Source organism: Coregonus lavaretus (genome assembly GCF_964263955.1).
Source record: "Coregonus lavaretus genome assembly, chromosome: 10".
NCBI classification, from domain to species: domain Eukaryota; kingdom Metazoa; phylum Chordata; class Actinopteri; order Salmoniformes; family Salmonidae; genus Coregonus; species Coregonus lavaretus.
The window spans coordinates 33,632,552-33,755,581 of NC_139997.1; the positions used below are offsets into that span (position 1 = coordinate 33,632,552).

The 123,030-nt window shown below is 44.2% G+C and overlaps 1 long non-coding RNA gene across 1 annotated transcript; it reads right to left on the bottom strand.

The window, feature by feature from the left end:
- Positions 1–41,215: 41,215 nt before the first annotated feature.
- Positions 41,216–118,522, bottom strand: LOC311135971. The gene is made up of 3 exons (XR_014613835.1): positions 118,455–118,522; positions 63,273–63,324; positions 41,216–41,267 (listed from the first exon to the last, which is right to left on the bottom strand). It is a non-coding gene; the product is annotated as an uncharacterized lncRNA (long non-coding RNA).
- Positions 118,523–123,030: the final 4,508 nt, after the last annotated feature.

Sequence of the window (123,030 nt, forward strand, 5' to 3'; positions counted from 1 at the left end):
CCCCTTTCGTAAATTCTGTAAGTGGCTCAGCAATTTCAGAATACGACAATAAAATTTCTCAAAAAATGTAAAACCCCTAGGGTTTTCCTGAGTATGCAAGGAGTGTTTGGTCGTGCCAGAGAACGCATTGTTCCTATTCGATCACGTGTAATATGCTTTGTGCCTTTTGAAATCGAAACCCCCAAATACGTTACCTCTTGTTTTGCCAGTTGTGCTTTCTCATATGATGCTTTGTAACCCTGCTCTGCCAAATAGTTTACTAATGTGGTGTCTCGCATATTAGTTTCTTCGTCTGTTGACGCCAATAACCAAACGTCTACGTATTGTACCAACACAGAACCTTCAAATGTACACCCTTTTAGCGATTATTTTAATGCGGCGAGATACAAAGTTGGACTATTTGTAAACCCCACGGGTGCCCTCACCCACGTATACTCTTCCCCCTGGCAACAAAACTCTTCAGCCACCGGCACTGACCAAAAGTAACACACTACGCTGTCATGGATTAAAATCCTGCAGCGCATGCAAGGTCCCCCTGCTCAAGCCAGCGCATGTCCAGGCCCATCCGAAGTTTGCCAATGACCATCTGGATGATCCAGAGGAGGAATGGGAGAAGGTCATGTGGTCTGATGAGACAAAAATATAGCTTTTTGGTCTAAACTCCACTCGCCGTGTTTGGAGGAAGAAGAAGGATGAGTACAACCCCAAGAACACCATCCCAACCGTGAAGCATGGAGGTGGAAACATCATTCTTTGGGGATGCTTTTCTGCAAAGGGGACAGGACGACTGCACCGTATTGAGGGGAGGATGGATGGGGCCATGTATCGCGAGATCTTGGCCAACAACCTCTTTCCCTCAGTAAGAGCATTGAAGATGAGTCGTACCTGGGTCTTTCAGCATGACAACGACCCGAAACACACAGCCAGGGCAACTAAGGAGTGGCTCCGTAAGAAGCATCTCAAGGTCCTGGAGTGGCCTAGCCAGTCTCCAGACCTGAACCCAATAGAAAATCTTTGGAGAGAGCTGAAATTCCGTATTGCCCAGCGACAGCCCCGAAACCTGAAGGATCTGGAGAAGGTCTGTATGGAGGAGTGGGCCAAAATCCCTGCTGCAGTGTGTGCAAACCTGGTCAAGACCTACAAGAAACGTATGATCTCTGTAATTGTAAACAAAGGTTTCTGTACCAAATATTAAGTTCTGCTTTTCTGATGTATCAAATACTTATGTCATGCAATAAAATGGAAATTCATTACTTAAAAATCATACAATGTGATTTTCTGGATTTTTGTTTTAGATTCAGTCTCTCACAGTTGAAGTGTACCTATGATAAAAATTACAGACCTCTACATGCTTTGTAAGTAGGAAAACCTGCAAAATCGGCAGTGTATCAAATACTTGTTCTCCCCACTGTATATAATATTTTTTTATAAATATCCAATAGCTTTTGTAGCTTTTCCTGGGATTTCACGTGAAGAGGAATAGCGGAGACGCTTGCGTAGCCTATAGCCTATTGTGCACGGGAACAGCTGGAAGAGATGCTGGAGATGTGTAGCTGAAGTAATAAGCTAGATATTAGGCCATTCATTAGCTAAATAGTAGGGCTCTAAATATTTTGTGCAAGAAAGTGCAAGAAAAAATTATGAAATGGTAGATGTGCATTCCTGCAGTCCCGGATACGCAAAACTCCACTATTGATTAGGCCTACGTTTTTAGACAATACAATTATTCTACTTAGGCTACAACAACACAATGCAATGAGGAATATATTATTGTTATCAAGTGAGTACACAATTTTGTCTAGGGCTGTAAACTGCAGCGATGTAGGCTAATTTGAATAACCTAAATCATACCGAAATAATTGCATACAGCCTAGGCCTGATTATGCAACCATTTGGATCAGTTATGGGTCTATTTTCGACAGTTTACAAGGTCCAGAACGGCATATTAGCATGCCAGTCATAGTGTGTATTTTGTCAGGATGTATTGGGGTTAACAGATAGGCCTACCATCGGAAAAGAAGGCCTTCTCATAGGCTGTTTGTCGTGGATCATCATTCTCCCAAGTCGTCCTATAATTAATGTGGCCACCAATATGCTCACACATGCCCAGTTATTCAGGCAAGCTTACCTTGCGCTCAGCCTTCTCTCCTCTCCGAACAGCCTCGTGCACCTAGAAACCAAGAATGCTTCAATTAAACATGTTTTTGATTGGTTGTCATTGTTTTATGTCGGCGGGACAGGGAAAAAATAGCTCTGAAAGTGATCCAAACGATAGCTCTCGTTATTGTTCTCCACTCTTTTTGTTGTAGCGTGAACGCTCCTGTTCAAGATTTTTGTTTTATCGTTATAGTTATCTTTATAGTTATCTTCCATGATGTGGACAGCCATTAAGACCAGAGGTCAACGTAAACGGTCTTAATGCAAAAGTTTATAAAAATAATTTCGCAATTTGAATTACATTTATCCAAAACTCATATACCAACAATACATTGCGACTTTGGCGTCAAGAAAGGAACAGCCTGCTGGTGGCTTCGGTGATGGAGGTGAATCGGGTAAGTAGGTACTAAAGTGCCCAAAGAGTTTTGTCATGTTATGTTGCTAGTAGATGAAAAAAACGAAGATAAGTACATCGGGCCATGCAAAACGAACTGGCCCTCTCGGATCTAGCATGGTGTTTGTGGATGGAATAATCTAGCAAGCAAGCTACAACAACTCCATCAATACTGCACATTTTGCAGAAATGAATGGTCAAATACCAATCGGATTAATGTCTTTGTTTATTTTAAGGTATGTCTTTATTTTTGTTGAACTGCCTGATCTTTATTGGCCAATATAACTTGCAGGATATGATGGTAGCCAATGTTTGTGTTAGCAATTATACCTGGATTTACTATTTGTTACTGCTGCTAGTAACGTTAATAATGCTAGCACTCGATTTAGCATGTGGCTAGCTATAGCTACCATCGGCCAACAACAGAGTTTTAGCCAGTTTGGTTATAGATGTTCAATGTCTACTATGATGGTTAAGGTTGATCTTGATTTTGTGTAACAGTACAATAAATGCTGATGTGCTGAACCGCTAATAAGTGATGTGTTTCAATGCTTCTAGTGGTTAGCAGGGGTCTAAAAGGGGCTATGCTAAAAGCTTGCACGCTGTATAAGTGAGAAAAACATTTTTAGCTGATACAGCATAAAGAAATCACAGGATATGGTCAAATTATAAGTTGTCTTTATTCAGAGTGGCAAAATATTATTTTTTTAAACAATGAGGACTCGGTATGATGTGGGTCTTTACCGTCTTATGTGGACAGTGGCTTCACTCCTGCTGTGTATTCACGCGTTTGTTCTTCTCTTGACGTCACTTTTCCGAATGCTTTTCCAACATGACTTCAGTCAAATTCAGATATAATATACATTTCTCCCAAAATACAAATGTAAAGTGATGTTGTATTGGGACTTTCAGTTTGAAGAATGAAACCAATCAGAATGTTTAACAGTAATTCTGCAATCTCCCCTTTAAGCAATAAAGATGTTTAAAATGTATAGTCTGTTCAACCCCAAGGTCTCAGCCTTGATTTAATGCTTTGGCACTGGGCACAGAAGGATGAAAGAGCGAACAGATAAGGAAAAAGTATTTAGGTCTGCCCTCACCTCTGGAGGGTGGTAGATTGCTGCGACCTTCATAGAGGAATGTGTCTATCTCCCCATATGCATGTCTGTCTTTGTCTATTAAACCTTTAAATATAGAAGTTGTTTGCCTTATCTTTTGCATCCAGCATTTCTCTACACCCTGACCAGTTTCCAATTCCTAACACATCACCGCCACAGAATCAAAACAGATTTTCAATCTACTCCCCCATCTCCAGCCATTAGTGACAGCCAGTTGAGTGCTTCCTCTGAGATATTCAGACTTCGTGCTCTCTCAAATCTGTTTATTAGTCCTAAACCCAATCTTTCTGAATAGCCTATCTTTATTCAAGCCCTTTTGAGTAGAAAGGAAAATATAAATGATGTAGGCCCTATGTCAAAATGGGCTGTGCCGAAACACATTGGCATTTTGATTGTTTGTCTATATTTAACAATTTCTTTAGAAACGCCAACATAATAAAGGCTTTTTAAACTCAAACTTGCTGCCTTCTAGTGTGACTTGAACATCCAGAAGAAAGCCCTGAATCTACTGAATATATTGTTGTTTTTTACAAAGTGGTTGGTTTCCTTCGAAAAGGCGACTTTTTTGTAATGTCTTAAACAGTGGACATACACTTAATTAACAGAGTGCAGTGTATGAAAGTGAGTGTAAAGACCTTGAATCCTAACTAATAGTGACCTTGATCTTTCCAGAACACCTTGGCAACCATTCTGTTTCATCACCACATTCTGTCACTATGAAAAGGTGTTTCCTTCTATATGACCAGCCTATCATTCCATTGCATGATAACCTTGAAAAGATGCTAGCCAGAGTGAAAAACAAGTGGCGCCGCGGACAACAGTGGAAAGCAAGAGGATATCAGACCCTAATTGAAATAGAATGCACTGACTGTTAATTGCTTCACTGAAATTCCCACGTGAATAGATAAATGGATAATAACAAAATGTATCACTTCTATAACAAAATAAAATGAGCATGGCATTTGTAAAATGTAGTGATGGAAAATACAATTCCCATTCAAATCCCTTTTCCATAATGCTCTATTGGCCATGAAAACGTATTTGCGTCCAGAAACCATGCGAATGGCCAATCGTGCATGACGAGCACTAGTAGGCAGTGGAATGGATGGCATCCATAGGAGACAGAGTAATTGTGTGCGCTGAACCCAGCGGACCTCATTTTCCCTCTGTGTGCACTGAGAGGCATCAGAGCAGTTGCATCTAAATGAACTGAGATTGCCTCTGTACCAGGGAAAGTCACAGGACATTATGGCTCAAACACAATGGGCGTCCTCTCTCCCTATTATGGATCCTCTCTTTATTAAATGATGTAGGCGTACTTGGCTAATAGAACAGCCCATCTGAGCCAAGTGTTGCTCCATTGGAAGATATTCATATGCACTTTTAATGATTTAATGTTTTCGCACTTCTATGGTATATTGAACAATAGTGTGCATCTTGCTTATTAGGACATTTTCAAATTACATCTTTGAATAGTTGCTTTTCATTTATGGACCAAAAGCTTTCATTTCTGAACAACTGATGATCGCTGTGGTCTCTGGATTGAAGAGGGTGCTGCATTGCTACCACCTGCTGGTATAATGAAGTTTCTACAACCATTTGTACAGGTACAAGTCAAATCTGGGTACAAGGCATCTTACCTTCTCCAGCTGCTGACCTCTGACCAACAGCGCTGACTATCTGGGCCGGCCAGCTCCAGAGTTGTTTGGTCGTTCAGTTGTTGTGTTACCAACATGTGCAATACATCAAAATGTCTATCAAAGGGACTTGGGTACCACATCATTCCATGTAGGCCAAACCAAACTACCATCTCTTTCTCCACCACATGGCATCTGGAAGTTCTGAAGCAGAGGGTGGGCTAGCCAAAATAGAAATTTTGGCGTAGCCTTACATTTACATTTTTATTTATTTAACAGACACTCTTATCCAGTGCATTCATCTTTAGATAGCTAGGTGGGACAACCACATATCACAGTCATAGAAAGTACATATTTCCTCAATAAAATAGCTTTCAGAAAAGTCAGTGCTAGTAGGGGGGAAAAAGGTAAAGTGCGAGTGTAAATTCACGAAAAGGCATTTTCGAGGGGGTGTGCAGTGGGATTATTTAAGATCATTTTTGAAGAGGTAGGGTTTCAGATGTTTTCGGAAGTTGGGCAGGGACTCTGCTGGTTCCACCATTGGAGTGCCAGGACAGAGAAGAGCTTTGACTGGGCTGAGCAGGAGCTGCCCTCCCGTAGGGGTGGGCCAGAGGTTGCAGAACGGAGTACTCGGGGTGGGGTGTAGGGTTTGAGCATAGCCTGAAGGTAGGGAGAGGCAGTTCCTATTGCTGCTCCGTAGGCAAGTACCATGGTCTTGTAGTGGATGCGAGCTTCGACTGGAACCCAGTGGAGTGTGCAGAGGAGCGGGGTGACATGGGAGAACTTGGGAAGGTTGAACATCAGGCGGGATGTGACGTTCTGGATAAGTCGCAGGAGTTTTATGGCACAAGCGGGAAGCCCAGCCAACAGCGAGTTGCAGTAGTCCAGGCGGGAGATGACAAGTGCCTGGATTAGGACCTGCGCCGCTTCCTGTGTGAGGTAGGGTTGTATTCTACGGATGTTGTAGAGCATGAACCTGCAGGATCGAGTCACTGCTTTGATGTTTGCAGAGAATGACAGGGTGTTGTCCATGGTCATGCCAAGGTTCTTTGCACTCTGGGAGGGGGACACCGTGGAGTTGTCAACCGTGATGGAGTGTTGGATTCTTGAGGACTCTGGCCATTTTTAAGTCAGAGGGGATACAGACAGTGGTCAGGGATGAGGGAAGTGAGGAATGGAAAAACATCTCCAGAGATGGTCTGGAGAAGGGAGGAGGGAATGGGGTCGAAAGTGTAGCTACCATCTGTGAAGTTCTAGATTGATGGTCTGAGTACAGGTGGATGGATTACTTTCTATGAGGAGCAAAAACTGGAAAAAGGAGGGAGTGAGATGTCTCGCTTCTTCTTCCGTCTCTTCATTAGCCACACTCACTTCACCACACTCAGGGGTAAATTACAGCTATTTTACAAGACCACAAGTGTCTTCAGCTTTTTTAAAGATGTCCGAATATAAACTTGCATCATGTACAGTATAATCCCCCAACATCTTTATTGCTGTAAAAGAACATGAATGTGTGTGAAACGGATAGGCAAAAACGTGGGATTTTGTCATATATTTAAAAACTAGTTTGCCTAACGTAACGTTAGTAAGTAGCCTAGTCAAGGATGCGATGATCATGCGATACTGGCACTCTACACTTGAGACAGACTAAGTGAAGGGGAACAAAAGTAAACCTTGAATTTGGAGGTTTAAATATAGCCCTCTGGTGTCCAGGTTGACGTATTTTAAGAAATGCCATTGGTTTGTGGAGAAAAGGTTTAAGATCTTTGATAGGCTGACACTGAATTTTTTACAGGAAATAATCACTTCCACCTGGTGAGGTTGCATAGGGCTAATGTGTGCCAGGTTATCTGATGGGACCAGCTACACAATGTAGTGTTCTATCACGTGCAAGTAAATTGACAATTTTAATTGGCTGATACGCATTTTGAGACGGAGGTCCAGGTTAAATGTAAACTTGGTATGGCCCCAAAATGTCTAAATAAAATACACTCTAAACTGCCATCTCCTTAGATTAAGATCTCTTTATTCATCAATTGTACACAAGGACTAACCGAAATGTGACTTCTGCTTTATCCCAACCCCTCAGAAAGACACAGATACATGGTTGGAGAGGTTGGTACAACAGGGGGCTGCCACACTGGGCGCCCGTGGAGCAGTTGTTGTGGGGGGTTAAGTGCCTTGCTCAAGGGCACAACGGCAGGCAATGGCATCTAGGATTTGATACCAGCAACCCTCCAGTTGCCAGCTCACTTCCAGACAAATATTTCCCGTCAGACCCTGGATTCAAACTGGCAACCCTCTCTAGCCGCTAGGCTACCTGCTGCCTTGTAGGCCTATACTTTATCTCAATGAGACTAACCTATATTAGGTTAAATGAAAGAAAAGTACTTATCTTATATATCTGGGGTTCTATACAATCTCTGAAAAACATTTCTGTCAGGTAATTGTGTGCATTGTGTGGAATTCAAATGCCAAGAGTTTGTTAAACATGTACAGTGCAATATAATTACACAAGATGGCGCCAGACCTCTTTCTTAGAGTGAAAGTTATGCATTGCGCACTGCACCAAAAACCAGAACAACTGTATTGATCACAACAAATTGGGAAGATCCCAACTTTCTTCTGAAGATATTACCCTGACATATTTTCAACAGTGCCATTATACCCCCTTATCCACTCATGCCACTGTCACCATAGGTTGTCTCTAGGGAATTAGGCTTGGGCCTTTTGTTCAAAACATTATGAATCATGATGTGTGTCAAAGGCATCACTTAAACACATTTGAATGCTTCATCCTATGTGTCAATTTACATCCCGCCAGCACAAGCACTTGGTGTAACAAAACACTGCTATCGACTACAGTAAGTATCTGCTCTGAACCCTACAGTACGTTGTGTGAACAGTACTGCTGCTTTGTCTTGTCTCCAGTAGCACTGAATGGGTGTACAGTAGGCCTCAGTGAGCCTGTGAAGGACGGAGACATCTGTATATCCAACTATTCTGTTCCTACAAGCTGCTGCTCACAGCGCATGGCAAGAGCATAGAAAATGCACACACACACACACAAGCCACAAGTACGCGGCAAGCCGTGTCCATCAAATAAAATAAAATGTTATTCGTCACATGCTTCGTAAACAACAGGTGTAGACTAACAGTTAAATGCTTACTTATGGGCCCTTCTCAACAATGCAGAGAGAAAGAAAATAGAGAAATAATAGAAAATAAAAACACATAATATAAAAGTAATAATACATACACAATGAGTATAAATTGAACATATATTGTACATATAACTAGGAATAAGGGATAGATAATAAACAGTAGCAGCAGCGTACGTGATGAGTCAAAAAAGTTAGTGCAAAAAGGGTCAATGCAGATAGTTTGGGTAGCTATTTGGTAAACTTTTAACTAACTATTTACCAGTCTTATGGCTTGGTGGGTAAAAGCTGTTCAAGGTCCTGTTGGTTCCAGACTTGGTGCATCGGTACCATTTGCCGTGCAGTCTATGATTTGGGGCCTTCCTAGGTCCTGGATGGCAGGGAGCTCGGCTCCATTGATGTACTGGACCATACAAACGACCCTCTGTAGTGTCTTGCAGTCGGATGCCTAGCAGTTGCCATATCAAGTGGTGATGCAGCCAGTCAAGATGCTTCTGTAAAACTAAGGGCCCATGCTAAATATTTTCAGACTCCTGAGGGGGAAGAGGTGTTGTCATGTCCTCTTCACGACTGTGTTGGTGTGTGTGGATCATGGGGGCGGCAGGTAGCTTAGTGGTTAAGAGCGTTGTGCCAGTAACCGAAAGGTTGCTGGTTCTAATCCCCGAGCCAACTAGGTGAAAAATCTGTCGATGTGCCCTTGAGCAAGGCACTTAACCCGAATTGCTCCTGTAAGTCGCTCTGGATAAGAGCGTCTGCTAAATGACAAAAAAAAAAAAGAAAGATCCTTAGTGATGTGGACACCGAGGAACTTGAAGCTCTCGACCCGCTCCACTACAGCCCTATAGATGTGAATGGGGCCGTGCTCAGCCCTCCGTTTCATGTAGTCCACGATCAGCTCCTTTGTCCTGCTGACATTGAGGGAGAGGTTGTTGTTCTGGCAACACACTGCCAGGTCTCTGACCTCCCTATCGGCTGTCTCATCGTGATCAGGCCTACCACCATCGTGTCGTCGGCAAACTTAATGATGGTGTTTGAGTCGTGCGCAGGCAGTCGTGGGTGAACAGGGAATACAGGAGGGGACTAAGCACGCACCCCTGAGGGGGCCCCCATGTTGAGGGTCAGTGTGGCAGATGTGTTGTTGCCTACCTTCACCACCTGGGGGGCGGCCCATCAGGAAGTCCAGGATCCAGTTGCAGGGGAGGTGTTCAGTCCCAGCGTCCTTAGCTTAGTGATGAGCTTAAAGGGCACTATGGTGTTGAACACTGAGCAGTAGTCAATGAACAGCATTCTCACATAGCTGTTCCTCTTGTCCAGGTGGGAAAGGGCAGTGTGGAGTGCAATAGAGATTGCATTATCTGTTGATCTGTTGGGGCGGTACGCGAATTGTAGTGGGTCCAGGGTGTCTGGAATGATGGTGTTGATGTGAGCCATCACCAACCTTTCAAAGCATTTCATGGCTATACAGATGTGAGTGCTACGGGGCGATAGTCATTTAGACAGGTTATCTTTGTGTTTGTCACGACTTCCTCCGAAGCTGCCACCTCTCCTTGTTCGGGCAGGCTTCGGAGTTCGTCGTCACCGGCCTTCTAGCCACTGCCGCTCCTCATCTCATCATTCCATTTGTTTTGTCTTGTTTATTACACAAACCTGGTTCATAGCACCTCATCAGTACCTGTATAAGTGTTCCCTCTGCCCCATTGTCTTTGTGTGAGATTGTTTATTGTGGAGGATACAGAAGCTCGGTGGAGCTCCATGTATTTTGTATTGCCGGGACATTTCCCCGTGTGCCTTCTATTTTTCCTGTGTTTTGACGCATTACTGATTAACTCTGTGTTTCAGAATAAATCCTGTTATTCTGTGATTTACCCTCCTGCCCCTGACTCCTTCGAAATCACCTCATCACAGAATCACACACCCGAACATGGAGTCAGCAGGAGAGGAGCACCTGCCTGGAGTCGTGGCGCGGGTCCGGGAGCATTCGACGATGCTAGCCAGCTTAGGAGAAGCGGGACCAGCTGAGCGACTGGATCCAGCCACCCACACCCCAGCACCAAGAGGGATTCATATATCCCAACCAGGGGATTTTGACGGGACAGCTGCCAGGGATTCCTCCTACAACTGGAGATATACTTCTCGAACATCAGCCCGGCTCCATCGGAGCGGGAGAAGGTGCCCGTCCTCGTCTGCTGCCTCTCGGGGAAAGTCCGGGAGTGGGCCAACGCGGTCTGGAGTGAAGGAGGAGCCGCGTTGGACAACTACGGGGAGTTCGATGGTCCACCTGAGGCAGGGGACGAGGACCGCGCAGGACTTCGCCCTGGAGTTTCGTACTCTGGCGGCTGGGTCCGGATGGAACGAACGGGCCTTCATCGACCACTTCCGGTGCCATCTACGGGAGGATGTCCAAAGAGAGCTAGCCTGCCGGGACAACACGTTGTCCTTCGATCAACTGGTGGACATGGCCATCCGGTTGGACAACCTGCTGGCTTCTAGAGGACGTCCTGGAAGGGGCCTTCCCGTTCCAACCCCCCCCCCCCCCAACCCGGATCACGAAATGATTGAGCTGGGTGGAACGGCGATCCGGGAGAGTGGAGGACGACAGTGCCAGTGTCACTCTCGTGGCAAGAGAGGACATTCTCCTGCACGCTGTTGTCGGCGTTCTTTAGGTCTGGAGGCGGCAGGCAGGGCACTGTCGCATCACCCCAGGTATCGAACAACCACACTCGTTCAGAGCCCTCTGCTGCGCACTGTACCCTACACATCCACTTTCCTGATTACACGGTAGTTCCCCAGTGTAAGGCGCTGGTTGATTCAGGCGCAGCTGGGAACTTTATGGTCATTTGCACATAGTCTAGGCATTACATTTGTTCCCCTATCCATTCCACTCCCCATCAGTGCACTTGATAGTCGACCATTAGGGTCCGGGTTCGTTAGGGAAGTTACGGCACCAGTCACTATGGTTACACACGAGACCCATAGAGAGCAAGTCACCTTTTTATTATTGAGTCTCCTGATTTCCCTGTTGTGTTAGGTCTTCCCTGGTTAGCACTACACAATCCCACCTTTTCATGGCCACAGAGGGTTCTCACGGGGTGTTCACGAGAGTGTCAGGGTAGGTGTCTAGGTGTTTCCGTTGGTGCAAACACAGTGGAAAGTCCAGACACTACCTCTACTGTGCGCATTCCCCCCGAATACCTCGATTTGGTGCACACGTTTTCCAAAACGCAGGTGACCAAATTACCAACTCATCGGGCAGGGGATTGCGCGATAAACCTCCGGGTAGACGCTGTGCCTCCTAGGAGTCATGTGTATCCCCTGTCGCAGGCTGAAACGGAGGCGATGGAGACGTATGTCTCCGAGTCCCTGCGCCAGGGGTTCATATGTCCCTCCACTTTGCCCGCCTCCTCGAGGTCTGCGCCCTTGCATTGATTACTGAGCACTGAACAAGGGGACAATACGTTATAGTTATCCTCTACCCCTCATTCCATCTGTGATCGAGTCAATGCATGGGGCGCGCTTCTTCACAAAATTAGATCTCTGGAGTGTGTACAACCTGGTGCGTACAACCTGGTGCGTGTCCGAGAAGGGGACGAGTGGAAGACAGCATTCAGCGCAACCACAGGGCATTACGAATACCTGATGATGCCGTACGGTTTGATGAATGCTCCATCCATCTTCCAGTTCTTTGTGAACGAGGTGTTTCAGGGCATGCTTGGTCGCGGTGTAGTGGTCTACATCAATGACATTCTGGTGTATTCCCCTACACGCGCCGAACATGTGTCCCTGGTTCGCAAAGTGCTGGCATGACTGTTGGAACATGACCTTTATGCCAAGGCAGAAAAGTGTCTGTTTTTCCAACAGTCCGTCTCCTTCCTCGGATACCGCATTACCACCTCAGGTGTGGAGATGGAGGGAGATCGCATTTCAGCCGTGCGTAATTGGTCGACTCCAACCACGGTCAAGGAGGTGCAGCGCTTTATTGGCTTTGCCAACTACTATCGGAGGTTTATCCGGAGCTTTGGCAAGGTCGCAGCTCCAATCACATCTCTGTTGAAGGGTGGGTCGTCCCGGCTCCGCTGGTCTGCTGAGGCTGACAGGGCCTTCAGTAACCTGAGGGTTCTGTTCACCTCAGCCCCGGTACTGGGCCATCCCGATCCATCACTACCGTTCGTAGTGGAGTTGGATGTGTCCGAGGTAGGGGTAGGCGCTGTCCTATCTCAACGCTCGGGCACGCCACCCAAGCTCCTCCCTTTGCCTTCTTCTCCAAGAAGCTCAGCCCGGCGGAGCAGAACTACGACGTTGGTGATCGGGAGCTGTTGGCTTTTGTCCGAGCCCTGACCGCATGGAGGCACTGGCTCGAGGGGGCGGAACACCCTTTCCTCGTCTGGACGGACTACCGTAACCTGGAGTAAATCCGGGCAGTGTGGAGGATGAACCCTTGCCAGGCCAGGTGGGCCCTATTCTTCACCCGGTTTGATTTTACTCTATCTTACATCCCGGGTATGAAGAACGTGAAGGCAGACGCACTGGCACGGCTGTACGACACAGAGGAGAGGCCCATAGACAACACCCCCATACTCCCGGCCTCCTGCATTGTGGCGCCGGTAGTGTGGGCTGTGACACTCTGGCTCTAGGACTTGTATATGTGAGCCAGGGTGTATCTCATTTGGTGGTGTTGGGGATGGGTGAGTTTCATTTTGTTTGTATTTAGTGGTGATTGGTTAATGACTCCCAATCGGAGGTAACGAGTGTCAGCTGTCGGCTCGTTATCTCTGATTGGGAGCCATATATATTCTGTGTGTTTTCACCTTTGTTTTGTGGGTTATTGTTTCTTTGTTGCTGTTAGTCGTATTCAGTATAGAACTTCACGTATCGTCTTTTGTTGTTTTTTCGTGGTTGCTTTAATAATAAAGTCATCATGTTCACTCACAACGCTGCGCATTGGTCTCCTCCTTCAGACGATCGTGACAGAATAACCCACCAAAAAAGGACCAAGCAGCGCGTCCAGGAGCAAAGGGTCTGGACACAGGAGTTATGGACGCCTCCTAAGGATTTTTGGACATGGGAGGAGATTCGGGCTGGAAAGGGTCCTTGGGCACAACCGGAGGAATATCACCGCCCTCGTGAAGAGCTGGAGGCAGCCAAAGCCGAGAGGAGGTGGTACGAGGAGGCAGCGCGAAGGCGAGGCTGGAAGCCCGTGGAAGAGAGGCAACCCCAAGAAATTTTTGGGGGGGGGCACATGGCTTGGGCGACGGAGCAGCAGGAGGCTGCCACAGGGAGAAAAGGAGAGAAGGCTAACGGAGTACGGGAGTCATTGGCGAGTAGAAGGAGGGAAGTTGTTGTGGCACGGCATGAGAGACTGAAGTGTGTTACCAGTCCGGTCCGGCCCGTTCCTGATCCCCAGTTAAGGCCAGTGGTGTGTGTTCCCGGTACGGACCGGCCTGTTCCTACTCCACGCACCGGGTCCACGGTGTGCGTCGCCAGCCCGGCCCGGCCTGTTCCTGCTCCACGCACGGAGCCTACGGGGTGCGTCGCCAGCCGGCCAGAGTCTGCCGTCTGCCCAACGGCGCTGGAACTGCCCGTCTGCCCTATGGCGTCTGAACTGCCCGTCTGCCAAGCGCTGCATAAGCCGCCCGTCTGTACTGAGCCTGCAAAGCCTTCCGCCAGACAGAATCATACACTTGCTATGGAATCAGCAGGAGCCGACGCAGCCCATACTAGACTGGAAGCTCAGGTTCGGGACCAGAAAGAGCAGCTCCTGCAGATGGGAGCCGCCCTGCTGGAGGTGATGACTGCAATCCGAGGCTGGGGTCCGCCTCCACCGCCAGCCGCCCAGCCAGCACCATCAGCCAGCCATGAGCAGCCAGATCCGTCAGCCAGCCATGAGCAGCCAGATCCGTCAGCCAGCCATGAGCAGCCAGATCCGTCAGCCAGCCATGAGCAGCCAGATCCGTCAGCCAGCCATGAGCAGCCAGATCCGTCAGCCAGCCATGAGCAGCCAGACCCGTCAGCCAGCCATGAGCAGCCAGACCCGTCAGCCAGCCATGAGCAGCCAGACCCGTCAGCCAGCCATGAGCAGCCAGATCCGTCAGCCAGCCATGAGCAGCCAGATCCGTCAGCCAGCCATGAGCAGCCAGATCCGTCAGCCAGCCATGAGCAGCCAGATCCGTCAGCCAGCCAGGATCCGCCAGAGCCGTTCAGCCAGGATCCGCCAGAGTCGTCCAGCCAGGATCCGCCAGAGCCGTCTAGCCAGGATCCGCCAGAGCCGTCCAGCCAGGATCCGCCAGAGCCGTCCAGCCAGGATCCGCCAGAGCCGTCCAGCCAGGATCCGCCAGAGCCGTCCAGCCAGGATCCGCCAGAGCCGTCCAGCCTGGATCCGCCAGAGCCGTCCAGCCTGGATCCGCCAGAGCCGTCCAGCCTGGATCCGCCAGAGCCGTCCCGCCAGGATCCGCCAGAGCCGTCCCGCCAGGATCCGCCAGAGCCGTCCCGCCAGGATCCGCGAGAGCCAGCCAGCCAGGATCCGCCATCTAGTCAGGTGCTGTCCCTTAGCCCGGTGCTGCCCCTTAGTCCGGTGCTGCCCCTTAGCCCGGTGCGGCCCCTTAGTCCGGTGCTGCCCCTTAGCCCGGTGCTGCCCCTTGTTCCGGTGCTGCCCCTTATCCCGGTGCTGCCCCTTATCCCGGTGCTGCCCCTTAGGCCGATGCTGCCCCTTAGTCCGGTGTTGCCCCTTAGTCCAGGTGGGGTTAGTTGGAGGGTGGTCATTGGGAGGAGGCTACCGAAGCAGGTTGTGACTGTGGTGGGGTGGGGATCACGACCGGGGCCAGAACCGCCACCATGGACAGACGCCCACCCAGACCCTCCCCTAGTCCTGATGTTGGTGCGCCCGGAGTTCGCACCTTTAGGGGGGGGTACTGTGACACTCTGGCTCTAGGACTTGTATATGTGAGCCAGGGTGTATCTCATTTGGTGGTGTTGGGGATGGGTGAGTTTCATTTTGTTTGTATTTAGTGGTGATTGGTTAATGACTCCCAATCGGAGGTAACGAGTGTCAGCTGTCGGCTCGTTATCTCTGATTGGGAGCCATATATATTCTGTGTGTTTTCACCTTTGTTTTGTGGGTTATTGTTTCTTTGTTGCTGTTAGTCGTATTCAGTATAGAACTTCACGTATCGTCTTTTGTTGTTTTTTCGTGGTTGCTTTAATAATAAAGTCATCATGTTCACTCACAACGCTGCGCATTGGTCTCCTCCTTCAGACGATCGTGACATGGGCGATGGACACGGACATAGAGCAGGCGTTATGCACAGAGCCATCTCCACCTCAGTGTTCAGCTGCGCTGCAGTACGTGCCGTCTGTTGTCCGTGACCGTCTGATCTATTGGGCATACACGTCCCCTCTTCTGGTCACCCAGGTATCGGTCGTACAGTGCGCTGCCTGACCGGAAAGTACTGGTCGCCTACCTTGGCTAAGGACGTGAGGGTGTATGTCTCCTCCTGCTCGGTGTGCGCCCAGAATAAGGCACCTAGGCACCTCCCAGCGGGTAAGTTACAGCCCTTACCAGTTCCACAACGGGGCCATGGTCCCACCTGTGTATTGACTTTCTCACCGATCTTCCCCTCTCTCAGGGTAACACCACCATCCTGGTCGTTGTGGATCGCTTTTCAAAAGCCTGCCGCCTCCTTCCTCTGCCCGGTCTCCTCACGGCCAGGGTAGACTGCGGAGACCCTGTTTACTCACGTCTTCCGGCACTACAGGGTGCCAGAGGATATGGTGTCTGACCGGGTTCCCCAGTTTACATCCAGGGTCTGGAAGGCGTTCATGGAACATCTGGGGGTCTCGGTAAGCCTGACCTCTGGGTTTCACCCCGAGATTAATGGGCAGGTGGAACAGGTGAATCAGGATGTGGGTAGGTTCCTGTGGTCCTACTGCCAGGACCGGCCGTGGGAATGGGCGGTGTTCTTTTTTTTTTCTTAGGGGGTAGATCATCTTAATATTGCAGATGGATTGTAACTTCCATCAATGTAATTGTCTGCATCACTTCCATGGGCAGAATATGCCCAGAACTCTCTCCGCTACTCCTCCACTAACCTATCGCCCTTTCAATGTGTTTTAGGTTATCTGCTGGTTCTGGCACCGTGGCATCAGAGCCAGACCGAAGCTCCTGCGGTGGACGACTGGTTTCAGTGTGTGGAGGAGACGTGGAACGCTGCTCACGTCCACCTCCAGCGCGCCGTGTGTCGCCAGAAGGCCAACGCTGACCGCCACTGCAGTGAGGCCCCGGTCTTGGTACCGGGTGATCGGGTCTGGCTCTCGACCCAGAATCTGCCCCTCCGCCTGCCCTGCCGGAAGCTGAGCCCGCGATTTGTGGGGCCATTCAAAGTCCTGAGGAGGATAAACAAGGTTACAGTGAGGGGAAAAAGTATTTGATAAGTATTACTAAAACTATACTAAATACTTGGTGGCAAAACCCTTGTTGGCAATCACAAAGGTCAGATGTTTCTTGTAGTTGGCCACCAGGTTTGCACACATCTCAGGAGGGATTTTGTTCCACTCCTCTTTGCAGATCTTCTCCAAGTCATTAAGGTTTCGAGGCTGACGTTTGGCAACTCGAACCTTCAGCTCCCTCCACAGATTTCCTATGGGATTAAGGTCTGGAGACTGGCTAGGCCACTCCAGGACCTTAATGTGCTTCTTCTTGAGCCACTCCTTTATTGCCTTGGCCGTGTGTTTTGGGTCATTGTCATGCTGGAATACCCATCCACGACCCATTTTCAATACCTTGGCTGAGGGAAGGAGGTTCTCACCCAAGATTTGACGGTACATGGCCCCGTCCATCGTCCCTTTGATGCGGTGAAGTTGTCCTGTCCCCTTAGCAGAAAAATACCCCCAAAGCATAATGTTTCCACCTCCATGTTTGACGGTGGGGATGGTGTTCTTGGGGTCATTGGCAGCATTCCTTCTCCAAACATGGCGAGTTGAGTTGATGCCAAAGAGCTCGATTTTGGTCTCATCTGACTACAACACTTTCACCCAGTTCTCCTCTGAATCATTCAGATGTTCATTGGCAAACTTCAGACGGCCCTGTATATGTGCTTTCTTGAGCAGGGGGACCTTGCGGGCACTGCAGGATTTCAGTCCTTCATGGCGTAGTGTGTTACCAATTGTTTTATTGGTGACTATGGTCCCAGCTGCCTTGAGATCATTGACAAGATCCTCCCGTGTAGTTCTGGGCTGATTCCTCACCGTTCTCATGATCATTGCAACTCCATGAGGTGAGATCTTGCATGGAGCCCCAGGCCAAGGGAGATTGACAGTTATTTTGTGTTTCTTCCATTTGCGAATAATCGCACCAACTGTTGTCACCTTCTCACCAAGCTGCTTGGCGATGGTCTTGTAGCCCATTCCAGCCTTGTGTGGGTCTACAATCTTGTCCCTGACATCCTTGGAGAGCTCTTTGGTCTTGGCCATGGTGGAGAGTTTGGAATCTGATTGATTGCTTCTGTGGACAGGTGTCTTTTATACAGGTAACACGCTGAGATTAGGAGCGCTCCCTTTAAGAGTGTGCTCCTAATCTCAGCTCGTTACCTGTATAAAAGACACCTGGGAGCCAGAAATCTTTCTGATTGAGAGGGGGTCAAATACTTATTTCCCTCATTAAAATGCAAATCAATTTATAACATTTTTGACATGCGTTTTTCTGGATTGTTCTGTTGTTATTCTGTGTCTCACTGTTCAAATAAACCTACCATTAAAATTATAGACTGATCATTTCTTTGTCAGTGGGCAAACGTACAAAATCAGCAGGGGATAAAATAATTTTTTCCCTCACTGTACATATATGTTATCACCTTCTCCAGATTACCGTATTAACCCCTCGTTCAATGTCTCTCCTCAGGCCGGTGGTGGCTGGTCCGCTCCAGGAGTCTGTGGTGCGGGAGGATCCTCCGCCCCCTCTGGACATCGAGGGGGCCCCGGTGTACTCCGTCCCTTCCATCCTGGATTCGAGGCGTCGGGTGGGGGGCCTTCAGTACCTCGTGGAGTGGGAGGGGTACGGTCCGGAGGAGTGGTGCTGGGTTCCGTTGAGGGATGTCCTCGATCCCTCCCTATTGCGGGATTTCCACCGTCGCCATCCGACTCGCCCTGCTCTGCGTCCTCCTGGCTGTCCACGAGGCCGGTGTCAGCGCGCTTCTGGAGCTGCGCGTCAAGGGGGGTTACTGTCACGACTTCCTCCGAAGCTGCCTCCTCTCCTTGTTCGGGCAGGCTACGGCGTTCGTCGTCACCGGCCTTCTGGCCACTGCCGCTCCTCATCTCATCATTCATTTGTTTTGTCTTGTTTATTACACACACATGGTTCATATCCCCTCATCAGTACCTATATAAGTGTTCCCTCTGCCCCCTTGTCTTTGTGTGTGATTGTTTATTGTGGAGGATAGAGAAGCTCGGTGGAGCTCAGTGTATTTTGTATCGCCAGGACATTTCCCCGTGTGCCTTGTATTTTTCCAGTGTGCGTGTTTTGACGTATTACTGTGTAACTCTGTGTTTCAGAATAAATCCTGTAATTCTGTGATTTTCCCTCCTGCGCCTGACTCCTTCGAAATCACCTCATCACAGTGTTCTTGGGCAAAGGGACTATGGTGGTCTGATTAAAACAGTGGAGGCTCCTCAGTGGAGGAAGGGAAGGACCATCCTCCTCTGTGAATTTCATAAAAATAAAAATAGTGAAACATTAAAAAAGTGATCATTTTTAGATAAAACTATACTAAATATATTCACGTCACCAAATAATTGATTAAAACATATTGTTTTGCAATGAAGGTCTACAGTAGCCTCAACAGCACTCTGTAGGGTAGCGCCATGGTGTAGCCGGAGGACAGCTAGCTTCCGTCCTCCTCTGGGTACATTGACTTCAATACAAAACCTAGGAGGCTCATGGTTCTCACCCCCTTCCATAGACTTACACAGTATTTATGACAACTTCCAGAGGACGTCCTCCAATCTATGATAGCTCTTGCAGCATGAACTGACATGTTGTCCACCCAATCAAAGGATCAGAGAATGAATCTAGTACTGAAAGCATAAGCTACAGCTAGCTAGCACTCCAGTGCATAACGTGGTGAGTAGTTGACTCAAAGAGAGGGAAAGACAATAGATTAACCATTTTGAACAAATTAATTTCTTTAGAAAGAGAGAGAGAGAGAGAGAGAGAGTATTTTTTTCAATTTCACTTAGCTAGTGAATGCAGCTAGCTAGTTTAGCCTACTCAACCAGCTCAAACAGAGAGGGATGCTATGTTAGCTAGCTGGCTATGGCTATCCAACACTGGAACTCTTCCAAGTCATAGAAAGCTTTTGGTTTTATTAATTTATTGCCACCGGGGCCCGTCACTGTAACTGCTAAACTGCTTGCTGACTGTTCTGCATGATTGTAGCGGGTTTACTAACACGTTAGTTATTTTAGCTATGTTGACTTTGACGTTAGCTAATATGGTGACAACAATATAGGCTGTGTGTAGCGGTTAGCGGTTATCATATGAATCTTTGGCTTGGAAACGTTTTTTTTTGCCTGGTTACAGACAGCTGATTTGTTGTGCACTGAAAGCCACAAGCGAAGGGAAAAGGTGAGAGGAGCAGAGTGCGTAGATGCGAGGATAAATTATACAAAGAGGAAAATGATCATGCTGTTTGTATGTGGCTGCTATGAAAGTGAACTGTGTTTGCGTGTGATCAGGGGTGTATTCATTCCGCCGATTCTGATGAAAAATGTTTCTTAAACGGAAGCAAACGGAACAAAACGGGGATAAACATACTTGAATTTGTCCAATAGAAATTCTTGTTTACAACTGTTGGACTAATGATTACACCCTAGATCATCTAGATGCATGTTAACCATCATTGTTATGTGAGCTGAGTTGCAGTTTTTTTCTTCTTCTGTGAAATAAAGATGAATCGAAAGGCTCTGTGTCTATGGCTTTGGTGCAGATGAGGTACACGATAGAGCACACTATGTGTCACGTCTCCTCCCGTTGCTCCCCTCCGTCGCTCTGATTCGCTGGTCTACTGAGCCACCGGTCTGAGCGCACCACCTCCGCAACACCGGAATGGAAATCCAACGCACCCCAATCACCTCCAGCGCACCTGCACCTCATCATCTCATCACCACCCCTATATAGCCCTGGACTGTTCAGTGTTGTGTTGTGTGTGATTGTTAGTGTTATGTCGTGTACTCGCTCTTTGTTGTACTCTTGCGCAGTGTTAAGTAAACCTTTACATTGTTGATTCCTGCGTCTGCGTCCTACCTCTTTGTATCCTCAGTACTCGTCACACTATGTTTGATAAAGCCTCCTTTATTTCTTCAGTTGTGTGTTTTTAGATTGTTAAAAGGGTACTTGGTTGATGATCTCAGCGACCAAAGGTGTGGGATGCAGGAGGCCTGTGGGTTTAAAATGTTTCAACTTAAATTGTCCTCAACTTGAGCTCCATTGAATTATGCTTGCTTGTGAGCATGCACACACACTGATCTTATCCCTCTGACCGTTGTTTGCTTTGGCAGAGTTTTTTTTTTTTTTACGCTTCATTTGTAACAGTGAGAAGCTGGTGTTTGGCCATGTGCAGATGATGTCTTGTTGTCTTTTTATTTGAGATCCCTTGGGGCTAAAACTTCAAGAGAACAGTCAGCAGATTCTGATAAAATGTACAAGCACAGTGTTTTTTTTACTCATCAGAAATCAGTCTCCTTTGTGTGGAGCAGGATTTGATTCCCCAGCCTACTAGTCCAGGAGGGTCTTTTGAGTTCAGAACAAGATTTCGGAAAACAGATGGCAGAAGCCCTCTGTGAGCTCTCTCTCTCTCCCACCACGATTCAAAGGAATGAAAGAGCACACCATACTCAGTGGAGCGCCTCAACAGCCTGAAGAAAGATAGCCTTATTTGATATTTACTGGCTGGTATACTGTACAACTTCATTATTGTTACATACATACTTTGTGAGGTAGATTCATTTTAAAGGGCAACTCCACCACATTTCAACCTCATTTTCATTATCTCCAGCACAATACCAGTGTCAACATATGTGAAAACGGCACATTTCAATGTTTTAAAAACCGTTTTTTTCAGATATTATACTGTAATGACCCAGCTGGGTCATAAAGTAAAAGAGAGATGGGCACCAGGTGTACAGGCAGAACACAGGTTTATTCCTGAATGGGCTATTGTTCAGGCCACAGCCCACGCCGCTAAACCTCGAACATACACAAATATAACATGTCAAATCAAGGGTCCCGAACAGAAGAGAGAGAGATGAGACCGTAACCCCTATTTAAGCATTCCAAAACCCCGCGGGATTACCCATCATACCCCCCCAACCTTTCCATCTGTCCTGGCATATTTAACCCCTGCTAGCACCCATGAGAACGATAACACACCCATGAACACAGAACACAATACAGGGTCGTTACATAGCCCCCCCCTTTCTAAACCCTAGCCCCTAGGGTTACAAAACAAAATCCTTAAAACGACCCGGAGGTCGCATCAGTCTCTTGTGCCTCCCCTTGACTCTCACTGGTGGACCCCCAGAACACTCATCTGCCCCAATGTCATTTCCAGTGCCCTCCGAAGAGGCAGCCCCCGTCCCAGGCTCAGCTTGCACTAGAGTCTCCTCGCTAGACTGTCCCCGTGTGCTCACATCAGAGTCCTCACTTCCATTCCCTACCGTTTTCCTCCCTCTGTAGGGCGCCAATCGGTCCCGGTGGACCACCACCTTCCTGCTCCGTGGGGGAACCTCCACCCGGTACGTCACCTCCCCCACTCTCTCTATCACCAGGCACGGCCCCACCCAGGCACTGTCCAGCTTTGGGCACCGCCCCTTTTTGCGCGTGGGGTTGTGAAGCCACACGCGTTCTCCCGCTCCAAAGTGCCTCCCCCTAGCGCGTGAGTCATAGTGGCGCTTTTGGCGCATCCCTGCGTTCTCGAGTTGCTCTCTTGCGAAGGTGTGAGCCGCTTCTAACCGGTTCTGCAGACGACGAACATAGTTCGGGCCAGGCAAAACCCCGTCGTCGTTATCAGGAGGGTGGCCAAACGTCAGTTCGGCTGGGGTGCGCAACTCACGACCTAACATTAGTAGCGCTGGGGAGCACGCAGTCGATTCTTGAACAGCCGACCTACATGCCATAAGAATAAACGGTAAGTGGGTGTCCCAATCTCTCTGGTGTTTTGAGGTAACGATAGCCAGCTGTTGTGCTAATGTTCTGTTAAATCTTTCCACCAGCCCATCACTCTGGGGGTGAAGCGGAGTAGTGCGCGTCTTCTCCGCGCCTAACCGTCTACACAACTCTGAGAACACCCGTGACTCAAAGTTTCTCCCCTGGTCGCTGTGTATAGACTGTGGCACCCCAAACCGACTGATTATTCCCCCTACCAATGCATCAGCTACTGTTTCTGCCTCCTGGTCTGGGAGAGCGTAAGCCTCTGGCCACTTGGTGAAGTAGTCCATAGCAGTTAGAATCCACCTGTTACCGCTGTCTGTGGTTGGAAACGGTCCAACTATGTCTACCCCCAGTCTCTCCATGGGCTCCCCTACTGGGAATTGTTGTAGGAGGGCGTGTGACTGACCTGGAGGTCCTTTCTTAGCAGCACACTCATCGCACTTCCTGCAAAAGTCCTCCACATCCCTCCTGTGCCTGGCCCAATAGAAGCCTTTACGTACGCGCTTTAACGTTTTGGAGACCCCAAAATGCCCTGCGCCTACTCCCCCGTGAAGCTGCTGTAACACGCTCCCTTGCAGCCTTTTGGGAACCACTACCTGCCACGTCATTTCTCCAGTAGCTGGCTTTTTCCACCCCCTCTGGAGCACTCCCTCAGCCACTCTAAGGACTGAGAATTTAGCCCAGAGTCCTTTGGTGACTGGTGATAGAGGGGCTACTTCCCCCCATGGCGGTCGTCTTCTCTCTTCCACCCACCCCAGCACAGGACGCAGCTCTGCGTCCTCCTCCTGGCGACGCCTCCACAGCCTCAAGCTCCCGGCACTCTGTCACCCTCAGCTGACTCACCGTGGCGGTGACTCCCTCCTCCATGCACAGTTCCCTCTCTCGCTCCTCCCGTTTGGCGCAGTACCCACAGCCGTCCTCAGCACACGGGCGGCGGGACAAGGCGTCTGCATTGCTGTGGCGAAGGCCGGCCCTGTGCTCCACCTGGAAGTCGTAGGGTTGCAGCTCCTCCAACCAGCGGGCGATCTGACCCTCTGGCTCCTTGAAGGAGAGAAGCCACTGCAGGGCGGAGTGATCCGTCCGCACCACAAACGGCAGGCCCCCCAGGTAGTACTTGAAATGGCGTACTGCTGCCACGACAGCCAAAAGCTCCCTCCTTGTCACGCAGTAGCGTTTTTCAGCCTTATCAAAAGTTCTGCTGTAATAAGCTACTACGTGCTCCCCGTCAGAACCACGCTGAGCCAGCACGGCCCCCAAGCCCTCATTGCTTGCGTCGGTGTCCAGGATAAACGGACGGTTCGGGTCTGGTGAGGACAGGACAGGGGCCTCCACCAGGGCACGTTTGAGGGCCTCAAACGCCCGCTGGTGCTCTTCGGTCCACTGAAAAACAGTGTCCTTCTTGAGAAGGTGGTTCAAAGGAGCTGCTATCCCCGCAAACCCTTTCACAAACCTACGATAGTAGGATGCCAGACCCAGGAAGCTCTTAACCTCTTTTTTTCCCCTTGGAATTGGCCACCCCCTCACAGCCTCCACTTTGTCTGGCATCGTGCTGATACCCTCACCACCCAGCTGATGACCCAGGAACGCCAACTCCCTTTGCATGAAATGGCACTTTTCCGGGTGTAATTTTAGCCCCGCCCCCGAGATCCTCTCCAGCACTCGCCTAAGTGCCCCCAGTGCCCCCTCAAACGACGTGCCGTGTACCAATATGTCGTCTAGGTACACGACACACTCGTCTCTCGGAACCCCCGCCAGCACTCTGTCCATGAGCCTCTCAAAGGTGGCAGGAGCATTACAAAGCCCGAAGCACAGCACCTTGAACTGCCAATGGCCCCTATCCGTGGAGAAGGCCGTTTTTTCACGTGCCCCAGGCGAGAGGGGCACCTGCCAGTAGCCACTGCGCAGATCAAGGGAAGAGAACCACGAGGACCCTCTGACGTGGTCTAGCGACTCATCGATCCTCGGTATGGGGTAAGAGTCTTTAGTGGTGACAGAATTTAGGCCCCTGTAGTGTCACGGTTCAGACAGACGACCAGAGGACCACAATTGCGTCACACCAGAAAGTTTATTAAACTTAAGGGAAAAGGGAAGTAGGGAGTGAATGAAGGCTCCAGGGGTAACAGGGATCCCGTCCAATGCGCTGGGTCTGTGCCCCCCCCAGTGGCAGCGATGCGTCCTATGAAGCCGGTGGTGGGTGGTCCAGAAGTCCTGGGGGGGGGAGACACAGACACAACAGGGCGGAATGAAACCAGGCAGCAGTACAGTTCAAGGGAAATCCAAAATACGTAGTAGCAAGGCAGAAGGCTGGTCAGAGTTACCGGGATTGAAGAGTAGTCAGGAGTCGTAATGGCAGAAGCAGGTCTGGATCTCCTGAGGCAGAAGAGCATCCAAAAAACAGGCAGGTCCGGGGTCACAAAACCAGGGTGAGCCAGAAGCGCGAGCAAACAGGTTCCGGGTGTGAGCTTTGCAGACGATCTGACACCGGAGAGCTGAAAGACAGGGCCTTAAATACTGGGAGAGGTAGTGGGTAATGCAGCGCAGCTGGCAGAGTAATTAGAGCAGAGCAGAGCAGGGACAGGTGGAGCTAGTTAGGCTGAGTAGAGAGAGTGGTGAGCAGAGTGGAAGAAAATTAAGGTGGTAACCCGGTGGAGTGAGAGGCCCATGACAGAACCCCCCCCCCAAGGGACGGCCCCAGAAGTCCCAAGAGCAACACCACGCCGGGCGGGAGGAGGGGAGCCGGAGGAGGGCTAGAACTCCTCCGAACGGTCCGAGTGAACGTCCTCATCCTCGGAGGAAGCCGGAGGGCCGTGGTCGGGAGATGGGACAGGTCCCGAGACAGGATCAGGCACAGGACAGGAAGCCGAGCGGGCCGGACGGTTAGGGACCCCTCTGGGGCGGCCCCTACGGATTGCAGGTTGATCAGGATGCCGTTGGTGGAAAGCGGTGATGAGAGTCCTATCCACAATCCGACTAGCTGGCACCCAGGTCCTCTCCTCAGGTCCATAGCCCTCCCAGTCAATGAGGTACTGGAGACCCCTACCCCTCCGTCTGGACCGAAGCAGGCGGCGGACGGTGTAAACCAGACCACCATCGACGAGCCGTGGAGGAGGAGGACCAGGCGCAGCAGGGACCAGCGGACTCTCATGGATGGGCTTAATCTTAGACACATGGAAAGTGGGGTGCACCCTCAGGGAATTAGGCAGTTGGAGCCGGACAGCAGTTGGGCTAATCACTCTTATGATAGGGAATGGGCCAATGAACCGAGGTGCCAGCTTCTGCGACTCCACCCTGAGTGGCAGGTTCTTCGATGACAACCACACCCTTTGACCAACATGGTAGGTGGGAGCAGGAATTCTCCGACGGTTGGCCCCGGTAGTGTAGCTGGCAACGGATCTGAGGAGTGTGGCTCGGGCTTGTGACCAGGTGCGGCGACATCGACGGGCAAAAGCAAGTGCAGATGGGCAAGTAACCTCCTCTTCCTGGCTGGCAAATAGAGGAGGCTGGTATCCATAAACACATTGGAAAGGGGACATACCGATGGCAGAGCAGGTCAGAGAATTGTGTGCGTACTCCACCCATGTCAATTGCTGCGACCAGGAGTGGGGGTTGCGTGAAGTCATGCATCGCAGTGCCTTCTCGAGCTCCTGATTAGCCCGCTCTGACTGCCCATTGGATTGGGGATGGAATCCGGAAGTCAGACTGACTGTGGCTCCCAGCAGGTGACAGAACTCCTTCCAAAAAGCGGAGGAGAATTGTGGACCACGGTCAGAAACTACATCCTTTGGCAGTCCGTGGATCCGGAAGACGTGTTCCAGGACCACCTGGGCGGTCTCCTTGGCGGTTGGGAGCTTGGGGAGGGGAATGAAGTGTGCCATCTTGCTGAAACGGTCAACGATGGTGAGAATGACGGTCATGCCACTTGAAGGGGGCAGCCCCGTGACAAAGTCAAGGGCGATGTGAGACCAGGGACGTCTGGGCACAGGCAGGGGCTGCAGCCATCCGGCTGGGGGCTGGCAGGACGACTTGTGTTGGTTGCAGATGGGGCAGGCTTGGACGAATTCCCGTACATCCTTCCTCAGAGAGGGCCACCAGAACCTCTGGGCGAGCAGGTTGTAAGTGCGGGTGGAGCCAGGGTGACAAGCTAGGCGGGAGTCATGTCCCCACTGAACGACCTGGGACCTCAGGTCTTCGGGGACAAAAAGGCGGTCAGCTGGGCAAGTGCTGGGACCTGGCTGGTTACGGAGAGCCTCCAGCACCTGTTCCTCAACAGCCCAGGTCAGAGCTGCAACGATGCAGGGACTTGGCAGAATCGACACAGGGTCCTTGGAGGGGGTGTCATCCTTCTGGAATTGACGGGAGAGGGCGTCTGGCTTGGTGTTGCGTGATCCAGGCCGGTATGACAGAGTGAAATTAAACCTGGTGAAGAACAGGGCCCAGCGGGACTGCCTGGAGTTCAACCGTTTGGCCGTGCGGATGTACTCCAAGTTCTTATGATCGGTCCAAACGAGAAATGGAATGGTGGACCCCTCCAGCCAGTGACGCCACTCCTCCAAGGCAAGCTTCACAGCCAGCAGCTCACGGTTCCCTATGTCGTAATTGCACTCAGAGGGGGACAACCGACGTGAGAAAAAGGCACAGGGATGGAGCTTCCTATCCTCCGCAGCCCACTGAGAAATCACAGCACCAACTCCCACATCCGAGGCGTCCACCTCCACAATGAATTGCCGGTCCACATCAGGCATCTGGAGGATGGGAGCGGAGGTGAACCTCACCTTGAGGGTACTGAAGGCTTTGTCGGCTGCTGGGGTCCAGGTGAAGGGTTGCTTGGTGCTGGTTAGAGCAGTGAGAGGGGCAGCAACGGTACTGTAGTTCCGGATAAACTTCCTATAGAAGTTAGCAAACCCCAGAAACTGTTGCAGCTTCTTTCTGTTCTCCGGAACAGGCCATGAAGTGACTGCTGATACCTTGGCAGGATCCATTTGGATACTTCCCTCTGCCACTATGTACCCCAGGAAGGCCACTGTCTTGACGTGAAACTCACATTTCTCTGCCTTGGCGTAGAGGGAATTCTCCAGAAGACGATGAAGGACTTGCTGGACATGGCGGGTGTGTTCAGACAGGTTTCTGGAGTAGATTAAGATGTCATCCAGGTAAACGAAGACAAACTTGTTTAACATGTCCCGCAGTACATCATTCACTAGAGCCTGGAACACAGCAGGAGCATTGGTGAGGCCAAAAGGCATAACCAGATACTCGTAGTGGCCTGTTGGTGTATTGAATGCGGTTTTCCATTCATCTCCCTCCCGGATCCGCACTAGGTGGTAAGCGTTTCTGAGATCCAACTTGGTAAAAACAGTGGCTCCCTGGAGCAACTCAAAAGCAGAGGTGAGCAGAGGCAGAGGGTAACGGTTTTTCACTGTGATGTCGTTGAGTCCCCTGTAGTCGATGCAGGGGCGAAGAGATCCGTCCTTCTTCCCCACAAAGAAGAAGCCAGCACCAGCAGGAGATGAAGATGAACGGATTAATCCTGCGGACAGAGAGCCATTGATGTAGTCCTCCATGGACTTTCTTTCAGGAGCAGACAACGAATAAAGACGACCCTTTGGAGGAGCTGTTCCAGGGAGGAGGTCGATGGCACAGTCGTACGGTCGGTGAGGGGGCAGAGATGTGGCTCTTGCTTTGTTAAACACCTCTCTGAGACCATGGTAGCATTCTGGGACATTGGAGAGGTCAGGAGCGGAGTTAGTAGGTACTGGCCGAGGGGGTAGTGCGGCAGCAAGCAGGCAGGTTCGGTGGCAGTCCTCTCCCCACTCCCTGATCACCCCGGTCACCCAGTCGAGCTGAGGGTTGTGCCGGCGGAGCCATGGGTAACCCAGGATGAGGGGTTGGCCTGGAGAGGGGAGCAGGTGAAACTGGATAGTTTCTTGATGGTTTCCGGACAGACCCATCGAGACCGGGGCCGTGACATGAGTGACCGATCCGAGTAAGTGTCCGTCCAGTGCCCGGGCAGGAATAGGAGGTGTCAAACGGAGGTTCTCCAGTCCCAGTTGGCGTGCCAGCTTGATGTCCATTATGTTGGCTTCGGCGCCAGAATCCACCAGAGCAGCCAGGGTGTGAGTTGAGTCAGAGAGGCGGAGGTGAACTTGCAGCAGGGGTTTGCGGTCGGAGGACTGGATGGTCATTGAACTCAACCGGACTCCCCCTATGCCCGGTGAGCTTCGGCCCTTTAAAGGGCAGGTTACCACACGATGTCCCTCACCTCCACAATAGAGGCAGAGGTTTGAGGCGAAGCGGCGCTGGCGCTCTGCAGGAGTGAGGGAGGCTCGCCCAATCTCCATAGGCTCAGACTGATCAAGCTGACCTGGGTGAGTGGCAGTAGATGACAGGAGCCCAGTCGGATCTCTCCGAATGCCGGTAGTAGGTGGACCTTGGCGCCCCCTCTCACGACGACGGGTCTGTATCCTTCTGTCGATCCTGACAGTCAGTGCGATGGCTTCATCAAGAGTGGAAGGCAGTTCATGGGAGACCAACTCGTCCTTGATATAGTCAGCCAAACTATGGAAGAACGCGTCCACCAACGATGGTGTGTTCCAAGAACTTCGTCTAGCCAGGGTTCGGAAGTCGATGGAATGGTCTGCGACTGTACGTCTGCCTTGTCGAATACTGAACAGTTCACGAGACGCCTCTGCGGTGGGTGAATCCAGGTCAAACACCTTCAGCATCTCCTCAGCAAACAGGTCGAAGGTTGCACATGCGGGGGTTTGACGTTCGAACTCTGCTGTTCCCCAGAGTCGAGCTCGGCCCGTCAGGTGAGTGATGGCATACCCAACTTTAGCCCCCTCCGTGGCGAAGGTCCTTGGCTGCAAGGAGAACTGAAGTCGGCAGCTAGTCAGGAATGGCCGGACCTGGGTTGAATCGCCGTTGAACCGCTCGGGGTTTCCAATCTTGGGTTCCGGAGCAGCGGCTGCAATGACCGGGGCAGGTAACTCGGGGGCTGGGCTGGTGGGCAGACTGGCTGGGGTAAGGTTGGTGAGGAGTTGAATGATCATGGCGAGTTGTTGTTGCTGCTGCTGGAACTGCTGCTCATGCTCATCGGTTTCCATGTCGGGGAAAGTGTGCGCTGAGTCCATAATGGTCAGATCGTACTGTCACGGTTCAGACAGACGACCAGAGGACCACAATTGCGTCACACCAGAAAGTTTATTAAACTTAAGGGAAAAGGGAAGTAGGGAGTGAATGAAGGCTCCAGGGGTAACAGGGATCCCGTCCAATGCGCTGGGTCTGTGCCCCCCCCAGTGGCAGCGATGCGTCATATGAAGCCGGTGGTGGGTGGTCCAGAAGTCCTGGGGGGGGGAGACACAGACACAACAGGGCGGAATGAAACCAGGCAGCAGTACAGTTCAAGGGAAATCCAAAATACGTAGTAGCAAGGCAGAAGGCTGGTCAGAGTTACCGGGATTGAAGAGTAGTCAGGAGTCGTAATGGCAGAAGCAGGTCTGGATCTCCTGAGGCAGAAGAGCATCCAAAAAACAGGCAGGTCCGGGGTCACAAAACCAGGGTGAGCCAGAAGCGCGAGCAAACAGGTTCCGGGTGTGAGCTTTGCAGACGATCTGACACCGGAGAGCTGAAAGACAGGGCCTTAAATACTGGGAGAGGTAGTGGGTAATGCAGCGCAGCTGGCAGAGTAATTAGAGCAGAGCAGAGCAGGGACAGGTGGAGCTAGTTAGGCTGAGTAGAGAGAGTGGTGAGCAGAGTGGAAGAAAATTAAGGTGGTAACCCGGTGGAGTGAGAGGCCCATGACATGTAGTCCGCACAAAACCTAAGTTTACCCCCTTTCTTAGGCACCATGACGACCGGCGCGGACCATGGGCTATCTGATGGCTCAATGAAATCAGCCCGCAACATGTCAGCAATAGCTGTGGCTGCTGCTTCCCTCTTGGCAAGGGGAATGCGACGGGGCCGAATTTTAATGGGTTGGTTGTCCCCAGTGTCGATGTCGTGCTGAACCAGGTGCGTTTGCCCTACCTCATCTTCCCCCCAAGCGAAGCTATCTTTAAAGTCAAACAGCAGCTGCTTTAATTGTCTCTGTTGTCTCTCGTCCAGACCTTGACAGTTTTTCAGCCACACAGCCTCAACGGCGTCGATAACTTCCTCCTTCCCCCCGTCGGGCTGATGGGGTGAAGGAGCCAGTGTGTTTTGGGCTACTGGGATGCCTGTGCTTGCACCATTATGGGGAGTGAAGGTCGTTGCCGCCGGAGACAGCTGCTGGGATGGCACAACGACCAAGGGAGCAGCCGGGACGACCAGTGGAGTTTCGGCAAGCTTGGAGGAAGACGGAGGGACAGCCCTGCCCCCTGCTGGCCCTCCCGAAGGCGACATTCCCACTGTGGGCCCCCCCGACAGCCTCAAAGTGCCCGAAGCTAAGTCCAACTGAGCCCCACAGTTTTTCAAAAAGTCCATTCCCAGTATACAGGGGTCCTGTACCGCTGCTACCCACACCGGACACCCCACAGTTCTCCCCCCCACAGTCACAGACAACCGACACTTCCCTAACATGGGGGCTAGCTCCCCCGTGACAGTCCGTAGCTGGACAAGGGTCGGCTCCACCCGCACCCCAACAGGTAGTATGTCTGGTCTCACCAGGGTTACTGTAGAGCCCGTGTCGACCAGGGCCAAACATTCCACCCCCTCTACCTTGACGATGACATTGCAGAAGTCCCCAATGGTGGTACGTCACACCACAACTACTGGACTAGGAAACACGGTGGCAGCTACACCCTGGGGAAGCAGGTCCCCACCCTCTTGCCTGCGCTGCTGGGTACCTCTTCTGCTTACTGTGGGTTCGGGGGCGGAGGGGTGGGCCCGCGCTGCCCCCTGCGCGAGAACCCGCTGTCGTTTCCCTGTTGACTGGAGAATCTGCCACACTCCCGCTGAATGTGGCCAGGCTGGCCACAACCCCAGCAGACAATGGAAGTTGAGCTGACACTGCGATGTTGTCTGAAGCCCCTCTCAATGACAAGCGAAGCGGTCTTGACTAACCCGCCCAACTCGTCGACCCACTCTGGTTTGGTGAACCCCGGCACCCCGGCCGCCGCTGCTCTCACCTCTGGTTGACTGGCAACCTCCACTCTCACTCCCTCACCCCAAATCAGCTCCCTCTTCCTGGCTATCTCCACTGCAGCCCGCAGAGATGCTGGGTCCGACATCTGAACATGCTTACCCAGTTCGGTGGGGGAGAGCGCTCTAATAAAACTGTCCCGTGCCAGCTCGTCTTGCACCCCAATCGGCATAGTTGCATAAGCCCGCCTGGTCAGGCTCAGAATATCACTTGCCAACGCCTTTAATGATTCCCCCTGAAGTCTCTTTTTGTTATTCAGTTCAATCCGCAGCATGTTGGGCTGTGCATCGCTGCCGAAACGGCCCCCCAATGCCTCCACTAGCGCACCGTAGTCGCCCCTCTCGTCCGGGGCTAGCGTTAGCAGGCATTCCGACGCCTCCTCTGCCAGGCTCAGGGCAAGCTGTAACCCTTTCGTCTCGTCAGACCACCTCCCGGCTCTAGCCAACAACTCGAATTGAGTGAAAAAAACTTCCCATTTACCTTGTCCATTGAACTTTGGAAGTTTAGCCGCTACCGTGGCTAATGGCAATAGGGCGCTGCCATCTCTGTTTACATAAGGAGGCCCAGCTATTTCCGCACGCGGTGACGTCGATATCTCCGTCGCCGTGACGTCTGTTCTGGTCGAGCGGTTTGAAGGAAAACCCGCCCGTTCTGCCATCTTGCTGACTGACAATTTAACTTCCGCCATGTGGCTCTCCAGCTCTTCTACAGCTGTCATCGCCTGACCCTCCCGACCGGGTACACCCGAGCCCACAACGGACACTTTGTCCGACTCTTCCTTAACTTTCCGCCTCGCCCCGATCATCATGACCGTAGATGCGAGTCACGCTAAAGCTAACCACGGCCTATACTGAAACAGCTAACTCGCCTAATCTCGATCTATCCCGTCGTTCGAAAGCACTTCTGACACCAATGTAATGACCCAGCTGGGTCATAAAGTAAAAGAGAGACGGGCACCAGGTGTACAGGCAGAACACAGGTTTATTCCTGAATGGGCTATTGTTCAGGCCACAGCCCACGCCGCTAAACCTCGAACATACACAAATATAACATGTCAAATCAAGGGTCCCGAACAGAAGAGAGAGAGATGAGACCGTAACCCCTATTTAAGCATTCCAAAACCCCGCGGGATTACCCATCATACCCCCCCAACCTTTCCATCTGTCCTGGCATATTTAACCCCTGCTAGCACCCATGAGAACGATAACACACCCATGAACACAGAACACAATACAGGGTCGTTACAATACGTTTCTAATTTTGTCAAAGTTGTTTTCATTGCAAGTTAAAGCGTACTGTTAGCTAGCTAGCGAATGTTAGCTTGCTGGCTCGCTAGCTAACGTTACGTGTATGATCTGTGTAGTAATATTATTTGAATCAGAAAACCATTTGCATTGCTAGTTATAGCCTAATGCTAGCTAGCTAGCTAACATTGAACCTAGTTGGTTAGCTTTAGCCACATGCAGATTCATACTACAGCTATGACAATCAGTTTGTATTGGTGGTAGTAGTATGAGTTGGGATTATGCCAGTTCATTGTTTAGCTAGCTACATGTTTAAACAAAAGACTCCACTTTCGCCAGATGATTACATGACCCATGAAGTTAGCCAGGTGTGTCTGGGGGTGATTATGGCCATTAATTGTATTTCATGAACATGTGTACATGTCTAGACAATAGTGACTCATCCACTTAGCTAGATGTGGCTGGGGGGTGGTTATAGCATTTATTTCACATGACCCATTCATTTAGACAAGTGTGTCTGGGTAAGCGTCATCTAATAATTATAAAAAATGTATCAAATATTTTTATCAGGACAATTTCTGCTTTTGATATTGCTGCTATGCAAATATGCAAGTAAGCATTTCACTGTACTGTTTACACCTTCTGTATCCTGTGCATGTGACAAATAAACTTAGATTTTATTTGATATAATGTATGTTTACCCCATATGGTAATGTGAAGAACAACATGACCTGCACCAAAATCAGATCAGGATATAGGCCAAGGACTAGATAAAGTGTATTTTTACCTGGAGTTTTTCCTTATTGTAGGCTACTACTTTTACCACTTTTAGTTTTGAAATCTTGTTTACTACATTACTCACTCTGTTGAGCACATGGCCTCACATGGCTTAAGAGGGTTTGAACGATGCTGAATGGGTGTAGACAAAGAAGAGCTCTCCAGTAGGTGTACCAAAACATTCAAGGGCCATTTTCTCAAAAGTGGGGTTACAAGTTTATCAACATTCAAAGCAGAATTACTTTCCCATTGTTCCTCAACTGCAGTGTATGATATACCATTTTCTTGCTCTGAGTCTCTACTTTTATCCAATGTAAAAAACACAATTTCATATTTTGCAACATAGGACCGAATCCAGGTGGTGGGTCACAAATGTGCACCCCTTTGGGACCAGGATTGGGGAACACTGCTGTACTGAAACTCCTCTATCGTGAGAACTTCATTGCTGACATGCACATTTTCAGGATTGTATACAGGGTGAGGAAAACAATATGTACATTTGTAATTTGATTTAACTATCCCTTTAATCAGAGTTCCTGCATTGCATTGGATCTGAGCATGTGCTATAAATAAAATATTATTTATTTTATAAAGAAAACTGCTTTTGTCATCTCTTAAGAAAGCTTGCTTGGGCAACAGCATCTGGGGCCTGCATGAAGACAGAACAAACACAGGTTGGTCCCAGGTGGGCAGCCCAATTAAAAATCACATGCACAGTCTACTTATTGCCCATATGTTTCTCACTACACACCCATCCTTTACCCAGATGTAACCCAACTGGGTAAACCACTAGGGCAACTTATGAAGCCCAACATTAACCCACATAAATTCCAACATGGCAACCACATGTGGGGCCAACATGGATACTGAGGACACAACTTTGTGGGTCCTAAGTGGTTATCCTATTTGGGGTCCCCATGTAGTCTTAAAACTTTGGGGCCCTGTAGGTAAGAGCTGGGGTCCCTCAAGAAGCCCAAAATTAACCCACATAATACCCAACATGGCAACCATGTTGGGCCAACATGGATGTTGAGGACAAAACTTTGTGGGTCCCTGTTGGGTTTCCCTCATGGGGCCCGTGGGATAGCCCTCCATTAACCATATGGGCCCCACATGAAAATGTTGGCTGGGATGTAGACACTGGTATGGTGCTAGAGATAATGAATATGAGGTTGAAAAGTGACGGAATTGCCCTTTAACAGTTAATTCTGTAGGTTCAACTTTAGAGATAAGCATTTCCTGTTATTCATGAATGATTTGATCACTCATGAAAATTAATTTGTTACCTCACTAGGAGACGTGTTCATGACATTGAAGCATGTAGCCTATAAATGTAAACATATGGTTGCCTTTGTGTCTTGTAATACTTAAAAGGCCTTTATTGTTTTGTATGTATATGAATACTTTACCAAGTCAAATTTACTGTAGAACTGTGTATAAAGAGGGTCCTACATTCTTGAATAGCATCTTCTGTATGCATGATATCAACAAGTGGAAGTTTATGATGCTTGAGATACTGTATATAATAATCCATCTAAAGGATGTTTATGAACATGACTTTATATTCTTACTGAGATTCTTCTACAATCTAGGGTTTTCAAATTCTTATCTTTCACCTCAGTAACAAAACAATGCCCAGTGAGGGTGTGATCTGTGAGACATGGTTAAATATTAGGAGTAATGGAGATGATGCTAGCAGCAGGCTCTGGTGGACTGGCTAAGCTCTGTGCTTTGTTCCCAGATTTATCGCCCTGGGTGGCAGGGGAAGAGCGAGTGTTCCAAGCCATCAGAGTTGGAGAATTAGGATGCAGCTCCTGTCGTCAGAGGCGAGGAGCTGTCTGCTGCCTTTCCAGCAGCCCCTGGGCCAGTGACAGGGAGATGGATGATATCTGCAGCCTGGCCGCACTGCTCCCCGAGCACAGTCTGGCCATGCGCACGCACGCACTCACACGCACACACACACACACACAAAAAACACACACACACACACACACACACAAAAAGTGAACCTTGGATATTTGTGGCTAATTCACCTCCACCAGGTGTTGCCTACGCAACCAATACACGTTCAGGGAATAAAACGTGGAAATCACATTTTTATAAAACTATGCAGGGTTACATATACACTGAACAAGAAATATAACATGTAAAGTGCTGGTCCCATGTTTCGCACAAAAAGCGTATTTCTCAGCAATGTTGTGCACAAATTTGTTTACATCCCTGTTAGTGAGCATTTTATCCTTTGTCAAGACAATCCATCCACCTGAATGGTGTGGCATATCAAGAAGCTGATTAAACAGCATGATCATTACACAGGTGCACTTTGTGCTGGGGACAATGAAAGGTCACTTTTAAATGTGCATTTTTGTCACACAACACAATGCCACAGATGTCTCAAGTTTTGAGGGAGCATGCAATAGGCATGCTGACTGCAGGAATGTCTACCGGAGCTGTTGCCAGAAAATTGAATGTTAATTTCTCTAACATAAGCCGCCACCAACGTCGTTTTTGAGAATTTGGCAGTACCTCCATCCAGCCTAACAACCGCAGACCACGTGTAACCATGCCAGGATAGGACCTCCACATCCGGCTTCTTCACCTCAGGGATTGTCAGGTAAAAAACTCCCAAGTGGGTGGGCCTATGCCCTCCCAGGCCCACTCATGGCTGCGCACCTTCCCAGTCATGTGAAATCCACAGATTAGGGCCTAATTTATTTATTTCAATTGACGGATAATTTACAGTTGGCTGGGTTTTCTGTGCTTCGGCAGGACAGAACAGCTATGTCTGGTAAGACGAGGGGTGGGGGTATGTATCTATTTGCTGATGCGCGATGTCTAATATTAAGGAAGTCTCGAGGTATTGCTCGCCTGAGGTAGAGTACCTCATGATAAGCTGTAGACCACACTATCTACCAAGAGAGTTTACATCTATATTTTTCGTAGCCGTCTATTTACAAACCGATGCTGGCACTAAGACCGCACACAACGAGCTGTAAAGTTAAACAATTTAATGGCAATGCTACCAAATACTAATTGAGTGTATGTAAACTTCTGACCCACTGGGAATGTGATGAAAGAAATAAAAGCTGAAATAAATAATTCTCTCTACTATTATTCTGACATTTCACATTCTTAAAATAAAGTGGTGATCCTAACTGACCTAAGACAGGGATTTTTACTAGGATTAAATGTCAGGAATTGTGAAAAACTGAGTTTAAATGTATTTGGCTAAGGTGTATGTAAACTTCAGACTTCAACTGTACATATCCCAACCAGAAGCCATGGATTACAGGCAACATCCGCAACGAGCTAAAGGCTAGAGCTGCCGCTTTCAAGGAGGGGGATACTAATCCGGACGCTTATTAGAAATCCCGCTATGCCCTCAAACAAACTATCAAACAGGCAAAGCGTCAATACAGGACTAAGATTGAATCCTACTACACCGGCTCTGACGCTCGTCGGATGTGGCAGGGCTTGCAAACTATTACAGACTACAAAGGGAAACCCAACCGTGAGCTGCCCAGTGACGCGAGCCTACCAGACGATGATCTAAATGCCTTTTATGCTCGCTTCGAGACAAGCAACACTGAAGCATGCTTGAGAGCGCTAGCTGTTCCAGACGACTGTGTGATCACGCTCTCTGTAGCCGATGTGAGCAAGACCTTTAAACAGGTCAACATTCACAAGGCCGCAGGGCCAGACGGATTACCAGGATGTGTACTCAGAGCATGCGCAGACCAACTGGCAAGTGTCTTCACTGACATTTTCAACCTCTCCCTGACCGAGTCTGTAATACCTACATATTTCAAGCAGACCACCATAGTCCCTGTGCCCAAGAAAGCGAAGGTAACCTGCCTAAATGACTATCGCCCCGTAGCACCCACGTCGGTAGCCATGAAGTGCTTTGAAAGGCTGCTCATGGCTCACATCAACACCATCATCCCGGAAACCTTAGACCCACTCCAATTCGCATACCGCCCCAACAGATCCACAGATTACGCAATCTCAATCGCACTCCACACTACCCTTTCCCACTTGGACAAAAGGAACACCTATGTGAGAATGCTGTTCATTGACTACAGCTCAGCGTTCAATCAATCGTTCATCACTAAGCAAAGGACCCTGGGACTAAACAGCTCCCTCTGCAACTGGATCCTGGACTTCCTGACGGGCCGCCCCCAGGTGGTAAGGGTAGGCAACAACACATCTGCCATGCTGATCCTCAACATGGGGGCCCCTCAGGGGTCCGTGCTTAGTCCCCTCCTGTACTCCCTGTTCACCCATGACTGCGTGGCCAAGCACGACTCCAACACCATCATTAAGTTTGCTGGCGACACAACAGTGGTAGGCCTGATCACCGACAATGATGAGACAGCCTATAGGGAGGAGGTCCAGAGACCTGGCAGTGTGGTGCCAGGACAACAACCTCTCCCTCAACATGAGCAAGACAAAGGAGCTGATCGTGTACTACAGGAAAAGGAAGGCCCCCATTCACATCAACAGGGCTTTAGTGGAGCGGGTTGAGAGTTTCAAGTTCCTTGGTGTCCACATCAGTAACACACTATTATGGTCCAAACACACCAAGACAGTCGTGAAGAGGGCACGTCAACACCTTTTCCCCCTCAGGAGACTGAAAAGATTTGGCATGGGACCCCAGATCCTCAAAACGTTCTACAGCTGCACCATCGAGAGCATCCTGACCGGTTGCATCACCGTATGGCAACTGCTCGGCATCCGACCGTAAGGTGCTACAGAGGGTAGTGCGTACGGCCCAGTACTTCACTGGGGCCAAGCTTCCTGCCATCCAGGACCTACCTATATAGTAGGCGGTGTCAGAGGAAGGCCCAAAAAATTGTAAAAGACTCAAGTCACCCAAGTCATAGACTGTTCTCTCTGCTACCGCATGGCAAGCGGTACCGGAGCGCCAAGGCTAGGTCCAAAAGGCTCCTTAACAGCTTCTACCCCCAAGCCATAAGACTGCTGAACAATTAATCAAATGACCAACCAGACTATTTACATTGACACCCCTACTCCCCCCCCCCCCCCCCCCTTTGTTTTTACACTGCTGCTACTTGCTGTTTATTATCTATGCATAGTCACTTTACCCCTACCTACATGTACAAATTACCTCGACTAACCTGTACCCCCGCACATTGACTTGGTACCGGTACCCCCTGTATAGCCTCGTTATTGTTATTTTATTGTGTTACTTTTTATTGTATTTTTTACTTTAGTTTATTTAGTAAATATTTTCTGAACTCTATTTCTTGAACTGCATTGTTGGTTAAGGGCTTGTAAGTTAGCATTTCATGGTAAGGTCTACCTGTTGTATTCGGCGAATGTGACAAATAACATTTTATTTTATTTCCTTATATGAACTGTAATTCAGCAAAATCGCTGAAATTTTTGCATGTTGTGTTTATATTTTTGTTCAGTACATATCACCAGGGTTGCAATTATACAGTAGGCTATAGGGATCCCTCGAATTAACAAAAGACACAGACAAATGTGTAAAATTAATATGTTTATTTTCACGCAATTTGCAATGACATTTTACACTATTTGCATTCCATCATTTGCTTTCTTTACAACAATATTCTAAAAAATTTAAAACATTTATATGAAACAAATATGTTTTATGTAATAACATAATCAAATACAAAATATTGGAGGAAATCATATGCTGTAAAGCTCATGATTTAACATGCATATCTGAAGAAACATTACATTATCACTATATAGTCATAAAGGCTCTTACAAAGCAAAAGGCAAAAGTACCAAACATTACCCAAACTCCGCTTGTGTGTTTGTGAGAAAAAATACACTTGTTTTTGCTTTTTGGATACATGAAGTGCGCTTGACATAATGTATCTGGTCGGGTGTTTAGGCCCAGTGCTCTTTGCTAAGATGCTATTTTTGTTTCTTTTTGACCATTTTAATTAAAGAAACAATCATAGTAAGGTACTTAATTGTTACCCAGAAATGATTTGATGTTGAGAATAAAACAACTGCATTGGACCTTTAATACATATACAGTGCATTCGGAAAGTATTCAGACCCCTTGACTTTTTCAACATTTTGTTACGTTACAGCCTTATTCTAAAATTGATCAAATGAAAAATGTAACTCATCAATCTAAACACAATACCCCATAATGACAAAGCAAAAACAGGTTTTTAGAAATGTTTGCAAATTTATTAAAAATAAAAAACACATACCTTATTTACATAAGTATTCAGACCCTTTGCCATGAGACTCGAAATTGAGATCAGGTGCATCCTATTTCCATTGATTATCCTTGAGATGTTTCTACAACTTGATTGGAGTCCACCTGTGGTAAATTCTATTGATTGGACATGATTTGAAAAGGCACACACCTGTCTATATAATGTCCCACAGTTGACAGTGCATGTAGAACCCTTTCCACAGAGGGTTCTACATTGAACTAAAAAGGGTTCTACCTGGAACCAAAAAGGGTTTTCCTACGGGGACAGTCAAAGAACCCTTTTGGAACTCTTTTTTCTAAGATTGTAGGTGTGTGTGTGTGTGTTAGTGTCTGGACAGTGTACGGCGTGCGAAGGGTCAGGCGGTGCCTCACCCCTTGGGACATCTAGCTTGCCCTCCTTTCTCTTGTCCTCCTCTTCCCTCCTCCTCTCTATCCTCCCTTTCTCTGCCTGTTCTCATTACCCTTACCTGCTGTCCTCCTCTCCTCTGTGTTGCTGCTGATGCTCCTCCGGCAGTCAGCTCAGCCCGAACCCAGTGGCCCTGTCGCCTGGGGAACGGCCACTGCATACCAATGACAAGGGGAGAGGAGAAGAGAGCGCTCTGCTCTGCTCCGTCTGAGGAACGCCTCCCTTCAGCCACCCCCTCCCCTACACCTTGGCTACCTCCTTCTCTTCGCTCTGGGGAAACAGAGACAGAGGGAGAGCGAGAGAAAGAGAGGGAGAGAAATAAAGAGTGAGAGGGAAAGAGGGGTAGATAGAAAAAGAGAAAAGAGAAAAAAGAGAGAGGGAGATAGAGGCAGAGAGGGGGGACATAAATCAGTGTTTTAAGTGACTGCAGTGGGACGGTGCAGACTAAAAGGTTGTCTGGTGTCTCCCTGTGCACAGTGGGCATCTAGATCTGCAGAGCAGCTAGCCCCAAACGACTCTGGCTAATTACCCAGCTCCAGGCTGTCTGTCTGTCTGGCAGAGCAGCAGCCAAAACGCCTGACATTTCTACTGACTCGTGGCGAGACAATGCGCCATGTGGACCAAAATAGGAGGAAAGTATAATTAAAACACAGAGACTAATGTCTCCAAATGTAAAAGAATAATACAGAGACACTGAGGGTAAGGTTTGAGATGTTAATGGAGTAAATAGTGTCCTTATTCTTGTCAGACCTCAGTGTTACAGTGATTGTGATTTGGTCTTACCTGTGAGTGAGCAGACACACAGAGAGAAAGAGAGGGGGGGTCTCCACGGTACCTAAACAAGAAAGGATAATGACAGTAATTAGTGAGAGAAGGAAAACCAGGAATAAAGTATGTTAACCATGTTAACAATGACTGGAGGACAAACAGTTTTTGGAGTCATATATCTGATTCATATATCTGATTCATATATCTGAGTCACACAAACATTCAGGCAGAGTAATTCACATCATAACCATTCAGTGTGTGAAATATGAATAAACAGATTGTGTGTCCATGTGACCACCTGTGCATGGGTTGGGCAGTGCAGTGCACTCGAGGAAACACAAGGAATTCCCTCTGTCATGATTTCTTTGCAGTGACACAAAGGAAGCCAGTATGCAGGATTTGAGTGTGTGTGTGTGTGTGTGTGCGTGTGTATGAATGTGTGTTTGTGCAGGTCTCTGTGCAGTATCTCTGGGACTAAGTCTACAATCTCTTTATTGGCCATGTCCTTGCCGGGTAAAAGGTACATTCATTAATTGGTCCAAGTGTCTGGTGGCCAACCAACCAATGGGTTAAAAGCATTTGTCTGTGGCGACACCGCCAAGCCAGCTGTAGGTCACATTCAAGTCCCAGAGTCTAATTATCCCAGCCAGTTGCAGTTCAATAACTCCAGCAAGCCTGCAGCCAGATACCGTGTTTCCGTGGCAACACCCCTGACGAAGTGAGAGGCGGGGAGGTAACCGTGGATGTGGGGAGGAGGGAGGAAATGGAGGGGGGAGGGTAGTATCCAGCTAGAACACCATCATGGGCCGCACTTACATAGATAGAATGCACACGTGATACATGCACATAGACATGCACTCACACATGCACACACGGACACACGCACGCTCACACACACTCAGGCAAACTTAAAGTGCCAGTGGAGATGCTAAGGTCACTGGGCCACTTGGCCCTCACAGGGTATTTTAGTGAACAATAGCCATATATTCAATACCACCGTCCAGACATCAGTGTCTCTATATTCCATCACTATGCCTGTGGTTAAAACGATGTCTCAGTGCAGCCGGAGGTAGATACTGTCCTTTCAATAGTGTGTTCACCCTCCACTGTTCAACTTAACTGTAATTAACTTTATGCCTGGCCACTGCTGGCCTGAGCATAAAAGGGAAAACTTGTCCCTTTGTGTTTTTGTGCCGTTGATTATGGTTGTATTGTCTAAAGTGCTAAACGGTATATTGTCTTGAGCACTACATTCTCCCCAAATGGATTAAAACAGAAAATTACATTTGCTTTGAGGGGGACGAACACCGGGGTGTGTGCGAGGAGGTGTCATTTGTGTGATTTCGTGTGTGTTCAGGTGACTGGCTGGCCTCCTGCCGCAGTGTCTGGAAACTCAGACATAGTCAGCCCACTACCCACCACCCACCCCCCCGCCTCGCCCGTGCCTCAGCGGTCTGTCCCCCCCACCCCCCATCTCCCACTCCGCCCCTACTCACCATGCTATCACACACACCTGCTGCCCCCCCCCCCCCCCCCCCCATCTACCTGAGATAAGAGATCCGCTGAGCTGCAGCTCGACAAGGCACGACAATGCCTGACAATCAATGGTAGAAAACAAGACGATAATTCCTTTAAAATCCATCTGATTTCTGTGTCAACTCTGTCCAATCGAAATGTGCCCTCTTTAGAATAGAATGCAATCTTTTTCTTCACACATCCCGGGTCCGTCGGCGAACACACTTTAATCTAGAATAATATGGAACCAGGATTTATCCACGGCTGGTCAGGGATGGAATCAATCTTTTCTCCTGCAAGAAACTGATGACTAACAGAGAACATGGAACTACATATTGAAAGATATTTATGTAAGAAATGCCTTGATAAATGTGGTTTGCAGTATATCACACATTTTTGCTGAGCCACAGAATCTGAATGCTGTACTAAATGTCACACTTGTTGTTAAATGGAAATAGAAATGGATAGATGGTTGGCATTTCACTGAATACATTTATTGTGTCAGAGGCATATTTGATCTCCTTTCTGTTAAACTACACTATCCAGGCCTCTTCCTAAATGTCTGATTGCACTAATATTTATCCTAATAATATGTCCAATTCCAATCCTTATTACCAAAGCTTGAAATGGTTTAATTACTCTATATCAGTGGTTCCAACCTTTTTCGGTTACTATTCCACCAACTGAATTTTGCTCTGCCTGGAGTACCCCGGAAGTACACCCTCATGTGCAATTTACCAGTTAGCCTATGGCCTCATGACTCTTCGGTTGTCACTAGTTACCACAGCCACATAGTCAAAATTGGCTATATCGTAACAAATGCATGATTTTTATTTTATTTGAGCTTTTTGGTCTTAATTTAAGGTTAGGGTTAGGCATACGGTTAGCAGTGTGGTTAAGGTTAGGGTTAGGCATACGGTTAGCAGTGTGGTTAAGGTTAGGGTTAGGCATACGGTTAGCAGTCTGGTTAAGGTTAGGGTTAGGCATACGGTTAGCAGTGTGGTTAAGGTTAGGGTTAGGCATATGTTAGCAGTGTGGTTAAGGTTAGGGTTAGGCATACGGTTAGCAGTGTGGTTAAGGTTAGGGTTAGGCATACGGTTAGCAGTGTGGTTAAGGTTAGGGTTAGGCATACGGTTAGCAGTGTGGTTAAGGTTAGGTTTAGGTTTAAAATCAGATTTGAAGAAGATAAATTGTAGAAATAGGCAGGATTTAGACATAACTATGATTGTGGCTGTGACTGTGGTAACTAGTGATGACCTAAGTCTTCTCAAGTACCCCCTGTGGATAGGCCAAGTACCCCCAGGGGTCCTAGTACCCCTGGTTGGGAACCATTGATCTATTTGGCAAAATGGTAAGAGGGGATTTTGATACATGACATAATAATGAAATGTAGAACTGCTGTTGGCAGAAATGACAAGACAGTATGTTTGTCTCTTTAACTTGAGGACCCACCTCCACACTGGTTCAAGATATAATCTCATTATATAAAGTCAAAACCAGCTTCAGACAAGAGGTCTGAAGTAATGTCATCTGTCCTACTGTACCTTCTGTCTATATTTGCTTCAAATTAATAAATTAGGATACCTCTGAATTTTTTGCCAGAAATAATTGAAAGAATTATGAGAAAACAATTGCAGATGTCTAATGATACAAATAAAGTGCCACAAGATAGGAGGTGGTTTCTTATTGGTCGGCACTGATAGTTTTTCCCTGCTCATTTTCAATGTTTTGTTTTCTTTATTCATTTTCTTTTTGCGGAGTAAAGAAACACTTCTCCATCAGAGGTCATCAACCTTCAACATATCAAAACGAGAACAGAAGAGGGAGGGAGAGTTCATTGTTTGAATTGTGAATTGTCTAAATTTACAGGGATTTTACACTACATCTCAGAAACCTGCAGTGTTTGAGCTATTCATTTATTTCAATGTGTCTGTCTTAAATGCTATCACTATCCCTCGTTCTCATTTGATGTTGTAGAATCCACTAAACAGAGGAAGACGATGGAGGAAGACCAAATATATAATTCTCAACCTTTAGCCAAGAGATAAACAAAAGTCGTATCCAGAATTCTCTTTTACACTATTTTGGATTCTCTCCATGCTGTAGTACAGTATTTTCAGCCTTTGAGGCTACTGTACTGCATTTCAGTGCTAAATAAATCCATCTAATTTGCACCAGTTTGCACCATTGTAAAATAGTTTGGAATTTCACAAAGTTTGTCTAGGGCTAGGCTATTCCCTATTGGACAGTGTTAGAGGCTAAAGCCCTGAGGGTTGCTGAGATGATTGGACTGTGTAATATTTATTGGCTCCTTCAGATGAGGATATGGGCTGAGAAGAGCAGGGCAGCCAGTCTGTTTTGTTAGTGTTGGGGGAGCTAGCAGCCTAGCACTGAGTCAGTGGGTTTCCTGCGACTGCTAGCTGCCTCCCTGCATGCCTCCCTGCCTGCCAGGCTTCGCTGCGTGTCAGACACATCCTAATAAAACTGTCTGGCTGTTTTGTGGGCACCAGCACTGCATTCGCTACGCCGTGTCTGACTGCTCGGCCTGGCTGCTTGGTATTCATGGCGGCATGGCACTCACTCCTTTAGCTGTTGCTGGGGGCTCTGTGGCACAGACACAGACTGATTAGTTGGCATCAGCATTGTTCCCTATAAAAACCAAACGGGGAGTAGATAGGGAAAGAAACATAATTAGTGAGAGAGCGAGAGACTGAGAGAAAGAGAGAGAGAGAGAGGGGGTTATAGAGAGAAAATAAATTGTTTTGAAACTGCATTTCTAATGTGGGTAATTTAGCAGAAATTAGTTTTTTTATAAAAGCAAGCTGCCTCGGGAAAAGCAGAAAGTTACAAAATTAGGTCAGCTGTGATGGTGAATGAATTCACACCGCTCTAACAGTGAGATCAGTGTTAAGGACCAGGGGGAATTTATATGAGTTTGTAATTGTATTGTCTTGGTCAAAAGTTAACTTTGATTTTGTATAGCGACAAATCATATGTGTTTTCATTTTACATCCTATCTGAAATCTTCTCCATCTCCCTGAATTAAGATGAATTCCTGAGAAACTTGGAGCCTTTCCTTTATTTCAAGGAAGTCGATAATTTGACATGGAATAAGGTTGTTTAAAAGCCTTTACACATGTATGAAACATGACTGAAATATGTGAGGGCTAGAAATTCATCAACTATGCAATGTAAAATGGTTCATTTATTTTATCTTTATTATAATATATAGATAAACTGCTTGAACATCACCTAGTTGCCATAATAATCTTGTAGATCTTTACGTATAATGTATGTAAATAAATAAAACCAATTTAGAAAACCATATGGTAAACTGTTTATATGGGTAAACAATGTTTCTGTGCTGAACAAATGTGTATTATAATTCCATATAGTGTATAATTTATAGTGCAAACACAGTAATTCATAAAAACAGTTTATTTTTATACTAATACAATTGCTCGGAGAAAGAGATTTTGTTTAACAAATAATAAAATACATTTCAAAAAGATACCTTCTGCTAAAACGCTATGAGATTGGAGAACACATTGGGAGGGATCTTAGATCATCATCTTTCCAGATCCTTGATATCCTTCATCTGCGCTTATGGACGGCCCTCCACAGGTTTTCAATGGGGTTCAAGTCCGGAGACTGAGATGGCCATTGCAAAATGTTGATTTTGTGGTCAATTAACCATTTCTTTATGGATTTTGATGTGTGCTTGTTTTCTTTTGTCTTGCTGGAATATCTGTCAGAGGCAACCAGGTTTTTGGCAAAAATTTCCTGGTACTTGGTAAGGTTCATGATGCCATTGACCTTAACAAGGGCCAACAGGACCAGTGGAAGCAAAATAGCCCCATAACAAAGATGCACCACCATATTTTACTGTAGGTATAAGGTACTTTTCTTCATATGCTTCTGTTTTCAACGCCAAACCCACCACTGGTGTGCTTGGCCAAAGGGATCTATTTTAATGTCATCTGACCATCAGATGACATGAAAATAGAGCTCTTTGGCCAAGCTCTTTGGCGTTGAAAAACAGAAGCATATGCAGAAAAGTACTTCATACACCGACGGTAAAATATGGTGGTCCTGGGGCCCTTGTTAAGGTTAATGGCGTCATTAACTTGACCAGGTACCAGGACATTTATAGCCTAAATAAACTAGTAATTTCATAAATATAACAAATAAATTAAATAGCTCAGGTTTTGAAAATATGGGTGCCCTTTTTCTGCTCCGTATCCACAATGTGCATAAATGAGGCCCATACAGATGACTTGCCTGTTGTTTTTTTCCTCCCTGGACTCTCTTTCATTTAGTTTCTTCTTCGCATCAGCAAAGAACGACTATGTGTTTCAGAAACTCACTTTATATAGACTAGGGGCTATCACTCTTTCCCGTTGCGTCCTTCTCCTCTCCAATAACAAGTAGCCTATTTTACCCCACGTCATGTGCAGTGGCTAGTTTTCATAAAGCGAATACCGTTATGCAGTTTTGTCACTAAATTATATTTTGTCACATTAGGTTCGATGAAAGGGGAGCGACTGACAATCACTTAAGATAATAAAATGTAGGCTACATTACAGTAGACAAACAAAAAACAGAAAGAAAAAAAATCTTCAATATAATCATTCATTCAGAAGGTTAAACTCATAAAACTGTCTACAACATGGCTATATTTTGTAGTCTTACTGTAGGCCCACCAGGCTGGAGTAGGTGTGCTCAAAGATGCCCTCTGGTGGTTCGCACAAGCATTAATGGCAACAGTGGCTGACAGTAAAATACTATGACGTCACGCACTGTAATGTGCCGTACCGTGGCATACCGCGGCATACCGCACAGTGTACCGCGATATGACGCAACTGCTAAATGAGGACCCACTGTAAGGACGATCATACATTGAACACATATGGATGTGAGTGAGGGCTTAATCGATAGTAAAGCTCATCAAGAAAGAAACCTGCGTTTTAATTTCACTACCAACAATGCTCTCTTTCGGTCCCCCTTCCTCATCCCCCTTTTCTCTCTCTGTCTTCCCCTTCCTTCCTTTCCCCATACGTCCTGATGTGTGTAACATTGATGTCAGCAGCTGTTCCATCTCGACTCCACCCTTGGCAGGCACATTGGGTTGCTACTGTAGTCGCTCGTGCCCTCCGCCAGCGTCCCAAGAGCCTAACCCGTGATTTTTCATGAAGAGAGCTCACAAGTTAGGGTCTCAGGGAGCAGGAGAAGTACAACAGGGTCCTGGCACTGAGGAGCAGCACACAGTCAGTCAGTCGGACAGGGGTGTGAGCAGCATGGCACCCTTCTCTCACTACCACCACCCCTAGGTGCCTCCCTCTCCCTCCTGCCCCAAAACCACCTCCGCATGTCTGTCTGGCCAGTGTCCGGTCCGTTCTGACCGCTTGGGTAATGTGCCGAAAGGCTTCGTCAAACAACAGTCGCCTGCTGTGGAAGAACAGCAGAAAAAAAAACTTTTCCCCTCCTTCACTGCAGATAACTTATCCCTTCATTTCAGAGAGCTCAAGTTAAAGAGAAGCTGAACTCTCCACACACAAAGACAGGCATAGACAGACCTACCAGGACACACAAACGCCACAAACACAGTAAACTGTAACACCACAGCAACAAGACAATAATTGCAGAGACAAAATGAAGAAGAAGGAGATATGAGAGAGGTCGAAGAGAGGAATAAGGTTAGCTGGAGACGATCAGAGTTACATTTTCCACGTCGCAGCGCAGAGCCAGCCTCAGACAGGCGAGCCAGCACTCCCTGCTCTGCGCTAACTAGCCTTTGTGCTGGCAGAGGAAAGCCCCCCAGCCAGGCAGCCAGCCTCGCCTCTTTGTCCTCTGAGCGTCGACATGCAGGCGGATCATCAGTCTACATCTCCCTCTCCCCCTTGGGATCGATGGCCACAGTGCTGGCCACTGCACCGGACCTTCCGACCCTTCGCCTGCACTGACCGCTGCTGACCACCACAGCCACCGCCAGGGAGGAGAGCTGACCACCTGATGGCCCCAGTCTGAATGCTTCCATTACGGGGGTGACCGGAGACTCTACCCCCCCCCCCCCCCCCGGATAGCCTCAGTCATAAATGAAATAATAAGAAAATGTATCATTACGTGATGCCGCCACTCTCTTGACTGACCAGCTTTGCAGAAGTGGCAGGTAAAAAAGCGATACTAACCAGGGTAAGATAATAACAAAAGAAACAGGAGTTGTCTCCTGTGCAGAGCTAGCTCACACAGAGCAGAGCATCCTCCAGAACTAGTGCTCCCCCCACTTCACGCCTCCAACTGCAACCCCCCTCCACACTGCTTTCTCTACTGCTAACAGTCTCCCCCCCGCTTACACCCAATCCCCCTCGCCCCACTGCCATGGTCGCGAGCTCTGCACGGTACAGAAATAAGTTGTCACCACCACAGAGCCGAGCAGGAAGCCACATTCAGTCACAAAGCTTTCCTCTCATCACAAATACAGAGTTCAGACACACACAGAGTACAGACACAGGCGGTGGTAACCAGAGCCACACAATCATATTGCCATGAAAGAAACCAAACTGCCCTGTCATGAATCTTAGCAAAGCACCGTAGACAAAACATTTTCATGTCATTTTCACCCCTTCTGCACCCTACACCCTACACCCTACACCCTAAACACTCAACCCTTCCCCCTCTCCCAACTCCTCCCACTAATAGTTAGATAGATGCCTTTCTCAGGGGAACGCCGAGCAAAGCAGAGGCTTCTGGAAACGCGTGTTCTTTCTATCGCCTCACGCTTCACACACTCCTCTGTGTCTGTGCCGACTACGCCTCTGTCATCTATCTTTAAGCGGGAGATGAGGAAGAAAAAGGAGAGAAAAAGGAGCAGGGAAAAAATTAAATAAAAGCAGAAAGGGAGATGCTGAGGAGTCCAGGGTGGCTGAGCCAGACGCAGGTCAGTGAGGTGGGACACCTCTCCTCCCCCTTCTCCCCCTCCTCCGCCCCCTCCCTCACCACTTGCATCATCAGCTCCATCTCATCACCCCCTCTTAGGCTCCAGGACTTCAGCCGCGTCGTGACACTGTTACCTACCCTGTTTTTTCCCACGTAGGTCCAACACCAACACCACGGTGACAACAGGGCCATCACGAGAAAATGGTGATGCCAAAACATTTTGTCTCCCAAAACACTGCCCACATGCTTTCCCATCAACCCCTCCCCTCCTCCCCATGTCTCTACCTGTCTGCTTGTCTGGCTGTCTGTGACTCCTGTCTGTGGCTGCTCACTCGCCCAGAGTGTGGTACTACGCTACGGCAGCGGGAGTCTGCAGCTATAGCCCTCCCTCTCTCTCTCACTCCCATACAACCTCTGCTGGTGCACACGTTCCACCTGTGCTGATGATCAATTCCAACGCCTGGCTGGTTGGCTAAGGAGCAGGAAGCTCTACAGTGGCTCATGCGGTCACACAACAGACACTGACACACAACACAAGGCATACTGACATATAACACAGAGTACGGACGGCATCACAGCCATGTAAACACAAAACTCAGACACAGTCATCGACAAAACATGAAGAACAACCAGACACAACAAAGAGAAGTCTGTCAATCAAAAAATTACAGTAGTACACAGACAAATTGACACAGACAACAGACCAAAGACACCGACAGACATTGTGACAGTCCCCCAACACACAAGATACAGACACCGACAGACAATGACAGGATCACCCAACACTGAAAACTGACACTGTCACAATATTATGACCTAAGCGCTGAAGCGTGCACACAGACAGATGACAGTCTGACAGGACTGTATTTCATCAGTCAGACCAGACAAAGAATAGCATAATAGCTTTATAAAAATATTCAATCGATATTCAATTAACATCATACACGTATAGAGATGCTGAATGACACACAAGCAGAGAAAAATCACAGAAATCACAGGACAAGATAGTTTGTGAGATTCTCTGCTTGGACAGGTTTCAGACACAAGTGGCTAAACCTAAACTGAAGCATTCTATCTGTTTCTCTCTTTCTAGAAGCCTGTCTAGCTATGCCCTTAAGACTCTGCACCACATCCATACTACAGTGCTGCAGTTAATAAAGAAGGACCTTTAGCAAAACCATTCCATCATACTGTAGACTCCCTGCTGAATACTGATCAGTTAGAGACGTATAGTCTCACATAGGCTATCTGTACGTCTTTGTCCGGCACACTCCAACAGCGTTCAAGCTTCACTGTCCTCCCCATCCAAAACACTAAAATGATACGAGACACAGCAAATGGAACGAAGTCATAAGACAGAGCAAAACAAAGGAACAGACAACGTGTTTTTTTTCTCTATCTGAATAAGATCTGCCCTTGGCGGCTCGTCCTAATCTCAGAGCCCTCGACCTATCAACTTCAACCCCCTAGAGGATTAGGGTTGCGACCCTGTACGACAAAGAGGGTAAAGGGGGCCTGCAAATATTATCATTGATTGATTATTTGCTTTCATTCAAAACTGCGAAAACCCCACGTCATGGCTTTGCTGCAATGCAGAGATCCTTCCGAAAAATCACTCTGGCGCTCCACACACAGGCATCCGTATTTTAGCTCAGAACAAGGTCAAGACCAAGAACGTCAACAGTTTAAAAAAAAAGTGTTATATTACATTATCTTCCTCCTGTAGCCAACTTCACTACCGTGGCCAGGTTGAAGTCTATATGGGAGTGGGTAAAGGTTATAGCAGGCCTGGTGATGGTGATGCTGGGGGTAGGGGTGTATGAGAGAGGGGAGAGAAAATAAGGGGAGGGAGGGAGAGGGGGAGAGAGGAGGGAGTCTACAGCAGGACTGGTGATCAATCAGCTTCATTACAGCCGTGTCACTGCAACGTCTGGAGCTACCGCTGCCCCGCCTCGCAACACACACACACACACACCACCTTGCTCCCTGAGACGCTCCAATCAGCGAAGAGCTAACCCCCCTCCAACACACACACGGCTAGACATCACGCATTGACCCTCCTCTCCTTCCCCCTCCTCCCCATCTCCTATCCATTTTTAAAGACTGAGTAGCGAATCTTGGAATATCACGGTTGGTCGTTTTTTGACTGGCTGAGGAATAATGTGTATAATGTTATAAACATGAATGGGTTGTCTTTAATAAGTTACAGTAAAAATCTAAAGGATGGAGGAATGTGAGTAGCAGGCTGGTACAGTAAATGCATCTCCTCAAGCCTCTATGATGCAGCACTGATATAAAAGACAACGTCGTCATGACAGGAGTACAATTATTTACACCACAGAAATAACCAGACTGTTCTATGTCTCAAAGAACCCAAAAAATAACTTGCAGTGGAAGGCAGTGACCATTATGCACTATCCAAAAGCTAATACACCACCCATTTTACGATAAACCTGAAATCAGATAACGGTATCTTACGACGCGCGTCAATCACACAGGTATCCAAACAAAGGACGCCTAGCATATATACAGACAGACAGAGACAGACAGACAGACAGACAGACAGACAGACAGACAGACAGACAGGCAGGCAGGCAGGCAGGCAGGCAGGCAGGCAGGTAGGCAGGCAGACGGCACCAGTGGTGGCGAACAGGGAATGTGAGTAGCACAGTGGGGGGCGAGGGAACCAGAGATTGAGAATAATATGATGCACAGCGCCTCCCTAGCCTTTCCCTCCTCTCATCAGCCAGCCAGCCAGCCAACGGGACATTAATGACGATCATGTCTTGTCACACTAGCTGACTGGCAGTCGAGGCGGGCGGGCTGGTGGGACCAGTCAGCGGACCCTGCCGTTGCCCCTACCCTTCTCGATCAATACCATTGATCTGTCCCAAGGGTCAAGGGGCAAGAGCATATCGATGGGGGAGAGTGGCTGACGCTGCAGCAGGCCGAGGAGAGAAGAGGGGGATGAGAGGACAGGAGGAGGAGGGGGGGGGGGGCTGACTGACTCCAGACAGATCAATGGCACACACGTCTGCCATGGATGTGTTATGGTTATTCATTTGCCATTAAACGATCACATTAAGGGGATATCTCGCCTTAAGGAAAAATACTAGTAGCCATGGAGAGACCTCACCAAATCACAATCTGCTACAGCCATATAAACTGGGGAATTTGTAGAGCGTTTGTAGCTACCTGTCTGGCCAGTGACAGCAGTGGCAGGCTCTAGTATCTCATGTTTTTTTTTTTCTATCAAAGTCTCTGGTGTTTACTGAGGGCAGGACCAGCAGACCAATGGCCTTGTTGAAAGGGCCCTCACTCAGACAAAAACATTAATCAATTGAATTTGCTTATGTGTGTGTGTGCATGGGTATTATGTCCAACAATACACTTACTGAAAAGACTCACAATACACTTCTCTTAATAGGGTTGATTTTCTTACACATCCGTAGAGGCTAAAAACACTACAAAATATATTTAAACTGTCAAATATTCTACAACAAAGCCATCAAGAGGTTAACATTGCTTTTGCTAATGCAGCTGGACCTGGCTTAAGCTAAGAGAGATTTAGATATTCACCCATTTCCTTCCTTGTACAGATGACATAAAATTGAGGGTCCTCGATACCTCGGTTCCTTGGGATGTCCCTACCACATTGAAGTTTAAATTTAAAATCGTTAAGGTAAGGGTTAGGGCTAAGGTTAGGGTTAAGGTTAGGGCAGGGACATCCCAAGGATCCCAGATAGCATAGCAACAACCTTAAATTGATAAGTGGCAAGAGATAAAGATAACTTTGTTTGATGGTAGGTTGCATTTCATAATAAGACAATTACATGCCTCCTCCCTAATATAACTTGCTTGGAAAACATTTCATCTTCACAATTTTGCCTGGCATTACACAAATTAAGTAAATAAATGCTGCTAGCATGACCAAGAATGCAGGATATATCCTGAAGAGAATCTCTATTTTCTTAATACAATAAAATCAGTTAAAGGACCTTGGAGTAACTGACCCATTACAGAGCTCTCTCAGTCAGTGTGCTCTTCTGTTCAGGAGGCCTTGGTTGGTGCAGTGAAAACAGAATCTCTCCTTCACCAAGTCTCTCCTCTCCTCTCCTATCTAATCCCATGATTTATTTGTCCAACCATCCCATAAATGGAAGCGCAGCTGGAACCAATGACTCCTACCCTGCATGGCCTGGCCGCTGAGCCAGCTGGACCAGGGAGCGCTGAGGCAGCAGAATTCTCCAGGACCACGGTCCCCTTCGCCTCGGCCCCACTAGCTAGCTACATCTGGACGACCCATTCAGTTCAGAGGTGAGGAAAGACGTGGAAAAACTGAACTCTTAAAATAAACTCTGTGCTCCGGCACAATGCAGCTTGGCTCCTCTAGTCTGTTGAATAACTGTGTGTGTGGCGGGTTGAGGAGGAACAGTATGAAGCCAACCAAGATTTTTTCTGTACCTGGCTGTAATTTGGAAAACATATTTGTATAGTACATACTACAACAGTATTGTATTTGTTTCTTAACAACTCAAGTGAAAAGTGAGGAGATACATCAATGAAAAATGTATCTATAGATTTGGACTGGAATTAAGACACAGTATTTCACGTTAGTTTTCTTCCAAAAATTCAGACATGGTTAATTGAACGTTCTCCACATCATTCAGAACATTAACCTCTACGGGATCGGTGTCCCGTATACAGGACGGTTGAGCTAACGTGCGCTAACGTGATTAGCATGACTGTTGTAAGTAACAGCAAACTTTCCAGGACATAGACATGTCTTATATGGGAAGAAAGCTTACATTCTTGTTAATCTAACTGCAATGTCCAATTTACAGTAGCTATTACAGTGAAAAAATACCATGCTATTGTTTGAGGAGAGTGCACAACAACAAAACTTATCACAGTAACTGGTTTGATACATTTACCTCTGAAGGTAAATAATGTACTTACATTCAGTAATCTTGCTCTGATATGTCATCCTTAGGGTCCCAGAGATAAAATGTAGCATAGTTTTGTTTGATAAAATAAATTTTTATATTCAAATGTAGGAACTTGTAGGAATGTAGGAACTTTACAGTTTGAACCCCTGCTGTCTCTGGCTCCACACCCACCCCGCCCGGGCCATCTAGATGTGTGAAAGTTAGTGTATAAGCTAATGATCCATCATGTATGACATTCCTGGGAGTGTGTAAACTTACAAAAATGATATGGTAATACAAAATGTATGTTCTCTATAGTTACAGTGTCTTGCGAAAGTATTCACCCCCCTTGGCATTTTTCCTATTTTGTTGCCTTACAACCTGGAATTTAAATTGATTTTTTGGGGGTTTGTAACATTTGATTTACACAACATGCCTACCACTTTCAAGATGCAACATATTTTTTATTGTGAAACAAACAAGAAATATGACTAAAATAACAGAAAACTTGAGCGTGCATAACTTTTCAACCCCCAAAGTCAATACTTTGTAGAGCCACCTTTTACAGCAATTACAGCTGCAAGTCTCTTGGGGTATGTCTCTATAAGCTTGGCACATCTAGCCACTGGGAGTTTTGCCCATTCTTCAAAGCAAAACTGCTCCAGCTCCTTCAAGTTGGATGGGTTCCGCTGGTGTACAGCAATCTTTAAGTCATACCACAGATTCTCAGTTGGATTGAGGTCTGGGCTTTGACTAGGCCATTCCAAGACATTTAAATGTTTCCCCTTAAACCACTCGAGTGTTGATTTAGCAGTATGCTTAGGGTCATTGTCCTGCTGGAAGGTGAACCTCCGTCCCAGTCTCAAATCTCTGGAAGAGTGAAACAGGTTTCCCTCAAGAATTTCCCTGTATTTAGTGCCTTCCATCATTCCTTCAATTCTGACCAGTCTCCCAGTCCCTGCCGATTGAAAACATCCCCACAGCATGATGTTGCCACCACCATGCTTCACTGTGGGGATGGTGTTCTTGGGGTGATGAGAGGTGTTGGGTTTGCGCCAGACATAGCGTTTTCCTTGATGGCCAAAAAGCTAAATTTTAGTCTCATCTGACCAGAGTACCTTCTTCCATATATTTGGGGAGTCTCCCACATGCCTTTTGGCGAACACCAAACTTATTTGCTTATTTTTTTCTTTAAGCAATGGCTTTTTTCTGGCCACTCTTCCATAAAGCCCAGCTCTGTGGAGTGTACGGCTTAAAGTGGTCCTATGGACAGATACTCCAATCTCCGCTGTGGAGCTTTACAGCTCCTTCAGGGTTATCTTTTGTCTCTTTGTTGCCTCTCTGATTAATGCCCTCCTTGCCTGGTCCGTGAGTTTTGGTGGGTGGCCCTCTCTTGGCAGGTTTGTTGTGGTGCCATATTCTTTCAATTTTTTAATAATGGATTTAATGGTGCTCCGTTGGATGTTAAAAGTTTCGTATATTTTTTTAGAACCCAACCCTGATCTGTACTTCTCCATAACTTTGTCCCTGACCTGTTTGGAGAGCTCCTTGGTCTTCATGGTGCCGCTTGCTTGGTGGAGCCCCTTGCTTAGTGGTGTTGCAGACTCTGGGGCCTTTCAGAACAGGTGTATATATACTGAGATCATGTGACACTTAGATTGCACACAAGTGGACTTTATTTAACTAATTATGTGACTTCTGAAGGAAATTGGTTGCACCAGATCTTATTTAGGGGCTTCATAGCAAAGGGGGTGAATACATATGCACGCACCACCTTTCCGTTATTTATTTTTTAGAATTTTCTGAAACTAAGTTATTTTTTTCATTTCACTTCACCAATTTTGACTATTTTGTGTATGTCCATTACATGAAATCCAAAAAAAAATCTATTTAAACTACAGGTTGTAATGCAACAAAATAGGAAAAACACCAAGGGGGTTTAATACTTTTGCAAGGCACTGTATGTACTTGAAAATGTATCAATTTACCAATTCGGCACATTTGGGCAGACTTGATACAAAATAGTCCAGTATTGCAATGCTTCACTGGATCAATCTGCAACTTTGCACACACACTGCTTCCATCTAGTGGCCAAAATCTAAATTGTGCCTAAACTGCAAATTATATTGTGGCCTTTCTCTTGCATTTCAAAGATGATGAAATTTTTTTTTTTTTTAAACGCATGTTATTTTGTTTGTATTATCTTTTACCAGATCTAATATGTTATATTCTCCTACATTCATTTCACATTTCCACGAACTTCAAAGTGTTTCTTTTCAAATGGTATCAAGAATATGCATATCCTTGCTTCAGGTCCTGAGCTACAGGCAGTTAGATTTGGGTCTGTCATTTTAGGCGAAAATTGAAAAAAAGGGTCCGATCCTTAAGAGGTTAACCTAGATCCTTTCACTCAGTCTGAGCCCCAGAGGGCCAGACCGACTGAGGTGCAACACCATAGTGGTTGACTTGACAGAACAGTCACCACACAGAGATCCCACCCCAGCAGGAGAGTCAGCTAGGAGGCCCCATGCAGATAAAAGGCCCTTCCTCTTGGGGTTCCCAGGGTTTTAGCAGGATCAGGCTAAACAACACACTGTCACCCTGTTGGCATTGTGAGCCATCTGAGGCTGAGGGGAGTCGTTGAGTCTACATGGAGAGGCCTCTCACGCTCTGCCATTGAACACCCATTAATATCACTCTGCATTTGTTTGGCCCCTAATTGATAGCTGTTAAGTCCCTTTCACTGGGCGGCCTGTGTTGATAAGAGGCTCCACCAGCTGAGAGGCTCTCGGAGGCCCTATAGGCTAGCTGTTGAGGTACCGCTGCAGGGCTGTGGTGCTGGGTGGAGCAGAAGCTCCTAGCAACTGGAAGTTTCTGTCAGGCTAGGGCCCTTATGGGTTTAGTACTGTGTTTGAAAGGCCCCTGGTCTTTACCAAGATGGGCGGCAGGTAGCTTAGTGGTTAAGAATGTTGTGCCAGTAACCGAAAGGTTGCTGGTTCTAATCCCCGAGCCGACTAGGTTAAAAATCTGTCGATGTGCCCTTGAGCAAGGCACTTAACCCTAATTGCTCCTGTAAGTCGCTCTGGATAAGAGCGTCTGCTAAATGACTAAAAAAATATATATATATCTTGGTCTCGCTGTGATGATGTCAGTGTTTTGGTATTGGTAAAGCCGTGAATAGCAAACCAAAGTATGAATAAAGCTGTCATAGTGGATTGGATAGCTAAGGTTGAGTTGGAGTGCCAATCTGACTCCCACATCCACTCTAGACTGAAGAGATTGCTTTCCAACTACTGACAGTGCAAAGTGAAAGAGACAATAGTATCCAACGATACCATAACAGCGGTGTACTCTATATGAGAGGTTTACATTACAGTATCACCCATCAACAAAGCCAAAAAACAATGAAAATATGCTCTCACAAAGAAAGGAATTACAGCAACACCCTCTTGCTTTCAGTACATTTCAAATTCAGTATGAAATGTACTGTAGACTAATAAAACCGATCCACATATGCATTTTGTTCTCCTTTGTGGTGATCCAACTCATTTTACAAGCTGTGGCCCACTGCCAGGAAGAAAGAGAGAGCCAGAATCAGAGTCCTGATCTTGGTAGACAGACCTACATGGCTGGGGCAGGTTTAAACCCAAGACCAGACCAGACCGCATATCACTACTCCTCCCCATCGACATTGTAGGGGACAAGGGCCCATAAATCATAACTAAGTCTCAGTGCATGGAAACATATAAACATACAGACTGTTCCCTCCCATGCTGAACAGTTTAAACATTACAGCAGTCTGTCTGTCTGCTGAAGCAGTTTGGGGAATGGCCTTGGTTCCAGGCAGGTAGTTAGGTGGGATAATCAAGCCACTAAACCCCTTGAGATAGGCACTTAACCTAGTTGAACCTGGGAACTATATTCTGCAGTGCAAATGGATACGTAATAAAAGCTGTGGGCGATGTCAGTTGTTTTCTGGAACAAAAACATCTGCTAAACAGAGAATCTCATATTTATTATGATTATTACATTTCATACTTGATGTTTATGTCCAACCATCTGGGCCTCAAAGTGTGGCAGGGATTTGACGCTCAGCTCACAGAAGATTGGTTGTGATAATGTCAACCCACATGAACAAATACTTCAGTTTACAATAAAATACTACAGTACTTACTATAGAATTATGTAGTAAACTGTAGTATACTATACTACACACTGTAGTATCCCTCGATAATGTGTAGTACTTACTATAGAACGTTGTAGTATACTGTAGAATACTACAGTAAATACTACAGTATACTACAGTCCGCAAAAACACTACAGTAATGTCTGAAAAAAGTTGTTTTACTATAGTAATACTACAGTATTTAATTAGTATATACCCTGCCAATTCCCCTCCCCATATCCCAATTTGTGCCACCCATAAATGAAAACCTACATGCCAAGTATAGACCATTTATTGTGTTCCCTACAGGTTTTAGAAAAGAGCAGAAGCTCTGAACTATCAATTCCGACCGCAGTCCTAGAGGTTATGGACAATTTGCTCTTTTAGTATTTGTCCAGTAGGTTTCCTCAAGGAGAAAGCCCCCACTTCCATGTCAAAGATAATAAAATTAAAACATTATAGTAAATACTACAGTATACTACAGTAATGTCAGCAAAAACACAACAGTAAATACTACAGATGCCTATACTACAGTCTGCAAAAACACTACAGTAATGATTATAGTATATACTACAGTTTTATTTACAATAGTAATACTACAATAGTACTATAGTACACTACAATAATATCTGCAAAACACTATAGTAAATACTACAGTATACTATAGTCCGCAAAACACTACAGCTGTGTTCAAATACCCATACTAACATACTGTATACTACATACTAAATGAGTATATACTAAATACTATATACTATTAGTTCCTTTTAGTATACTGTAAACAAACAGTTTCCTTTCAGTTGAGTGTACTAGTGTTTCGCTTGTCTACTGGAAGTTGATGCTGTTGCTATGCAACTTCTTGCTAGTTTGTTAGCATAGCTAGACATTGAGAACGCACAATGACTATACCGCTTAGCTAAGCTAAGAATGACGTGAATAATCAAGTCAATAAACGTTGGCTTGCTAACATACCGGTAGATACAAGCAACTGCTGTAATGATATGCGGTTCATAAGGCTAGCGTAGCTAACAAATTGTCTGACAACATAACGTGTAACGTAACTTATTTGAAAAGGCATTACTTTATTACATTGCTCAACATTTTCTTAACATTTGTCATAATTAGTTAAAGCAATGAATTTGTATCCGCTCTCATCAGACTTTGGCTGCATGTCTGGTGAGTATGCAGGCCATGGAAAAACTGGGACATTTCCAGCTTCCAGGAATTTTGTACAGATCCTTGTGACATGGGGCCGTGCATTATCATGCACGGCGGATGACTGGCATGACAATGGGCCTCAGGATCTTGTCACGGTATCTCTGTGCATTCAAATTTAAACATTCATGGACATTCAGCTAGCTAGCCTGCTGTTGCTAGCTAATTTGTCCAGGGATATAAACATTGGCTTGTTATTTTACCTGAAATGCATCATTTTTTTGTGGATCTTTGTAAAATTGTCTCTACTCCGACAATTAATCCACAGATAAAAGGGGAAACCTAGTTAGTTTCTAGTGATCTCTCCTCCTTCAGTCTTCTTCTTCTTCTTCTTCTTCTTCTTGGTAACCAACTTTAAGGTGCATTACCGCCACCGACTGGAGTGTGGACCTCAGTTCATCTTTCAATCACCCACGTGGGTATATGCTCCTAAAAACCAATGAGGAGATGGGAGAGGCGGGACTTACAGCGCATCAAGCGTCAAAAATAGAACCAAGGTCTATTTTAGCGCCTGGCTATGCAGACGCTCGAGCAGTTTGGATGAAATGATTGGATAACAAGTATGTGTACATTTATTTTGCAATGCTCGCGCACACAATGTGGGTGGTGTGTTCAGCATGTTATGGTAGAGAAATTAACATTCAATTCTCTGGCAACGGCTATGGTGGTCATTCCTGCAGTCAGCATGCCAATTGCACGCTCCCTCAAAACTTGAGAAATCTGTGGCATTGTGTTGTGTTACAAAACTGCACGTTTTAGAGTGGCCTTTATTGTCCCCAGCACAAGGTGCATCTGTGTAATGATCATGCTGTTTAATCAGCTTCTTGATATGCCGCACTTGTCAGGTGGATGGATTATCTTGGCAAAGGATAAATGCTCACTAACATGGATGTAAACAAATTTGTGCACAACATTTTCAAGAAATAAGCTTTTTGTGCATATGGAAAATGTCTGGGATCTTTTATTTCAGCTCATAAAACATGGGACCAACACTTTACATGTTGCGTTTGTATTTTTTCATGTGGGAAGGGCCTGCACTGGAGTCGCCTTGACTAACGGAGGCTACAAAAACACAGGAACGCTCAAATGACTCAGGGAGCAATGTCAAACCAGGGGAAATTGGTTTGTGTGAAATAGGTTCCACCACACAATTATGTCTTGGTGAGAAATTGAAATTGACCTTTAGCAATAACAGAATAGCTTGACAGTATTAGGCTGTGAAAGACGTAACAGATTCCCTTGCTGCGAACTCCATCACCAGCAGTAAATAGTGAATTGTTGTTTTAACAAAATAATAATTAAATTAGATCTATTATATAATGGGCTTATTAAACACATCCACACGATAGCAACATACTATAATTCATTTTCAAAAGCATGAAGAATCGTGCATTCACTGTATTCCAACTGCAGAAATCAGTCATTCATTTAATACACTAAATATAGATGGGATAGTGAAAGAACAATGAAAAAAAGCCTTTGTTTGCTGTGTGCTTTTTTGTGGTTGGAGTGATACTATACATTGGATGTCTAACATTACAGATCCGCTGTGTGAATGACGCAGTGTGGTCATTCCTCCCTCCCTACCAGAGTGGATGACAACAACTCTAAAAATACACCACTTTTCAACCTAACACTAATTGAAGGTTTTGTGCCCCTAAAGGCAGACTGACCGTGGGTCTACTGGCAGGAAAGGTAAATTAGAAGCCTGTGTAGGGAAAGGAAAGGCTATAACACGATATCCATTGTCACCTCACATAACACTCCAACAACTCATTCTAATGAGAGCATGCGGATAAAACAAAGCCAATCTAATTGTGGATCATCATGAGATTTGATATTTGTGTTTTCTTCAAACAGCTGCACATTTAAAATAAGAAACTCATACATAACTCTCTCTTTTCCCATTCTGTAATACATTTAGGCAATTTACTTCCTATATTCATAATCTTTTATCATGCACACTTAAATTAAAATAGTGTACAGAGAAAAAACATTCACGGCGAGATTTTGACATCATGGCCCTCAAAAATAGTTGGCTAATGTAAACCAAGCCAAGCTATGCTTTGAAAGACATGATGAGGGTCATCTCTTTGCTTGATGTCATGAGTGTGCTCCAAGGAAAGCTAGAAGGTTGTACAGTTAACTCCCAGGGTGTCATTCTAAACCATACAACCTACTACCTCAACCCGGATGCACACATTTTCAGTAGGCCTTCTTCTTGTCTTGTCCTCTATTTGCAAGCCAAGAACAATAGTATCTTCTGAAGTGTACTGTAGTCTCCTTTTCCATCCTGGAGGATAAGGTTGCTTCCATTACCGTCAAAAGGTTGGAATATGCTATTAAATCCTAACTGAAACATTATGGTTCAGGCTTTGTTAGAATAATCAAAATGTTATATTCTGCCTGACAAATAATGCCTTGGAGCTCCTTAAAACCACACAGGACACCAAATATCTATTACTGCAGGTTAGTCATTTTACAAAAGTTACTATAAAAAAGATGCTGTTCACACCACAATGACAGAGACCCACAGAGGCAAGCTTGTGATGTCAGATTCGCCACAAGATCGGATCTACGGGTTTGTGCCAAGTGGTTAGTTGGAAAGTATCAAAATAAATATGTTAAATTACACAGAAAAATACAACGTTACCCTATGCCACAAACCTGGGCCAAACTGTGTCCATAGATGTTACTTTATGTATGAGTCTACTGTACCATGCATGCAACAGGCTGTCAAATCAAAATAATGTTGTTGATAGGTTGATGTCCACAAATACCTCAGGTATGTCATCCTTACACTATCCTATTCAACAATAAAGTGAGGACAATAAACCCCCTCAATCACTGAGTGGATAAATTCAGATAAATGTGTTGAATCGTATATAAACGTTGAATCTTAAGTGTTTTGAGCAGAGCAGAGAGATGTTGGCTATAACACAGGTATTAAGTTGAAACGGCACAATGGAAAGGCCCAGACGAAGACGGCAGGGCCGAATCTCCCAGAAATGATCTGAAAACATACTGTACCTAAGTCAGATCAAAACAAATACAGCTACAAAACCTAAATAACCTAAACAATATATTGATCGAATGTACAGGCGAGACTGCAAAGGTAAAGAATGTCTCCACAGATTTTCGTCTGGCCTATAGACATGTCACAGAGACCATGTTGAGGAGGGGAACACAACACAATGTCTGTGCCACATCCAAGGCCCACAGTTAAAGAAACTGCTGTTGGATATTTTGGTAAATCAGGATACACATAACACAATGTACTGTAGAGGGTAACTTCTTTCTGAAGGTAACTTACCCTGTTGATTGTGTGCCTTACAGGGTATGGAGTCATCTCACTCTCTTCCTATCTGAAAACACAAATGAAAATAACGACATTAATAGGCTTGAACAATACCAGCAGTTTCACACCCTACTGTACAGTCTTATGGTTCCTGAAATGTCAGGATTAAATCAATAGCAATAGTTCAATAAACAACTTATTAACAAAATATTTGCGACTGAAAATGCATGTTGGTGAATAATAAAGCAAAAAAAGAAAAAGACAGAACGGCCTCACAAAAACCCTGATAGTACCGGCAATTGCATTGCAACAGTATTCTTTCCATTCTTATACTGGAAACGTCAAATTATATAAAAGCAGATTCCATTTACAGTTTCAGCCGTTCATATAAGGAGCATCACATGCTTCAGCAGTTCCCTCCCAGATAGTACATTTGCATTTAAGTCTTTTCAGTGAGAATAATAATAATGATGTGGTGGAGATTTCTCTCCCCGTCTAGTTCCCAGAGAGACACGCCAGGGAGTCCTGCTCTCCTCTCCTCCTGGCCATCATGCAGCACTGAGGCGGAGGCTGTGGCGAGAAGATGGGATAGGTTAGCCCAACTAAGCCTAGATAGCAGCAGCAATTTAGAAAATCATGGCAAGGAGCTGAATAAATCTGCCTGGGTGAACAGGATGCCATGGTGAATGGGATGCCAGTGTCATTGAGCATGCCATGGTCACCTAGCGTTAACAGTGCCAACTTCAGAGTTCCCCAACACATCCGAATATTCCTGGCCGTGGCTGCATGGCCGCAGTGCGACAAAGCCAGGTATGGAACGGAATAGAGCGAGTGTGCCAGTGCCACTTACCCCCAGATCTCTACTAACCATTTGACATTCATCATCTCTATTTGGTTTGGATTGTTCTGAACTCTCTTTTGTACCCGGCCGGAGACCGACAGACAGCAGACAGACAGGAAGCAGGATTGAGCTTGAATCAAAAATCGATGCAAAAAAAGCATCCGCTTCTGATAAAATAAAAGTCAAGTTATGTTTTTGTGCCCAGCTCCATTGGCAAGTCGGGTTCATTTCAGCACCGCACCGTCCGCCATTTTCTCAGCAAAATCAAGAATGAAAGAAAGACCAAAAAAAGAAAGCATGACCCTTTGCTGGCATCGCATTCTCTCTTTCTCTCCCTCCTTGCACCATAACAAAACCTTGGCCGAGGGAGTCACATGGTTTCCTACCAGAAATCCACTGCATTCCCATAAAGCATTCTGCTGACATTGTGAAGACATCTTTTGTCTAAATCAAAACCTTAGCCAGCCCAGCCTGCCCGACAATTTGGCACCTTCAAGGGGGAGGGAATGCAGAGGGAAGGGGTGGTGTTAGGAGTCATGGAAACCCCTACCTGGCAGGCTGCCCATCATCTCGAGGTGGGGAGTAGCCGGGTCTAATGTGGTGTTGAGCAGGAATGCCTGGAGCCTTCCAAAGTCAATTTAATGTTCATGTTGGGAGCTTCCATTTCGCCTCATATACCAGTTCCCTTTTTGATATAATAAACAAAAAGGGCTCTACAGATGACACCTTCTGCCCCTTGCGCACAGAGCTGGGAATATACATGATCTACAAGCCTTAACATTCATGTATAATATTATCTGTACTAGGTCTTCTCTGCTGTCTGTCTCATCTGTAAAACCGGGCATTGGTCCTTCATTCAGCGCTTCTCCTCATCCTCTCAGTTGTAAAATTAAATTTCTACCATTTCTACTTCCAGCTATCATGACAAACAGCAAGCCTGCTGCTGTGGCTGGGAACGTACAGGGAATGTACAGATGAAGTCAAAACTATCCTATGTTGCTGTGTCTCTCCTGTAAAAGTTCCATGAATCAAAAGCAGTGTAAAAAGTTTCTCCTCTCTCTCTCTCTCTCTCTCTCTCTCTCTCTCTCTCTCTCTCTCTCTCTCTCACACACACAGTGAGGCCTTGGTACATTAGGAACACACACTCAATTTGTCCATCGGGTCCTCCTTCATACAGTACAGTAGGAGTACACACACACACACACACACACACAAGTCAGGCGGTTCAAGGCAATAACTCATGCATATGACATCTGACTCACACAGAGCCAGCCATCCACCAGGGAGGAGCTGTAATTTATGCCCCAAAAGCCTCTTTTACATGTGTTTCCCTCACATAATTTAGCCTTAAATCAAAAGTGCTGAGCATCTGCCATGTTTCCTCACCTCCGGTAATGATTATTTTTAAATACATACGCTGAGAGCCTAAGACTGTCTGTGACTGACTGGCTGGCTGACTGGCTGGCTGTGGTGGGAGGGAGGTAGAGAGGGAGTGCCAAAACCAAGCCAAAATATGTTTTTCCTTTTCTTTCAGGAGGTAAATGTATATGGCTTCATATCTCCCAGTAACATGTAGTAACATGGTGATGATATCTCCCAACCTGTCTAGTAACATGTAGTAACATGGTGAGGATATCTCCCAGCCGGTCTAGTAACATGTAGTAACATGGTGATGATATCTCCCAACCTGTCTAGTAACATGTAGTAACATGGTGAGGATATCTCCCAGCCTGTCTAGTAACATGTAGTAACATGGTGAGGATATCTCCCAGCCTGTCTAGTAACATGTAGTAACATGGTGAGGATATCTCCCAACCTGTCTAGTAACATGTAGTAACATTGTGAGGATATCTCCCAGCCTGTCTAGTAACATGTAGTAACATGGTGGTGATATATCCCAGCCTGTCTAGTAACATGTAGTAACACAGTGATGATATCTCCCAGCCTGTCTAGTAACATGGTGATGATATCTCCCAGCCTGTCTAGTAACATGTAGTAACACAGTGATGATATCTCCCAGCCTGTCTAGTAACATGGTGATGATATCTCCCAGCCTGTCTAGTAACATGGTGATGATATCTCCCAGCCTGTCTAGTAACATGTAGTAACACAGTGATGATATCTCCCAGCCTGTCTAGTAACATGGTGATGATATCTCCCAGCCTGTCTAGTAACATGTAGTAACACAGTGATGAAACCTCCCAGCCTGTCTAGTAACATGGTGATGATATCGCCCAGCCTGTCTAGTAACATGTAGCAACATGGTGATGATATCGCCCAGCCTGTCTAGTAACATGTAGTAACATGGTGATGATACCTCCCAGCCTGTCTAGTAACATGGTGATGATATCTCCCAGCCTGTCTAGTAACATGGTGATGATATATCCCATCCTGTCTAGTAACATGTAGTAACACAGTGATGATATCTCCCAGCCTGTCTAGTAACATGGTGATGATAACTCCCAGCCTGTCTAGTAACATGCAGTAACACAGTGATGAAACCTCCCAGCCTGTCTAGTAACATGGTGATGATACCTCCCAGCCTGTCTAGTAACATGGTGATGATACCTCCCAGCCTATCTAGTAACATGGTGATGATACCTCCCAGCCTGTCTAGTAACATGGTGATGATACCTCCCAGCCTGTCTAGTAACATGGTGATGATACCTCCCAGCCTGTCTAGTAACATGGTGATGATACCTCCCAGCCTGTCTAGTAACATGGTGATGATATCTCCCAGCCTGTCTAGTAACATGGTGATGATACCTCCAGGCCTGTCTAGTAACATGGTGATGATACCTCCCAGCCTGTCTAGTAACATGTAGTAACATGGTGATGATATCTCCCAGCCTGTCTAGTAACATGGTGAAGATACCTCCAGGCCTGTCTAGTAACATGGTGATGATACCTCCCAGCCTGTCTAGTAACATGTAGTAACATGGTGATGATATCTCCCAGCCTGTCTAGTAACATGGTGATGATACCTCCCAGCCTGTCTAGTAACATGGTGATGATACCTCCCAGCCTGTCTAGTAACATGGTGATGATATCGCCCAGCCTGTCTAGTAACATGGTGATGATACCTCCCAGCCTGTCTAGTAACATGGTGATGATACCTCCCAGCCTGTCTAGTAACATGGTGATGATACCTCCCAGCCTGTCTAGTAACATGGTGATGATATCTCCCAGCCTGTCTAGTAACATGGTGATGATACCTCCAGGCCTGTCTAGTAACATGGTGATGATACCTCCCAGCCTGTCTAGTAACATGTAGTAACATGGTGATGATATCTCCCAGCCTGTCTAGTAACATGGTGATGATACCTCCAGGCCTGTCTAGTAACATGGTGATGATACCTCCCAGCCTGTATAGTAACATGTAGTAACATGGTGATGATATCTCCCAGCCTGTCTAGTAACATGGTGATGATACCTCCCAGCCTGTCTAGTAACATGGTGATGATACCTCCCAGCCTGTCTAGTAACATGGTGATGATATCGCCCAGCCTGTCTAGTAACATGGTGATGATACCTCCCAGCATGTCTAGTAACATGGTGATGATACCTCCCAGCATGTCTAGTAACATGGTGATGATACCTCCCAGCCTGTCTAGTAACATGGTGATGATACCTCCCAGCATGTCTAGTAACATGGTGATGATACCTCCCAGCATGTCTAGTAACATGGTGATGATATCTCCCAGCATGTCTAGTAACATGGTGATGATACCTCCCAGCATGTCTATTAGTAACATACAGGAACATGGTGAAGATGATAAAAAATGAATATCAAATAGGGCAGACACACACAAATGCATGAGGAATGCAATACAACACATAATACTGTTATTATTGCCAGTGCTGCCGTATAAGCTAAGTATTTGACAGCTAAACGTCAAGCACACAACTTCAACCAATGTATTACAATGGTTTATTACAGATTTACAAACCATCTATAAACCAATAATTTGATCCATTAAAAAGCCATTGGGTCCAGTCTCTATCATTACTAATGACTCTAGTCCATCAGCTGATAGGTCAGTCAGTGTTGTGTCTGGGGACTTAATAATAACCTCAGTATTAATAAGAACACCAAACAAAGGGCCATGCAGGGCCCAGCCAGGGTCTCATCTGCTCTCAGCTCCATTCCACACAGACTAAGCTGAAACGGTCCAAAACATACCCCTCACCCCCCTCCATCGCGCCCCTCATCCCCACTGAGGGGGTCATCTCATATCCTGAGAGGCAGGAGGCCAGGATCAAAGTTCAAATGAGACCAGGGAGGAAAAAAAGTTCAAATGAGACCAGGGAGAATATACCATCGCAAACCAGACAGGGGTGAAAAATCTGACGGACAGACGGTAATGTGAAACAGTTGAGAATCAGGACAGGGAAGAGGGGTGAAACGTGGGAAACAGGCAGTGGTTTAAAGTACTGAAGTAAAAATACTTTAAAGTACTACTTAAGTAGTTTTTTGTGGTATCTGTACTTTACTATTTATATTTTTGACAACTTCTACTTTACTACACCCCCCCCCCCCCAAAAAAAAAAAACAATCTACTGTTTTCTCCATATATCTTCCCTGAAACCTAAAAGTGCTCGTTACATTTTGAATGCTTAGCAGGACAGGAAAATGGTCCAATTCACGCACTTATCAAGAGAACATTCCTGGTCATCCCTAGTGCCTCTGATCTGGCGGACTCACTAAACACACATGCTTCGTTTGTAAATGATGTCTGAGTGTTGGAGTGTGCCCCTGCTAATCCGTAATTTAAACAAACAAGAAAATTGCGCCGTCTGGTTTGCTTAATAAGGAATTTGAAATTATTTATACTTTTACTTTTGATACTTAAGTATCAAAAGTAAATGTAATTGCTAAAATATACTTAAGTATCAAAAGTAAAAGTATAAATAATTTCAAATTATATTTAAAAACAAATATCTTTAGACTTTTACTCAAGTAGTACTGGGTGACTTTCACTTTTACTTGAGTCATTTTCTATTAAGGTACTGTATCTTTACTTTTACTCAAGTATGACAATTAAGTACTTTTTCCACCACTGGAGAGAGTTAACCATTAGATGTGGATTTGGACATTTACTACATTTCTCTAATTGTAATTCTTCTGATCTGAACTACCAAAACAATATCACAAGACGATTAAAAGACGACTATGTTGATCAAACCTTATGCATGATGTGAGTGAGCTAGTACTTAAAAAAGCCTCTCTGGTGAAATACTAATTTACCCTTAACATGACCATAGCCTACATAGCAGCACATTTCTGAGGCATGCCATTTGCTGTGAGAGTGAAATGTCAAACATTATTTTTTACATGGCTTGTTAATCTTCACCACAAGCCAGCGCTACAGACAGCCTAAACTCTGGGGGAAGATAATATGTGCCGTTTTATTCTCCAAATGCTCACCAGGGACAGTGTTATTTATGTCTCAAAGCAAGAGACTCCACCCTTATCACCACTAATTGAATGATGTCTCCAGCCATGACAGAAAACATACAGCCCACAGGTTAATCCAGATGGGTTCACACTGTCCTGTCCTGTACTCTGACTGGGTCAGGCTGAGGAGAGGACTGTACTGTATATGCATCCTCTATAAAGAGGTCAACGTTGGTTTATGTGTGGTTAACATAGGCTACAGCACAGGCAACCGGTCTGTTTTGTGCTCCCTCACCTTTAAAGCAAGAGGGAGAGGCTGCAGTGTAAAAAAACAAAGCAATCAAATCCATTCGAGCATCGAAAAACAAATCTTCTGCCTTTCTTGAGCCTTTTTAGAGATTGACAGCTTTTCAGGCAGAGTGAGAGAGAGAGAGCGAGAGAAAGAGAGAGAAAGAGAGAGAGAGAGAGAGAGAGAGAGAGAGAGAGAGAGAGAGAGAGAGAGAGAGAGAGAGAGAGAGAGAGAGAGAGAGAGAGAGAGGTTGTTTTAAGAAGGGGGCTGAGGTTGTTTTCCCTGCAGAGGCCTTGCCTTGCCTTGTTCTGGCCCCTCTTCTTAAATACAAACAGAGGTTTGCCAGGCAGTCAGCCAAGACGATGACTTTGCCTGACCCGCCTGTCAGTCGATCCTGCTGCCTAGCGCCAGACTAAACACTGACACTTTCAACAAGCCTCAATGGCTGCAGCTGCCCTCTCTGGGGCCAATCAGCAGGGAGGGGAGGGATGAAGGACACAGACCAGGGTTCTGAGTGGTGGGGAGAGGAAGAGAGTTGTGCAGAGACAACAGACACATAATAAATCCAACCAACCAACTTAGATAGGTACAGACTTGAAACAAGGAAATACCCACCACAGGAACAACAATCAATCTGGACTTTTTCTTCCTGACATAATAACTTTCTGTTTCCTGCTATCAAGTCTTTTTCACTGAGATGAGACATTAATAATTCATAGTAGGTTGTCTAACAATGAATTGGTCCAGGGCCACAGGGTATCTCTAGTGGTAAATGTCCACGATAGTCCCTCTAAAATGACATTCACCTAAAACAAAGCCTAGTCTTTGGGGAAGGGATGGTCTCTAATTAAGATACGCTATACAGTAGTAGCTTTGGGTTAAAGTCATTACACGGACATAGAGATAGTGGATGCTTTTGCAAGGCAGCAAATGTTGAAGGCAGCCAAACAACAACAAAATGAAAGGGCATCAGTCTTTGAATTGCACTGAATTGATTACCTGGCCTGGGCTGGGCGAGCCTTCAGATAGGACCGCTATCAGACCTTGTGCTTTTATACCAGCGTCGCTAAAAAGGATCAATACCTAATGAATTCCAAACACCAGGAGTTTGGAAATCAAATATATCCTACACACGCGTGCATAAAGTCCTCTCTATGGATCGATGGATATGGCATTACACAAAGCTGGAGAAATGCATCGTCTTAATTGACCTGAGCTATTTCAAATTAATTCAAAAGACAATTCAAATTGATTGGATTTCTTTTGCCCCTTTCATCCTGGGATCTCTGAGAGCTTTACATTGTGTGGCTGACTCCCCTCATGAACTGGCATTATGTTTTAATTACCAAGGCTTCATATCACAGCTCTCAGGCATTAGAACGTTAGAACAAGGGCACAGGAAAATGCAAATCTTTACACACAGCCATTGGCGTACAGGCCCAGTGCAATCAAAAATATGATTTTCCTGTGTTTTATATATATTTCCTTACTATGAGGTTGGAATAATACTGTGAAATTGTGAGAATTATGATAATGCCATTTTAGTGTAAGAGCTTTAGTATAAGAGCCCATAAATAGACCAATAAGAAAAAGAGTTCCAAACCTCTCTGCCAAATAACAGCTAATTTTCAGTGTATCCCTCTCCACTCGGACCACTCCCAGACAGTCCTAGCTAAATTCTTGCTTGAGAAATTGCTCTTTGCTAAGAAGCTATTTGTTTCTTTTTACCATTTTAATTTAAAACACTCACAGTAAGCTACTTAATTGTTACCCAGAAATTATTTGATATTGAGATAAAAACAGCTGTATTGGGTCTTTAACATTTAAAAGTGATAGGCCTGATTGAATTACGAATATATGGAGATAAAACTCCAGTATTGCCACCTTATGCAATGTAATTACAAAGTACCAGACTGACGGGCCAAAGTCTGCCCGGTAACATGGAGGAGTAGCTAGATATGGGAGATGCTGCTGCAGGATGGCGTGATGAAAGATTAACCAAGACGACAACAACTTAATGTTTTATGTCACCATGTCAAAAAAATTTGGCCAGGCAATGTGCTATGGCACTTCCATATGGAACAGTGGAGATAATGAATGAAATGGTACAAATCTGAGTTATTACATTTCTTATCACAAAAAGATTTCATCATTAAAATCATACACTGTTACTAGAGCTATCCCATATCTTATAAGGTCCTATTGTGGTAGCGTTTAACATGTGCTGTTTGTAAAATTACGTCAATTATTTCAACCCATTGACTCCTTTCTGGAGTCCAGAGAGACACTGGAAATGTTTAAAACATCAAACAACGTTCACTTCTTTATCCCACCAGACAGACAACGAACAAGCTGTAATCTACTGTATTAGGGATAACTTTTCATTTGGCAAGCAGAGTAGGCCGTTTCCATAATGATACCTTCTCTCAGCATGTCCAACCAAATGCTTTCCCCAAAGATAATCCCCTTCACAACCTCTCATTATCAAAGCAATTGACTGACAATGGAAAAAGGAGCACTGGAAATGACTCAAATTAGTGTACGCCTTTGGAAAAAAAGATGACCCATCTAAGACTGTAATTAGGCTCTTTGCAAAGCAATCAGACACAATTAGGAAGTACCAGTCAATAAGGTAAAACTCATAAGCCGAGGGGAGATTAATTAATATTTTATCCTTTTTAAATGACTATTTGTGCTATTAGATGCCTTTTCCCCAATCCCCTTTAACGCGAAGCCCATTGTTTAGGTAGGGCCTAAGTCTTTCCAGCTGCTGGAGTCAGTTACTAGGCTAATGCTTCTCCCAAAACAAGTGGTGTGAAGCAGCCAGCCAGGTGACTTGCAGGTGAATCAGCTGTATTGCCTCACAATGAGGAAAACCATTAGGCTGTAATTGGCTGTTTTAGTGCCTTCTGACAGGACGTTCTGTAGGTATGATCAGAATGTTTAACATCACGGTGTTGCTGCTGGCACAATTTCTCAGGTTGCCAAATAACTATTGCATGTACATTCCCATAGCCAGGTTTTGGTGTAGTCTACCTATACCAGCTTTCTCTCTAGTCTTAATGTATAAATGCCTCATGAGCTTAGTTCAACTGTCGTACCCCATCAGAACCCAAAATATAAGATTGTTTACAAACTTTGGAGTAAAACAAATGTAAACAAACACTGTATCGCCTCAAAACATGGTTAATACTATAATTGTAATACCATGTATGGTCAGTCCTTGCATCCATAGCTCGGTCTATGAATTTGAGAGTTGTTTCATTTCTCCAAGCCCAACCCTTAGCTTTTTACCGAAACTGAGGTGGGGTGCCTGCTTTGTTATTGTTTAAATTAAGGATTCTAGCTACTGTCAAAAACATTGACCAAAATATGTACACTGTATATTGCAAGCTGTCTGAAAGTATTACAAAACCCACAAATAATGTAGGTTACAGAGAGGATTGGATTCAGATTTTTATTTCTGCACCAATCTTTCTGTGCTGTCTGAAAATATCACAACCACATTAATGTTGGATGTGAACATAAAGCTCCTACATATGCTCCTACATCTAAATGGTCCCTGATTTGAATACTCATTCAATATGCATTACATTACATCTCACAACTAGTTAATGTTTTGATCGTCTACGTTATATTTCTCAATTCTTACAAAACAGAATTTGGTATCTAGACATTTGTCAGATATTGCTGAACTTTTCCTTAACAAATAACCCCACACAACTCTCACTGTATGACAAATTCACATTGTTTCTGCACTGCAAAAAAATTTAATCATACATGATAATAAAATCACAATGATTTTTATCCGCAGGATAAGTGGATAATTATTTTCCATGAGTGCAAGTTTGAATCCCAACCCGGACATAGACACAATAACAGATGCACTACTATTTCAGGTAATTGTTCAGGAATGTAATGCGGTAAACCATAGTGTTCAGGAACATAGTGTGGTAAACCATAGAGTTCAGGAATATAGTGTGGTAAACCATAGAGTTCAGGAATATAGTGCGGTAAACCATAGAGTTCAGGAATATAGTGTGGTAAACCATAGTGTTCAGGAATGTAAAAAAAAAAGAGCTCTCAAAATATAAAGGAGAAATGTTTGTAAAACGAAAATGAGAGTAATTTAAGTATTTCTGGAAATGTTGTTGCATCAACCAGCATAAAGTATATAACTTAATTCTACATGACATGTGTTGCAGGGTAAAGACTAGACCCTAGGTTAACATGCTGTAGGAGGAGACCCATGCGAGCATTGGCTCAAAGTTCACATTTATCCATTGGAATTCAAAAATGTGTCTTCCATTATCATCATCTCTCTGGCCTGGCTATAACCAAGGTGACTGACATCCATGCATGGCCTGGAGCTAGTGGTATAGCGGGGGAGCAGTCAGAAAGAAGTGTTCCTGCTTAAAACATAACGTGGCTCCTCACCAAGAAAGCCATATAGCCTATGCAGCGAGGAAGAGACAGAGGAAGCAGAGCAGAGCAGCACGTGTTTTAGTCAGTCAGTCAGTGTAGTCAGCCCAGGTCGTGGATGATGATTCCAGGCCAATGAGGTATAAAAGAACTAGAGAATGAGTCCAAGATGGCCGACCGTTGTTTAAATGTAATCTACTCACGTTCGCATATGCCGATTCATGGACCGTCTATATCAGGGTTGCATTCGGTGCTCTAGCACTCAGTGCGCACAGGGAGCAGAGCGAGCAGCAACGACGTCATCACGTCATCAAAAAACATGGCAGACATTGGCTTAATATAAAATATTAATACAGTATCTTCGGCTGTGAGTAATAAATATATATATATATAAAAATAAAATAAAAAATATACAGAATTCGGCCTCAGCTACAATTATTTGAATAATTCAACAGCTGTTTTGTGCAAAGGTAATTACTATTGTCTTATTAGGAATTGTTTTATCTGACTCCTCTATGGGGCCATCTATGGGAATTGTCTTTCTGAGCTGGACGTCAGTTAAACTGCAGTATCGAAGCAAGACTGTAGGTGCAGTCGAAAGCGTGCTTCCAGACCGGAACCCTGGCCCCTTGTTCCAGGCAAAGCAAACAGGATGGGACAGAACAGAGGATTATACTGCAGCCATGATGCTTCTACTGGGGCCTACCCTGCTGTGCTACATGTTCCCAGCTCCTTTTGTCTGGTGTTAACCCATTAAATCCCACGGAAGAGCCCATTCAGGCTGGTGTCACACACCCCGGGGGGCCATTTGGCATGGAACAATGATCTTAAAGGGGTTACATAGTATTGCCACTGATTCCTCCCCCCACTCCTTTTTGTTTCCTGGGAGGCTTGTATATTCACTTGTTATTCTTATGAGCTGTCTTAAGTCGTCGTAAATACCTCTTACAACAAACGCTCCCCTAAAGAAGGAAGTGTTCTTCTGTTAGCTAATAGGTACTCAATCAACACCCACAGTCATTGATAAGAACACACAGAGGGTATTCATTTTACATTTTAGTCATTTAGCAGACGCTCTTATCCAGAGCGACCTACAGTTAGTGAGTGCATACATTATTATTTATTTTTTCATACTGGCCCCCCGTGGGAATCGTATTCAGTGGTATCTCACAGTTGTTGATGATTACGATTTGTTTTAGTGTGTGAGTTGAAGCATTGAACCCTGTGCTCTGGGTACCCATGTATAAAACAGAATTACTGCAGTAGTGCCCTATGGAATTCTGTGTGTGAGTGTATAATCTGTGTATATGTGTGCTCTGCAAGAATGTGTGAACACTGCAGAATTACTCTCCAAGACATGATTGTGTGCATGTGCGTGTGCGTGTGTGTGTGTGTGTGTGTGTGTGTGTGTGTGTGTGTGTGTGTATGTGTGTGTGTGTGTGTGTGTGTGTGTGTATGTGTGTGCTTGTGAGCAAAATGATGGACACTACATGAAAAATATAATTGCTGCACTATCAAGGTGTGTGTGTGTGTGTGTGTGTGTGTGTGTGTGTGTGTGTGTGTGTGTGTGTGTGTGTGTGTGTGTGTGTGTGTGTGTGTGTGTGTGTGTGTGTGTGTGTGTGTGTGTGTGTGTGTGTGTGCGTGTGTGTGTGTGTGCATGCCAAAGACAGAGAGCTGTGCATGGTGTTGTGGGTACACAGTGACTGGTAGAAAGTGTAATTACTGCAGTAATGCCCTCCATGATTAATGATGTGGGCCTCCGCAACAGCCGAAACCAGTACATTGGGACAGTGGCAAATTATCCTTTTTAAAGATAGCGGCTTATGTGAACAGCCAGAGCACAACATCTCTCCCAGTGTGTTTTTATATACAGTGTACAGAGCACATACGGGTAACAGCGGCCAATTAGTGCTCCCTCCTCAGCCACATACACACCACCACTATGTATATGCTGTAATGTGTGTCAATGTGTGGTGCTGTGTGTGTGTATATTTGTGTATATGCGAGTGTTTATATGTCTGACTTATATGAATGTAAGTTCAATGATTGTTATGAGAATATAGGATAATTGAATATGTACAAATGAATTTCAATCATTTTTGGTGTGAAGTTCTTCAAATGGGTCAGTCTGGACAAATTTGAGAGTAAATAAATCTGATTTAATTGTTGGAAGAACAATCTAATTGTTCATTGATTCAAAACGCAAAGTACTGAAGTGTGAAATGATCTGAAGTGAAATATGAAAGACTATTATAATGCAATGGCTGTGTTAATGTGTTTGACAGTACATATTAGAAAATAATTGGGTAGCTCTGACAATTCCTTTGATTTGAACACTATTTTTTCATTTCAAGATAACCCATGTAATATTGTAAAATGGATGGAGTACCATTATAAAAAACAGTTTGAGATAATTTGTTATTGGTAGGTTATTACACTACAAACAGTGGTCCTGTAATTATGTTGACACTATACTATCTTTTACACTATCTTGTATGCTTATGCAATTAAAAAGTGCTCTAATTGCAGGATGTACACGAAGAAACTAACCCTAATTGACCCGATATTTCTCAGTCAGAGGAGAAATACAGCTTTGGCTGTAGAGGCCAGACTGGAAGGTCTTTTGAAACATTCTTCAAATAAGTCAAGTTCACATTGCAAGTCAAACACTATTTTCATTAACACACTGCAGTATGCATAACAAATTCTCTACGTTTGATCTCTACAATCGTCCTCCCACCCACACACCAACCCCATTTTCAGTTGGTGTGCACTTGACTCCAACCCAATGGCACTCTTTAATTACTATTGAACCAAATGCCTTTTTGCTGGCAACTGTGATGGCCTTTTTTGCAAGGAACCTGGAATAGTAATCAGCGTCCTCTGTCTATCCAAGTCCCTTTGTCTTAACTGCAGGACATGCTCTAGCTATTTGGGGGCCCTAAGCGAGATTTGGTTGGATCCCCCCCACCTCGCTGGCAAAACATCTTAGTGGCCCCCTTTTTGACGGTGGAGAGATTTTTTTCATTCATTTTATTTAACCTTTATTTTAACAGGGAAGACATATTGAGACCTTGGTCTCTTTTACAAATGTGCCCTGTATATACAACACAAATATAGACAATATACCCAAACTAATATTTATATATATATAAATACACACACACACACACACTACCGGTCAAAAGTTTTAGAACACCTACTCATTAAAGGGTTTTTCTTTATTTTTTTGCTATTTTCTACACTGTAGAATAATAGTGAAGACATCAAAACTATGAAATAACACACATGGAATCATGTAGTAACCAAGAAAGTGTGCAAAGCTGTCATCAAGGCAAAGAGTGGCTATTTGAAGAATCTCAAATATATAATATATTTGTTTAACACTTTTTTGGTTACTACATAATTCCATATGTGTTATTTCATAGTTTTGATGTCTTCACTATTATTCTACAATGTAGACAATAGTAAAAAATAAAGAAAAACCCTTGAATGAGTAGGTGTTCTAAAACTTTTGACCGGTAGTGTGTGTGTGTGTGTGTGTGTATATATATATACAGTGGGGGAAAAAAGTATTTAGTCAGCCACCAATTGTGCAAGCTCTCCCACTTAAAAAGATGAGAGAGGCCTGTCATTTTCATCATAGGTACACGTCAACTATGACAGACAAAATGAGAAAAGAAAATCCAGAAAATCACATTGTAGGATTTTTAATGAATTTATTTGCAAATTATGGTGGAAAATAAGTATTTGGTCAATAACAAAAGTTTCTCAATACTTTGTTATATACCCTTTGTTGGCAATGACACAGGTCAAACGTTTTCTGTAAGTCTTCACAAGGTTTTCACACACTGTTGCTGGTATTTTGGCCGATTCCTCCATGCAGATCTCCTCTAGAGCAGTGATGTTTTGGGGCTGTCGCTGGGCAACACGGACTTTCAGCTCCCTCCAAAGATTTTCTATGGGGTTGAGATCTGGAGACTGGCTAGGCCACTCCAGGACCTTGAAATGCTTCTTACGAAGCCACTCCTTCGTTGCCCGGGCGGTGTGTTTGGGATCATTGTCATGCTGAAAGACCCAGCCACGTTTCATCTTCAATGCCCTTGCTGATGGAAGGAGGGTTTCACTCAAAATCTCACGATACATGGCCCCATTCATTCTTTCCTTTACACGGATTAGTCGTCCTGGTCCCTTTGCAGAAAAACAGCCCAAAAGCATGATGTTTCCACCCCCATGCTTCACAGTAGGTATGGTGTTCTTTGGATGCAACTCAGCATTCTTTGTCCTCCAAACACGACGAGTTGAGTTTTTACCAAAAAGTTCTATTTTGGTTTCATCTGACCATATGACATTCTCCCAATCCTCTTCTGGATCATCCAAATGCACTCTAGCAAACTTCAGACGGGCCTGGACATGTACTGGCTTAAGCAGGGGGACACGTCTGGCACTGCAGGATTTGAGTCCCTGGCGGCGTAGTGTGTTACTGATGGTAGGCTTTGTTACTTTGGTCCCAGCTCTCTGCAGGTCATTCACTAGGTCCCCCCGTGTGGTTCTGGGATTTTTGCTCACCGTTCTTGTGATCATTTTGACCCCGCGGGGTGAGATCTTGCGTGGAGCCCCAGATCGAGGGAGATTATCAGTGGTCTTGTATGTCTTCCATTTCCTAATAATTGCTCCCACAGTTGATTTCTTCAAACCAAGCTGCTTACCTATTGCAGATTCAGTCTTCCCAGCCTGGTGCAGGTCTACAATTTTGTTTCTGGTGTCCTTTGACAGCTCTTTGGTCTTGGCCATAGTGGAGTTTGGAGTGTGACTGTTTGAGGTTGTGGACAGGTGTCTGTTATACAGATAACAAGTTCAAACAGGTGCCATTAATACAAGTAACGAGTGGAGGACAGAGGAGCCTCTTAAAGAAGAAGTTACAGGTCTGTGAGAGCCAGAAATCTTGCTTGTTTGTAGGTGACCAAATACTTATTTTCCACCATAATTTGCAAATAAATTCATAAAAAATCCTACAATGTGATCTTCTGGGAAAAAAAATCTCATTTTGTCTGTCATAGTTGACATGTACCTATGATGAAAATTACAGGCCTCTCTCATCTTTTTAAGTGGGAGAACTTGCACAATTGGTGGCTGACTAAATACTTTTTTCCCCCACTGTATATATATATATATATATATATATATATATATATATATATATATATATATATATATATATGCTACCAGTCAAAAGTTTTAGAACACCTAATCATTTTTGTATTACTTTTTATACATAAATATACTTTTTATACATATATATGTATAAAAAGTAATCCAAAAACAGTCATGGGAAGCACAAATCACCCAGAAAAACAGTTACATTCCTCCACATTAAGTCCCAAATCAGTACTTTAAATTGCCCGAACGGCACCAGAACATCAAGATGAAATATATTTTGAATTTTGTTCCAGCAATATGGTGCATTAAAACTAAAAGCAGATTTACCTAGCTCGGTGGAGACCCTAGGAACCTCAAGAGTTAACCAATCCTGTGAACGGGCAAGGCAACTCAGGTGTCTATACTTCAACAGCAAAGTTAGATATGAAGGAAGTTTATGAAGTAGGGCCTTGTAAACAAAAAGAGAGTAATGTAGAGATCTACGGGTCTTTAGCGAAGTCCAGCCAATCTTTTGATACAGGATGAGTATCAAAAATGTCACCTGTAACAAAACTAAGGGCACTGTTAGATGGCATCCAAAGGTTTAAGAGTAGTAGCAGCTGCACTTTGATAAATAATATCACCATAATCAAGAACAGATAAAAAGGTTGACTGAATAATCTGCTTCCTACTGTTTAGAGAAAGACACAATCTGTTCCTGTAGAAAAAAACAACTTTAAATCTTAGCTTCTTAACCAGCTCATCTATGTTTAAAAAAAAAGTCAAATCTATATCAATCCAAATTCCTAAGTATTTATATGCATGAACACGTTCGATTGGAGAACCATTTAATGAGTGAACATGTAGGTCATCTGAAACATTCTTACGAGAGTTTGAAAACAACATGTATTTAGTTTTGCCCGTATTAAGCAAAAGTTTTAAATCAACAAGGGATTCCTGCATAGCTATAACATTTGCCTGTAGTTTTGACACAGCCAGATCAACAGTCGGGGCAATAGCATACATAATAGGGTCATCCGCATATATATGAAGTTTACCATTTTTAACAGATGGTGTTTATATAAATAATGAAGAGAACAGGTCCCAAAATCGACCTTTATGTACTTCAAGAAATTCAGACTTAACCCCATCTATCACGATGGCCTGAGTTCAGTCACTAAGATAATCATGAAACCATGAACAGGGGTCAGAGCTCAGGTCTATCGAGGACAACTTGTTCAATAAAATAGCATGATCAACAGTATCAAAAGCTTTTGACAGGTTCACAAACAAAGCAGCACATTTCATTTTAGTGTCTAAAGCATTGGCAAGATCATTGACAACTAAAGTGGTTGCTGTAATAGTGCTAAAGTAGTTTTAAAGTTAATTTCCTGCAATTCTTCACATTTTGCCATGGGATATAGAGAAAATGTTGCCGTTTTAAAGGAAGTTTTCTGCAGTTCTACATATTTTGCCATGGGGCGGAGAGAAAATTTAGCAATTTTATAACACAATTTATGCAATTCTACTCATTTTGCCATGAGGCAGAGAAAAATAAAATCTGTTTTACAGCTAATTTTCTGGAATTCTACACATTTTGCTATGACTGATTTCACGTGCTATCGGAAGCTCCTAGTTCTCAGTGGGAAATTTCACTTGAACGACCCTCCAAGTAGGAAATTCAGAGAACATTTTGTTACCAGAGTTGCCGAGTTTTGACGTTTCACTACTGACCTTTTACCTTTTCAACCAAAAGATGACAACAAATCCGTTTTTGACAATTACAACCTTAACAATATGGAGAATGTAGCTAGTTTGACCATATGTAAATTCGATGCAAGCTAGCTAACTTCATTATTAGCAATGTTAGCTAGCTTATCAGCTTCCCAGTTTCCCACGAGCACATACAGTGAGGGAAAAAAGTATTTGATCCCCTGCTGATTTTTTACGTTTGCCCACTGACAAAGACATGATCAGTCTATAATTTTAATGGTAGGTTTATTTGAACATTGAGAGACATAATAACAACAAAAAAATCCAGAAAAACGCATGTAAAAAATGTTATAAATTGATTTGCATTTTAATGAGGGAAATAAGTATTTGATCCCTCTGCAAAACATGACTTAGTACTGGGTGGCAAAACATTTTACATTTACATTTTAGTCATTTAGCAGACGCTCTTATCCAAAACCTTTGTTGGCAATCACAGACGTTTCTTGTAGTTGGCCACCAGGTTTGCACACATCTCAGGAGGGATTTTGTCCCACTCCTCTTTGCAGATCTTCTGCAAGTCATTAAGGTTTCGAGGCTGATGTTTGGCAACTCGAACCTTCAGCTCCCTCCACAGATTTTCTATGGGATTAAGGTCTGGAGACCGGCTAGGCCACTCCAGGACCTTAATGTGCTTCTTCTTGAGCCACTCCTTTGTTGCCTTGGCCGTGTGTTTTGGGTCATTGTCATGCTGGAATACCCATCCACGACCCATTTTCAATGCCCTGGCTGAGGGAAGGAGGTTCTCACCCAAGATTTGACGGTACATGGCCCCGTCCATCGTCCCTTTGATGTGGTGAAGTTGTCCTGTCCCTTTAACAGAAAAACACCCCCAAAGCATAATGTTTTCACCTCCATGTTTGACGGTGGGGATGGTGTTCTTGGGGTCATAGGCAGCATTCCTCCTCCTCCAAACACGGCGAGTTGAGTTGATGCCAAAGAGCTCCATTTTGGTCTCATCTGACCACAACACTTTCACACAGTTCTCCTCTGAATCATTCAGATGTTCATTGGCAAACTTCAGATGGCCCTGTATATGTGCTTTCTTGAGCAGGGGGACCTTGCGGGCGCTGCAGGATTTCAGTCCTTCACGGCGTAGTGTGTTACCAATTGTTTTCTTGGTGACTATGGTCCCAGCTGCCTTGAAATCATTGACAAGATCTTCCCGTGTAGTTCTGGGCTGATTCCTCACCGTTCTCATGATCATTGCAACTCCACGAGGTGAGATCTTGCATGGAGCCCCAGGCCGAGGGAGATTGACAGTTCTTTTGTGTTTCTTCCATTTGCGAATAATCGCACCAACTGTTGTCACCTTCTCACCAAGCTGCTTGGCGATGGTCTTGTAGCCCATTCCACCCTTGTGTAGGTCTACAATCTTGTCCCTGACATCCTTGGAGAGCTCTTTGGTCTTGGTCATGGTGGAGAGTTTGGAATCTGATTGATTGATTGCTTCTGTGGACAGGTGTCTTTTATACAGGTAACAAACTGAGATTAGGAGCACTCCCTTTAAGAGTGTGCTCCTAATCTCATCTCATTACCTGTATAAAAGAAACCTGGGAGCCAGAAATCTTTCTGATTGAGAGGGGGTCAAATACTTATTTCCCTCAATAAAATGCAAATCAATTTATAACATTTTTGACATGAGTTTTTCTGGATTGTTTTGTTGTTATTCTGTCCCTCACTGTTCAAATAAACCTACCATTAAAATTATAGACTGATCATTTCTTTGTCAGTGGGCAAACGTAGAAAATCAGCAGGGGATCAAATACCTTTTTCCCTCACTGTATATCCACCCTTATGCCATGTTAATGGTATCTGAGTGACTAACAAAATCAATAGGAGGTCAGGGCCCCTGGGCATGTGCCCTGCTTGCCCGGTCGGTATTCGGCCATGATACTACAAGTTTAGATAGATGGCTAGATTAATTTATCAATCTAAAAATTGTTAGCTGACATGGCTAATTGAGTTACTGTAAGTGACTGACATAAAAATAATAAAAATTGCTGATGCACAACCAAATTTCGAACTTCCACCTTGTGTATTCTACTATTCTCTCTCTCAACAGCAAGTTGAGACCCTAACTGAGTTCCAAAAAAATGTTAAAACATTTTTTTTTGGGGGGGGGGGGGGGGGGTTTGGGTTGTGGCCCCATAGCTGCCTGGGGCCCTAAGCGTCCGCTTATGCCTGGAGCCGACCCTGCTTAACTGGACATTTAGATATGAAGCCTGACCCAAAGCCAAAGGGCTCAAGTCAGCCAGAATATTCTACATGTAATTATTAACAGCGTGTTAACTGTCCAAACTATTTGTTTTAGCTAATGGAATGGGTACTGTAATGCCCAACAATTGTTCCACAAGTTTACTTGAGTCCATCTGCCAGGTGGAAACCAAGTAGAAAATACCATGGAATGACTTGACTGAAATAGCTGATGTATAGGGCTACATGGTATTTTTATAGTACTCTAAACATGCTTATTATATAGCACATAAAAGGTAAATGTATGATGTCATTTGGCGCTATATACTTCAATTTACATCAAACCTTTTATTCTTTATGTTGATATATACTGCTTACATCAACAAAATAAATAACATTTACTTTGGCAATCTATTTACACAGACCTATCTATGCCCTCACAAACCACAATGTGTCATTTCTAATATTTGATAAAGCCAAGTTGGTGTTCTTTGAAATAAAGAATTAATGGTCCATTAACGACATTGCTCTTGGTTTCTTTGAAGCACAAAGCTATGAAATGTGTGTGTGTGTGTGCGTGCGTGGGTGCGTGTGTGTATCTTAGCATGAATCAGTTGAAGGCCCTGCTCTCTCATAATAGGACGGCAGGTAGGCTAGCGGTTAGAGCATTAGGCCAGTAAACAAAAGGTTGCTGGTTCGAATACCCAGGCTGACAAGGTGAAAAATCTCTCGATGTGCCCTTAATCAAGGCACTTAACCCTACTTTGCTCCAGGGGCGCTTACTACTATGGCTGACCCTGTAAAACAACACATTTCACTGCACCTATCTGGTGTATGTGACAATAAAACATCTTGTTTTTTGAATAACAATAAATCAAAGAACACATGTGATGATCCTTCTGAGACCGAGATAATCAAAGCACATCAATATGATGGCCAAATGCTCTGTCTGTCTGTCTGTCTGCTTTCCCCATAAATCACGCAACCACTTCCAATGAAGGATTACAAAGAAAATGTGCCAGAATAGTTAAGTATATTGTACCTACGAAAAGAAATAGGCCATGCAGCTCCACACAGTTACCATGCAAATCTAGCATGTTAAAATCTAATAATAATTCCAATATACTTAAATTATTTGAAAATAAGGTTTTGAGAGAAAATATTTCCCATGGATTACCAACACCACTTTAAGTGGCTCAAAACAAAACGCAGCATTAAGGAGTGTTCACAGAGCCTAGCGTTAAGTCCCTTTCTCTACGTTGGTGTTCATTTCTCTCATTGGTATTTAATCCGGTCGCAGCTCCCTGAGCAGGTGAAGTCAGCCAAAAGACTTTCCCACGGTCCGGGAGCAAATCCTCCGCCCCAAGCCCTTCCTCAGGGGCAGCCATCTGTCCGTTCTGTTTGGTGTGTGTTAGAGGGCAAGCATCAGCTGCATTACCAAATTCAACGTTCCAACACTCCCCCTGCCTGCCTCCCACTCCCCCTGCCTGCCTCCCACTCCACCCCTATCCTCCTGCCCCCCAAAAATACCTCAAACAAAACAAACTAAACTCAATGGTCACAGCCTACGCCCCAAAAAACTAAAATAAAAAAATGTGATTGCTATTTTTTTGGTATATGACTTATCACTCAAAAATATTCTAACATAAACATTTATGTTATTGCATTATTAGAGAAGGTTCAAATAAACAACCACACATCTGGTACAATAATAATGTTGTATTATAAAATACAAATGAAAAAATATATACATAAAGTTGCTCAATCATTTTAGATAATAAAAAAACTAAAAATGTAAAGAATACAGCCAGTTCCGCACACAGTCATTTGCTCACATTACAAATCTATTCTTTTTATTTGTCAAACTGAGACTAAAACTTTTAAGTTAAAGGCTGGGGGTGAATCCTCATTAAGAAGATATCCCCGCCTTTCAACAAAAGAGTTCACCACATAAACCTTGACCTTTGTTCTCTGGGAAGATAAATAATCTACGCTGGTCGACTTCCACAGAACAATACCCTTCCCGCAAACAAAAGCAAAGCCACTTCAAAGCAAGAAGAATAAAAATGATACCTCACCTCTTCATCACAAAATATTTTACTTTGAATTTGGTTTCGCAGTGATCATGTGACGCACTTTCCTTTGCTCTCTACTACGCACCCCGCCGCCCCCATCCTCAAACGCATCCCCCTACTCCTATTTTTTCCTCAAACATGCCATGTGCTATCATTTTATTTCCCACTCTGCTGCTGCTGTGGATATGGTCCTTGCCCCAGCCCGGCCCGCCCGTATTTTAAAATGCGTGACATTGCCTCAGAGGGAGCATGAGAACGGAGCTTCCTCAATAGCAGGGTTCCCATACCCGGCCCGTAACCATGGAAGCAGATGCCTGCCCTCCCGGCCCTCCTTACCTCCTGGCAGCCGCGGGCTGTGAGCTGCTCCGGCACTGAAAAGAAGGGCCCGCCTGGCTTTCTCCTCGCCCTGATCGAACTTGCACCGCTCCTCAAAAGGAGCCATTGAACAGGTCACTGGTCTAGACTTGTTTGCACGGTCCAGGGATCAGCCTTGATGTAACCCTTGCTCTCCCCTCTCTCTTTCTCTCTCCTCTCCTTCCACTCTGCCTGCCACACCAGCCGCCGAGCGACTGCAGACTGTGGAAGGGTGGCGGGGGGGACATCGGAGACGTGGATTTGAAAAGGAGCCCGTCCGATTTTGCCATTGTGCCTTTTCATTCATCGATCGAATGAATATCGAACCTTCTGTCCGTGCATGTGTGAAACAGATAGCTTAGCAAGCGTTTTTTTTTCTTCTGCTCAGGTCTTGGTCCGTGTTGTGGGCCAGATCAGGGTTTCTCTTATAAGACTAATTTTCCTTTCAATCTGTTTTTACTGATGCTCCAACTGAACCATTATTCAATCATTGACTTACCTTATTTTAGCTTGTTATAACTAACTTAGATAATAGAGGTAATCTAATGATTTCAGTACAAGTCACTGGTATAATTTGTCCTCTACAGTATCTATTGATCTTGTACATTTTTGATATTGTGATTTTAATGCATTCCATTTAGATGAATAATTATAAATTCATGGTAAATAAAATGACTTATTAGTTATTATCAATATCACTATGATGAAGTACAGAGAAATAGCTGGAATTGTATGTAGTTAAAAATAAATTATTGTTATAAAAATATATATATTTTGTAATGTCCTCAATATTAATTAATACATGATCAATTCTGAAAAGATTTCTAACTTCACATTTTTACTTTAGCTTGATTTCAAAATGGTCACATCAATTTAAAGTGATATTATATATAATGCCTCCTATATTTAAAAAAGAAAAATGAGTTAATGATTACATATCCATAACTGTGGATATTAAGATTGTTATTATACTTTGCTTAATGTTTTATAAGTATTATTTGTTTGCATCATCAAAAATGTGGAAACAATGCTTAAATAATAACTATGTTTAGCTCTCCGCAATCAACAGTAAATCACAAATGGCAGTCTATCCCAACATAAAAGCCCAGACCAAAACAGCTCAAGATAATGACGGTTTCAACACAAACAAAATTACATCTGACATTTATATATCTTGTGTTTTCAGTTAGACTCACCTCCTGCTGTGCGTATGTTTATGTGTGTGTGTGCATTAGGTGGATTAGCGCTCCCAAACTCACCAATAGCCTTAGCAAAAGGGTGAGAAGATCAATGTCAACATTTCACCGTTGCTCAATTGAGGATGTGTACACAATCATCTGCAGCCCCATCAGCAGGAGCTCTGCTTGCACATGTTTTACATCTTCGCCATGACTTTTTAGACTCACTAATGAGTTTGCAGTAAAATCCTTCTAGTCAAGACAAATAAGTGTAAAAGTATGACTAGGGCCTACACAAAACCTACACACATTCACATACACTACATGCGCACACGCACACACAAACGCACACACATCATTTGCTGCTGCTACTCTGTTCTTTATTTTACTCTTCTTCTTATTATTATCTATCCTGATGCCTAGTCACATTACCCTGTCTTCATGTACATATCTACCTCAAATACCTCGTACCCCTGCACAGTGATCTGGTACTGGTACTCCCTGTATATAGCTCCACAGTGATCTGGTACTGGTACTCCCTGTATATAGCTCCACAGTGATCTGGTACTGGTACTCCCTGTATATAGCTCCATTCTCGTGTTACCATTTGATTTATTTTTAGATCTAAATTGTTAAGAAATATATTATAAAAAGAAAATTGGTTATTGATTTGTTTTCCTTAAATCATCAGTGACTTATTTTAAATAGATTTTGTTTTGAAGAGAATGTGCAGAAAAAAACAGATATTTTGCTATGTGAATATAATTGAGGACATTTATTGAGACGTTTCTATGAATTGTTTGAGAGAACAATACACATGCTGATAATGCTGTGTTCCTGTTAGATCCATTTACTCGATTGTTTTGACTATCTTGGTATGCTACACACGTTGTCAGGGATACAACTAAATACGTACGTAAATTTACACATATTTTTAATGCTGAGTTAAATATACGACCCATGTCTATTGTCACTGGTAACGATGCCTTATTTTATGCAATAAAATGCAATTACAATAGAACATTTAAAGATCTAATTCAGGAGAGAAAGAAAACTTGCTAAACATAATTATGTTGATTTTCGTAGTTCAAATTTATAGAGCCTTGCAATGAGAAGCGGTTATCTACTGCTGTCCATTTGACATGTTGCTATGGAGGTGCCAAGAGGAGGAGGAGTGGCATAAGGGGGACAAAACGTGGCAGAAAATGAGTAAATTCAAAGGCAGAGGAAGGAAAAGAACGTGTTGAGTGAGAAGACAAAGGCATTGTGTCCTCAGGATCCCTAAAACAATCAAGGCCTCCACAATGAGCACTAGCCTGCCTTGAAACATACTGCTACTGCTGCTGCTGCTACTGCTACTGCTACTGCTACTAGTACCACCACTTCTACTGCTGCCACGGCCCGCATCCACCACAGAGCAACACACAGTAAAGGAAACAGTGCATAAACACACAACCACATCACTTTAACAGACAGACTGAGAGGGCTGGTGTTGGGGGTATACCACAGAGATAGAAAAGAGAACAGATTAACTTCCTAAGCACTTTGTTCTGAGCTACAGAAAAAACACATCCAGGCAATTATGTGAAATCTGGGTGAAAATAAGCATCTAAATGCATATGATGAATACATGTAAATTGCTAAGAAGGCATGTTCTGGCAAGGAATAAATGAAATGGTAGGTTGTGGGTAAAATGGACTAGTATAATTGAAAACTTGAATCAACAAACAAACCACAGAGTGCATACAACTATGACAATGGATTTAAAATATCAACATATAAAAACACTATACTGACATATACACATGAACATCAGTTTAAGTATGATATTACATATTTAGTTAATATGTTTTTGGAGGCTGAGTTTAAGAAATTATATTTTTTGAAGCCGACCTTTTGTATTTCTGTCATTTTAATATTGTGATAATAATCTAGGCTACAGTAGATCTAAATAAAACTCAAAAAGTCTTTATTTTATAGTATTATAAACGGACATTGAATAGTTTATTTTAAATTAGTTTCAAATAATACCAATCAAACTAAAACAATTCAATCATTTTTTGTGTTACTTTTATGAATTCATCTCATGTGAAAACTAAGTATCAGAATATAAATTCATTAAAGTAGGTATTTCTTGGTCAAATAAAACCACTTCAATATATTTGTATATGAGCTTCAGTCTTTATGATAAGAAGTGCGGTTTGTTAGAATTTATAACCAAAAACTAGTTTGACTAATATTTGAAAATTCATGAATGTAAATAATAGATCTTTAACAAATAAGTTGTGCTTTGCTAATTCAATTTTACTGCTTGAAATAAAGCAAATTGCATGCCTTATATGGGAGCATGTCAACGTATGAAAAATTAAATCTGAAGGGTGAAAGAGTGAGTTGTGAGACATGTGGTAAGACATCTGAGGAGAGAAATGTGTATTGAAGTCTAGAGAAACTAAGAGGGAGAGAGTGGTGGAGAGGACATAGGGACTGCCACACAGACAGTGCCCCTTGGGTGGGAACAATAGCCCAAACGTGGTCAGAGAGCGTGGAGGGTTCCAGTTTAAACCTCTCTGTGAAGATATGTGCCACACCGACACGGAAAGACTGACAAAATCAGCCACTGTGTAAGGCAACACGAAGACGGGCACACTCAAACACGCAGGCACACAAACATAAAACCCAATGATGAAATAAAGGAAATACTTTTAATCTTGCATTCATTTTAGTATTATGAATAACATTTAATTTAGTTATTCTAGAAGAAATGCATGTATTACATTTACTCTCTGCAATCTCAGTCTATTTAGATGAACTCATCTGCATGGGATAAAAAGTACTGCCATAATATACAATATAGGATTTTGTATAGAATTAATAGCTATAACCATCTTCTCCTAAAATAGCCAAGCCGTTACAGCAAGTGCAAGAACAAATCAGTCATGTCATCATGATGAGACAAATTCAGTTCAACACCATTTTCAACTTAACCTTGACCACTACTTGAAATGAAAAGCCGAGCAGAAGTAAAGCAAGCTTTCAGCACGATACCAAGCGGGTCCAGCCTGATATTGCACATTCTGTAGACCATCCATCACATTTGGCTCTTATTTGAATGACAGCAGAACAGAAATCATTAAAAGGTAACAAGAGACATCTTTTGATTTCCTCAGTGCAAGTCACTGTCTCGGCCCCTCTCATCCCTCCACCCCTCTACCCCTCAGCTCTCCTCATCACAAGCCCATCTCCGCTGGTCTGTCTGGCCCGTGACCTGAAAGCAAACAAGCAGCCCCGTCACCATGGCCCTGCCTGGAGACAGCAGCAGCATCAGCAAACTACAATACAATCTAGCGACACAATGTCAGAGCAGCAGAGAGGTGACCCAAGGATCCTAGCACAGAGCCATTACACATTGTTAAGAGCAGAGAATGCCAATGAGCCACAAGAGAAACTTTAGAAATATTCAAAACTTGGAGAAATGCAGACAGTCCATTCAGTTGTCAGATAGATAACTCTGTCTGTCCCCTACGTTTTGGTCGTGTCTAGACCATTCTTGTCTTTCTGAATGGAGATTGGATGGGCAGCATACCATGTGACTCATAAGCTAACATGTGACATGTCTGCGTTGAAGTTTGGTACTGTGTGCTTTGGGGAGGGGACATACACTGACACTGTTGCTTTCCACCACCATCCCACGTACTCGTGCACATACTTAAACACATACTCACGCACGCCTGCCCCACCACACACACACACACACACACACACACACACACACACACACACACACACACACACACACACACACACACACACTAGCTTAACACTGACACTGTCACTCTCAATCCCTCTTCCCCTCTCAAACACCAACAAAGGCTTGTCACACCCTCCCTCAAGTCAAGCACACAGGCACCCACACAAAGCATTGAGTGCATCATAATCTCCCCATCCCACGTAGTCAGGGCCCTCCAACACTAGCCTAAGGCAGGCAGGCAGCAGCAGAAAATATCTTTAGTAATCCGGCTCTTCATGGTTGCCCAAAATTACCACAACATTTAAAAGTTCATTTAAAAGAGAATTACACTAGCTGACAAATTACATTTAAATGGTTCATTTTAAAGCAAATTACATGAGCTGGCAATGTCATTTGAGTAATTTCCCTAAAATCCACAACTCTGACAGAATACTGTAATACACACATACCGTATTTGGCAGTGTTCAAAAATGTTTTCCATAATTTTATTGTTAACAAATTCTGGAGTTGACTGCAAAAATAACATTTTTGTTACTACTCTCTCACAAACACATAAACTAGGATAATGACTGTAGTAAATTGGTACAGTTTTGTAGTACATACTTGAACAAACAGAAAAACAGCCTCTCATTTCAACAAAAACATTTGACAAATTAAACTGATATAACTCATGTATATAATTTGTAAGAGGATAGGCTATGCAGTAGACTACTTTAGGATACAGAACCTATGCACAGTGTGAGAGATAATCACAAAAGCTGTGTGAAAGCCAGCTACTGTTTGTGTCACAAAGACAAAGAAGCCAGTCCCATTACCACAACTCAGACGGCCCTTTAATTAGGTGGAAAGCAACAAATCCTCCCTATTCACCGGGAGGAGGACACTTGTGGTGGTGGAGTGGATCGTCACTTAAAGACACTCGTCGACATAACCTCACTGAAGGAGTGTCCCTCTCACTAAAACACACACACTCCTCCGCCTCACAAATAGCCTGTGTGTGTTAACAAGCCCACCATCTGCTTGTCCTACTCAATTGTTGTTTAAATTAGGCCTAATGGAGAAACAAAACAGCAGCACACAGTCATTTAGGAGAGTGGTTGCTCTTTTAGTGATCACCACACTATGGTGTCTTTTACCTAATGGACTACACATCACTGCTGATGAGCTGATGACAGTCTTGAAAATGTCATAAAGAAAACAGTAAATATCAAGATCAAAATTATATGATAAAATGGTATATAGTCAGGGAACTGTATACTCCCATATTACTAAATACATATGACTAAATAAACACGCAAATTAACCAAATGTATACTTCCCTTAAAAAATACAATTAAAATAAAACTATTTCAGGGAAAAATTACACATGATTTATCGACCTATGGATTTCAGAAGGCAATACAAGGCAGACCATTTTCTCTCATTTTCTGAGCAGCCATAATTACTACAACCTATATAATTGATGTAAACATGGTTTTAAATTGGGTTTCTCAGATGAAAAATAAATAAATGTTTTATGTAAAAATAAATGATTATTCTTTAATATGTGAAGATGATTTGTTTGAATAAAGAAATTTTCTTTCAATGTGTGATTCCATATTTTGTAAATAATGAGCTATTAATTATTTTTAAGAAACAAATAAATATATATCTTTTTAAAATGTTCAAAATAAATAAGTGCACAAACATAGCACACTGACTGTATTTAACAATTTTGCAACACAGAGTAATATTAGCAGCCGATCCACCAAGACAAATCTCATTATGGAACCCTTGCTGATATAGTTCAGTCTGGAGACGCCTTTACTTTGTATGACAGGAACACATATAAGGAAATGCAATAGAGTATTAGAGATGGAGGTCCTGAAATATGATAGTACAAGGAGATCTAAAATGTAAATAAAAACACTATGTCTTCTGTTTATGAATTACCATGGAATTAAATTAAATAACATTTCTGAGGTTATACATTGTGACTAATTCGTCTTTATTCAGCCACAGTACAGTATGTTTTGGACATTGAAAGACCTTTTACACTTAAAATATTGCTTAGCTAAACTGAGCGCAATACACGATTTAAACAAATACAATAACAAAATCGATAACGCAAAATCTAAACAACAAAAGTCAAATTCAATTGATCTAAGAGCTAAAAAAAAATAAGAACTGTGAAATTGGTCAGTATTTCATTGAGTCATATTTCTGGGTATTAAGGCAGAAACAACTGCCTAGGTGGCATACAGTGAAAACTTTAAACCAATCAAAATGCAAATTGAAAAACAGGCAGCTTAGGATAGGGAAATGCATCCCCTTAGTCAAGGAGAATCATGGTCATAGAGCTATACTGACAGTTTAGCAGGGCAACCCACGAAAGAGAGAGAGAGAGGATGAGGGGAAAGGATACGAAATGACAGAAGAGGACGAATCTTGGGGCATGGCTATCCGTCTACTGTAATTCATGTGTACCTAATTGTGCAAGTGCGTGTACATTATGAGTACGAGTTTCAGTGTCTGTTGGTGAGAGTGTGTATGGGTTCTAGGTTGTGTGTTGGTGAGAATGTGTGTGTGCGAGCACACACGTGTGAGTGTATGAGTTTGAGTGTGTGTGAGTTTAAGTATGTGTGTGAGTGTGAGTGTGTGTAGTGCTGTTGGAATGTGCTTTCTTTTCAGCTCTCTCCTGGTCCGGGAGCCAAAGGCCTCCAGTGGCTTTAAAGCTGGAATCCGTAGTGGTGAAACTGCCACGTCCGTTTGAGATATTACACCAACAAAGACATTACTTCAAACAATGAACACAGTTTTCATCTGACATCAGTGCACATCAGTGCATGCGCGATAGAACAGCAGAGTAGATTAGGTTTGGGCGGTATACCGTATACCGGGGTATTTGGAAATAGCCACAGGATGGTTTTTTAATAACGTCAACACCTTTTGAAATATATATATTTGTAAGTATTTGTAGCTACTTTTAAGTAAATACCTGCAGTAAGCTTGTGCAATACGTTAGGAGATTAAGCAGATTGCGTTCTTCATTTCACCTGTCACATTATTTTACATTATGAAGCTTATCGTAGTTCCCCAGAACAGTTGTGCCAGTCACATGTTTGTTTGTAAATAGCACAACGGGAGAAAGCGGGAGCAGCTGAGTCCAGCTGTGTATTGACGGGTTAGGTTTTACATTGAAAATCAACAGTGTTTTTTTGCTTCAATAGAGTGATCAGGGATGTGCAACTATAGTTTTCCTTCACAGAAAATACATTAGTGCAACACATTCTGCAGAAAATAGCTTCATTGTCATCAGATGACAACAGAAGCGCAACCCTATTTGGCTGGCAGCCACACAAGTAAATGAAAAAGCAAGGTCTTTTTTTGCAAAAAACGATGCATGGCCATCATATTTCTAATATTTATCATAGAAAGAATGTAACCAGCTACATTTCCTAATGTTTTGTTTAAAGTTAATCTTGCATTTTACAGGAGAAAAGTAGGCTGGCTACACCGAGAAAAGTACCGGAGAAAAGTAGATACACATCCTGTCTTTTGATAGAATTCCGGTTTGTGAATTCTCATCGGAGTGGAGAAGTGCAACTGAAGCACAAAATTAGTCTGATTCTGAGCAGAAATTACAATAAGAAGCATTTTAGATCTGCGTTTACAAAACACAGCAAGATATATTTATACCTATATACAGTTGAAGTCGGAAGTTTACATACACCTTAGCCAAATACATTTAAACTCAGTTTTTCACAATTCCTGACATTTAATCCTAGTAAAAATTCCCTGTTTTAGGTCAGTTAGGATCACCACTTTATTTTAAGAATGTGAAATGTCAGAATAATAGTAGAGAGAATTATTTATTTCAGCTTTTATTTCTTTCATCACATTCCCAGTGGGTCAGAAGTTTACATTCACTCAATTAGTATTTGGTAGCATTGCCTTTAAATTGTTTGACTTGGGTCAAACGTTTCGGGTTGCCTTACACAAGCTTCCCACAATTAGTTGGGTGCATTTTGGCCCATTCCTCCTGAAAGAGCTGGTGTAACTGAGTCAGGTTTGTAGGCCTCCTTGCTCGCACACACCTTTTCAGTTCTGCCCACAAATGTTCTATAGGATTCTGGTAAGGGCTTTGTGATGGCCACTCCAATACCTTGACTTTGTTGTCCTTGAGCCATTTTGCCACAACTTTGGAAGTATGCTTGGGGTCATTGTCCGTTTGGAAGACCAATTTGTGACCAAGCTTTAACTTCCTGACTGATGTCTTGAGATGTTCCATCCCCATATTGTTCTGTTTTTATCTGTTTTTTAAATCATATTTTACTGCTTGCATGATTTACTTGATGTGGAATAGATTTCTATGTAGTAGAATGTCCCCGTAATGTCCCCTGTAACTCAGTTGGTAGAGCATGGCGCTTGCAACGCCAGGGTTGTGGGTTCGTTTCCCACGGAGGGCCAGTATGAAAATGTATGCACTCACTAACTGTAAGTCGCTCTGGATAAGTGCATCTGCTAAATGACTAAAATGTAAATGTTACTTCAATATATCCACATCTTTTTCCTTCCTCATGATGCCATCTATTTTGTGAAGTGCACCAGACCCTCCTGCAGCAAAGCACCCCCACAGCATGATGCTGCCACCCCCGTGCTTCACGGTTGGGTTGGTGTTCTTTGGCTTGCAAGCGTCCCCCTTTTTCCTCCATACATAACGATGGTCATTATGGGCAAACCATTTTTATGGGCAAACCATTTTTGTTTCATTAGACCAGAGGACATTTCTCAAAAAAGTACAATCTTTGTCCCCATGTGCAGTTGCAAACCGTAGGCTGGCTTTTTTATGGCGGTTTTGGAGCAGTGGCTTCTTCCTTGTTGAGCGGCCTTTCAGGTTATGTCGATATAGGACTTGTTTTACTGTGGATATAGATACTTTTGTACCTGTTTCCTCCAGCATCTTCACAAGGTCCTTTGCTGTTGTTCTGGGATTGATTTGCGCTTTTCGCACCAAAGTACGTTCATCTCTAGGAGACAGAATGCATCTCCTTCCTGAGTGGTATGATGGCTGCGTGGTCCCATGATGTTTATACTTGTGTACTATTGTTTGTACAGATGAACATGGTACCTTCAGGCGTTTGGTAATTGCTCCCAAGGATGAACCAGACTTGTGGAGGTCTACAATTTTTTTTCTGAGGTCTTGGCTGATTTCTTTTGATTTTCCCATGATGTCAAGCAAAGAGGCACTGAGTGTGATGGTAGGCCTTGAAATACATCCACAGGTACACCTCCAATTGACTCAAATGATGTCAATTAGCCTATCAGAAGCTTCTTAAGCCATAACATCATTTTCTGGAATTTTCCAAGCTGTTTAAAGGCACCGTCAACTTAGTGTATGTAAACTTCTGACCCAATGGAATTGTGATACAGTGAATTATAAGTGAAATAATCTGTCTGTAAACAATTGTTGGAAAAATTACTTGTGTCATGCACAAAGTAGATGTCCTAACCGACTTGCCAAAACAATAGTTTGTTAACAAGAAATTTGTGGTGGTTGAAAAACTAGTTTTAATGACTCCAACCTAAGTGTATGTAAACTTCCGACTTCAACTGTATGTATAACTTTATGAGCTGTATTGCCTGTCTTTGCAATTTTCGTTTGCGCTCGTTAGCATATTTAGCTAGCAGTCTCCATGGAAATGTGCTATTACTTGTGCTAATTTTGTTAGAATTCTGGTAGACGCCCAATGTGCTTTTTTGCGTATTTTTTGTGTGCGCCCTCTTGTGTACTAAGCCGATAATACCGTAAATCACGGTGTGAGAGAAGGATGGTATGAGGATATGAAAATCTAGATACCGCCCAACCCTAGAGTAGATCATTATATATTTTTTCTTCATGCTGGAGCTCCTCTCCGCCTTTTAAGAAACAAAACAAAAACAATAACAAATGTGCCTGTGGCGGTCAGTGGCGCTGTTTCCCCTAACGCAGATCTCAGCTTTAAGCCAGCTATTGGTCAGCCCAAACACTGGCTGCCATTCATGACCACATCAAGTTGATGTGAGAACCTACCCCTCCATTTCCATATGAATGCTTAAGAAAACCGCAGGATCCCTAGAACAAGGAGGCGACGCAAGGAGGGAAAACACACATTTTCTCCCCTGGATACTACATAGCTCACAGAGCGCACAGACCCCCTGCACCGCCACAGCTCTCAGATCATGTGGATGACCCTGCCATATGCACGTTGTAAACAGCAAGCACAGGTACACACACACACAAAGGTCAACCCTATTGTCAGCACAGCAGCTTGTGAATCAAAACACTAATGCATACGCACGTGTAGACTCATACTCTCTTAGGAAGACACACACACACACACTTAAAATTCCACCCAAGCTGCACCCCAGCACCTCAGTAACAGCGTTCAGCCAGACAAAGAGTGGAGCCAGAGTGACTCTACAGCGAGGAGCAGTAGCAGCACCGCGACAACGCTAGCGACTCACACTGATATTCCAAACAGTCACAAATGCCGAATATACACAAACAAACGGAGAACAAGAGAAAATAAGCTGTGAATTGTCAGAGACAGTGGAGAGGGAAGTAAAGAATAGTATGTTTTGCATACCCTGAGCCTCCTCCTGTATTCTCCCTCTCTCTGCTACCTGGCAGGCAGGCCCTATCGAGCCCTACGCACCACCGCTGCCGACACACTGGCACGCCAACACGTGTGTGTGCATGTGTCTCTGCTGAACACGGGCCCACTAACACACACACTTCTTCACCTATTGTCCTCGTCCAGTGCTACGCCCCACAGTCAGGGAGGGCCTGAGACAGTGGCCCTGCATAGCGTCGGCCCCTTAAAAGGTGGACCTGGACCGGAGGGAGGAGGCCATCTATAACCCCCAGGGACAGAGGGAGACCAGACCCCCAGACAATATGTAGATTAGTCGGACAGCATGGGGGTCGGGAGAGGGGTGAAAGGTGGGGGAGCAGGGCGACCGTCCCTTCCAGAACACCTCTGCTCTCAGACACGCACGCACGCAAATAAACGATTACGGACATACACTTGCATAAATGAATACATTCACACACTTGGACTGGCCATAAGAAACATGTGGCGATGTAGAAAGCTCCTCTATGCAGACAAAGGAGCGATCAGCCTGTATGGTTTATGACCACCACAGAGCACAGTGCAGAGCCACCGCCAGCCTACCTCCACCACTGGATCAGAGCACACAGTTAGAGCAGAACATCACACAAACACAGACACACACCACCTGATGTAGTGGATGATGAATCCTGGCTGGGAGACTTATTTTAAGTTAAACTTCACAATACCTAAAAGAAAATGATTTACTCTGGTCATCAACCACATCAAAGCTTGTGTGGAAACAGTGACACTGTGCTCTCCTTGTCTGATGAAGGGGCTATAGCGCAGGCCGCTAGCTGGCCTGTACGGCAGTAATTATAAACAATCAAAACGGCGCAAAGCAAGCAGCACTCCACTATGATAACATCGCAGTGTGATTTGGTTATAAACAAGCTGGGCGCTAGCTAATCGCATTTATATAAAATGGTAAATACTTGGCCGTGCTGAGCGGCTGGGGGGAGTGACGCTCTCCTCCTCCATCTCTGTTATTTTTCTCTCTCATCAGTGTTTTTCCCGAGGAGGACTCAGAGCAGACCAGGCTCCATTCCACACGTGCCTGAGTACCACACGCACAGCAGTGAGAAAGAGAGATAGAGCGAGAGAGAGAGAAATGCTGCTGCATCTCAGAACTATTTGTTGCTCCGCATCGTTGGCACACAGTGAGCATTGTGTGTGTTTTCTAGAAGGAGCCAATCAAGAGGCAAGGCTTTAGGCTCCTCATCCAGGGAGGACAAACAACCTCCTTTCCTCTGGTGGTGGATACACCGGAGCTACGTTCCAATGTCCATACTAGCAAAGGATACCACTTACAATACATGCCCCTGAGACATTGATTCATTCTAGGTTTTAGCCTATTGCCAATCTGGATATCGGAACATAGCCACAATCTCTGAACTGTCATAGTGTACTTTCTGTGACACATTGAGTATGTTTACATGCACACTAATAATTCAATATTAAACTGATTGTGGCAGTAGGCAGATTATACAATAGTTGTCACGATAGCTGCCTCATCTCCTTGTCCGGGCAGGCTTTGGCGTTCGTCGTCACCGGCCTTCTAGCCACTGCCGCTCCATATCTCATCATTCCATTTGTTTTGTCTTGTCTATTACACACACCTGGTTCATATCCCTTCATTAGTATGTGTATAAGTGTTCCCTCTGCCCCCTTGTCCTTGTGGGTGATTGTTTATTGTGAGGAGATAGTAGCTCGGTTGAGCTCAGTGTATTTTGTATTGCTGGGGTATTTTCCCCGTGCGCCTGTTTTGCGCACTGGACTGGTTAACGCTGTATTACGGAATAAACTCTGGATACTGTGATTTACCCTCCTGCGCCTGACTCCTTCAAATCACGCATCACAATAGTCATGTAAACACCTTACTCTGCTTATCTTAATCTAAGTAAGCATACGCCGATTAAAACACCTGGTTTTCTGAGCAATCTTGCAAATTATTAGGACATGTAAACACCAGTGGAGGCTCCTCAGAGGAGGAAGGTGAGGACCATCCTCCTTAGTGAATTTCATAAAAATAAAAATAGTGAAACATTAAAAAAAGTTATCCTTCTTAGATAAAACTAAACTAAATATATTCACGTCACCAAATAATTGATTAGAACACACTGTTTTGCAATGAAGGTCTACAGTAGCACTCTGTAGGGTAGCACCATGGTGTAGCCGGAGGACAGCTAGCTTCTGTCCTCCTCTGGGTACATTGACTTCAATACAAAACCTTGAGGCTCGTGGTTCTCACCCCATTCCATAGACTTACACAGCAATTATGACAACTTCCAGAGGACGTCCTCCAACCTATCAGAGATCTTTCAGCATGAACTAACATGTTGGCCATCCAATCAAAGGATCAGAGAAAGCATAAGCTACAGCTAGCTAGCACTGCAGTGCATAAAATGTGGTGAGTAGTTGACTCAAAGAGAGAGAAAGACAATAGTTGAACAGTTTTAAACAAATAAAACTTTTCAAAAATGAAGGTGTAGCAAGAGAGATATTTAGTTATATATTTTTTCACTTTCACTTTAACTTAGCTAGCCAATGCAGCTAGCTAATTTAGCCTACTCGAACACCTGGCTCAAACAGAGGGGGATGCTATGTTATCTAGCTGGCTATGGCCATCCAACACTGGAACTCTTCCAAGTAATATTAATAATAACATTTACATTTACATTTTAGTCATTTAGCAGACGCTCTTATCCAGAGCAACTTACAGTTAGTGAGTGCATACATTATTTTTTTACTTTTCATACTGGCCCCCCGTGGGAATCGAACCCACAACCCTGGCGTTGCAAACACCATGCTATACCAACTGAGCTACATCCCTGCCGGCCATTCCCTCCCCTACCCTGGGCCAATTGTGCGCCGCCCCATAATATGCCACTTTGCAGACGCTTTTATCCAAAGCGACTTACAGTCATGCGTGCATACATTTATGTGTATGGGTGGTCCCGGGGATCGAACCCACTACCCTGGCGTTACAAGCGCTGTGCTCTACCAGCTGAGCTACAGAGGACCACAGTCAAGGAAAGCTTTTGGTTGTATTAATTTATTGCCACCTGGGCCCACCGTTGTAACTGCTAAACTGCTTGCTGCTGACTGTACACTGTACTGCATGATTGTAGCGGTATTTCTAGTAGCTATGTTGACTATGACGTTAATATGGTGACAACGATGTAGGCTGTGTGTAGCAGTTATCGGTTATGATATGAAGGTTTGGCTTGGAAAGGTTTTTTCGCCTGGTCACAGACAGCTGATGTGTTGTACACTGAAGTCCACAAGCGAAGGGAAAAGGTGAGAGGAGGACAGCGCGTAGATGTGAGAAGTAATTATACAACGACCAAAGGGATCATGCTGTTTGTATGTGGCTGCTATGAAAGTGAACTGTGCTTGCGTGTGATCAGGGGTGTTTTAATTCTGCCGATTCTGTTGAAAAACATTTCTTAAAACGGAAGCAAACAGAATGAAACGGGGATAAACATACCGGAATTTGTCCAATAGAAACTCTTGTTTGCAACTGTTGGACTAGTGATTACACCCTAGATCAGCTAGATGCAGGCAAGAGTGTGCAAGGCGGTATTGAATGTGTCAATGTCTGTCACCTTGATTACCCAAATGTCTCGCGACCTGTGCACCTATGCTGTAAACTTTCATTCATAGGCTAGGTTGTAGCAACCTCATGATGGGTATAGGGAAATTTTGAGTATCATGTAGTAGCCTGAACCTATCGATATTACATTGAGCTGGCTGAATGGAATATGAATGACAGTCATCCAATATGCTGTAGTAGAAATAAGGCCACGTTCATACATTTTTTGTCATCCCTCATCTTAGACGCCCCACTTGTAAACACCTTAATCGGCTTGTATTTGATCTACACATGTGATAGCACCAGCTAAGCGGGTCTCCCTCTTTAGTGAAGTGAGTTCGGAACAACTGAATGTATGCGTCTTAGAAGTAGTTTTCACATACAAACTTAATTTGTCCGAACTCAGAATAAAATATGCTTCCCAAAAATAACATGGTCGCTGTGGGAGATCGGTTATTTTGATTGCCGATTTTCTGCATTTATCAGAGAGCCATCAGGTAACTGGATTTCAGATGTGTAAACAGGATTATTAGGGAAATCGTTCTTCTTGCAAAGCATGTAAACATTTTAATGAAACTATTATATTAATCTGACTATCTACAATAAATCGCATTATTTTGTGCATGTACTCATTGTGATATTGTTATTTTTCTTCTATGATATTGATATGCTGTAACAAACTGGGATTCATGCCTTCTATTCTTCTTCTGTGACACTCATACACCAGAGGAAGCTGGTGGGAGGAGCTATAGGAGGACGGGCTCATTGTAATGGCTGGAATGGAATAAATGGAATGTTATCAAACACATTAAAACATATGATACACAGTGATAAAGTCATATTGGATATTTGGGTCTCTGTCTGATTCTCTTTAGTCCCTCCCTGCCTGGCCACCTGTAGGCCATTCTCTCTGCTGTTTTTTCACTGGGGTAATCACACAGGGATCTCAACCAGATTGGGTGTCTTATCTAAAACTGTGCTCGCTCTCGCCTGGATCAAAAAGCTGCCTGCCAGAAATATGAGCCAAGTCTGATAAAATCCTCCATTTTATACAAACCCAGAGTTCAAATAATGTCAATCAAAGGAAAAATACAATCCAACAAAGGCAACAAAAAAGTTGTTTGAAGTCATTACATTTTTTTCTAATCGAGCCGTGGAGTTTTGTGGTGAGAGAGTTTCAAAACCCAAAAGAGAAAAAGGCCTGTGGTTTTTATCTTGTTGTTTGGATAGTGTCCTGATGGCCCAAACTGTGTTGGTCCTAACTGAGTCATAGAGTCAGTGCTGCTGCGGCCCTCTACAGGCAGCTCTCCCTGCACCTCTCCTCAGCTCTACCAGCTAGACAAACACAGGCAGCTCTCCCTGCACCTCTCCTCAGCTCTACCAGCTAGACAAACACAGGCAGCTCTCCCTGCACCTCTCCTCAGCTCTACCAGCTAGACAAACACAGGCAGCTCTCCCTGCACCTCTCCTCAGCTCTACCAGCTAGACAAACACAGGCAGCTCTCCCTGCACCTCTCCTCAGCTCTACCAGCTAGACAAACACAGGCAGCTCTCCCTGCACCTCTCCTCAGCTCTACCAGCTAGACAAACACAGGCAGCTCTCCCTGCACCTCTCCTCAGCTCTACCAGCTAGACAAACACAGGCAGCTCTCCCTGCACCTCTCCTCAGCTCTACCAGCTAGACAAACACAGAGAGAACATGACATCATTCCTCTGTCATCCCAAAGATATGCTCAAGGCTTACAGTTCAGCAGGCTACGCACAAGAAGGCTAATGTTAACTCATAGTGACAGATCCCTCATACAGTACGTACCATTACTTCCCCCTGCCGCCCAGCCACCGTCCCTCTCAAACAGACCTTGGCAGTCATCACAAGGAGATCGTGTTACTGCTTGGTCTGGGGCTTTTGACCCCCCTCCCCCTAGCCGCCCTCCTGACCCCCCACCAGTCAAGACCCCCATATGTCTGGCGACAGAGAGCTTTATACAGCTCACCCCTGCTGCGGACTGACCGGGCTGGACTGTAATAGAGCAGCGACCGAGAAAAGTCTCTTTCGGTCTCCCTCTTTTCTGTCCGTCTGTCTGTCGGTCTGTCTCTATCTCTCTCTCTGAAAGTGATACCAATCACAGCAGGAATTTTATTACACACACACGTTTGCACGCATGCACGCACAGTTAATGTCACACCGTTCACGGCGAACACCAGGAAATTATTTGGAAATAGCCTTCTATGACAAACATGCTCTGCCCAATGTTTGAAACTTTGACACTGAGTTTAGGGCAGGGTTCCCCAACTGACGGGCCACGTGCCAAATTTAGTGTGTGGGTGGTTTTATTTTGCCCCCCAAGTTCTGAGCAAAATCTTGTTATTTTTTTCATTGTTAGACAAAAAAGACTAAAAACATCAGGAAATCAGCTACAAGTGATTTTAATTTAAAAAATCCCACACATAATAGAATGTCACATCTGATAGTATACAAATGTAAGCAAGGTTTGAAATGATTATGTCAGTCTACAAATTATTTGTAATTATGTTCCAGAAAACATAATAAAACGCTCATGAAAGAAAACCGTCCTGCGGCTAAATCTAGTTGATGATCCCTGGTTTAGGTTGATGATCCCTGGTTGGGCAGCAGGTAGCTTAGTGGTTAAGAGCGTTGTGCCAGTAACCGAAAGGTCGCTGGTTCTAATCCCCGAGCCGACTAGGTGAAAAATCTGTCGATGTGCCCTTGAGCAAGGCACTTAACCCGAATTGCTCCTGTAAGTCGCTCTGGATAAGAGCGTCTGCTAAAATTTTAAAATGTTTATGGTGTTTCCACACGAAACTAGAACAAAAAAAATACCAGTATTTGTTGGATTTTCATGACATTTAATCCATATAAAAGTGTCCTTTGTAGGAAGAATTGTTGACATATTTGATAATGAATTGCAGTTGTGACATTTTGGCCTTACCCCATAATTACTCAGTAATGTTTCATCTGTAGGTGCTACATAGCAAGAATGTGTGTTATATGAAGCTCTACCGCTTCCACTAATATGAGTAGTATTTTGTTTTCTTACATTAATTTATGAATGTAGAAAAATATAAACATTAATATTGAAAATGTTAATGTTTTGATTTGGCAAATTTGTCAATATATTGTTGAACATAATATAAACATAATATACTCATATCAAAGTTCCAGAGTGGGATCTCTGCTAGTTTTAAAGTTATGGCCCATTTTAAACAGAGAAATTGGCATAGTAGGCAACGTAACCAATCACAGCCCTCCTCTTACTTGTATCATTGCACATACTGCAAATCACCAGCAGCAAATCTAAAATGTAATATTTTCTATATTTATAAATGTATCCAAGAAAATTGTTATTGAAATCAAAATACTACTCCAATTATAGAGCAAGCGGTAAAGCTTAATATGACACCAATGTTTGCTTTAGCGCCTACAAATAAAACATTATGTTGTTATGAGTCGTAAAGGAGGCTTGGGTAAGGACAAAATGTCACAAATATTCCAACTTCAATTAATTATTTCTCAATTAAACTAGAAGATACAAATGTCAAATATATGTCAACAATACTTCCTCCAAAGCACCCTTTTGATTAAATGTCATGATGAATCACCATTAACAGACTATTATAATATGTTATTTTAGTTCTCCTTAAAAAATGGTGGTCATAACCACTACATAAACATATCATGACCTATACGTTTTTATTCACTCATCATAAAAGAACGAGGTTTCACCAGGTTTCTAGTTTTTGCAGGAAAATAGGTCAGGACAGATGGAGGGAAAAAGAGAGGGGAAAACAGCAGTCCTCCATTTGGCCCTCCATCTATTCATTGGCTCTTTCATTTCTTTTGGGTGCATAATCCTTTCACTTTTAATGGTAAATGTAACAGTCCCCAAGGCCCCCGCGCCAGACTGTTCAATAGAAAACCAGACAACTAATTACTGCGCACACCACACTCCCGCTCTCTCTCACTCTCTTCCCTCTCTCTATCCAGCAGCTGCAAGGTTCATGTACGCAGAGCAGCAGCCAAGCAGTATTAGATTTCCACTCCCCCAATCTCCCTTAAAAGCTTCTAAACCTGTCCCACAACAGCCCTTTAGTCACACATACGTAGAATAACACACACTTGCTTAAAACATTTCGAAAAATAGTAAATAGATATTTGTCCTGCACCTGATTTGATTGGGATGTTCATGTTTCTCTGGAATTAAAATGGTTCCTAAAATGTATATTCTTAAAATAAACCAAATTAATAGTAGTATTACATTTAGTAGTAGTTGGAACAAAGATGAGGGTAGAATCTAAAAAATAACAGCAATCATGTTTTCTCCTCTAGCTTTACTAGCACATAATAACCACGCCATTTAGAGCTCATTGTCATGTTATGGTAAAGCATTTCATGTTGTGGTAAAGTGTGTCATTACTGAATAAATTGCTACTACCGCTGTTGTAAATGCTCAACTAAACTATCATCATTATGGGGCAAACACTGCTGATTATATCAGTAAATAACTGGATAAAATTTGTATTTGTTAAACCAAACGTATGACAGTAATTTCTTTATGGTCTGACATAAGCATTCTTTTTTTTGTCACCAGGAAGCAAGAATAATATTTTCTGATTTTGAATTTACAGTCAAAGCACCTTGTCTTTAGAGAACTGTAGCCTTTAAAAATGGTATTTTTCTAAATGCAACTGCATGATATTATGGCTTACCAAAAACAATCACTTTTTACTCAACAACTGACGTCCATACTTTAATCAGATAGATGGGATGGGATGGGAGTGCTTTCCCTCTGGCTCCCCTGGTCTGAGTAAATAGCCTGGCTGTGATAATATACTGAGGATCCAGGCTCTGTGCTAACCCAACCCCATGTCGTGTGGTGCTGTGTCTGACTGACTGCTGTCCAAACTACAGCCTTCCTCTCTCTCCCCATCGTCCAGGCTTTGACCATGACCCTACCCTACACCCCAGTGTCTCCGCACTCAGTAGCAGAGTCCCTAATTTGCCAGTGGGGTTTAAAACCTCCCTCAATTAAGATCACTAGTGTCAGACAATGGGATGAGTTAGCCCCCCGGTGACCTGCATAGGGCAGTCCTTTGTCTTACAGCCAATGTTTGCCTTAGCCTTTTGTGTCTGCATTATCCTCCACTTCTACCCTACCACACACACACACACACACACCCAAGATGGAGACAAAAAATATACAATTATGGAAGCCATTTCCGAATATACCCCCTAAGTACGGCACGTCCACTCCTCCCCCTGAGTCCCCTCCAACTCACCCCCACCTCTGTCTGTCTGTCTGTCTGTATGGCTGGCCCATCAAAAGGCTGGCCTGGAGCAGAGGTGGTTAAAGAACACCAGACGGTTTAAAGTGGTCCAGGGGCTAATGTCATGTGGCTCACACCAGTCAGCCCAACACACACAGAGATACACAACTCACAAGCCAATGAAACAAGCCCCCCTTGCAAACAAGGAGGACAAGCTCCTGTCAGCTCCAAAGGAGAGGAGACAAATTGCTCCATGATCTCTTGACCCTCAAACACAGGGCAACTGCCCAAAACAAACTGCTCTTAAACTGATGAAAAACAAAACTGGACAACTTAGTTCTGCCAAATGGAGAATACTGTAAAACTTCAATTAATAGCCCAGGTGTTTGTTTGCTTAAATCACTGAACACAACAGGCGCTTATTAGAGACAGGCTTATTTTTGAGCCAGGCGTCTACTTCCTTAATGCACACAGCTTTTGCTTATTTGCATAGTTAATTGTTTAATTCCAGCATTCACTTACAGCATTTTAATCAATTTCTTCATTTCCTGCAATAATGTGTTATAATTTACACAATGTGTCACGTTTCTTATGTCTTAGTATGCCTCCATAAAAAAATTAAAATGATTATCCTCTTTGACTGTGAATTTTCAGCAGTTCACCACTAGAGGCTGATCGGCTGATTTCTAGGAGTCTGTACTTTTGAAGTTTTTGACAGTTTTTGTGCTTGCCAGTTAGCTAGCAGTTCTCAGCTGTTAGCAGCCAATGTCTAGCAGTTTCTTACTGGCGATAAAAACGGATGATTGCCATAATTCTTTAGAGTCATTACTGAATTATTTAATGTAACAACTCAACACATTAAACCTCGTAAACAATTCATTTAGACCCAGCATTTATTTGAAACAGCCGTTTATCTGCCGAAATGTGTGCCATTGCCCGGCTATTAAAAGGGACAGGTGGCTATTTGAGATTCGCCGTTTAATTGAAGTTTTACAATACGTAAATCGGCAAGGAACCAGCCACAGAAGAAATATCAGCACTTTACATAAATAACGTGTTGGAATCGTTCAAGTTTGGGCAGAGTCTCTTAGTCTGGCCCCAATCTCTTTTATTAGTTGTGAATGCATTTATCTATGTAAAGCTGGCTGAATAAAAAAATTGATACATTTGCTTGAGAATTGGGAATGGTGGCGGGGGGCATTGAGGGAGACACCCCCCTTTCATTCTCCATTTTGTGTCAGTCAGGAGAGCTGGATAAGAAACGGATCAGTGGTGAAGGGACACACAGTCGCCATGGCAGACATGACATCATTCTCTTTATGACCAACCCGATTGGAGCCAGTAGTGGGAGAGCTCTATCCTGTGCAGGTCCAACACTACAAACACACGCACACATGTGGGTGTGTGGGTGTGTGTCTGCATATGTGCTGAGGGTATTGCATATATTTGATGAATTTGGATGCCCTATCAATACAATTGACATAGACCTACTAACTGTACCAATTTCTTCCATATGGAAGATGGGCTTATAACATATCATATCTGATTTGTACAAGGCCAAATCAATGAGGTTAATAATGATATCAACATTCACGTTTGGTCATTTGTTTAAACCCCCCTAACTATGGCTCAGCATCACCTACTCCAAAGATGACATTAATAAAAATCAGTCTATTCACAAAATAACCCATAACACCTTCAAATCATGGCAACATACAGTACACTACGCAAGCCTCTCTTTTTCCTGCTGTTCTGAGAAAAGCAGTTTCCTGAATCTGAGTCTTAGTTCCTGTTAGAGTCTCTGGGTTGTGTTTTCATCCTGAATGGTACCTCTGTCAGTCACTTAGCAGCTAGCAGTTGGCGGCAGGCTAGCAGCTAATAAAACACGAGGGCTAATTGAGCTTTTCCTTCCATTCCCCACTAACAGCAATGAGACTAATTTACAGCCTGATGAGAGGCTGAGGGAGGGACACACTGAGTAACCTGTCACAGACAGACATACAGACAGGGGCTAAACAACATTATAGATAAACAGATGCCTATCCCAGGCATAGAAAAAGACATGACCTGGTACAGACACAGACAACTTACTTTTCAGAGGCAGAAACATACACACACCTGGCATAAGCTTAAGGTACAACACAGGTTAATAAGACACTCACCCCTGCCGGACACAGGTAAAAGATGCAAGATTTCACCAGATCTCCACCAAAACAGCCAGAAAGAAATCAATCTGGCTTCACAAGTCTGGTGGTTCTTGCCACTGTGTTTCCAGAAATTAGTTGAAGCTACTCTGCTTTATAATAGAAGAATCTCCTAGAAGGCACCTATAGTTCAGTTTGTCTCGTGTTACTTTCACACCAAGAATAGCTGGTGGGATGTGATAGATAGCTGGGATTAAAGGAGGACAGATTGAAAGCAGAAAGCCATGTGGTGAGAGAGAAAGCGAGAGAGAGAGAGCGAGACAGAGAGAGTAAGAGAGAGAGAGAGCAAGAGAGAGAGAGAGCAAGAGAGAGAGAGAGAGAGAGCAACAGCCACTTCTATCTGCCCAAAATATCGTCAGGCATCGTTAGGGAAGGTGTGCGATTCTGCTACTTCAGGAGATAGTGACCTATATGCCCAAAATAGAGAACTAGATTCTGTAGAGGACATACTTTGTGTGTATTATAAAAGTGCAGGGATAACAGACAGTCAAGGCCCTTGATATCACTCCTCTCTTCATACGAACACTTCAAGTTGTGCCCCAGAAAAAGACGTTGGCAGTGACAGCGAGCGGAGCCCAAAATAAAATCATGCTAGCGTTACTCTACGTTTTAAATTTTTTTGCTTTCCTTTTCCATGCCGGGGGCCATGTTCTGAAATACCAACTTCCGCAGGAGAAAGCAGTCCATTAACCCCTGTCAAAACACTTCATTCCTGTGCCACAGGGACATCTGACGGATGGACACTCAGGAAAGTGAGAGGAGGAGAGCATTTGAAATGTCTCTATTCTTCTGAAACTTTTGTGATTCATGTTTACTGTTAATTTCTGATTATTTATTTCACTTTTGTTTATTGCCTATTTCACTTGCTTTGGCAATGTAAACATACAGTGCATTCGGAAAGTATTCAGACCCCTTGACTTTTTCCACATTTTGTTACATCACAGCCTTATTCTAAAATGTATTACATAGTTTTTTTGCCTCATCAATCAAAAACAGCTTTTTAGAAAGGTGAACCTTCGCCCCAGTCTGAGGTCCTGAGCGCTTTGGAGCAGGGTTTCGTCAAGGATCTCTCTGTACTTTGCTCCGTTCATCTTTCCCTCGATCCTGACAAGTCTCCCAGTCCCTGCTACTGAAAAAACATCCCCATAGCATGATGCTGCCACCACCATGCTTCACTGTAGGTATGGTGCCAGGTTTCCTCCAGATGTGACACTTGGCATTCAGGCCAAAGAGTTCAATCTTGGTTTCATCAGACCAGAGAATCTTGGTCTGAGAGTCCTTTAGGTGCCTTTTGGCAAACTCCAATCGGGCTGTCATGTGTCTTTTACTGAGGAGTGGCTTCTGTCTGACCACTACCATAAAGGCCTGATTGGTGGGAGTGAGATGGTTGTCCTTCTGGAAGGTTCTCCCATCTCCACAGAGGAACTCTGGAGCTCTATCAGAGTGACCATCGGGTTCTTGGTCACCTCCCTGACCAAGGCCCTTCTCCCACGATTGCTCAGTTTGGCCAGGCGGCCAGCTCTAGGAAGAGTCTTGGTGGGCCAAACTTCTTCCATTTAAGAATGATGGAGGCCACTGTGTTCTTGGGGACCTTCAATGCTGCAGAAATTCTGTGCCTCGACACAATCTTTTCTCGGAGCTCTACAGACAATTCCTTCGACCTCTTGACTTGGTTTTTGCTCTGACATGCACTGTTAACTGTGGGACCTTATATAGACATGTGTGTGCCTATCCAAATCCTGTCCAATCAATTGAATTTACCACAGGTGGACTCCAATCAAGTTGTAGAAACATCTCAAGGATGATCAATGGAAACAGAATGCACCTGAGCTCAATTTCGAGTCTCATAGCAAAGGGTCTGAATACTTAAGTAAATAAGGTTCTAAAAACCTGTTTTCGCTTTGTCATTATGGGGTATTGTGTGTAGATTGATGAGGGAAACATATATTTAATCAATTTTAGAATAAGGCTGTAACATAACAAAATGTGGAAAAAGTCAAGGGATCTGAATACTTTCCGAATGCACTGTATGTTTCCCATGCCAATAAAGCCCATTGAATATGAATGAGAGAGAGAGGATCATTGTTATAGTTTCTGAGGAAAGTGTTAGCTAATACCCCCAAACACCCCATAGACATACCATCAAAGTGAGACCCAAACAGCAGTGAACTCCAACCCGTACAGTACCCAAGTGGCTTGGGGCAGTTCAGTCATTCACAGTGGGTTGTGCTGTTCACCACAGTAGTATACACTTTTAGAAAGAACCTTAAAGGCTTTGGCAGCTGTCCCCATAGGATAAACATTTGAAAGAACCCAAAATATTTCTACCTGGAACCAAAAAAAGGTTACCCTATGGGGACAGCAGAATAACCTTTTCGGAACCCTTTTTTCTAAAAGAGTGTAGCAGAGAACTCCATCAAGGAGGCTAGATATTCTGTGTGTAGGCTAAATAAAGTTGCTGCGTCATTCAGAGTATAATCTACTGTACTTCTCAGAGTATTGCTAGTAGGCTATTTCATGTTAAAAAGCCTGTGTCTACACATCAAATGATAGGGTCCTTGATATAGTCTAATGAGAAGTGAGAAGAACCAACTCAACCCGTTTCATAGTTCTAATCAGTCAGACAAATCAGATTGATTGATCCCTTTGAGAGAGGATAGTTAAGCAATAAGGCACGAGGGGGTGTGGTATATGCCCAATATACCACGGCTAAGGGCTGTTCTAAGGCACGACGCATCGCGGCGTGCCTGGACACAGCCCTTAGCCGTGGTATATTGGCCATATACCACAAACCCCTGAGATGCCTTATTGCTATTATAAACTGGTTACCAACGTAATTAGAGCAGTAAAAATACATGTTGTGTCATATCCGTGGTATATACTGTCAGCCAATCAGCATTCAGGGCTCGAACCACCCAGTTTATAAAGTAAAATAACATGTGACATTCTGAGAATCAAACCCTGTTATAATCCTGGGAAGTCAAACAATGTCACAGTCAATTTATAAAAATGTAATGTGTAACAATGAGTAAGTTTACATGCACACTAATAATTCGATATTAAACTGATTATGGCAGTAGGCCGAGTATGGAAATAGTAATTTAAACACCTTACTCTGCTCATCTTAAATCGGCGTAAGGTCAAAATTGAAGCATACACTGATTAAAACACCTGGTTTTCCGAACAAATCTTTCGAATTATTAGGGTGTGTAAACAGCTTAAATCAGTGTTCCAGCAGTGTATTTGATCTGCTCATGTGCCAACACCGGTAGTGCAAGCATCTCTTATGCGCGAGTGAAGTGAGTTCGGAAAAACTGAAAGTATGGATCTTAGAAATAGTTTTCACATACAAACTTTATATGTCCGTAGAACATGTATTTTGATTGCCGATTTTCTGCATTAATCAAAAGTCCCATCAGGTAGACTGATTTCAGACGTGTCCATGTAAACAGGATTATTAGGGAAATTGTTCTTCTTGCAAAGCATGTAAACCTTTTAAACGTACTATTCTATTAAATCTGACTATCCACAATAATCAAATTATTGTGTGCATGTAACTGTCTTTATAAGGCTGTTTTTATCCTTCAGCAGTTGAATTCACACACTTCTTTGATATGCTAAAATGAAATCCTTAAATGCCAAAATAGCAAAGTTCCTCTGTACAAAAAGCCATATTTTCCTCATAACCAGTTACGAGATGCTACTTCATAAAGTCAAACCCCAAACAAACTGCCAACAAGCAGTATTTCAGCAAATGTTTCAATCAATCAGGATTCATGGGGCATACTAGCAGTCTAGAGCCTGACAAAGTCTGGATTGTGCCTCTGTCTGTGGACAAACAGTGAAACCACACAGTGCAAACAGCACACTATAAATTAGATCAATGATATTTTGCAGGATTAAATCTCTTGAGATCTCGTTTTCAAGTGTCCAAATACAATAAAATAAATAAAAAATAATACCTAGTAACAAGAATAATATGGCTGTCTAATAATAATAATAACAATGAAATTATAAAACACAAAAACATAAATTAACAGCATAAAAAAAGTTGTTGAACAACTAATTGGCCTACAACTAATAAAAAACTTGTGGTACAACTACTACTACAAATAATGAAACCAGGGTATTTTCTGGATCAAAATGGAACTTAGCTTGTGGGTGTGGTGAGGGCGTGGCCAATGGTGCATTCGCTGACAGAACATTTTAGAGGCCCTCCTGTTGGTAGCAGTGACAAAATGTGGCTGTTTTAAAGCTGATTTCCTGCAATTTACAAATTTTACTGTTTGGACATAGGTGGCCCGAAATATACTTAGGCGGCCCACCCAAGACTTTTCTATGCAGAAAAAACCCTGAATAAAACGAAGTACCTATATACATACAGTGAGAGAGAAAAATGTATTTGATCCCCTGCTGATTTTGTACGTTTGCCCACTGACAAAGACATGATCAGTCTATCATTTTAATGGTAGGTTTATTTGAACAGTGAGAGACAGAATAACAATAAAAAAATCCAGAAAAATGCATGTCAAAAATGTTATAAATTGATTTGCATTTTAAATGAGGGAAATAAGTATTTGACCCCTCTGCAAAACATGACTTAGTACTTGGTGGCAAAACCCTTGTTGGCAATCACAGAGGTCAGACGTTTCTTGTAGTTGGCCACCAGGTTTGCACACATCTCAGGAGGGATTTTGTCCCACTCCTCTTTGCAGATCTTCTCCAAGTCATTAAGGTTTCGAGGCTGACGTTTGGCAACTCGAACCTTCAGCTCCCTCCACAGATTTTCTATGGGATTAAGGTCTGGAGACTGGCTAGGCCACTCCAGAACCTTAATGTGCTTCTTCTTGAGCCACTCCTCTGTTGCCTTGGCCGTGTGTTTTGGGTCATTGTCATGCTGGAATACCCATCCACGACCCATTTTCAATGCCCTGGCTGAGGGAAGGAGGTTCTCACCCAAGATTTGATGGTACATGGCCCCGTCCATCGTCCCTTTGATGCAGTGAAGTTGTCCTGTCCCCTTAGCAGAAAAACACCCCCAAAGCATAATGTTTCCACCTACATGTTTGATGGTAGGGATGGTGTTCTTGGGGTCATAGGCAGCATTCCTCCTCCTCCAAATACGGCAAGTTGAGTTGATGGCAAAGAGCTCCATTTTGGTCTCATATGACCACAACACATTCACCCAGTTCTCCTCTGAATCACTTCAGACGGGCCTTTATATGTGCTTTCTTGAGCAGGGGGACCTTGTGGGCGCTGCAGGATTTCAGTCCTTCACGGCGTAGTGTGTTACCAATTGTTTTCTTGGTGACTATGGTCCCAGCTGCCTTGAGATCATTGACAAGATCCTCCCGTGTAGTTCTGGGCTGATTCCTCACCGTTCTCATGATCATTGCAACTCCACGAGGTGAGATCTTGCATGGAGCCCCAGGCCGAGGGAGATTGACAGTTCTTTTGTGTTTCTTCCATTTGCGAATAATCGCACCAACTGTTGTCACCTTCTCACCAAGCTGCTTGGCGATGGTCTTGTAGCCCATTCCACCCTTGTGTAGGTCTACAATCTTGTCCCTGACATCCTTGGAGAGCTCTTTGGTCTTGGCCATGGTGGAGAGTTTGGAATCTGATTGATTGATTGCTTCTGTGGACAGGTGACTTTTATACAGGTAACAAGCTGAGACTAGATGCAGCGCTCCTAGTGGCCGGGGACTTTAATGCAGGGAAACTTAAATCCGTTCTACCTAATTTCTACCAGCATGTTAAATGTGCAACCAGAGGAAAAAAAACTCTAGACCACCTTTACTCCACACACAGAGACGCATACAAAGCTCTCCCTCGCCCTCCATTTGGCAAATCTGACCATAACTCTATCCTCCTGATTCCTGCTTATAAGCAAAAAACTAAAGCAGGAAGCACCAGTGACTCGGTTAATAACAAAGTGGTCAGATGACGCAGATGCTAAGCTACAGGACTGTTTTTCTAGCACAGACTGGAACATGTTCAGGGATTCTTCAGACAGCATTGAGGAGTACACCACATCAGTCACTGGCTTCATCAATAAGTGCATCGATGATGTCGTCCCCACAGTGACCGTACGTACATACCCCAACCAGAAGCCATGGATTACAGGAAACATCCGCACTGAGCTAAAGGGTAGAGCTGCCGCTTTTAAGAGACGGGACTCTAACCCGGACGCTTATAAGAAATCCCGCTATGCCCTCCGACGAACCACCAAACAGGCAAAGAGTCAATACAGGGCTAAGATTGAATCGTACTACACTGGCTCTGACGCTCGTCGGATGTGGCAGGGCTTGAAAACTATTACAGACTACAAAGGGAAGCACAGCCGCGAGCTGCCCAGTGACACAAGCCTACCAGACGAGCTAAACCACTTCTATGCTCGCTTCGAGGCAAGCAACACTGAAGCATGCATGAGAGCACCAGCTGTTCCGGATGACTATGTGATCACGCTCTCCGTAGCCGATGTGAGTAAGACTTTTAAGCAGGTCAACATTCACAAGGCCGCAGGGCCAGACGGATTACCAGGACGTGTACTCCGAGCATGTGCTGACCAACTGGCAAGTGTCTTCACTGACATTTTCAACATGTCCCTGACTGAGTCTGTAATATCAACATGTTTCAAGCAGACCACCATAGTCCCCGTGCCCAAGGACTCTAAGATAACCTGCCTAAATGACTACCGACCCGTAGCACTGACGTCTGTAGCCATGAAGTGCTTTGAAAGGCTGGTCATGGCTCAAATCAACAGTATTATCCCAGAAACCCTAGACCCACTCCAATTTGCATACCGCCCCAACAGATCCACAGATGATGCAATCTCTATTGCACTCCACACTGCCCTTTCCCACCTGGACAAGAGGAACACCTACGTGAGAATGCTATTCATTGACTACAGCTCAGCATTCAACACCATAGTGCCCTCTAAGCTCATCACTAAGCTAAGGATCCTGGGACTAAACACCTCCCTCTGCAACTGGATCCTGGACTTCCTGACGGGCCGCCCCCAGGTGGTAAGGGTAGGTAACAACACATCTGCCACACTGATCCTCAACACGTACTCTCTGTTCACCCATGACTGCATGGCCAGGCACGACTCCAACACCATCATTAAGTTTGCCGACAACACAACAGTGGTAGGCCTGATCACCGACAACGATGAGACAGCCTATAGGGAGGAGGTCAGAGACCTGGCCATGTGGTGCCAGGACAACAACCTCTCCCTCAACGTGACCAAGACAAAGGAGATGATTGTGGACTACAGGAGAAAAAAAAGAGGACTGAGCACGCCCCCATTCTCATCGACGGGGCTGTAGTGGAACAGGTTGAGAGCTTCAAGTTCCTTGGTGTCCACATCACCAACGAACTATCATGGTCCAAACACACCAAGACAGTCGTGAAGAGGGCACGACAAAGCCTATTCCCCCTCAGGAGACTGAAAAGATTTGGCATGGGTCCTCAGATCCTCAAAAAATTCTACAGCTGCACCATCGAGAGCATCCTGACTGGTTGCATCACCGCCTGGTATGGCAACTGCTTGGCCTCCGACCGCAAGGCACTACAGAGGGTAGTGCGTACGGCCCAGTACATCACTGGGGCCAAGCTTCCTGACATCCAGGACCTCTATACCAGGCGGTGTCAGAGGAAGGCCCTCAAAATTGTCAAAGACTCCAGCCACCCTAGTCATAGACTGTTCTCCCTGCTACCGCACGGCAAGCGGTACCGGAGTGCCAAGTCTAGGTCCAAAAGACTTCTCAACAGCTTCTACCCCCAAGCCATAAGACTCCTGAACAGCTAATCATGGATTCCCGGACTATTTGCACTGCCCCCCCCCCCCCCCCCCACCCCATCCTTTTTACGCTGCTGCTACTCTGTTAATTATTTATGCATAGTCACTTTAACTCTACCCACATGTACATATTACTTCAACTATCTCAACTAGCCGGTGCCCCAGCACATTGACTCTGCACCGGTACCCCCCTGTATATATAGCCTCCCTACTGTTATTTTATTTTACTTCTGCTCTTTTTTTCTCAACACTTTTTTTGTTGTTGTTTTATTTTTACTTTTTTTGTTAAAAATAAATGCACTGTTGGTTAAGGGCTGTAAGTAAGCATTTCACTGTAATGTCTGCACCTGTTGTATTCGGCGCATGTGACCAATAAAATTTGATTTGATTTGATTTGAGATTAGGAGCACTCCCTTTAAGAGTGTGCTCCTAATCTCAGCTCGTTACCTGTATAAAAGACACCTGGGAGCCAGAAATATTTCTGATTGAGAGGGGGTCAAATACTTATTTCCCTCATTAAAATGCAAATCAATTTATAACATTTTTGACATGCGTTTTTCAGGATTTTTTGTTGTTATTCTGTCTCTCACTGTTTAAATAAACCTACCATTAAAATTATAGACTAATAATTTCTTTGTCAGTGGGCAAACGTACAAAATCTTAGGGCTTTCTTAAACTCACTGTGTGATTTTAATTATCTGATTTCTATAGGTAATTTATTCCAGTCAATTGGGCCTTCATATCTGAAAGATCTTACTCCAACCGACATGATGTGACCTTGGAATTTGTCATTGCTGCCGTTGTTGAACGGAGTAGTGTGAGTCTTGTAAAGTTAGGTGTTCCATAACATATACAGTGAAATTTAAGTTGATACGTTTAAAAAGAAATTGGTACCAATGCAGTAGACTTCTGTATGGGAGTAACAACAAATTTATTGATTCATACATTGTGCAATAATGTGTCTTATTATGGCAACCAAGAATGAATCTGCAAAGATTGTTATAAATGACATTAACTCACAGAGCACGGTCTTGGTTGTGTTTTGATAGATCTCACCATAGTCTAGGATAGGAAGCAGCAGTTGGGTTACTAAGGTATTTTTAATAAGCTTATAGTAATATAATCAATATGCTTTCCAAAAGATATTTAGAATCTATCCTCAAACCCAAGTATTTCAAAACAATCACATTTTTTCTATCACTTGCATGTATTTTGAGACTGCCAGTTGTGGAGTTTATTCTTTGCTGTGTACCAAACAGCATGATAAACGACTTTGTATGATTTAAAACCAAAATCTTTGTTAGAAACCATTTTTGTAGTGCTAAAATCATCTGCAAAATATTTTAACTTGATGTATAGAGCACTGTATCATCAGCATATAAGTGAATATGAGTATTCTGACAGATTAGAGGCAATTCATTTATGAATATACAGAAAAGAAGGGGGGCCAATACTGAACCTTCAGGTACACCTCTACGGAGACTAAGACGTTGTGATTTGTGTCCTATGAAAACACATTGTTTTCTATTGCTAAGATATGCATGGAACCAGTTTAGTTATCTGTTAGTGAAACCAATGTTTTCCTAGTAAGATAGAATGATCAACTAAATGTTTTTGATAAATCAATGAAGATGGCACCAGTAAAAATAAAGATGACACCAATGAGCCACAGTTGAGGCTCACAGTCATATTCACGTTTAAGACAGGTATGTTTCACTAGAACAAGCAGAGTTCCACACAAAAAAGTTGACAGGCACTGTGAGCAGAGCTGAGGAAAAAGACAAGCAGCAGTTTTGCTGAGTTTATGCCATTATTATTGACCTAACTTTTATGAATTTGGTTTGTTTAAAATGCACAGTACCCTCACACACATTCCCTTCCTCCTACTCCCCCATCACCCTACCTTGTACCCCCCCCCCCCCCCACCTTCTACCTTGATCCTTGACAATTCAAAAGCACAAAGCCCTCTTTTCATTGTAACACTGTAATTCAAATGCATAAGACATCAACAGTTCTCTGCCGACTAGAGACAGAGAAACGTTAGAAATCAAAATAGAAAAAGGAAAAGATTGAAAAGTATAATAAGAAAATAGAAAATGATGATAAGAAAATAGAGATAATAAACATAAAGAACAAATAATGAACAACAAGAATATGAAGCATCAGTTTCGGAGCCTGCGCATTCCTAAGAGCACAATTAGGTGCGTAGGTAACTTTTCCACAGAGTAAGAAAAAGAAGGACAAGGAGAGAGAAACCAACACTCACCACTACGCAGAGCAGAGCATGACATCCAGGAGTGAAAAGATTCCTCTCTCCCTCCTCGGATCCACTCCATGTTTCTGAGCTCCTATATGGCGACCCCCCCCCCCCCCCCCCCCCCCCCCCTCCTCCTCTTCGGAGAGGGAGGGAGAGTGGTGGTAGTCCCGTTGTTGGGATGGGGAGCTAAAGAGTGAGAGGGGGAACCGGCTTCTGCTGCCGCCGTGCAGCTGTGCATCCCCATCAGTATCTTCACAAATCCAATCCTCTCCACTGTGTGTGCCTGCGGCACCGCAGAAAAAGGCAATGGAAACAAAGTTATCCCCTTACACACACACACACACACACACACACACACACACACACAACACACACAGCAGCACAGAGAGAGAGGGAAAGAGAGGGAGCACAAAATAAAACAAGTGGGGCAGTCAGTGAGAAGGCTGTGGCAGCTGGAGAATAGCAGGTTTACGTTTTCGCCGTTTCCTTTAGTTTGTGGGAGAACCGTTCAGCTGGGAGAGAGAGTGGGATGGAACAAGGCAAGAGCTTCCAGGCAAGGAAACAGCACATAATCCCTGCCGGCAGAGACTTCCTTCTCTCTCACACTCCCTCTCCTTCTCTGTTAATAAGCCTGGCTACGACCCCCTCCTTGCAGCGCTGGAATGTAAAGGCCAGAGTTTCAAGAGGCCCAGTCAGACAAGCCTCAGAGTCACTGCACAGTGACCCAGGGGACAGACACAGCGAGCGAGCAAGAGAGAGGCGGGAATGGAGAAGAGGGGGTTGAAGTGTGTGTGTGCGTACATGTGTGCGAGTAAGAGTATACTAAAATCTCTGTGGCCAGTTTTGCCTCATGAGATCACATAACCTGACCTAGAGCCACTTAACAAAGATAAAGCGGTATCTAGTTACTCTCATAGCAGCAGAGGTAAAAACTACTAGCATCACTTACATGGTTCAAGCACGGTTATTAGGGCTGTGACGATACCAGTATCGCAATATTTTTCCATGGCAAAAATGAAAACACAAAGCAGACTAAACTATTTGATCCTTTAAAAATCTGCTGTATGTAAAATATTGTGTGCTATAGCTTGGAAAATAAATGTGACTCTGGATGACAACATAATGATGTTTGTTTCCAACATTAGGGCTGTTTTCCTAAAGTTAATCTGCTTTGCGTTGTTTCCTTGCCACGATACTAACGTGTATCGCATTACTGGCATTGTCCCAGACCTAATTTATTGCAAGGTAGTCAGTTCAACTTTACTACCTATTACTAAGATTTTCACAAACTACAGTGCCTTTAGAAAGTATTCATACCCAGCCTGAATTCAAAATGGATTAAATCTATTAAATCTACACACAATACCCCATAATGACTAAATGAAAACATGTTTTCAGAATTTTTTGCAAATTTATTGAAAATGAAATACAGCAATATCTCATTTAGATAAATATTCACACCAGAGGAAATACTTTGTAGAAGCACATTTGGCGGTGATTACAGCTTTGAGTCGTCTTGGTATTAACTTTGCACATCTGTATTTGGGGATTTTCTCCCATTTTTCCGAGATCTACGGACAGTTCCTTGGACTTCATGGTATAGTTTCTGCTCTGACATGCATTGTCAACTGTGGGACCTTATATATACAGGTGTGTTTCGTTCTAAATCATGTCCAAACAATTGAATTGGCCACAGGTGGACTCCAATCAAGTTGTAGTGACTCAAGGATGATCAAAGGAAATTGGATGCATCGAAGCTCAATTTGGGAGTGTCATTGCAAAGGGGTGTGAATACTTACACTACCGGTCAAAAGTTTTAGAACACCTACTCATTCAAGGGTTTTCTTTATTTTTACTATTTTGTACATTGTAGAATAATAGTGAAGATGTTAAAACTATGAAATAACACATATGGAATCATGTAGTAACCAAATAAGCGGCAGGTAGCTTAGTGGTTAAGAGCGTTGTGCCAGTAACCGAAAGGTTTCTGGTTCTAATCCCCGAGCCGACTAGGTGAAAAATCTGTCGATGTGCCCTTGAGCAAGGCACTTAACCCTAATTGCTCCTGTAAGTCGCTCTGGATAAGAGCGTCTGCTAAAATGACTAAAATGTTTTAAAAATGTTAAACAAATCCAAATATATTTGAGATTCTTCAAATAGCCAACCTTTGCCTTGATGACAGCTTTGCACACTCTTGGCATTCTCTCAACCAGCTTCATGAGGTAGTCACCTAGAATGCATTTCAATTAACAGGTGTGCCTTCTTAAAAGTTAATTTGTGGAATTTCTTTCCTTCTTAATGCGTTTGAGCCAATCAGTTGTGTTGTGACAAGGTGGTGGTGTGGGGGGGGGGGGGGGGGGGGGGTATACAGAAGGTAGTCCTATTTGGTAAAAGACTAAGTCCATATTATGGCAAGAACAGCTCAAATAAGCAAAGAGAAACGACAGCCCATCATTACTTTAAGACATGAAGGTCAGACAATAAGGAACATTTCAAGAACTTTGAAAGTTTCTTCAAGTGCAGTTGCAAAAACCATCAAGCGCTATGATGAAACTGGCTCTCATGAGGACCGCCACAGGAATGGAAGACCCAGAGTTACCTCTGCTGCAGAGGATAAGTTAATTAGAGTTACCAGCCTCAGAAATTGCAGCCCAAATAAATGCTTCACAGAGTTCAAGTATCAGACACATCTCAACATCAACTGTTCAGAGGAGACCGTGTGAATCAGGCCTTCATGTTCGAATTGCTGCAAAGAAACCACTACTAAAGGACACCAATAAGAAGAAGAGACTTGCTTGGGCCAAGAAACACGAGCAATGGACATTAGACCGGTGGAAATCTGTCCTTTGGTCTAGAGTCCAAATTGGAGATTTTTGGTTCCAACCGCCATGTCTTTGTGAGATGCGGTGTGGGTGAACAGATGATCTCTGCATGTGTATTTCCCACCGTAAAGCATGGAGGAGGAGGTGTTATGGTGTGGGGGTGCTTTGCTGGTGACACTGTCTGTGATTTATTTAGAATTCAAGGCACACTTAACCAGCATGGCTACCACAGCACTCTGCAGCGATACGCCACCCATCTGGTTCGCGCTTAGTGGGACTATCATTTGTTTTTCAACAGGACAATGACCCAACACACCTCCAGGCTGTGTAAGGGCTATTTTACCAAGAAGGAGAGTGATGGAGTGCTGCATCAGATGACCTGGCCTCCACAATCCCCCGAACTCAACCAAATTGAGATGGTTTGGGATGAGTCGGCGTGAAGGAAAAGCAGCCAACAAGTGCTCAGCATATGTGGGAATTCCTTCAAGAGTGTTGGAAAAGCATTCCAGGTGAAGCTGGTTGAATGCCAAGAGTGTGCAAAGCTGTCATCAAGGCAAAGTGTGGCTATTTGAAGAATCTCACATATAAAATATATTTTGATTTGTTTAACACTTTTTTGGTTAATACATGATTCCATGTGTTATTTCATAGTTTTGATCTCTTCGCTATTATTCTACAATGTAGAAAATAGTAAAAATAAAGAAAAACCCTTGAATGAGTAGGGGTTCTAAAATGTTTGACCAGTAGTGTATAGAAATTAGATATTTCTGTATTATATTTTCAATACATTTGCAAAAATGTCTAAAAACATGTTTTCACTTTGTCATTATGGGGAATTGTGAGTAGAAGGGTGAGAGAAAAAAATCAATTTCATCCATTTTGAATTCAGTCTGTAACACAACAAAATGTGGAATAAGTCAAGGGGTATGAATACTTTCTGAAGACACTGTACTTACGCCCATTGCTTTCCATTGAGCAGTTACAGAGGGTGTATAGATAAAACAAAACCGAGTAGTCCACCAAACTAGGTGTTTACATTACGAACTCCTGAAATGGGGGGCGGCTCCTCAGTCCTGTCTTTATTCAGTCTGACCAATCAAAGTAATAAACAACGCAGAAACACGCATGCTTCCAGCCAGGGAGAAATGTGTTGCTGATAGATTAATAACACAGCTCACTGGGTAAGAGGGGATGACGCAGACGCAGGGCTCAGGCTGCATCTAAACCTTCTGATGAAAATGTGGGACAATTACAACCGGCTGCTTGAATGAACTCAGCTAACTCACTAACCCCATAGTCTCTGTGTTGTTTGGATGACATGTCAACTGCAAATTAGGGAGAGGAATGATGGCAAACTTTGTTCTCCATTTGGCCACGACTAGTTTCTTTGCAGTTGAAGTTGGCTGTACTACAGTATGTAGAGTTCTTTTATAATATAAATCATACATCTGATTGGCAAATACTTTCATTATAAGATGCTTAAAAGACAGACTACCACCAATATATAAAATGTTCCCTGTGTGCCTTGTTGGTTCCAGTGTGCCTGTTTTGCGCACTGGACTGTTTTGAAGCATTACTGCGTAAATCTGTATTCCGGAATAAATTCTGTTATTCTGTGATTTACCCTCCTGCGCCTCTTCAAATCACCCATCACAGTATCATAATTAATAAACTTTGGTTTGGCAAGGATACGTCGGACATCACTCACTGTTTTCAAAACCGTCTCCAAAATTAAGTTCACTGTCAATATTTATTTTTTATTT